At 39.9% G+C, this 129,931-nt stretch overlaps 1 protein-coding gene across 1 annotated transcript; it reads left to right on the plus strand.

The window, feature by feature from the left end:
* The first annotated feature begins 44,630 nt into the window (after positions 1 to 44,630).
* On the plus strand, positions 44,631 to 99,283 carry CNKSR3 (CNKSR family member 3). Its single transcript, XM_053974012.1, has 13 exons — positions 44,631 to 44,777; positions 72,096 to 72,259; positions 79,348 to 79,550; positions 80,779 to 80,866; positions 84,085 to 84,126; positions 85,972 to 86,091; positions 87,875 to 87,934; positions 90,683 to 90,751; positions 91,458 to 91,604; positions 93,082 to 93,206; positions 95,609 to 95,817; positions 96,284 to 96,373; positions 97,853 to 99,283. The coding sequence occupies exons 1-13, from the start codon at positions 44,726 to 44,728 to the stop codon at positions 98,149 to 98,151; spliced, it is 1,668 nt and encodes a 555-aa protein (XP_053829987.1). The 5' UTR covers positions 44,631 to 44,725; the 3' UTR covers positions 98,152 to 99,283.
* The last annotated feature ends 30,648 nt before the right edge of the window (positions 99,284 to 129,931 follow it).

Raw genomic sequence — 129,931 nt, forward strand, 5'->3', positions numbered from 1 at the left:
CATTTTACTGGCTTTAGACAACCAGCTCTGGTGGCATTTGAATCTCCTAGCTCTGAACAGTCTCCTTTGAAACACAAAAAAGGAATCACGTTTGCACAGCATACTTGGCCTTGTCTTGCATTGCCTTTCACTTGTCTTTCAGAAAGCTCTGGACAAGCCCAGGTCTGAAAGAGTTCCCACTTCCAGGCCCCTGTATTTGCCTCACACATAAAATCATAGAATCATTACAGTTGGATAAGACCTCTAAGACCATTGAGTCCAGCCATTAACCTAGCACTGCCTTCTTCACCATTCCCACAAGTGTCGAATCCACATGCCTGTTGAGCACCTCCCTGGGCAACCTCTTCCAATGCCTGATCACTGTTTCAGTCAGAAATTTTTTCTAATATCCAATCTAAACCTTCCCTGGCACAACTTGAGGCCATTTCCTCTGGTCTGGTCACTTGTTACTTGGGAGAAGCAATCAACTCCAACCTGGCCACAGCTTCCTTTCAGGTATTGTAGAAAGTGACAAGGTCTCTCCTGAGCCTCCTTGTCTCCAAGCTAAACAACTCCAGCTCTCTCAACTGCTTCTCAAAGGACTTGTGCTCCAGACCCTTCACCGACTTCCTTTCTCTCCTCTGGACACGGTCCAGTGCCTCAATGTCTTTATTTTGGGCCCAAAACTGAACACAGGTTTTGAGATGTAGCCTCATCAGTGCCAAGCAGAAGGGAATGAAAGACAACGTGGTTTCCTTGTGTGGTGCTCATGCAAAAATGATCACATCAAGCATGATTCTCTGCTTTGCAAGAAAGTTTCCTCTAGAAAACATGTCATACTCATGCCTATGGGATAGGCACAAGTTGAAAAGTTTTTTCTTAGCTTGAGACCATAGAAGGAGTACAAACAGATTTTGCCTTGTCTAACTGAAGTGTGCAATAAGTGTACTTTAGATAAAGACTTGGGAAAAAAGATGAAAGAACAGTGGAGAAAGAAAATGCAACAAATATGTTAGGGGCCTGATAGCACTTGTGATCCCCTCCAAGTGTAACAAAAGAAATTATCCTCTTTATTTCTGTGCATCTGTGGTTAGAATTAAAGGAGTCTTTGATAGGAGTCAGGCTAAACTGAAGCTAGATATACCAGCTGCTTCATCAAAAGACAGCACATTAATGCTTTTCATTTATCAAAATATGTGTCATTGATACATGAAGTAGACAAATGATAAACAAAAAGTCTGTATTATAAATACAGAAAAGAGTGTGCAGCCTTATATGTTACCAAAGACTCAAAGCTGGAGACTGCTCTCTATTTGTACTAATGATATATCTCAACACTGACATCCTTTCAAGAGAGCTTAGTTCAAACACTGTTTGGGATCTGGAGATGGTAGCTACCCTAGTGAGCAATGCTACTGCAGGAATCTGGCTCAGATTCAGGTATGCAGGAACTTAAGACTGTTTATCCAAAAGCTTGAATCACCCTCACTTGCATCTGAGCAGTCTTGGCTGGCAATCAATCAGGAAAGCAGAATTCTTCATCAGCACAATGCTAGAGGCAGGGATCTATTTTACGGATAGGGAAGATGCAAGACGTCATTGCTGAACTGGGAGGAAAGGAAGCTGTTGCTATGATGAAGGAATAGAAAACAATCAAGTGACTTTGTCTTTGAAGATAACAGCATGACTGTGAGCCTAGACAGGTCTCCAACCTGGGAAATGCTGTAGTTGCTCTTCTGGCAGCTTTATTGGTTTATTACTGCTTACTTGTGTTCTTGGGAGTCTGTTCTCCCTAAGGTTGCTTATCCCCCTGCAAGTCACCAAACAAAATTGTTGCTAAGGGGATAGAATTTGTATGAATCCAGATGCCATTCAGATACGGAAAAAGAAATTAATATCTGATGTCTGCTGAGGTTAAAGTTACTTTGAACTATGGAGATTACAAAACTGTAAAGCACCAAGTTCTGCAAAGCTCCTTGGCAGCCCAAGGATGGAATTTGCTGGGCACAAGGGTCAAAAGGCTTCAGTAATATTTCTTTCTATATTTTTTAATAAAGGAGCAATTTGAGTAGTGGTAAGAGTGTAGAAATAAAAGAGGAGAGATACATTTGGGTTTCAAAACTGGAATTCAAGCATCAGAAGGCAGTTTTGGCTCAGCTCTTGACTTGTTGTGTGGCCTTGAACAGCCTGGTTTATAAAGCGGGGAGGGGAAACTGGCACAGGAACATCTGAAGATTAAAAGATGTTTACAGAGTTCTTTGTACTTGCATCATTTTATCCTTTCTAAGTGTTTATTATTTTGGACTAGTCTCTTATGCCACTGTAATAGTACTGAACTTCCCTCAACCAGTTCTGTTTCTTCACAAAAAACCCTTGCATGGACATGAATAAGACAGAGCACTCTGCACAAGTTCTAACCAGTTAAAAGTCTTAATATCATCTTGTAGGTATTCACTGTTGAAAAAGATTGGAATCCCAAAGAGGAGAAAAAGACTTTATGGGACAGCTGTCTCATGAAGGCTTTCGTATGTCTGCATTTCTTAACTGCTTAGTTAAGGAAATATTAATTTGACAGATAAATATACCTTTTTTTTTTTTTAAAACTCTCTGCCATTTTATTTTATATTAATTTAGTGACATCTTCTGTGGCACAAAGTCCCAAGAGTATTACAATGGATGTTTCTGAGCATCCAGGCCTTACTCTTCTGTATGAGAATAAAGTGAAAGCAAGTGCTAGTAGATCATCCTGCCCACAGGCATTGCTGTGCTTGTTCTGAGATACAAGAAGCCACATATTAATCATCATTTCAGTATGAAACTACTAGCTGGAGTCAATTTCAAGATTTGTGCAAAATGATTTTCCTAAATCCGTTTGGCTGCATGGCCTGGCTGTGTTCCCTGGGAGACACTGGCTCTGTTGAGCCACTGAGGGAAGTTAGCCTGTAAACAGCATATGAAAGGGAGGAGGAAAACAATTCTGAAGTAATGCTGATAATTGGTATTATTGTGAACAAAATGTAATGAGTCAAGGGTCTGAAAAAATGCAGAGACAGATGTCATAAATTTATGCTGTGAATACTCAAGAAAAATAGGATTCAGTCATAAAGGAAAATATGGAAAATATGAACAGAATGAAAATTGTGAGCAGTTGCACAAATACCTTCTATGCAGATATAGGAGATCACATTTTTTGCATGCATACATTGAAGGTCTGGAGTTCTATGTACAGGGTCTGTAAAGGAAACATTTCTGTGCTTGTTTAAATGGCTGATGGAGCTCAGGAGCTATAAATATATGGAAGTGGTAGCTAATATCTGCCACTGCTAAACATTGTACATAATACATTGTACTACTATTTGCTTTAGTAAAGCAGCTCTGAACTTACAAGCAGTCAGTCATGTGGCATGTGTTTTGGATGGCTGGAGCCCTTGGTACATTTGTGGTACCTACTTGAAATTCACTAATTGCTGAACTGCAGGTACATTTTCAATGAGCTTGGGAAGCAAACTAGCAAGGTCAGGGAATGAACAGGTACACCTGGTTCCCACCCTTGAATTTTCATGAGAGAAACCCCTTCAGACTCAAGTACTTTGGGTCAGAGAAATGCATTCAATGTTGAGGCATAGAGATAAGCAGTCTGATTTCCAGGAATGGCAAGAGACACACAAACTACAGACACAGAGAGATTTATGTAACAATCAGCAACTCTGAAAACCAGGCCCAGTATTAGGTGCTTACCACCAGGCACCTAATCTTGAAAGTGTTGCCCAAAAGCTACAAAACCGTGCTCCTTTATGAAAACAGAATCTGGGGATGTTTTTTATCAAACTCTGTAGTACTGGATCATTGTAAATAATCTCAGATATTTCCACTATAACATTAATGAGTTACTTCTCCATTTACCAGTGGAGAAATATATTGGCTTAGTTTTTCTCTCATTGCCCTTTCTTCTGAGGTCAAGGTTGAAAAACTAGAGCTATTTACTAAAGGAAGACTGTTCTCTGCTTCTGCCTTCCCACTAAAAAACTTGTAAGAGAAAGAGTTTCTCACTCTTGGCTGTCATTCCTGGGGGTTAGACAGCTCTCCCCTCGCAATGTTTTTCAATTTGCTTGAAGTGCTTCCCTTGTGCATTTTTATTTAGTGTCTATGTACAATTGAAAAGAAATATTCTCATAGGTAGTTAATGCAGGTTGCAGGGTATGAAATCTTCATAGTCTAATGGTTTTCAAACACAGACAGAGTGAGATTATTACAAAGGAAGCGTGGCACTTGTGCTGAAAAGTGCTGTTCAGTCACAGTGTCTGTTACCTTGTGGTATCTCAAACTACCCCTAAACTTCTAAAGCCTTTTTCCCACTTTCAAAACATTTCTTCAGGAGTAAAATGAAATGGGAATGGGCTGGAGCATAGCATCCCCAGTGGATATATATGTTGGGTTTATCTAATGTGCTTTGTCTTTTGACTGTTTCTTCCTGTCCAACAGGCTGTGGTAAAGTTTAAAAATTTGCTTCAAAACTTTCTGCCAGTTCTAGGTGTCTTGGTATTATTTTTCAGTAGTACAAACACCTCATTATTCACTGAAATGATTACAGAAGGTTAACAGATTAATTAACTAAAGATTGACAGGAATGTCAATGGGTGTCTGGGAGAGCTATGGAGTTTCATGTGATAGAAATTGAAAATGAGAAATTGAGAATGAACATTTATTCACCTTCTTGATGCATCCCATGGAGACCTTCTGAATCTTGATCTTGCCTGCAAACTGCTGAAATGCTCATCTATTACTTTCTACCACTGCTGCAGGCCTGATCAGCACTCACCCTGCCAGAGAGGAAGAGATCCAGAGATGTCTTTGCAGAAGAAATATATTCTGATATATAGCATTAGATGGTCCAGTAGCTGGGCTTAATGATCCAATAAGACTTAAAACCTAACAGGTGTGCAATTTTTTGTCTTAACATGTGGCACTAAACCACTCTGCAAAGCTAATTGCTTCTCTTTGTAGCTTTGAGTGTAGAAGCTCTACCTTGACAAGAGATTTGAGGTATGCATGCATGATGCTTGCCACCAGGTCAGTAATGTCAGCAACATCTTTGTTTTAGCAAAGCTCTGTGGAGGCGATCTAGGTAAGCTGTTGTCAGGGTCCTCGACTTTCATTGCCCACAAATGTCCAGCACTTGGCAGGGCAGATCAGTGAGTGAAGAAAAAGGAATGAGGAAAGCTGTTCTGGCCAAGAAAAGAAGGAAACCTGCAAATGGAAGCCTCAAGGTCAGCCACCAAAAGGGTAATTTGAGCTTTAATTCTTTAGGATGTCCTGTGAATGCGAAAGGGCTCAAGGAAGGGACAGACTTATAACTTGAAAGGCAGGAGGAGGAAAGTCCCCAGAGCCATCCCTTTTCTTACCTTGCATTTATTTTGTATGGACCACCACAGGGGGGAGGCTTTCATGGACAAGGATGTTTTAGTATAACAAGAAAAAAAAAATGCAGAAGGAAACCCTTGCCTGGACACTTCTCCTTTCAGAGCTGGCACTGCCCAAAGAAATTTGATTTAACTTCTGACTTGCCAGCATACTAGAAACAGGTACACACTGGTATATAACCAAGAGCTATTTTGCTCTGCTGTTTCCTCTCCCTGAAGCATTTACCTCAGGGGCCCTACTTTGCTTCATCAGGAAGACTTCGTGATGAAACAAACCACTCTGACTACACATTCCTCTGGCTAACATATAGTAATTTTTTCTCAGATTATTGTAAATACAGGTGAACCTGGTGGGAAGAAATGATGATGTCTGACTCCAGTTCAGAAGGCCGAATGATTTCTTTATTATAACTATATTATAATACATTAATATACTATTTAAAGGAGATACTAAAATGACAAACCTACTTGTTCTAACTACCATATCTAACTAACTCACAACTCGTGACCCTGTTCACGATAGTCCAGACACTGGTGGATCCGATTGGCCATCAGGCTCAAACAATCCTCGCCAGAATCCAATCAAGCAATCACCCCAGGTAAACAATTCTCCAAACACATTCCACATGGGAAAACAAGGAGCAGAAATAGAAATTTTCTCTTTCTTTCCTCTGTGCTGCTCTATGACAAATCCTGAAAGAAAGAAGAATGTCCCTGCAACAACAGATCATTATTTTCTATCCTTTATGTCTCATGGGGCATTGGGGTTAACAATTAATATTTTAGTCCCTGCCTGCTATTTATTTATTATTTATTGATAGTCTTACCCAGACAAAGCATGTTTGGGAATACCAGGCTGTTCTCAGACAAATAGGAGGTAGAAGGGAGTGCCAATGGCTAGGGATAATATAACAAGTTGAAGATGAGCACCTCACCCACATATCACAAATATAGAGCCTCCAACTGGGAGCCTTACAACAGAACAGAAGGACCTGGAAACTGAGAGAAATAGGAGCACCTAAAGCTGTGAGGGAAAAAGGAGTTGGAGGTATTTTGAGGCAGAACCGAGGACAGCAGGACAGAGAAAAAACAGAACTGAAGTAGGGGTTGGGAAGCTGAAAAGTGGGAGTGCATTAGGCTAGTAAGGAGAGCGAAATGGGATATACAGGGTGGGTGAGCCTAGGCCTGGATGGGTTGGAGAAGGAAGAGTTTTGGAGATGGTGAGGTTTTATATGGGAGGAACATTGGGAAAAAAGGAGTACAAGGCTGGATATTTAGCTTGGGAAATACTGGGAGGTTCTGAAGAAAGAGCAATAGTAACATTTGATCTCTTGGGCACTCTGGAGTATGAGAAACTGGAGAGAGATTCTGTGAGACAGGAGCACTGTGACTGGCCTCTCTGGAATGTTAGGGACTTGGAGTTCAGATAGGACCAAGGATACTCTTCCAAATTTTCCTTCAACATCTGCTGTGATGGGAGGGACATCCCTGAGGTGCTCTTCATGTGTCCTCTCAGTTACACTACTGCCTGACACCATCCCCTTGAATGTTTCCTACTTTCATTGTGATGGTCCAATTAATTTTCAATCATGTAACATCCTATGGCTAGAAGAATGCTGGCTTTCCTGTAAGGAGTTAGAGGTACATTTTAGCTGCTAATTATGAATATAATGTAGTATAGTATGTACTATAATCCAAAAGGAGTTTAGCTATACCACTCAGCAACTGGAAACAAAAAGACACAGCAAAATATCCCTCATGAAATCCTTCTTCTCCTTCCCCAGACTGTCTATGAGCTGTTGGGGAGGGTCCATAGTGACTCAGAGTCCCCAAGCAGGTGCAAAGGAGAGCTGCTTTATTCCAAAACCAGACCTTTTCAAGCAGTTAGCCCCTTATGAGTTACATAGTTTTAAAACATAACAAACATAACTCAAACAATCACCATACATCACAATGTGAACACGTGGTGGTTATGTAACTAATTCAGCTGAGTCTCTTCCCCATAGTCCTTTTCTAGTTAGCCAAAGTAACAGGCCTGAGTCACAATTTTACACGACCTTCCTTTCATAAGGTTTTACCTATATGCAACAATAAGCAATCTAAGAAAATTGTAAAAGTTAATCTCTATTTCACTGGAAATAAAATTGCAGGCAAATACTCTACATTCAGAGAGATTCCTACAGGTAAAACTGAGCCCATGGAAGCAGAAATTCCATTTTATAGGCATATATGAAGCTGTATTGGTGTAATCTCCTACTCTGTGGTGAGACCACCTATTGTCCAATGATACTACCTGAGGAGATAACTAATCAGGTTTCATATTAATTGCATTTTCAGCAAATTTTACCAGTTTTGATGAAGCCAGTATCACTCAGAGAAAAAAGTTTTGTAGCCCTATCAATTGTCATTTTTTTTAAAAACATTTCCCTTCCCGAAGACTGGGAGCCCATCTCCTTACAGGAGTGGCAGTACTGTCTCTCTGCTCTGGAGGAATGAAGCTCACCCTGAAGGAGCAGTTTGGAAGCCAGCTTCTGAACTCTGCCAGTGGTAGTTGGAATGCTGCTGAGGCAAATGCTCTGGCAAGCGTGTGGGCGAGCACATCATCTTCCTGCTACCACTCCGCCTGTAACCAGTGTGTGTTCCTCTTTTTTGCCTAATTTGTAGTCTCTTCACCTCAGGTTTGTTTATCCTGAAAAAGTAGATTTATTGCTTGTTCTTTGCTTACAGTTTGCTTGCATCCAGGTTACACTAGGCTCACTGGAAAATCATACCGAATTTTTGATCTTCATATAATTAACTGATTTGTTAATAAGTAGTTTGCTATCAATTTACAAAATTTGACAGTGTAATTTTTTTACATTATCCAGGTCCCAGTGAGGCGTTTTAATCAGTTCAAAATGTGCATGAACTGGGCCTTATTTGGCTAAGCTCTTGAACAGGCTGTCATGTTAGTGGAATAAAGAAATGGGCTATATATTTTATGTGGGGAGAAAATGAATAATTCAACAGTAAGGGTCAACTCATCCTGCCAAGAAAAACCTACTGAAAAGGAAGTACATGGAGTTATAGTTATTTGCATTGTAGATAATAATATCAATTATAGCTCCCAGCTGGAATCAAGCCTCCATATTTTGGCTTCTGTACAGCCCTGGAATAACTGTTGCAGTCACAACAAGTTTCAGGCAAATAAAGACAAAGCTCAATTAGCAAAACAACACAAATTTTCAGAAGCATATACTTGAACAATAAGAGGCTGATGTTTGGACATAGTTACATATGGCAGTTCAGTAATAATTAGCAGTTCTAATAATTTATAGTTAATGTCATTTTGCAAACACAAAGTTTTAACCCTTAGCAAAAGCTATGTCAAGGAAAATAATTTGTTGAACCTACTAGAAATCATCTGCATAGGTTTGAGTCTATGGTCTAAGTGAAATTGCCAGCCCTATAGGCTTTGTTGTAAATGTTGTACTATCAGCTTATTGTAAAAGCCCCAGCTTTTGAAATCCAGTTATTATAGGGGGAAAAAAAAAAAAAAAAAAAAAAAAAAAAAAAAAAAAAAAAAAAGATAAGTCAGTAGCAAGGAGCACATGCTGGCAGGTGCTGTGGTAAAAGGGGATCAGACTGGCTTGAGGCAAAGGCAAATCAGGCTGCTGCCATGGCAGACTGATGGGGTGGCAGAGAGCTCAGAAAACCAGACTAACTCTGCTGTTGTCCCAGCAAAATATTGGGGGTTCTAGGGTAGCAGTAATGTCAAAAGGGTTAACCCCACTTCCACACCTCCTGTGACAACAGGAGCAATAATTTTGGCTTTCTGAGCTTCTTCCATTTGTCTTTTCCTAATTTCCCTCTAGTTTCTGTATGTTTTCTGCGTCTTTCATCACACTTCTTCTCCCTCCATAGAAGTAGCTTTGCTCCCTCCCACTCTGCGTTTCAAAATTCATGTTTGCCTACAGAACAGAAAAGCTTCGTGTATTTTGCTGTCCCAGATGGGGGGACTAACTTTTCTATGGGATTGAGTAGAGAGGCCCTTACAGAATGTAGAAGGCACAGAGCTGGCTGAAAACCAGCAGCCTCCTTTCTGTAAATGAAAACATTGAGGAAGGACATCAGCCTCCCTGGTGAGACATAAAGCATTCTTACATGTCACTGATCCCCATGCAGATGGCAAAGGTCTTGGCACTTCTTACACCATTGCTTGGTAGAAATAATTTTCATATACTTCTAATGGCTCTGATGGTCCAACCATCCCACACAGAGTCCCCAGATCCTGGGAAAACCCAAGTATGTGTCACTAATGGGACAGAGGGATGTACCAGCAAATGGCAAAGAGGGTAATAACTTTACTTGTTCCTGTAGAACTACCGGTCAGTTCTCTGAAGTAGTTAGTCTTGACTTCATCTTTGCAAAAGTTTTTTTTTTCTTTTAATTTAATTTAATTTAATTTAGTTTAATTTCAAGGCAAACCCCGCAAATTCTAAAAGGTGTCATCAGTGGAGTAGACAGAGACTTTCTGCCTCCTTGTGTCACCTGTCCCTGCCCACTGCATAGTGTGCTGGTTTGCACCATGCTAATTCTTTTTCACACGCCCTGTATTGCTGACACATGCAAAAGCTACTTTTCTGGGACAATAATCCATGATGTAATCCCAATGGACTGTCATTTTAATAACCAACTGACAGATGAATAGAAACACATCTTCATGCCTTCCTTTCTAGCTCGTAGAAGAGGACAAAGCCTTCTCTTCAACTTCCCATCTTTTAAGAGGAGGAAACTTTTTGCTTCTCTTGCCTAAAGAGAGGGCTCTTCTCCTTTCCTGACAGCAGTTGTGGTCATCCAGAAAGGTGACCTATTTTAGTCTCCCATCAAGGCAACCTTTGGGAGACAGATGATCCTGGCTATCTTTTCCCTCTTGGGGGAATCACACATGTTCCCAATTTCAGATTATATCTCAAGGCTTCAACTTTCCTGCTTAGCAGCAGGGTTAACTCAACAGGCCCAACTGGATTTGGCACATACACACCCTTTATCTCTGTTGTGACAGCAGTTAATTAAAGTGACTCAGAAAACAGCTTCTCCAAAACAAAGTCATGTTTATTTGCCAAAGCTGTACCCAAAGAAATGGCCTAACAGCAAAGAGCCATAGCCTAGCTTGACCTGCTTGTAGGTCTGGCTCTGCCCCAGACTGGTAGGGAAGCCTGCTACCTGCTGCACCACCTGACTGCCCAGAGCTCCTCTCTGGTCACTGTTGGTGGCAGCTCATCCCTCCTCCTTGCCTAGCCAGCACCTTTAATCTGTGAAGTCCACTGTGATGTTAGCTCTTGGCCTGAAGAAGCACCAGCTGAGAGAAGCAAGCCTGGAGCAGACCTCTTTTCTTCAGAGGCACTGTCTTTGTTACTTCCTTTCCATTAAGAGTTTAATTGATTTTGTTTCGGTTAGTTTGTATCTCAGCAAGGCTAAGGTATTAGTGATGGGAAAAGCTCTAAATCTGAGTAATTGATTGCCACAATTTTGGCCATCATTAATAAGCATAGGAACTGAAAACATCCCATCTTTGATTAGGAAGATGGAGTGCCATTCCTAATCACTGCACAAATAAAATTAATCATAGCACAAAAAATGCAGTTGCTTAAAGAAAACATACCATTTCCTCCACATGAAGAAATTAGGTCTGGAAACTCATGAAGGTATTGCTGAAACTGCTTTGATGATTGTAACTTCCACACGTTGCGAAGCAAGCAGGTCAGAGGCTGTGGTTTAAAATAAAGAGGCCTGGCTGGAAAAAAAAAAAACAAAAAAAAACCAAAACTTTGTTAAGTTGCTCTTGCAATGCCTACCTAATCTTGTAGAGCTGTGGGACAGAAACCTGTAAGACCAACCCTTAGAAACATTCCTGAATTTATAAAAGAAAACAGTTAAGTCTTGTGTTTTCTGCTCTGTTTATTCAGTATGATAACCAAATAAGATGTATGAAGAAAGAAATAGAGAGACAAAAAGTAAAGCAAGATCTTTCAGGTCACTGAGAAAGAAACACTATAAGCATATAGCAACTTACTGGTGATACCACGTTTGAGGTCCCAAGAAAATTTTTATATTTTAGAAATGATCGGTGCATGTTAATGAAATAATAAGTCATTAAGGAACTGTTTTCTTCATTAAGAAACTGTTTTCTTTTTCCTTCTCTTACATGGTTTCCTTTGATATTTGGCTCATAATTTTGTGGAGGCAATGCTTCAGCCATATTAAAAACCTTACTTCATTTATTAAAAGGCAAAACAGGGTTCATTTTTTTTTTTTAGCATTTGCCTTTTCATTTTTTATATTGCTCTTGGCACATTTTCATTGCTTACACTCAAAGTTTTCAAGTATTAATGTCAGACTATGAAAGCAAATATTCTTTTTATATTCCAGCAGTTTAAAAAAGTGCAATTTATTTGTTTCCTTTTCATAATTTCTTTTTTCATTATTCAGTTTTGTCACTGACTGTATGAAAACCTTTATTTGGGGGTCTCAGACATTTTAGTGTTTCTGATATAGTGAGAGCATAATTCTGTATGCTCACTATTTAAAAAATGTTGGTTTTTGTGACATTCATAGTACTACTTTCCTCAAGTTATGGCACTGGGAATGCTTGAATCATAATTTTATTTTTAGTCATACTTTCACCCTGGTCCTTTAAAAGTCTGAAAACTCATACTTTATTGGGGTATTAAGGGGTGCCCAGAATCTTCTAGAACCCCTGTGGCAATTAAAACCCACTGGGTGCATGGTAACACTCCAACAGCAGCTAAGTTTAAGATGAAAAAAACATTATGGAATAATAATTTTTGACTGTGAAAGAGATTGCATACATTGACTTGTACGCAATTGCTCTATGCCCTGTTTACTGTGCCTGGTTTGAACCTCAGTGTTTGGTTATGGGGTAATGAAGCACATCACAGGACATTGGGCTAACTTCAGCTTTAGTTTCTAAAGCGAGGCTTTAAGTAATTAATGTCTTGGAACTGAAGTTTGTAGGTTTTGGAAAGCAGTGTTTTAATCTATTTTTTACAGCTTGCTCTTCTACTAAAATGTAACTAAAGTTTGTACCCTAAGGGGAACACTGTTGAATATTAGCTGCTGATTGCCCTTGAGTTCTAAAAAAATTGCCTTCTAATAATACTGCTTTTGCTGTTGTTCAGGAATCTGCTGGCCTTTTTGAAGTGATGTAATTTGTCTGAGAAGAAAATAATTCTTACTTGAACTGTGACATGGAAAGTGCTTGGCTTGGAGCTCTATAATTTTCATGTATGGATTTTATTTTCATGTTGACTCTTTTAAAAAGAAGAAAATAATGACAGAAATAACAAATAAAACTATTATTTATGCTATAGTTTATAAGAAACATATTTTCTAGGAATTAAACACAGAATTGAGAGTTTAATTGAATTTAATTAATTGAAAGTTACTTTATATTGTGATCAACAGACAGAATCTTTTAGGACCCTACCCTCAAAAAGAAAAAAAAGAAGCAAAGCAGAATAGGGATGTTTTTAATTTCTTAAGTAACATTTTATATTCAAAATATCAACATTTAGTTTATCTTTTTGACAGAGAAAGAAGACGCCCTTCCTCGGTATCTTGTGATGTGCAGTGTTTCATGTCAGGACAGCTCCCCTGTGCAGGTCAGCAAACAGCATGAATTGTTCTCAGCATGTAGTTCAGATTCAGGTAAGTTAATAGACTTGCTACATTTTAAAAACACCTTGAAGTGAAATAAGGAATACATTTCTGCATTAGATGTCCTGATCTGCATTTTCTTCTCCCCTGTTTCTGAATCATTTAGGCTTCCTGATTGTCCAAATATTATTTCCAAACCTGTAGTAAAGCTATTGGGACTTAAGCACTTTGGACATCTATACAGATGTCTAGGCTGCTGTAAATTCCTCTCTAACATGGGAGTCATGGGGCACAAGATGGGAGACATGCAGAAGCAAATCAAGCTCTTCTCAAATATTCTTCATAGTTTTTGGTGATGAGTGCTGCTCAGTTTGTGTCCATGCTTGTATATTCATGTGTCTGTATGTATGTATACATTAGATATTTTTTATGGATTAAATTACATATTACAAACTTTGCAATATACAAAACTTATTGCTGATCCTGTAATGTTCTTAAATTTAGATTAATCAGATAAGACTGTACATTAACTGCAAAAATCCCTTTCCATAAGATTAGGTAACTAACCAAAATGTAGGGAAGCATTTCCAGGGGAGGGAGAGTGGCTGGGTTGTCTCTGGGAGGCTCTAATGAAATCACCTTCCTACAGCTCCAGCTCTAAGGCACATGGGTTTCCCCTAGTCTTCAGGCATCCCTCATAACACAGAGGAAGTATTTCCATTTCCAGGGAACTGATATGCTCCATTATTTCTGTTAAGAGATGTGACATTTGTGGGATTTATCCATGTGCTACTGTTTGTTCTATAAACATTTTGTTTCTAGGGTTGAACATTATTGACAAAGCATGTTTATGCTTTGCTGTCTTTATGGAAGCTTGAAAATATATTACAAAAGATATGTCACAACCTTTATGAAATACTTAAGTGTATTATTATTATTGCACTAGCACTGTCCCTGTCCCTGCCTGTACTCGAACTATGTCAAGTGATGGTGAGAAGTGCCAAAGGCCTGAGAGGACTCAGAGTGCTCTCAGCTGGTGAGTGGCTCCAAGCTGTCCCCCAGAAGGAAGGAGCCTGGTTTTGGGCTGATGGTAGGACTGTGCTGTCAGGAGAAACTTGGTTGCTGGAAGACTTTTTTAAAATAAAATCTACTGTAATTTGTTACTCCTTGGTTTACCACAGAGAAAAGGGTCAACTGAGGGATTTTGGAATTAAACACCAGCCTTACTCCACAATTTGTCCTATACCTTCATTTGCAAAGAAATGTTGAGGAGCACGTATGGACACCTGCAAATCCTAAAGGGGCAATGAAAAACACAGTGAGTTAGACTTTCTTGTGCTATAGGAAATGTGGAGACTCCAGGCATTGGGTATTGCCAATTTTATGATACTCAGTGCTGTTATCAATGTGCTGGTGCACAAAGAGGTGTTTCCTGTGGTTGAGTGAGGTACTAGTTTCTTCAAGGAAGAGCAGGACATTGTGGGAAAATATGTGCCATGCCACATACCTAACACTTGGCAAATCTGAGGTAATAGTTATGCCTAAGATAACAGCAGCTAACGCAGTGGAAGTAGGTAGCGCATGTAAAATATTCACTATGCCCTGAGGTCACTGAACACTCCTGTGACTAGGTATACCCACCCTCAGATCAAGTAAGGATTAGAGGAAAGGTGCAGTTGGCACATGCATCAAAAATGATAAAAACCCCAACCAAAACACAAAAAACCCCAGCCCTTAACCTACTGAGTTCAGAAGCATAGGAAAATGAAAATATCAAACTGAAACTCTTCCAAAAAGGACAGGTGTGTGAGTAGTTCCTGCTGAAGGGAGGTATAATATTGTTTACATTGCTGCTCTTAAGCAAGACTGCACTTCGGCACCTCCCAGAGCATAAATATTGAGATTTTTAATGAAAGCAGCTGCAGGACATTTAATAATAAGAACGGTATCTTTGGATCAGAATATATTGACACAGGCTACGTTAAGCCTGTTAATGAAGTAATGTTCTTTTTCTGTTTCTATACTCAACAGCAGGGTTTGGTAAGGTAGAAATATTTTAGGCTTTTTTCCTATGTGTAACTCCCTCTACATTCTGATTCCTTAAAATATATGCAAATAAGTAGTTGCTATTGTGGGTCAAAATGTCCAGCTGATATCTGGCAAAGCTTGTTTTTAATTAGGCCCCCTATTTCACCAAAATGAGCAAATATGGAAGAATCTTTTCTAGAGAATAATGGCAACAAAATGGGTACTCTAATTTCAGTAAGAGGTCCAGTTAATCAAGCATAAGGAACTTCTTGACTAGAAACCTCTTAGGAAAGTGTTGAAAAGCTGGAGTTTTATGCAGTGAATGCTACAGGACATTGCACTTCTAAATGGACAAATATGGTGAACTTGTAAAAGCAGAGAAATTAATTCCTGTGCATCCTCATCCACAATTTGCAAGGTGTAATATCCAGAATAATTATATGGAAAAGTTTTCATACATGAAGGGATAGTTACCCTTATTGCAGTTGAATTCTACCAAGTTGCTTACAGAACCTGCTATCCCAACCAGTCTCAGCCCATCCTTGTCCCCAGTGAGGGTCCAGTGCCTGGGGCTGTGGCTGGAGCTGCTCTGGTGCTCATGGATGCTTGATCCTGGCTGGCTCAATGGGATGGGTCCTGGCTGCTGGATCCTGCCTGGCAGCAGCTCCATGGGGAGCTGCCATAGTTCCGGACACCCCCTCTTGTGAAACACACTGTTGTCACAACAGTGTTACATTTATTAAGTAGGAAAGGAACGAACAAGGCAACCCAGCACAAGCTACCAGAAATGTCCAAGAGAGATGAAAACTCAGTGCTCTTGCAGCCCCATGCACCTAAGCAGCCATCTCCATTATTTGTAGCCCAAGAGCCATTCCCTACTCAGTGCAATAATGATGCTCCCAATTATCCTGTAGTCCTAAGAAGGGAAATATTTTAAATAGAGTGCTTGAGAAGGTATGAAACTTGAATTTTATTCAGTTACTTGTATCCATTCTTGAGGTAATGAAATGCTTGTGCTGACCCTTCTGCATACCAAATCAGTTATCAGTGATGAGCAGGGAATGAGTACTCCCTTGCTTACACACATCACTACACAGCTGGCATTAGCAGGGCACAAGAGGGCTTGGCTTCATCTAATGCAGATCACACAGATCCGACAAGAGATTGACAAATGTAAATATTATGTAAGAAGGACCAGTGACTGCACCCACTACAGCAGGGCCAAATTTTATAATCTAAAATACCTCATAGGGAAAAAATAGACTATATCAGCTAAACTAACACTGAAATCAAACAGCAGCTCTTAGTTATGTGTCCTGAAGGCATGGCATTAGCACTGTAGCTCCCTGGGATAACTGAGGAGCGTGAACTACATCTCAGTAAAAATGTGATGTAACAGAATTTTGTTTTTCTTAAAAAATAGATGTTAATATAATTTTTAAGCCAAAGGCATGAACTGGGTGGAACATTTAAACTCAAGACTTCCTAATTCAATATAACTATTACCTTTTTCTTTTTTTGCAGTATTCCTCAGTGGCCTTCTAAAACTTTCAAATCATTTCAGCCACTTTGAAAAAGGCATAAAGATCTCAGAGACATGAAACTTCCACACACTTAAGGGAAGCCAGTGTTTGGAGAGTGGAATAAGGCTGAGAGGGGTTTCCCTGTTGAGGAAAAGCCTGGAGTATAAAGGTGTCCACTGGCCAGTGGTGATGGGGACAGCAGCTGGCTGGCCAGCACAGAGACAGTGCACAGCCAGACACAATACCTCATGCCCCTCTACAGTTATTAGTGACAAAAATCAGTGGGGAAGCTGAGGGCTTTCTGAGGTGTGGGGAAGTTAAATTTTAATGGAAAGGGTAAGCCATAAAAAGTTGTCCTGGAAAAATTCCAATTTAAAAGGAAAAAAATGATTCGGCAATTTTCTCTCCTGGGAATCTTTACTTGTTGGTATTTAAAATTAGCACAGCACAGCATTAATAAAAAAATCTCTATCTGATAGTGTAGCACATTATCATGGTAAGTTACCATGATGCCTTAGTGAGCAAAAAAAGTATTTTTCGAATGACTGGAGGATTCAGAGGACCATAATTCACACGGCCTGAAATACAGCTCAATTTCTTTCTGAAAGGAGCCTTTCTCACAAGATTCCTGGCTCCTCTTGGGTACAGCTGGATCAGAAATAAAATACAAATAGCCTTTATTTGAATTCAGTGTTCCTTCTCTGGCCACAATGTCAATTAAGGAGCCAGCAAGGGTGTGTACGTGTGTGGGTAGGTAAATGAATAAGTAACTTGAGTTATTCCCATAGATTTAACTGCCACCTTTGTGATGATGACTCTAAAAATCTATTTCCAACCTCTCCCACTTTCTTATATAATACCAGACGTGTCATTGGTGACTTCCTCAATCAAATCTTCTTTATCTTATTCTTCCCTGGGCTCCTGTCAGGTCACATAGCTTCATAAAAGTCCTGAAATTCATTCCCACGGCCACCGATCTGATTCATCCTGTGACTCGTTTTTATCTCGGCTGTTGCAGGTTCTTTGTTTCTATTTGCAGTCTCTAAAGCCTGCACTTGCACAACTAGTCATGTTGGTTATAGGCACTAGTAAAATCCCATCCTTTCACTGACAGATGAGAAAGGAACTGAGTGCAATGAAATTGCCATTTTATTGTTTTTTTCATCTTTGAGAATCTAGTAAATTTTATGCATTGCAATTTTCTTAATGCAGCTCAGAGGGTCAGAACATGAATGAGCTTATTTGGCCTCTTCATATTTTTCTAATAGCTGGTCAGTTGTGGGAAACTCAAATTTACTTCCCATCTGATGGCAGTGCCATACAACTTTGAGTGATAGAGGATGGAAGACAGGATTCAGGGGTGCTGTGCTTGATAGTATATATCTATAAGGAACAAACAGATTTTCATTTATTCCCAAACTCCAGCTATCTAATAACTCTCTTTTTTTCCCTTGCTGGATATCCACAAAGGGAAAGCATATTCACTCAGATCATCCTAACTGAAGTAACACATCCTCATGTCTAATAGAGAGTCTTCTGTCTATTTCTTTAGGTGGTATTTCAGAATGGCTTTCAAAAGAGTGACTATCCACAATACAGTATTTGCTGAAAATGCTGATGAAGACCCTATTGTGTTCAACAGTGTTCATATTTCCAATATCTCTAACAAACATGCCAAATCAGACAGAAACGCAAGGTGCTGAAGGGCACTACTGAGTCAAATACATCCCTTGGTTGGCAGTCCTGACAAGGGAAACCATGATCATCCAAATCTCATCTCCTGGCTTTTCCACTGGCTCAGTATCATTGACAGACACTATTGTTTGCAAATCCCCTTTAAAAAATAGAAAGAAAATGCATTTCAAACCAAGCCCATAATAGCATTTTCCATCCTTGTCCTTCTAATAGGTCTGTTACACTTGTAGGGTGGGTTAAAAGACAAGCAAAAATAATTACTACAGAAACAGACACATTGTAGTATTTGCATTCAGTTGATGATTTTGGGTAGGGCTCAGGAAATAGACCTCAACTTCCAGGTTGTGAATGCATCTTTGTTTACTTGCCTGTTTCCTGCAGGAGAACACAGGGAACAGGATAGCAAACTGCAGAGTGTGCAGTCCTTGGACTCAGCCATGACACTCCCAAGTTACGCTGCCTGACATTTTTATCTGGACTTGTCTCCTTGCCATGAAAGGGTTATAGTCCTCTGCAGTCACTGAACCCAGAGACTTGGCTTGGCTGCAGATCAAGCGCGTGAAGAACGTGTGACCTTCTCAGCACAGAAAACCTTTGTCGTGAAAAGAACTCAAGTAGCAACACACAAATTTGTACTGGGAATAACTAGTGCTTCTCTCATTCTTCTATGAAGGAATATATAGTTCAGCCAGTGTTTCTCACAGGCAGTTGTTACTTTGTTAACCTAAATTTTCCAGGGCTCTTCCAGAATCCTTGGGTTAAACAGTTATCACCACATAGAGAGAGGACACTCAACTGTTCCCCACACATAGAACCAAGGGAAGAATTAATTGCTTCTTCTTATCTGCTTCTAAAGGCAGGGTCTCCCCTCAGTGAATGAGGCAGGAAACAATGTTATAGCCTCATTATTTGAAAGGGTAAGGGCATAAACCTTACTATTTGGATCATCCTGTCTTAGCCCTCCAATGTGACTGCAAACATCTGGGTGCCATTTTTTTCCTCTCTAATGAGACAGGTTCTGCAAAGGAGAAGAACTTCAGTGCTATAAAAATATTGACCTGGAAAAGGCCTGTCTGAAAATCTTCTGTATGAAATTCTAAAACCGGGTTACAAACATTAATGAAAAGTGTTTTGCAACTTTCTTGTCAGACAGGTAATTGTTATTATCACCATTTGATGTCTTGCATGAACTGGGACAAAGACTATGTGAATTGCTGAAAGGGACAGAGATGAGAACAGCATCCAGCTCCCAGTGCCACAAATACATAAAACATGGCAGGTTCCCAATCAATTTAATTTCATGACAAACCATATTAATGTAAAGATGAGGAGTATAAAAATCAGTTTTAATCTGTGTGGTGACATGGATAACATAATTTTCAGCAGGAATTGTATGAAAGATGCTTCAGAGAAGCCACAGCTGATACAATGGGTGATGTGTCTTGTGCAGTGCCCTTGTGTGAGTGGGGACACTGAGACACTGGGCTTCTATTTCTGTGTCCTGTGTTGATCTGGTGAAAGCCAGTGCTTAGCTGTGCAAGGGGTTGAGTAGCCTAGCTGTTGCTTGATCCTTGAAATTGTTGGAAATATTAAAAACAAGTCTGTTTTCCAGGTTACTGACAAACTTACTTGGGCTGGCACTGTCCTTTTTCCTGTATATTGGAAAAGATAGCAAGACACAGTGGGTTCATCCACACTTGAATTTTCTTTCAGCAGAAGTGAGCAGTTTTACTATGTAACAGTCATTATGTTTTACTTTGCCTAAAAGGAAATGGGTGAAGTTTCTTCAGATGCTCGGCAAGTTGCATTACGATGGATTAAAATGACAGCTTGTTCTACAAATCCTTAAGGATTAAGAACATTTATTTCTAAACGCTAAATCCCAACAAAAGGACAGGAGGAGTTTTTTTTTTTTTGGCTTGGAGTAATGTCACAGCTGACAGTAGACAGACCAAGTAAGATTATAGTGAACAAGGCTAGGAAAATGCATAAAAGCGTAATTCAATTTCTTTCTTATTTAATTTATTTTTACTTTCTTTTGTTCAACAGGTTATTGCATTGCTATATATTTACAGTAAAGAGTAAAAGCTGTTATACCTTTATTTTTATTTCAAAAATACTTTATATTTTGTTTTGAGTTTATTAAGAAGTATATTATAGGTGGAATTTTCTAAATATTGCAGCTACCTGATACGTGTTTTATTGTTACCAAGTATTTGTAGCTCAAGAAAATCTAGTATATTAAGAAATTGCTCAGCAGGAAGGAGACAAAGGGCAATGAAACCTAATTGTAGAAACTGCTGGCTGTGCACAGAGACTCAGTGTGCCTGTAGCAAAAGTCCCCTTCTATGGCAGTGTTGTATGGCTTAGAGATTGCAATGTTCTAGATACACAACACTTACCCACGGTGTTTCATTTGCCTGCAAGCACTCTGATGTGATAGTGAAAGAATTCCAGCATCTCCAGCTGATGAGATTTCAGGTATGTTGCTGCACCAGCTTATTCGATTTCTTAAGATTTTAATGTAACTCTACAGCTTCTGTGTGCCCCTGCCTGGTGGGCTGTGATAGCATCCTCAAAGCATGGAAGTAGATATTCAATATTTAGCAGCTACTGTAAGTATCACCTGTTGGCAGGGAAGACATTACTTTTGCAAACCATATGTATCTTACAACCTGACCTGTCACCTTTCTGGGGCTCTTGCAGTTGTCCTGCTATGCTTTACTTGGGAAAGAGGTGGCAGGAGGTAAATAACTTGGCAATGATTGATTTGCCAGAGAGGTTGTCCCAGGTGTTGAAGAATTGTTGCTCATGCCCTTTGCGTATCAACACTGATATGCTTTAACAAGATTCTTGCACTTTGACAGCTTGCTTCTGAGATTAAGAGCTTTTCCAAATGATCAAGATTATGCTTAGACTGTGAGAGAGATGCATTCATGGCACCTTAATGTCTTGGGTTTTTTGACTATCCCAATTGTCCATCACTGTTTTGCCACTTATATTATGGTAATTATTACTACACACACAGTTGAGTTGTAAGTACTCTGAAACAGGCCATTGCAGGAAATTTTACATTCTCACTCTACACAGTCAGACATTTCTCTGTCAGATGGCTCCAGAGGGATACAGTTCTTCTTTCATCTGTGTTTGTGCCTGTCCTGTGCAGTTGCTCTTGTGCAGCTCTACCACTCCTACTGTACACAGATCAACCAGTCTTCTTTGCAGAAATAATCCTGCATCAACAAATTATCTTTGCTAAATTATCTATGCTATTATATTTCTTATGGAGACTGAAATCACTGAAAATCCCTAAGAATTATAAAGGCAAAAAGGGATGGTGCAACCTAGCCTTGTTCTGTGAATCACAACAGATATGTCTTCCAAATATAGATGGAACCTCTCTGCTGCATAGAAGTACCTTTCTGGCCTTTAAATACAAAGCAGTTATGGGGCTGGATGTTCTTCCCTGTCTTCCTGTTCATCAGCATGTTGACATTTCATCGGTGACACTAATTTTCCGTGTGACTTCTGTTCAGTCACTAAAACCTGCCTGCATATAACTGTGTCAACATTATCTACTCTCAGAATCATTATTATGCTTTAAAATGCTTGCAACTGTGAAAACCCACAGACAGATGTTTCCTAGTGAACAGTGTGTGCCACGGCTACTTGCATGAGAACAGCAGAAATACAAACTTTTCAATACAATACACATTTTGTGGTCGGGTTTCTCCAAACCAGTTCATGTCCCCACCAAAAGCAGTTCTCTGGCAGAACATGAGAGTACAGCAGCTGTTTGAGCAAGGAAACAAGACACCCTCTTGCTGGGGTGGTTTTGTATATCCTCAATAGATTTTTTTTATAACTACCTAAATTCACACTGCAAATTCACAAGCAACATGCAGAAAAGGATCCTTCATATGCACTAGGTATGGGATACCACTGCATTTTTGGTGTCATTATTTCTGTATGCCAGGCTTCTTGTATGGAAAGCTGAGTGAAAAGTTACCCATCTGTGAGTCAGGTGCATTTATCAGAGGTAAAGGTGCTTCTCTGAGTCCATGCTTCCGTAGCAGGGTAAGCCTGTCTTTGGAAGACTGCGTATATTCAGATCCCATTAAATGTACTAGAAATATTCATCATCTCAGCTTATTCTCTCTGTAAAGCCAAAACAAGAAGTGGCAATTTCTTTCAAAGAGGTATATTTTTAAGAAGCAGTTCTTGTTTGTGTGTCAGTAGGAACACAAATATATTATTATTACATAAAAAATTTTAAAATTAATTTCACCCACCATTAATTATGTTCCTTGGCCATGTGTTTGTCTTAGTGCCTGTATTTATCTCACAAGATTAACAAAGTCAATGTACTACAAGGGATGCTTCACTGACCACCAACATTTTTCTATTATTAATTAATTATCTTTTCTTATGGTAAATAGGAGAAGACATACACCATGTTGGTACTATGTTGTTCTAAGATGCTGGCTGAAGGCAGTCCCTTACGTATAACAGAATTTTACATATTTCTCTGGTTTTGCTTAGAATAGAGAGGCTTTGGAATTTATTTTTTCATAAGTGAAAGACATGTATGTGTTTGTCTTATGTATTCTAGGAGGCACATCATAAGGAAAATAGATTAAAAAAATAATCCTTATGCTTCCAAGAATATTTAATATATGTGCACTGGGATGCATATTATTCAGTTTTTGTTTTATTTTGTTTTATTATTTGCTTTCCAGAACAAAGAGACTGACAAAAATCCATGCCAAGAAATAGCGTGTGAGAGTGTGCATCTGCATACAATAATTTATATCCTAAATTATATCCTATACGTAGTAACATGAAACATCTAGCCAGCAATGCTCTGCTGCTTCATTACGCTGTGCACTGAAAAACTGAGCTTTATGCTAGAGATCTTGTTGTAGTCACTGCCATCTGAATCTTATGCCTCTTTCATTGTTCTGCTCATCTCAATTTAAAATGCAGTTCCGATTTTGATCTCAGAGTACTATAAATCCAAAATAAGTCTAACAGCTTCAAAGAAGTTTATTTCTGCTTTACATAGTTATAACTAAGATAAAAATCTGGCCCACAGGCACATTCATTTTATAGCAAGTTAAAACATGTGCCCTTACATTTGGCAAATCCTCAAGATTAACAGAGATACATGTGTTGCTAGAATAGCAGCTATGGAGCTGTTTTTTTTTTTTGGTTTTTTTTTGGTTTGTTTTTGTTTTTTTTTTTTTTTTTTTTTTTTTTTTTATCCAGTTCTATTTTTGGTTCCTTCCCCTTTGACATACATTCCTGTTAACAATTAAAAGCAGCTCTTCTTACTACAAAATTAAAGCTGGTAGCTGAACACTTTAGGTATCATATACATTTTCTGTACTGTGTATCAAATACATTAGATGCTGATTGTCATATGTGGAATAGAAACGGAAGGTCAGATTGTCCTTTTACTTACAGTGGTGTAAACCAGCAGAGTGAAAGATGAGTAGAAAAATTATTGATGTTTGGCTGTCAAAAGAAGCAAGTAATGCAGAAATAGGGATTGATTGTGCTTTTGTGGGCTCTGAGAGATCCCTGTCCCTGCCTGTGGAAAGTCTTGGAATGAAGAGCAATGCACAAGTCATTCACATCTTTCCCCTCTTGAAGGAACCAGAGTTGGCTCTGCAGGACATCACACTAGTGGGTGTAATGCTACTCGCTGTAGGGGGCTGCTCCCATTGTCACACTGGAGTTACAGGCCCTGTCTCCCCTTTGACAGACCTCTTGTCCTTGCAGGTCAAGATGGACTTGGTGTCTGCTCTGTCTGTGGACAGACTCTACACCAGAGGTGTAAAGGAGAAGTGGATCACCTTGTCCATCACAAATTCCCACAGCCTTAATTCCCATGTGCTCTTGCTGACATAAACTATGGAATGTCCCTGCATCTGATTTCCTCCAGAAAAGTATTCCAGTATTTTTGGAGTGGGTCTTAGGGCCTCAGGGCTCTTCTCTTTTCATATGACCTGGGCTGGCCCATGATATTTCCCAGGATGGTTTTAGGCTTACTCCTCAGATTTCAATTCCAGGTGCTGCAACAGAATGTTCTTAGTGGAAAGTCCCTGGGATGCTAACTCATTTCCTCTTTTTTACTGCTGGGGTCCAAATTTTCTGACTTCCAGTGTGTACAGCCAGAAATACTTACTTAATTTAGCATTCCTTATGTCAGCATTCCTGGAAAAATTCCAGGAATTTATTGTATCAGTAGGTGGGGTGGGCAGATGGTGGCACAGGTCAGGGCTTTTAGCTCTCTTCTTTACCTGTGCACTTTGCCTACACTTGGCATTATGATAATAGGGGCAAATAGCTATGAATAGTGATGAAGGGGATCAGCTTCTAAGAAGAGCTCCATTATGGTGAAAGGGTGTTAAACTCACAGCCTACAGTCACCTCCAGGGACTCCATGCAGTGGAACATCCCACTGTTCACTGCAAGTTGGGTAAAATATCAAACCCCTGCTCAGGAAAGGTTTCCCTTCAAATGTAGTATGAAGGCTTTAAGTTTAAGTCAGTGGGGCTTAAGCATATGCTTATTTCCTAAAGTAAGATTTTGCTAAGTTTATTCCTTCTAGCTAAACCACAGCATTGCTGCCTAGTCTTCAGAAAGAATAGACAACCAGTTTTCCCTGAGACTTGCACCCAGAGTCACTGAGTTTCCAAGAAGACGTTTGGAAATGGACAAAAATATGGGGAAAGGGTCCTGTTTCCAGGACAGTTGCTGTGATAAATGCTGACAGTGTGGTCACCAAAGGATAAAGAAGATTTGCTGTCATCTCCTGATGTTTTGCCAAACATGCACTTTGATGTAAGAACATAGGTACTATATAGCAAAGAATATAAGAATTATTTATTTATTTATTTATTTATTTACATGGCTTTTTTTTTTCTGAGTGTTGCAGGAGCTGTGATCATAATTCCTGTAATACTCCAGCTCATAAATACTCAGTGTGGTATGTAGTCAACACTGTCTGGTGAAGCTGAACCTTGTGTTTGCCTCTTGGTAGTTGGATTCATTTGTTCTTTTTGGAAGAGACAAACCTGGTCTGGTTAAGTTATATCTCTCAGTACAGACTCTGTTTGAGTGAATCCTGTGATGCCCCATAGCACATAGTCAGGTGATGGCTGCTTTGCATCACTGGAGATGTTGTAAAACCACAATGTCCAGTGCAGCCCTGAGGTAGTGAGGTGCTCAGTCTAGAGCCCACAGGAGGCTATCTGCTGTAGAAAAGAAAACCAATGTAGCTACCTTACTTAAAATGAAACATTTCAAGTCAACAACACAAAACACTATTTTCCTCAGAAAATTGCATTTAAATATAATGCTCCTCTGGAAACAAATATGGGAACTGCATTTTCTGTTGGAAAGGCATTGCAGTGAGAGATCCTTGATCAGCTCCAGTAATTTAAGCACTGTAGCTTTATGGGGTGTTATTATTGGCTCTGGCAAATAAGAAAATGTCCTTTGCTCCCTTTTATTTTTTTACCTGCAGTGCCCTTTCTCTACTTCCATTGCAATGGCCCCAAACCGCTGACTAGACAAACAGATCATCTGACCTCACCCATGTAGTTATTTTCCAGCTAATTACTTTGTGCTCCCAACCCCCAAGCAATTTTCATGTAAACATATTTCAGGAAATATGTTTCATTGTGGGTAATTCCCTTGCCACCCTCAAGTTCAGGCAGGTGTTTTATTTGTTTTTGTACAGGTTCTTATTCTCTATCATTAGACTTTGCAAGTAATTTTTCTTGTTTTAACTACTTTGATCTCTTCACTAACTTCAAACTAGTTTAAGTAAAAGTTGATTCCTGTATGTTTTCAGTGATTGATTTCCATATTATAATAATGTTCCTAAACACCATTTAGTTTCATGCAGCTTTTTATCTGTGCTGGAGTAAATGAGAGTTCTGCCACAAATAGGGCCCACAGACCTTTCTTTCCCACAAGAAGAAATGCAGATGATTACATGGCATCAGCTCTTAGGTAAAACACCAGCCTACATCTCACTGGGGATGCATGAACTGTGTGGTGAACTGCAAGAGGGCTCCTGTGCAAGAGGCCTCCTGTGGTTCTGCAGATGTTCAGCTGCAGTAGGTCATGCTGCAGGGGTCCAGGTGTTTTAGAAGAACATCTAAGATGTCCAGAGTGACAGCCCTACTCCCAAGGGCAACCTTCAGCTTCCACAAGGGAGAGAAATGAGCTCAGGTGAAGCCAATTTATGTCCTGAAATCTTTCTTACCTCCAACTTCTACCTTTCATCTCTCATCTCCAGATGTGACTAAGCTTGGCTTATCCTTAAAATAGGTGATGTTACTTGATGATTATGTTAATGCATGTAATTACCTCTCAGTATTCTCCAGAAGATGCAGTAGGTCACATTCCTGTTTTCTTATAAGTGGTTCTAAAAATGACTCAATCCTAGAGAACAGGCAGGGCCTTTTGCTATACATATTTTATGAAGACAAGAGGGTAAATACACCACCTAAAATGTGGATTATCAGATATCAAATCAAATGACAAAATAGACTACAGTAGTTTGTTGAGGTAGCCACTGAAATTGAATCTTCTTTTTCAACAAGCTGAAAATGAGATGTGTCAAAACATTTTTGAATTAATTGGAGTTTTGCGTTTGATTTACCCAAAGTCCCATTAAAAAGAGAAATAAGATAAAGTTCATTTCTCTAAAACTTCTGAAAGGAAGATGTTGAGCTAAAATATTACCAAATGTTATTGTATTTAGTGAGGAAGATGAAGAAAGGATAAAAAATCAGTGAAGGAAAAGACATTCTTTCATATCTACACCTGGCCTGGTCAGGTATACATGAGCCTGTATTGATGCCATTGTGCTTGTTCTTCCTGGAATGAGCTAGGTGGAGTTTTTCCTGTTTGTAAAAGAGAAGCACAGGTGAATGCTTAGGATGGGAATTCTCCATCATAACTCATACTAATAGCATCCTCATGGACCTCTGGTGGGAAATACTCTCAGACCTTTGTAGAAATCCTGTTGGCTTCAGCTGGGTAAGCACCAGACACTGAAGGCTTCCAAGCCTCGACTGCTAAATACAGTTAGTAAAAAGCTATAATTTAGAATTTCCTCTCTAGGGTTTCCTGGTAAAGAATCTAAATGCAGAGTGTGGCTTAGGGAACCCACATTCTCCCCAGGGAGATAAAACAAACACACCCAACAGTCAGAAAAATAATCTGTTCTCATAGCATTTCTAGCTTGTTTTCCAACCAGCTGGCATTTCCATGCTGTGAAACTCGGATCTGTATGGCAATGATGGCATAGTGCCCTGACCCTAATTTTACTTTCAAGCTTTAGAGCTTTGTCCACCTCAGGGAATAGTGTAAAATGGAATCAGGATGGACCTGGAGGAATAAACAAATTTGTGCAACACATTTGCCTTCACTGTTAGGCATTCTTGCTGCTAAACTCAGTCAGCAAGTCAATCATGGTTTTCATGGGAACTTTTGCCTCTCAGTGAAAAGATAAATGAATGCAAATATTTATTCCTTCCCAGAAAGAGAAGTCATGTGGGCATGATTTGGCTTGACAGTAAAAACAGTGTTGACCTAGCTGTACCACCAGGGTCTAATGGGCTAAAATTTCAATTCATTAAGCCACCATGTCAGCTTGACTTTCCTTTCTAGCAGTTGGGAAGACAGAAATACTCATCTGGTTTCTTATGCCAGCCTGGTCAATGTGCCCTTTGAATGAATGTAGCAGACTCTAAAGTAGATCAGTACATATTTTGTTATTGCTGCCTTCAGGTTTGTTCAAAATGGGACTTTGCTGTCTTCTGCTCCTTTGTCTTGATTCTATATAGTTTGTTGGGGTAGGTTCTGACTTTCTTTTTATAGGATGCAGTTGGGTCTTTCACAGCATAATAACTGTCTTCTCAAAGCATAATGTGATGTATTATCAACAGTGTCTGTAAGCACAGGAATATTAGCAGCAATACATTTCTGTAGCTGTGATAGTTGCAGATATGAGAGGGTATTTTTTTGTGTGCTTTGAAAGTGCTTTGGGAGCAGGTCTTCTACCTACATTACACAAGTTCATCTTTTCCTGCAATGCTTATGTTTGCTAGTAACCATAGAAAAACGTCTACATAAATTCATCTCTATCTAGGATTTTAGTTTACTTGCTTCCCTAGGTTTCTGAAACTAATTAGGACTTAAATAATTATTAAATAAGGGGACCCTTTACTTTCCCCTCAACTTGCCAATCTGGCAACAGAATGGAAACAGACTTGGCTCAGTGTAATCAGTAATATTACTTTCATTATCTTTTTTTCCCCTTGAAATCTAGCTCCCCAGGGCTTACAAATCTGGAGCGAATTGTCTGGTGATATTTTTCAATTATTTGTTGGTGGAAACAGGTGAAAAATGATCCATGTAACTGAGTAAATTTAAAAATAAATCTTCTATGACACGCAAAGCCCTGTTTTGTCTTCACAGAATTAGCTTGTTCTTGTAAACAGGCAGTGCTTAAGAGAACATGAAGATTTTCTAAAGTGTATTTTATTTGCAATATAGTGTAGTGTTGAAAGGTCATAGCATTAGAGAGTTGCCTCAATTTACTCCACATATTGCCGAAAAAAAAACCAAGAAAAAACAACCAAAAACCTACTGATTTTTTGGCAGATGGTTGAAAATAAAATATAGACTAAGAAAACTAAGTACTTTTGAAAATGCAATGCTACGTTATAAAATCCTTATCAAGGTGTAAAGTTATTTTGTACAATATATAGGAAAATTTGACTTCTGTCCTATTGAGGTAAGTTTCTATAAATGAGTTCAAATGTAATACCAGCCACTAGAAAATGCCACATGGGAGACAGATGATGGAAATTTAGAAACATTCTGATCAGACACTGCACTTGGTTACAGAGGAAATAAACCACGTGTTAGTAGAGAGACAGAAGAAATTGACCTTCACAGCTCCCACTACCAGCTAGTCTCTTTGATTTACGTAACCCTGTGGCATCCATCACTGTTCAAATATTATTTTGGTAAAAACATAACAGAACTGAACAGCTGACACTGAAGTTTAAAACAAGACAGTTGTATAGGATTATAGATATCTAGAACACTATTTAGCCCATTTTTTATTGATTCTTTTTAACAGCATGAAACCTATAGGACATCTTGTCAGGCACTTCTGGGACTCACACTACGACTAGTTTCCAGGTGTCCAATCTTCACTCGAGGCTCTGCTCAATGCCTTTCACTCAATGAATCTGTTTCCCCTTCTGTGTCCCCCCACCAGCTGTTCACTGCACCTTTCTGCTGGAGCTCATCTAATGTGCTGCTGAGCTGCTGTGCAGCCTGAGTGGTTGAGCCTCGGCTGTCCTGGTGTGCACAGATAAACAAGGCTTCAGCTAGGGCTGAGGGGAATTTCAGTGTCCTAATTTAAACCATTTCACCTATAGTCATCAGCAGATGGTGGCCACTCATGAAATAAAGACAATTTGTCTTCTTTGGTCTCTTGTAGTCGTGATTGTGTTTGGATGAGGTCAGAGACTGAGCTTTTTTTTTGCTGACTGAATGGGTGCAGAAGTCCATTGCGGTGCAAGGTTCACCAAGTTTCCTACCAAATAAAGTTAGATCATGATTCAGAAATGAGCTTAGGTATCTTCTCTACTTTGAGCACCTGAGTAGTGCTCAGATGCTCAAAATGAACCTTGATGCTCAAGCCAGGCATAATCTCAGTGTGCTCATGAATCAGTAGCATGACTGCTGCTGCAGTCACAAAATGTGAGCTCTGGGCCTTTCTCTACTATTGATTTTTGAATTATTATGCATAAATCAGTAAATGTTTATAATTTTCTGTATTCTCTGAGACTCAGTCATTTGGAAACTTCCTTGAACTTCTTGGACAAAAGTCAAAATACAGTATCATGACGTAATACAAGGACAAACAAGTCAAAATACAGTATCATGACGTAATTCAGTGAAAAGAACATATTCCTTCTACCATGCAGATATTTGTGAACTTCCTTGAACTCCTCAGATGAAAGTTTACGCAAGAACAAATCAAAATGTATTATCATGACGTAATTCAGGGAAAGGAACATATTCCTTCTGCTTATCTTTGTCTCATAATGTCATCATTTAGAAACCAGACCTTTGCTAAGGCCAGTGAGACCTCAAAGTGCCTTTTGCAGTAATGTTTTTGAAATATCTACCAGTAATAAAAATAAAGCTTAAGGGATTGGTTTCAGGAGATGATCCTCATGTTTGTAATATCATGATAAAGCAAATGAATGAGTCCTCTTTTCACTTTATTAATATACTTGTGACATTAGACACATATGAATCTTCTTTCTTCTCTGCTAATATGCTTGTGATACATGTCCATCTCAACTTCTTGTATAAGAATTTTCCCTCACTTTCCACTAGCACAAGGAATTCATTGTATTTATTTGGCAGCACAGATCTATGTCAACACTGCTGAAACATTTTGAGGAAAAAAATGGATAAAAGGCATTATATTTCTATTTAAACTTGGACTACATTCTGTCTTACATCAGCTGGCAAAAATAATTATATTTCGTAGGATTGCTGAGCCCAGGATGAGAAAATGACCTTTGAGAAAAAATGAATATAGACAAATGGCCAAAGGTCAAGAAAACCACTTAATTTCTATAGTCTGCTTGGTCAAAAAGCAAATTCTCCTTTTGATTTCTCTGATCTCCTTTCGATTTCTCTGATCTCCTTTCTTTCTCTGTAGAAATATTTTTTCCACACATTCTCAGAATTATGGGATGTAATCCAAATGGCTGCCTTACTCACTCCTCATATGCGTTACTCATATACATGAATGGGGTCTTTCTGGGAACAAACTTTTACATTATCTCTTTCCTTGGGATCTGGATGACAATGGGTGGCTATTGGGAGACACAAAAGTTTAAGTTACCAAAAAGTAAGCATTGCAGGCTGACTGCCCAGTTGCCCTGCTAGGTATTATTAGTCTACTCTGCAGTATTTCTGGTTTTGCTGATGTGCTTTGCTTTTTTACTGTTTGATATGTTGGGCATGGAAACTCTTTTCCCTAGAGTTTCTCCATTGCTCTACCCTGGTGTCCCTGGCAGCCAGAACACCCTCCTGCCATGATCGCTGACCACTTGAGCCCTTACTTCCTTCTCCAAAACACATGAATATTGCAGGGTCAGTGTACTACTAATCTAAACTGAACAATCCTGCCTTCTTTGCACACCTCCACACTCAGGAAAATCTGAATTCTCCACTGCAATGCCAGGCAGGTTTTTGCAGCTTGGGGTTATCTTGGTCTGGTTAGAAGACAAAATCCTTGAGGCACGGGTGAACCTTAGGCTATCATCTGTATAGCCCAAGTGCGCCACTGGCACACAGCTCCATGGAATAAACACAAGACCAGCCCACAAAAAATCAAGAACTGTTATGGCATTAAAATATAAAGCTTAAAAATTTAAAGCTTAAAAAATTAAAATTAAAGCTGTGAGTTTCAAAAGTAAAGTGCTTAAGGAATTGTGAGTCATATTGAAGGAAAAGGAATAAGTCAAGTTTAACAGATTATTAACACGTATGGAGAAAATATTTTAAAAATTAATATAAATTATTTTAACTTCTCAGAGCTGAGTACGGATTGAATATATATTGCCTGCTCTGACTGATTAATTGAAAGACTTTTCTGCCTCAAGTTCTTTCTTTTACCTCCTCAGATATGTGTAAATAGCTAGACAAAAAAACTCAGATCAATCCTTTATAGTCCTTTGAACAAGTTGACCATACTGCACAAGAACTATCTGGATAGAGACGCTGTCACTTGTAAAAATCTTAAAAAATATCTGCCACATCACTGCTGAAGCCACCAAGGAGACTGAGGTAATTATTGCAACCTCCTGTTTTAAGCAATTCTGTAGCACAGTTAAAACCACAAAAGCAATACATCTTATGAAAAGTGAACCCAAAATCTCAATAGATTTGGAAGCTCTTAATATCAACTATTGGCCAGTTTTCTGAGGAGTTAAATGGGAAACCAATGGTAGCTAAAGATTCCCAAAATATTCAGAGGCTCCATTTAGTTAAATTTTTGACTTTGTTATTTGGCCATAACTGCCTATTGAAGTCCAAAGTGCTGAATCTAATTTTATTCATGTTGAGATCAGTGAGAAACCACTAATTATTTTTCCATACGAAACATTCTTTTGTGTCCACAGATGCTACTATGAAATATCCTTACTTAAACATTTGAAAAAATGATGCATACTTTGCCACAAATTGTGACAGCAAATGTCACAATCACTACTTACAATTTCAACTGAGTTTCATCAGATTTTGGCAAATAACAAGACCAGCTTGGGAGGTCTGAGATTAGCACCAAACGTGGCTTAGTCTGTTAAAAAATATTCAAATAAGACCACTGATCTTTAGAAACAGTGGTTGCTTAGGATTTTAACAAGGGTCTGTGTACCCCAGACAGTTTGCACAGAAGTTACCATAAACCACATATGTGATATCTCAAAGCTGCCTGTATAAGCACAAGAACACTGGATGTTTTAATGGACTGTTTAATGGAGAAAATGTAGTGGTATATATCCAGGGCAAAATTAATCTGAGTTTCAGCAGATTTAATCTTATTTCTGTTGGATTGAACAGTTCAAGATGTCAACAAGAAGACATTCCAAGGTTCCAAATATCTTCAAGACTTCATACCTTCATGTGTAAACAAATCTTCTGAAACACAATTTTAAAAGTTAAAAAAAAAAAGAGCAAAGAAAGATGGTAGGAAAAAAAAAAAAAAAAGAAAACACTATTGCTCTGCTGCCATCAAAATAAAGGATAAATAAAACGTATAATCCCACTAACTCTCTGAACACATTTCTGTACTTTTAGTTTTTTTAAAAGAGAGATTTATGAAAAATAGCCCCAAACTACAGTTATTAGAGAGTTTTGTTTACTCAGCAGAGGAATACAGTATTACTAAAACAGGGAGCTTTTTGTTTGGTTTGGGTTTTTTTGTTTGTTAGTTGATGTTGTTCACCTGCACTTTTTGTTCCTGCAGCTACAGCATTTGGAAAAGCTACCTGTTGTAAATGGCATTCATGGAAAAAGTACACGGACTGACAAAGAGATGAGAATGCCTTACCTGTTTATGTTTCTGAAATATTTTGTATAGAAAACTAAATATTAAGAGTAAAATGTCTGCTTGAGACTTATAAATTTTGTAAATGTTCTCAAATGCAATGTTAAGAATTGTTCATGAAAGTTGTGCCAGCTGTTTAATGGTTAAAGACTTTACCTTCACATTGAAGCAGCAGTGAAGACAACATATAGGGGAGGAACTTGCAGTTAGGAGCAGCATAATATATCATCTAAAGACAGACTGGAAAATTTGCCTGCTAATGGAGAAACTGCTGATGAAGGTTTCAGGATGTTTAGCACTTAGTTCCCAACACTACACTACGCTTACAGAAATCATGGATTTAGGGATAAATCATCAGTCATCAGTACTTTCTGCTTGGTCTTCTTTACATTTAAAGTCATGGATCCACATTTTCAGGATTGTTTGTTCACTTTAAGTTAGCTAAATTCATTAATCAACAATGTTTCACATTAGAGAGATTTTATGTAAAACGTTAATAAGACACCTCTTATTTACATTAGCCATTTTTATTTCTGTTTGTGGGGTCGCATCTCCTTACATCTCATATTAATGATACTACTGGGGTTTGAGCTTCTTGACTTAAAATGGTAGACTCAACTAAGATAAACTCGTCTTTGGAATTCTAACAAAAGCATCTATTTGATGACTTACCAGGAAATGGCAATATTTTTTCACATAATATGATATTTTCCCTTACATGAGTCATCTCAGTTTAACTCACAGAATTAAGGTTTGATTCCACAAAGCACTTAAACACCAGTGCTGTTTTAAACATATGAGTAGTGGTACTGTTTCAAAAATAGCTCCATCTGTCATGCCCCCTAATTTGCAAATTCTGAAAGGCCTTGTTGAATCAGCAGCTTCAGTAAAATTGGCAGATTTGTGTCTGGATCACAATTAGTTTTCTTGTTTTCTTTTTTTTATTTTCTTTTTTTTTTTTTAATAGCATAAGTCTTCAAAACAAGAAGACCTGAGGGAAAAATCCATGATTTAACTCACAGTAAACAGAAAGTATAGTCATAAACAGTCAAATATACAGTACTATGAAACTCTGTCTATCAGTAGATGATTACACACAGAGGTAGAAAAAGACTCAAGCCTCACCAAGCAAGTAGCCCATTTCTAAACCTATTTTGCTCAAAAACATTCAGCAGCCTTAACTATAGATTGAGATACCAAACATATAATAGTGCAATAAAACCAGAGCAATTGGTCACGATAAAGCTAGAATTTTGTCAAAAGATAGTAAAATATTGCTATATAAAAGAATTTTTCAGTGCAGTAACACTGAATGAAAAGGGAGTCACGAAGCCTTTGGGATATGTATTTTATTTTTCCATTGAAACTGGCTCCTTTCAGAACACAGACAAAGGACACACATGGCTGCCTAGCTCTTCCCTACTTTTTCAGGGAGAAAGGTTTCTGTTGATTGCTTTCATGTGCAGTATACATGTTCGCCTTTTTGAGAAGAGGTTCACATTTTGATGCAAGCAGTGCAGAGGAAATTGCCAGGGGTCCGAAGGAGGCAGGCTTCATATAAACCTGCTCTAGGCAGTGAATTCAGAATCCATTCACGTTAGTGTCAATTAGGCCTTTATAGGGCAAATCCTGACCACAAAAAGGGTCAGTGAGTGGAGAGCTGCTCCTGTGGCTTTCACAGCTGGAATCTACCCCAGAGAGCTGATGGGAATCCTACATGGAAATATGCCCTTTCCACTTCTGGTGTTTAATTCTTATAGTATCTTTTTTGGCTGTGGTTAAAATTGCATCTGATTTGGTCCCATGGAACCTGAAGGTCTTCACCTCTGAGATTTCTGCCCACTTTTTCTGTTTTCAGCCATGGAGGGCAAAACAAACAATATAAGAGCTTACAGGAACACTGGCTTCTCCCTCTTCTTGCACAAATTTTTATCAAAATCTCTTTAGTCCTTCCTCGAAACCATCAGAAAATGTCCCAAATCAAGTTGTAAATTAAAAGACAAGTATTTCAAGAACACTGGAAGGTCTTAAGTGAATAAATCTTGCTAATGGTAGACAGGGACTTCGCATATAAACCAATGGAGGAGGATTTCATTCCACTCCCTTCCCAACAGAGCACATTTGCATTCTGGTGATCTCTCCTCCTGACTTCAGAAAGGGAGGGAAGCCATGAAGAAAGGCTGATCATAAGTAAGTTCTGTCTTCCTCTTGTACTTCTTTTGAATACTGATGTTCAGATGCTCACATGGGATTTGATATTAAAACAAGCATCTCCCAGTGGCTGTGCCAATTCCCTTCTGCTTTGTTGTAGAGGTATATCATTTGGGGAAGACAAAAGCAGAGGTCCTTACAAATAATTGTCTGCACACAGCAGAGCTGCTGTGCTTTGGCCAGGCTATGTAGGGAAAACAGCTTTGACATGAGTCTGTGCCAAAGGCCACTGCTGCTAATGTGCTCAGCACCCCACACCTTTCTGTGCTTTGCTCAGTTAGAGTTTTTGGTCTCTATATCTTCTCATGACCATGAAAAATAGATAGTTTCATAAACTAAACCAAAATCAAAATTAAGAAACATAGGCCCCAAACAAGTATGTTGCAAATACATCTCTGTGTGGTAGGGATGTATAATTGAGAGCCAAACAAGGATTTTGAGCTCCAAACAGATCCTTGTATTGCTGTTTCTCTTTCAAGGAGCATGTGAGAGGTGCCAGCCTTCCAACAAAACACTAAATATTTAAAAGCAACAACTCCACTCATCTGGTGGTTGGGTTTGAAGAACAAACATCAGCCCATTGTCTGGTTTCTGCCGTCATCTTGTACACACAGAAAGCCAAAGACTCCAAATAATTTTGTGGCCTCAGGCATCAACAACAAACAGTGTATATTTGATGTATTGGCCTAATTCCTGTCCACTGAATATGCTGTTTTGCAGCTGTTGACATGACTTTTTTTTTTTCTTTTTTCTTTTTTTTTTTTTTCTTTTTGTTTTGCTTTGTTCTGGTTTGGTTTTTTTCCTACATTCAAGCCTTTATATGCTCTGGGATGTATTTTTTTTACCTTTCTTAAGTTTTCCTTCTTCATGTTTAGGATGCTGTTACTGAGGAAGAGGTGACCAAAGTGCTCTTTTACTAAAAGCATGATTCTTGCAGAAACTTGATATTCCAGTCTGATAAACTTCTTGCCTGTTGCTACACTTTCTAATTAAATTATCCAACGTTGAGGAAAAACTCCTGAAAGTGGTGGTGGGAAGAAACATAATTACCCATGCAGTGGAGACAAAGAATATTTATTCAATGCAGTTTCTGAAGCTTTTTGCCAGACTTCTGCTATGAAAATTATTGTTCAGAAGGGAGGCTGTAAACCTGTTTTTGAAGATCAGTGTGTTTCAAAAAGGACTATTGTACTTCAGATAATTGTTTTAACCTTTCTCATATGATTTATAAGGTCTTCCAACACTTATGGTACCAACGTTTGTTTGTGACTTTTATTGCTCTCAGAGCAGTCATTAATTCAAAGGACAGACCTAGTCTTTGGTCTCTGCAAAGCCATATTTTCAGGGGATTAAATGACCACTTTTTCCTCTCCATTCCTCAGAGCTTCTCTTCCCTGCAGCTTCACTTTGCATCCCAAGCTCAACACAACCAATGAGTCAACTTGTTACAGAAGCAAGAATAACATACAATCCAAGGAAGTATTATGCATAATGTAGTAATTTATTAAAGGAAAAAGCTTCTGATGAATGTGCAGGAAATATTTCAATGCTGCTCATCAAAGAAAGGAATGACAGGTATACACTTCTCCGCAATGATGATAAAAAAGCTGTAATTTTTCAAGCAAATTGTTGAGTGTGATTTATCATTTCATTTTCAAGCTGTGTTTTATAATAGCGGTACTTTGCCAGTACCAACAGCCTTTGCTCTCAGGCAAGGGCCACAGAGGTGTGAGCTTTCTCCTCAGATTGCACAGACAACACGTGAGGAAAGCTGGCCACATAAAGGGTATAAACCACAAAATCTAAAAAGCTTTGGAAGAACTAGCTGAGCCTGTCTGTTAAGAATTATTGCTAGGGCTGGACTAGGGGGTAAAACCTACACCTGTACACAGCCCCAGGAAGCAAATTGAAATCCTGTGGGGCAGAGAGGGGAGTTGAACTGAGATGTCCCACAGCCTGCGGCTTACCCAGGTGGTGGATAAAGCCCCAGTGTTTTCACCCAGCTGGTTTGATCAGACCTACTCTGAATATTCCTATTATTTCAGGATCCCCACATGCCACAGAGGAGTGAACAAAGTTAGCACCTGAACCCAGAAGAACCCTTGGTCCAAAAATAGTAATTTCTATGTAGAGCTGAGACTGAACGAAGGGCCTGGGCAGATGTGTGACAAGACAGCTGTGGCAGTAGTTCAAAAATTGTGTTTTATGATATTATTGATTTTCCTCCTACCCCTGCTCTATTTCTTAGGGCAGACCCTCAGCCAGAGATCCTCCCTTTGCAAGGGAGTACATGGAATTATTTTTGGAATCTCCTCAGGTACTCCAGTGGACAGTCAGAGGTGAGGCTATTAGCAGCTGCAGGATGGTTGTGGACTTTGAACCCAAAGATATCCTTAAATTCCCTTAATATAAAAAGATTTAGGCACGTTCCTCTCACTGAATTTAACAGAATTACTCTCATCCCTAATCATAAGGAATTTCAGGATCAGTCTTAGTCTTGTATGAGCTGGGCTGTGACAGAGCAAGGCTTTGAATGTCTTTCTTTTGAAATGGTTTTGAGCTGTCTTAACCACAAGACCACAGGTATTTTGAGAGACTGCTCATTAATGTTTGCAGCATGTTTGAAGATCTGAAGATTTGAGAATTCTACAGAAGATACTACAGTAATAGTTGGCTTTCTAGCTTTCTAGAGAAACTGTTGCTTAAGTTACTGGAGATCTTAATTCCTGATTAGGTGGATTTCTACAATAACCTGTTTTGATACTGCTGCCAATTCTACTTAAAAGCTTTAAATATATGACAATTAGTAAAAAAAATTAAAAAACCCAACCTTCTTCTCTGATTTTAGGTATTATATTTAAAGCTAAATAGCTATTCAAATGAATTGTTTGAATTCCTATTACTCTTTTTGCCTTCCAAAAAATAACTTCCATTTGTAATAAAAGCTCTAGTAGGAAGAGTTAATGCACCTTTCTTACATTTCAGAATCTGCAGATAAATTCAGTCTATTAAGAAAAATGGGTGAATTAAAATACTTGTATATCTAACTTCCTTTAAAAAGGAGGAGCAAGAAGACTGCAGAAGTGAGCAAAAAATGTTCTTGTCAAGGTCACATAGCTTTTTAAAAGAAATGTTTCTAGGTCGTGGTTCTACTGTTGCATGCGCACATTTAGCCAGCCTGGCCTTAAATCCCTTTGGCTGTTTTCTGATGTCTGAAGATTTAAGTAAAAGGGGGAGGAAGAGTTAGTGTGATTTAGGCAGAATACAGGCTTCTTGAATCAAGGTCTTAAAATACAAATATAGAATATTCCTACATGCTCCATATAGGAATAACTCTAGTTTTCCTTCCATAAATTCGTCTCTCTTAGACCTTACTTTGTGCAGGTTTCCAGGCAAGTATGGCCCAGGCTGTGTGGACAGTACCACTCATATATGAGAGGTGGTCTTCTCTGCTGTGGCCCACAGGTATCCCTTCAGCAGGAGGAGGTTTCCACCATCTGTGTGTGGCTTTGGGGGTGGTGGGGACATCCTGTCTGCCCCAGCACCCCTTTTTCTCCTGCACCAGCTGCCTGTTGCACCCTCATTCCTCACACTTCCTCAGCCCAAAGCAGTGTGGTGTTTGAAGGGAGCTGAATGGTACCTCAGCCCCCTTCTCTGGTCCAGAGCCAGGAACTCAGCTGTGCACATCTGCTTCAACTGCAATGCACCACATCTTGCTCCCTCCACCCCTCCAGGCACCAGGCAGGATTGTGTCCCGCTCTGCTTCTGTGTGCCTGTGATAAATGACTGCTGGACAAACATCCACAGCTGGTGGGGCAGATGCTGCTCCTGGTAATTTTGCAAAGTGGTTTCCCTGCTCTAGCAGCATAAATGTCTCCTTCCTAGTGCTAAGCTCCCAGAAGCTTTGTTTGTTTTCCATTTGGGAACATAAATCTTCCGCAGCCAATCAAACTCACTGAAGAAGTATGCTCAAGAAAAATCTTTCCTCTTGCGTGCCTTTTGGGCAGGGAAATGAAGACCAGATAAAATAATTTCTCTATTTCTCTATACAAAAATGCTCTCATTTGACTTTAAGTGTCACTTTATGCATTGATATTCATGAGTTTTGTAATTTTCCGCAAATCACTTTTGTGCTTTTTTTACCTGAGAGTTGGATAGTTTCATAGCCAGGTAAAGGGACCTAAGGTAGACCAAAATAAATTTATAACCTAATTTCTAATCATTATAAAATACATTTTTAATACATTTATATTTTGCAAAACAGGTTTGTGATCCTCTTCTTAAACATGCTACCTTAGCAGAAGGTGCAGTGGAGGAAATTATTTCTATGCAAGGATTTGAGATCTGCTTAATAAAACCACCTAGGGAATTAAAAAGGCCAGTATATGGCAAATCAGGTATTATATCTGCTTTCTTGAAGGAAAAAAATATACTTGTATATTTCAGGAGAAGACCTTTCTCCTTACAGCCTACGTCAGTTTTGTGGAGAGTCATCAGTGTACAGATACACACATATATTTATATGCATACATATATATATACAACTATAGCAGCAGGCAGTGGCAACTTTCACCCAACTAGGAACTTTGTGTAGCTAGTTTTAAAGCTGAATGGAAGATAACAAGGACAATTCAAATACAGGACAATTCCTATCCTTAGGAAATAAGTAGTGCAGAAACTTTATTATGGGCAAAAAAAATAAATCTGATAGATCCATTATAAATACAGCCATATATGTAGGTCTTCCTAACCTAACTTTGGTTACTGATAAACCAGGCATAACCTTGTATTCAAAACACCACTGGGCAGACCTATTTCTCTCATCAGGCTACACCAAGATCTCCCACACTCTCATGTATAGGAGAGATACATCATTAACAGTACTGGTATCAAAGTGAGAAATAGGATGTTGATTCTTATGCAACAACAGTTTCCCACTAGTATGAGTATTTTAATTACATACTCCTAGAACCAAACACAGTTCTGAACTTGACTCACTCTGACTCAGTTAAATTACCTGTTGCAATTTCCAAAAGAACTTGAATACCCACTGACCTTACCGGGAAGTTCTCAGTTCCAGTTATGTTGGGAAAAATTTTCTTATTGTGCAAAAAGTCCTACTGACTTCTGTGGCCTGTGTGTGTGACTAAGGTAATGCTTAAAAAGTTAAATCCCAATTTTTGTTTTTTTTTGTAGTGACAGTATTTGAGGTGATCTCTGAAGCATTATGACTAATAAAAGGTTAGGGATGAGCACCTAACTGCTCATCTATGGATTGCCAATAGAGGCAAACAGTGGATTTTCTACCCATATACTTGTTTTTGTTTTGCACACTTTAAATTTGTCAATTTTCACAGCTTTCAGATACGAATATGAAACAAATAAATCTTGAGCCTTTCATGAATAATGTAATTAAAATGTAATGTAATGTAAAACTTGCTTAGACAGTGCTTTGCCAAATATAAACATCCCTTCCCCTCAAAACTACAAACTGCAATATGCTGATGCCCCTAAAAAATTGATCCAGTAAGAAAATTACCTTTTTGTGGCCCTGAACAAAACCCACACTTTTTGAACGTGGTATGCGACTTTTGGCTAAGCAGTTGTTTATTCATCCCCCTAGAGATGAGTTGCAGCAGTTACCTCTCTTAGAGAAAGGAGCTGTTGTCCATGCAAACCTGCACAGCACCAAGGGATGTGAGGCATAGCTCTGGTGGTGGTAGTAAGTCTGACAACAGACAGACGGTGATGCAGCAGCCAGGGGACAAAAGCAGAAATGTGATGTGAAGAGATCACCTGGTCCAAACTCACTTAACTCTCAACTGTTCAAGGCATTTTGGTGTGTTCTGTCTGTTTCAGCAGGTATCTATTGCCTCTCACTCTCATGCTAGTTAGAAACTTGAATGTCATCCTTGTTGTCCACTTTGGTTACTTTGTCAAGCATGTGACCATCTATATGTCAAAAAAAAAAATCGGGTCCAGGCAGGTAACCTGGTAGGTCACAGATCTGGAATGGAAAATTAAGGCCTAAGAGGCAGGGTCAACCAGACTGTGTTTAGAAAAAATTATAAATGCACTGTTAAGCCAGAGTACTGCCAATACAGCTGATGAAATGATGCTAAGCTTTTGCAATTATCCAAATACTCTTTTTTTTCTTGAAAGGATAATTTATTCCCATGGACTTTCTGTTACAAAGAGTCATCTGCCCTATTCTTGCTGATCAGCTGCCAGGAGAGAAACCTGAAGGTGACAAATACTGTGTACCTCCTTCTGCCATCTTGACAGGATGTGGCTGTGAGTTTAGACAAAAGACTCTTTTGTCTTTCCTCTGGTGATGGGAGTGATGGGAGTGATGGGAGGGTGCATATTGCTGTGCCTAAGACTGTGAAACCAAGAACATGGTCCATACTAAGCTCTGTGTTGTTGGGCAAACTGGCCTGAGAGCCCTTTGAAAACCTGACCTGCAATAGGAAATAAAAAGGAAGAAAACAAAACAGGGAATCAGCAAACAATTGGTCTGAATCATCTTCTCAAATCAAATCACTTTTACCACTGGAAAATGGTAATTAAAAAAACCCCATGCATTTCTGGAGAGCTAGTAGCCAGGTCCTTGGCAGAGCAATGAATTCCATGCCAGGCTGCAAGCAGAGAAAAGGAATAGACATCTTTCCTAATAGTTGATACTGGCTAAAAACTCATAAACTAACCTACAGAGCATCTGAAGACATTCAAAGCAGAGGTGTCATTTTTTTAATATGGCATTGCTAGAAATTGGACAGAGTTGTTTGGGTTTTTAAAAATTATTATTTCTTTTGGCAGTGATTTTTTTTAACAAAAACACCTAATTCTATAGACAGACCTTCTAATTGCATCATGCCAGTGGACTACTAGGTAATCTCATCTCAAATAAAGATCAGATTATGGTGATGCAATCATGAGAAAGATCAACTCAAAGGCAGCTGCAATCTGGGCTTGAAAAGAGTAACATGGGTAAGCAATGTGGCTAGGATCCCTTTGAGAAGCAGGAGACACGCTGCCTTCCCCTCTCAGCCCCATTTCATTTGTCCAGAGCGGGCTGTAAAGCAGCTGATGTTGGGGGACATAATGTAGTAAAAGAACAGAAAGTCACTGCAATGTTGTCCTGCTTAAAAAATAAATGAATAGGTTTGTCACTTTGAAAATGACCCAAAATACTAAGTATTAATAATCTATTTGTTGGATTGGCAATCTGCTAGCAAGTGACCATCTCTGCATGCCTTCCTCACAAAATAAGGTGCTCATCTGACCCAAATCAGGCAGAGAGACTGGCACAAGACCTGTGACAGAGAAGGACGACAGCAGATGAGTGTTCCAAACACCAAGGGCGAGAGACATTTGCTATCCTGCCTGCAACCTAGGGAAGCATCTGTGTAGTTAAAACAAGTGCTGTTACATTAACCCATGTGAAACCATTAGCAGGGCACATAGCAAGGTCCATCTGTTTACTCAGGCCTCTGTGAGGGGGGAGAACTGCTGTTTTACCGTTTTTAAAGCATGAATGGCACATGATTCAATAGGGAATCAGGAAACTTTTGGTTGTTGCACTAATATTAAAGCTGTGAGGAATTGCATTTTAGTCTTTCAGATAGGCGGAGAGGTTAACTGACAGCTGTTCTATTTCACAAACTAGAAAACAAATAGAGAAATCAGCTAAAACGAGTTAACCTTATAATAAAGAACTAAAAATATACCTTCAATCACCATGTAACAAAAAACCGAACAAATTATACTTTTTAGGTGTACATGCATACCCCCTTTCTTTTCAACTACTGGTTCCCCAAACTAGAACTAGAATTAAAACTCCTCCTGATTCCAATAGAAGTCTGCAGCAGTGCGTGCCAGAAGGCAGCTGTTTGTGCCGCGGTGGGAAAGCTGGGCACTGCACAGCTGGGTGCTTCACAGCCCTGCACGGGGAACTGACGACCCTGTCCCAAAGAGCTTACATTTCAACTGTGTGACTGGGGATAACAGATGGGTCGAGATGGGAGACGAAGAAAACAGTGGGATACTGGACAGTCTCAAATCCCAGCTGCTTACCCACTCCCTAATGTTGCCAAGTTAAAATTTCACAGTCTTATTGTCACAGCAGAGTTTACACTGTTTCTTCCTCATTGAGGAAGAGGAGCAGTGGAACATATGTGCATGCTACAAAAGGGCATCAGGCTGCAATTTGCTGCTGAACCAGATAATATTGTGATAGACACAATAAAAACTCCTGTTTTCTTCATGTTTCCTTGCGGCATGGAAAGGTGTTTGCAAGGCCGAGTTACGTGCTCAGTGCTAGGTAATGGCAGAAGCCGGTATGCTGGGCACACAGTCCTGGAGCTCAGCCCTTTAACCTCTGAGAAGAGACTGACATTCACTAGGGGCTTCCACGGGCTTCGGGAGGCGGCCAGGACCCAAGCGACACATTTCCCGTGAGGAATGCGAGTCTGAGGTGTAGCTGACGGCTTAATGCAGCCCCCAAGAGAAGGCAGGAAAATAAAAGTAAACTCTTCTGGTGAAACAGCCTCCACACCCAAGGACGCTTTTAGGCGAGGGATTCAGAAACAAAAACCCCAAATGCCCATACGGGGACAAGCGTGGTTCAAGGCACTCTGCAGTTGCTGCTAGAATTGCCCCAAGGCTGTGACTCACATTGAGCCACAACCGAAGAAGGGTGCAGCGCCTGGCCGCCGCTCCACCCCATGGCCCGCCCGCCGCTCCCGGGGAAGGATGCCGGGCGACTCCCGAATCGCCGTCTCTCCGGACCTGTCGGAGCGGGAACCCCAGGAACTTTTTTCTCGGCACTTTCCCAAGCACGAGGCCCGGCCGGGACACGGCACCTGGGGGCGGAGCGGCAGCGGGGCGGGCCAGGCCGTGGCCGGCGGGAGGAGCCGGGCCGGGGAGGGGGCGGCCCGGAGCGGCGCTGCCGGGATGGGAGCGTGAGAGGGGGAGAGTCCGCGGCCGGAGGAGCTGCGGTCTGAGCGGGGGCTGGTGCCGGCGGGCTCGGACCCGCCATGGAGCCGGTGACCAAGTGGAGCCCGAAGCAAGTGGTGGACTGGACTAAGGGTAAGAGAGAGCCGGCCCTGCCGTCTGGACGCCGGGGGAACTTTCGGCGGCGCGCCGGGGGTGCCCCGCCGCGGCTCCTCTGCCCGGCGGGGCGGCTGGGGGCAGCGCGGCCTTTGCCAGCGCCGGCTCCGGCCGAGCCCCGGGACTCCCTGGCGTGTGCTCGGGAGCTGGCGGCTTCCCGCCCCCTCCTGCCGGCGCTCCTCCGCGCCTGCTGGTGCCTGCTTCGCCTTGCGGGCTTTTCGGTGTTGTTTTGGTTTTTTTTCTTTTTCTGACGCTGGGAAAGAGAAAGTTTTGCAGCGTGATTGGCTGACTCGAGGTCCGTGTATATATATATATATGGATATATAGATATATTGATATATGTATACATATATGTATCTGCAGTGGGGTCTCTACCCATGCCAATGGCTCGGTCCCTTCTCCCTGTGTTCGTCCTGGCCAGCCTGCTTACATGGAGAGGGGGGGTTACCGTGCGCCTTCAGGCAGGTAGGATCGTGGAATCAGAGTAGTTCAGGTCGGAAAAGTCCCGCGAAAGTTAACTTTCAGCTTCTCAAGCGAAAGCCATTGACGGTTCGAAAAAACTTCAGGTTTGTAAGTTAAGCAAGAAGTTTTTAAACTAGCTCAACTAAGCAAGAACTCTTGATCCTGTTCAGATGGGACTGAAGCGCTGGGCTGTCGCTCGGAGAGGTGAATAGCGGCCACTTCGTCCGCCAGTCTGTCCGTCCATCCCTCCCACCCCTCATCTCTCGGGTGTGTGCTTGTGTCTCTCCCTCTCCCGCCGGCAAAACCATCCTCCTCTGCTTCGAGGTTTGTTGGCAGTGCCGACACAGCAGCGAAAGCCTCGGCGGGACCGCGGTGTGCAGCCCGTCTGCCCCTGCGCCCAGCCCCGGGGGGCTCCGGGGGCGGCATGGCTGCGGGCGCCCCGCTCCTGCCCGGACATTTCGGCAGCGCTGGGTGTTACCGGGGCTTTCTCCGAGGGCAGGTTCAACCTCGTGTTGTCATACTCCGCTTGGACCCTGCGAGTGCTTTCCGAATGCTGACCGGGGTGTCGTAGTTCCCGCTCCACAGGGAATGAATCAAAAGGGAAGTGGAGCTCTGAGTTAGGTGAGGGATTTATGGCTTCTGGAGCGTACGTTTCTTTTTTCTTGCGGCATTAGGTTTTACTGTGATCCTCTTTGGTTACATAAAGTATTTTCGCAGGCTTAGCTGGAGTTTAATTTGATGAGAAGTTAGGAATGTTTTGAGAGGTGAAAGTTTGGCCGGGTTAGAAGCGGCGTTCGCTCGCAGCAGCCATTACTGCCGTGTCTCACTCAGGACCATAGCGCTGGTCGGACTGCGTGCCTGTGGTCAGCGCTTGGCAGCAGCGCGGCTCCAAACTGAGGCAAATTTGGAAAGCAGACTCATGTTTTCAGACGGCGAGAGATGGATACTCCCAGCCCTCCTGAGCGTGAACATGTGCCTGAAGGGGCCGCTGCCAGTGAGGGACTGTCCAAGCAGCCTTTGTGAGGAGAGGATTCCACACAAACGTGCTGTGAAGTTATGCGTTAACATATAAATAACTTCCCCAGCAAGTTCTCTTTTTTTTTTTATGCTTGGTATTGGTTTAAACAGGAGTGCATTGTTCCAATGAAATAAGCCTTTTGCTTTGGCATGTGGGATATTTATATAAAGCTTTTCCCTCATTGTGTTTTTTTCTCTTGGGTGCTGAAAGTTTGTTACCTTGCCAGATTAAAGAGTAAACCTGCTAATCATTTTAAAAGCCTTTATTATTCTTAAGCATTCTTGGCTTTCTTTCTTGCATAATTTATTTTACTTGCAGGTTCCTTGAACAGGTAACTCTTCAGCTGGACTCTCAATTAGTGTTATGCAGAATAATTTGAGGGCTGGCTGTAGTTAGGAGGTGGATCTTCTGACTAATGCAAACACGTGTACTTTGAAATGTAAAGGAATAAATTAAAGACTGCTGGTGACTTTTGTTTGTGCTGTTGTTTTTCAGTTTCTAGGTAAGCGTTGGACTTGTTTAGTACACAGAGTCATTTTATGTCACTCCCTGCATGACAAGACTGTAATAAAGAAATGACATGTGGAAAATTTTTCTTTATGGTTATACTTTCATCTCTGCACATGAAAATAGACGCTTTAATAGCTAGCTAACAGCCTTATTAACACAATGTCTCATAGTTTATTTTCAATCTGAAATAGTTATTTGCTGTGTAGTTCAGAACCGCTGGGTTTCATGTTTGACCAAGACCAGTTTAATTTTACCTTATGAATGTTGCATCTAATTCTCAAGGTTAGTTTTTATGAACAAGTTATTGGAGAGAAGCTTAGGCTCTTTGTTTTCTTGCACGTGCCTTCTGTGAGAAGTGATGCCATGATCTTAACTGAACTGATTGAACTCTGGGAAAAATTATTTGGCTGGTGATATCTGCTGCCAGTAGTTAGTGCTGTGGTGCCGTGGATATGTATTTTAGGAGCATGATGTGAAAAACTGCTGGGAGATGCCAGCTCTCAGTGGGGAGATTGGTTTTGCAGATAATGATTCTTACTTATCACACAATGATAAAAAAGATCTTGGCAAAATGTAGAGAATGGTGGAAATAAGTGGTCTGACTCGGTCCATATTAATGTTCAATGTGAAACTGAGACTATTAGTTCAGGAACATTTCCCCTTCTCCCCTCTCCCCCATATCAAACTTTGATAGATTAAAAAATTTTTTATAACTTTTCCAAACCAAAAGGAATAATGGAAACTTACTTACCCTTTTCCATGAAACAAACCTCTAAAACAAAATCCCAAAGTAGGCTCTATGACCACTGCTGGACAGTTTATTTGCTCTTGGCCAACTTAATTTTTTTTTTTTTTTTTTTTTTTTTTTTTTAGGTAACTCTTGTTCTAAAGAGTTTCTCTCTGAGATTTTGAGATGTCCTTGTATTTACCAGTCTTTGGTATATACTGTAAGAAGCATTTATCTAGCATTTAAAAAGGAACCTATCAAGAAGTAGTAAGCTAAACATAAATATTTTTAGATATTTGTAGTCAAGTTTTAAATAAAAAGGGCTCTGTTCATTGTTACCAACAACAGCTGATACAAAACACAGTTGCTTGTCTTCTCTTGCTAATTCAGACTAGAATGCTGCTATTTTTTTTGAATAAGGGTGTTTTTTCTGGCACAGGGCACTGTACTGGCAATAGCAGACTATGCAGCTAATAAGAGCTGGTCTAGTTAAACTGAAACTGCAGATGAAGACTTGTGCTTTTATTGCTAGCAATTTTCTTTGTATGTGAAGCATTTCTCAAGCTTTGACCAAGGATGTGATAACTTCTTTGCTACTGCATCAATGCTTGAAAATGGTCTGATTTTTTTTCTATAAGCATCACATTGATTTCTGTCTGAAAGAAGTGATGGTGTAGTTTAAGGTTTCTTTTACAGCACAATGAATTCAGATAGTATTTAGGGGCCACATTCAGCCATGAAAAGGTATGCATTTTCCTAGGATGCTGTGTTGATTTACTTGTGTCTGGGCTGGCATGGAGTTTGTGCTCTTTGAACAATATTGTCTACACTGTTTCCTAACTCTGCTGAGAAGATGTGCTTGGGGTTTGTTTCTCTAGGTTGTTTTGAGTTGATCCTTGTGGTGGTACAGACTAACATCTGGATAGTTTTGTAGTTGACCTGTGATCTTGCTTTTGTGCAGTGTAAGATGCTTGGAGGCTCAAAGTCCTCACCTGTAGATCACAGCACTCTCTTGTGTGCCTGAATTTCTTGAGAGTTCCTCAAGAGGTATTCCTAGAGTTATTCAGCTTCTTGCAGGGCAGGTGGGTGGCCACAGAAGCTGGAGTACATGTGCAGTACACTGTATAAAAGTGACTTAATTTTATTGGCATAATGACAATTGATGGTATGGTGAAACTTTTTCTGGTCTCAGAAGCCCCTGGCTACTGTAAACCCCTCAGCTAAGGTCATTCTTCAAAAGATGTGAGGAAGAGGAAAGTAGGGTTTGTCATAGAGCTCCTGTGTGAGAAATGTCACTGTAGTCCTAGAGACATTGCTGTGCCTCCTTTGTTTGCTGTAGCCTGATCTGTCTCTTCCCCGTTTCCCCAGGCTTCACATGCTTGTGTGAGTTGTGACTTCAAGCAAAATTTTACACGGTAAAGACAGTTTGACGTGCTTGTGGTTAGAAGTCTGTGTTGTTGTGAGGCTCCATTACAGTCTGGCCTTTGTCACTGGAGCTGTAGACTCAGCTGGCTGGGGATCACGCATCTACTTTGGGCTTGTTATTGCACTCCAGGTTCAGTTATTCCCTTTCTCAGTAGTTCATGGACATTACTTATTCCTGCATATGTCATGAAATACTCAGATTTCCATTCCTGGTAAAGCTGTTGGGCAGCTACATTTATAGGTATGTCTGGGAGAAGAGGGAGAAATATGCTGATTTATTAATAGTTAGCAATTAATCGTGAGTGCCTGGTGTTCTTTATTTAGAGCTATCTTGCTTACCCAGGGAGATTTCAACAAGGTCAGTCATGTTAACTGTGTATGCTGGGAGCTGCAAACTAGAGCTGTATTTTAGAAGAAATTATGGGTGATGCTTAGCACTGGAGTTATTTTTTTGCTTTTCTTTTTAGGCACTCTCAAGTGAATGCCATTGTGTTCAAGTTACTTGGGAAAATCCAACACTCTGAAACCCCCTTATTTTGTAAGACAGGAGTATTTTGCTTTCAGTGAGGAATAGCAGGAAGAGTTGCCCATGCCTGGGATACAGAACAATCTCTTTCCTCTTTTCTAACCTTTTCTTGGTTACCTAAAAAATACTTTGTATGAGTATTCGTTAATTAGATCAGAGAATGGTATTGAATAACCGCTCTTTGCACATCCAAGCTTGGCCATAATGTTTTACTAGCAAAAGGTGGAATATATTAAATACATCTATTTATATTTATTTGTGGGCTGAAACAAAGTAAAAACTTGCACAACTAGTTTGTACTACTGCAGTCTTGAAGTTATTCATGTGTTCTTGCTAAGATTGAGTGAATACATACGAAAACATAAATTAAAGTTAGGCTCTGTGTTCTTGTGTTTAGATCACGTTTTTATGACTTTTTCTGTGTTGCACTTTCTTGAGTTGCTTGTTAGTTGTGATTTTTTTTTCCCTTGATCTTTTTGTATTCACAGTCAGCTCTGTTTATTTGCTATTAAATTGCTGTTCAAACTATAACCAAACATCAGAAAGTCTAAAAGTTGAATACTGTCTGCAAAATGTCTGGAAAAGCAATGTTTTAAGAGCTAAAAATCACGAGAGGCATTAATGGAAAGTTGATTGTAACTTCATAGAATGTAGTGAAACTGCCTAGTTAAAGGTGCAGAAATTGGTTACTGTGCAGGATGCTTTTCTCAGTCTTTCTTTAAAACTTGAGGGTCATGAAGTAATTTGTATCTGTTGTTGGACACTTCTGTAGGAAAAGCCTCATTTTTGATGAAATATTGCTTGGGCTCTAGGTTTTCAGAGCTCTTGTTATGTGTGCCTTCCTTGCACTTCTTGCCTGGAACCCTGTGTATTCAGCATGCAAAATTTCTTGAACAAGAATCATGCCTCTCCTTGTTTTTACATTCATTGGCACATTGCAAGAGCTACAGGAAGACAAAGTACAGGGCATTGGATAAAAATGTATGTTGGAATTTGCCATGATGATTTGTTTTCTTTAGTAAAAGACCCCAACAAAAAGCTGTTACTCAACATGTGCTACAGGATGAATTGCAGTTATGAGCGATGTGTAAATACAGCCTATTATCAAGTACTCAAAAGTATGTGGGGGTTTTTGGGTGGTATTTGTTTGTTCCTTTTTGTCTCTTAAATCAAAATTTCTGAATTGCCTGGTTTAAGCATGGAGCTCCTTCCAGCCATGTCTAACAGATGATGACTGGTCACTACTAGGAAATTGGAGAAGAGGTGACAAGACTACTCAGTTTTTGGTTTGCCTCTTAGGACAAGATTTTCACTGATACTTCACATAGAAGGCATATTAATGAATAAGTCTAAACAGTGCCTCAGTGAAGTAAGTGAATGATGTTGATTTCCATTGTATGTTTTCCATAGAAGTGATGATACTGTTCTGAATTTGTGCTTTGTCTTTGCCTAATGGTATCACACAGTCAAGCCTTGCCTTCCTAGAGGAATGGTGTATCTGTAGTGTTTCTCCTTGCTCTGTCCTCCACACACCCTGAATAAGTCCTGTCAAAAAGGAGAAGGTAGTCAGGTACTAAAGATGGCAAGGCACATTTGAGGAGAGGAATGGAAGGGTGGACAGGAGTTAATTGAACTGGGATCGCTATAGCAACCTCTCACATTTATGGGAATTCTTCAGGCTCCAGGTGCTTGTGGTGGTGGGGTAGCTCAAGATTTTAGTGTGTCTGTACACAGGGGTGTAGTAAGAGAAAGGAGATTCAGATAAAAATGCTGTTGACTATGTGTCTCTGGCTGATGTTAAATCTGGTATAGAGTCCTTGTGTCATTTGGGCTGTCATTACCAGAGTGGGATAACTTGGTAGTCTGAGTTTATCTTTCAGGTCCCTGGGCCATGCTTCCTTTGCATGAGGAAATTGCCTGTGGGTTTCCATATGCCTGCCTCCATCTTTTCACAGTACAAGCAGTAACATTTCACAGCGTGGAGGATCTGCAGGAGGTACACTGAATAAGTCTGATCTGTTTTGCTGGCTTTAAACATCCATTACCTATTAAAATAGATATTTATGGTATTATGAAATGTAGCTAATTTTCATCCAACATCACACGTGCTGGACAAAGCCAAGCATCTGTGTTTGATTTGGTGAGATCAGATCACTGACCTCTGTAACTCTGGTCTATCTACAGTCTTGTGTTCAGCACCTGGCTGAATTCTGTTATAATACTGTATCAGTGCTGTGTTAAAGTAGTTTCTTATATGTGCTTCTCTGTATACCCTTTTGGATGAAGAATGTTCTTTGTCACTGTAATGAAAAAATATTTTTGGACTGTTTCTTAGACTAGTAGTTAGGTGTAGGTAAGCAAAGCGTATGGTATGTTTGTTGCAATCAAAGCTTTGTGGCATAAATGTGATCTTATCTTGCTCCTTGATCAAAGGAAAGAACTTAATTGGTGCTCATCAAGGGCTAAGCAAGTGTTGGTACATGCTTCTGGGTTAATCATCCTGATGTCTCTGTCTTGGGTGTACAAAATGAATGTTGCATAGGTTGCCATCCTTTTATCATTGTGTTTATTTATCTCAGTCTTGTTTTAGTGAAATGAAATTGGCTGGGTGAATGCTTTATTAAAAGCTCTGCAATAAGCCCATTTTATCGTTAAATAAGAGACTTTCTCTGGTACAGATGCTTTTTAAACCAGAAGAGAAGGAGTCAAAGTTTTGCAGGAGGCAGAACTCTATACCTGAGCAGGTATCTCAGCACTGCACTGCTGAAGTGTGTGCTTGGCCATGCAGGTGGGGAGGGAGAAGGGATCAAAAAGGGATGAAGACTTATTTCCCCTCCTCTTCCCCCCTCCCCCCCCACCAATAGGACTTACCCTATGTAGAGGGCTCTAAGAGCAAGTTCAGACGTGCCTGAAGAATGCGGCCTGAAAAACATGTATAGTGGATGGAGATGTGACTAGAGAGTAGTGCAGAGGAGAAGTGGGAACCTAGTGAAATACAGATACCTACTCTGATGTGAAACTTTTTTTTTCTCCTTCCCTGTCTCGTTCTAGTCAATGCTTCACTGCATCCTTTGCAAAGTGCTGGATTCTGTTTGTATTCTGTCAATTTCACCAAACAGAATTCTAAAAGCATTATGGCAAGAGTTACACTAAATAATTGTTGACATTGCTAAGGTGAGCTGTAATGGAAACTTTGGAAAAAAGAAGAGAGAAAAGATAGATATGCTATAAATTCTGTATGTTTGTAGTCTTTTTCATCAAAATTTGTAGTATGTCTCGTGGTATTTGGACTTCGTTTTTATGAGAGGGTGCAATGTTATACCTCTTGTGAAATATAATCCCTGTGTCAACATAAAAGCATTGTAGTTGCTTCCTTGTATTTCAAAACAGTTAATCTTTTCCCTTAGTTATACCTATTTCACACTATTTCAGAGAATAACATTGGATAAATAAATCTATATGTGATTGGAACAAGGCCATGGAAATCAAACCTGCCAATGAGATTTCTATATCTTGCTCATTTTGGTTTTGTCTCTTCATAGCATGTTAGGCATCACTGCATTAAAAAAAACAACTGGTAAGAACATATTTTGCTCTCAGTTATGATTATAATTTAAAGATAATCTTGGAGGAACATTGGTGTTTGGCTGAGGATGAGTTTCATTTGTGAGGGTAAGTGTGGGTTTGATGCAGCAGTGCCAAGGCTGGAGCACTCAAATGGACTGAGGTGGGTGCTGTCCTTCCATAGCAGGAACTCGCTGCCAGTGAGTGCTCTGAGAGGTGAGGGGATCTATTTTTATGGTTGCTCTTATGATAGTTTCATGCTAATTTAATATTTGGTTCCTTACTGCTTTGGGACTAGGTGTACCAGAGTGTTGCTGACTGGTAGGATTCTGGCCAATTGTACTTTTATTCAGATTTTAAAACCTCAAGAGAAGATGACTGAAGTAGAGCCTTGAGAAACAAAGCCTCTAGGAGCTGATGAAGTGTTCTTTTGTTGCTTTATGCAATTCTTGTCTTAATTTGATATTAACACATTGTTATCACGGTGTCCCTGGTGTTACACGTTTTTTTATTTTATTCTATTTCATGCAATAATAATGGATAAATAAATCTGTATGTGGTTGAAACAAGGACTTTGAAATCAAACCTGCCAATATAATTTTTATATCTTGCTAGTTTTGGTTTTATCCGCTCATAACACATCTTTTTAGACCACAGCATGGTTCAAAGCTAGTTAGCATCTTTGGTGTATAAAATTATCTCTTAAGACAATTGGACAATCCCATTGGACATCACCATGGTACCAGTAGCAACAATATGTGCCAGATTTCATTGTAGTAAGATTATTACTGTCTTCTCAAGATAATGTATTTGGAGAAGAATTCCAGCTCTCAGTAGAGTCAGTCATGTGCATGTCTGGAGACTTTTGCTGAACTGCCTTTCATGGAAATGATAATTTCCAGGAATGTCAGGTTGTATGCATGCTTGCAGGTTTGCTCAAATTAACATGGCTTGGTTGCTGCAGAATACTGAATGGACTGTGTGGTTTCTAACACATGTATAATTGAGCATAATGCATGTAAATTTTATTGTCCAATATCATCCTCAATTTTCCAAGGGTTAAGACAGAGTTGAAATGATAGTTGGAAACTTAATTATCTTTTGTGGCTTTACTGAATTGTATTTTGCTCTTTATTATTTTTCCCTGTCATTGGGTGTTCTCAAAAATGTGTTAACTTCTGAAAACTAATTTTCAGTTAAGATTTAAACTATTTTCATTCTGCCCCTTATCCCTCTATCAGCTTTGTTAGTCACATATGCATGGGCCTTCCCTTGAGATGCTTCTTGCACCTAGGAATTATGTGCTGCCTGGAAGTTGCACCAAAAAAAAATGGTACTCTAACAGATTTTTACAAAAAAAAAAAAAAAAAAAAAAGAGCCAAACCCAATTTAGCTGTGAGAAAGAGGCAAATAGCGATCAAATTGCCTGACTTCTCAACAAATACCTAATGGTGCTTTGCTGTGGCTTAAAAGTATCAGGGAGACTTGTCTGGAGCTTCAGCAGCGGGTCAGAAATATCTTGACACCACCCCACTAGGAGGGGGGAATATCTGCTCACACTCTTGCCTCTTCATCATCACAAAAAATGAGGATGTCAGATGGACTGGCTGAGGTACTTGCAGGACTCTTCCCTGCCCTCACCTGTTCTACTTTTTGTCTAGGAAGGTGGTAGGTGTCCTGGTCAGTTTAGTGATATTTTAGACTTGTCTGTGATTCAGACAGAGCCCTCAGCTTTGCCACTTATGATCTTAAGATACCTTTGGCTTTGTTGTGGTTGGGGTGTTGCATTTGAATTCTGAGGTCTCTGCTATTTTAGGAAGTAGCATCATAGCTAGGGCTGAAAGATACAAAATAATGAAAATGGGTCAGGCAGCTAATTGTTTCAAGCAATTGCTTTTGATGTTTAAAGTGATTATAAAATTACGGAAAAGCTCAAACATTTGGTGTTCGACTGCTCAGTTTATACACCTTGTTTTTTGACCCAGTAGTGACGTGCTTTAAAATGCCTGTTGTATTTGGTACCTCAAGGCAGTATGTCTTGGTTCATGGAAGGCACTCTGAGGGCTGGGTAAAATAATGCAAGGGGTAACTTTTAAGAAGATAGAATTCCTGATGGGAATATTGCAGAGCTTTTTAAAATGAAGTAATTTATGCATCCAAGTAATGACAGCATTTCCTAGGAGAATCCAGTAGTGACTCCTGGGGATCTGTCCATGATAGAAAGGAGTATGCACCATCAGCTTCTTTCTGTTACTGTCGTGTCATTCAGCTTGTTAATGTCATTCAGCTTGTCATTCGTCAGCAGGTGCTGATGGCTGGTGATTCTCATGTGCCAGTACTTATTCCTCCCTGCTGACTGTCAGACCGGAAGGTGCTAGGCATCCGTGTTTCGTAACCGAGTAGCAGGTTGTCATCCGAAAGCTTGGCTATCTGGCAACTGCATCAGCTGTTGCCTTGCAGCAGGCTGCTCCCTGACTTGCTCATGGGTGGAACAGTAATCACAGTGTTTGCAAGGGTGCACGCACAAAGGAGAGGCAGATGTGAGTAATGGACCTTGCTGCAATCAGCTAAAACAGTTCCACATGGTGCTGTGAGAAGGCAGCCAAACCAGATTAAAGGGATCACCCCGTTTCTTCTTGGGAGACAAGAGGAAGGCAGTTTTGCAATGTTTCTTTTTGTTTTCACTGTGGGAACAGGCAACAGAGTGTTAATTGCATGAGTTCAAGAAAAGGAGCTCTTGTGACTAATGAACTACTCCTTGAGCCGCAAAAACCTCGTAACTTTTAAAAGGCAAGCTCTTAATTGTGTGGTGACTGTAGGGCGGGAGGGGTTGCTGCTTAATATTAAGCACATAAAATTATCAGACACACGAGGTTCATGTGCTAGACACACAAGTAATGTAGAGTGTACTGTTGCTGCTTTTGGAAAATGAAATAACTTTGTGCTTGACCTGTTGAAGGATAATATTTATTTTTTAGGGCCAGCAAAGATCAATAATGAGTATAAAATTTATTCTTGGTGTAAAGATGTTGACTTATTTTCCTCATGGAAGGGCCATAACCTATTACAGCTGACAAGGCATGGAAGCAGTCACCTTAGGAGGCATGCTTTGAAGGGGACAGTGCTTTTGTGTTACCTGCAGTCATCATGTAAATACTGTGATTAATATTAATATTGCATGTGATTGAATTCTGTGCTCATACTTACTTTCATTTTATTCCTTTGAAAGTGTAATTCTCTATGCTGTTATGAAGTTCTTTGCAACAATAAACCAAATGGGCAGAAGCTTGGTGGATGAGATGTATATATGGGCTGATGGAAGCCCAGCTCCAGATAAAAGGGACTGATGCTTGATTATTGCCTCCAGGTGGGATGGGTTTTTTGTTTTTCAAGTTGAGTTTTGCTTTGCCAGGAAGTTATGCTGTGCAGTTATCTCTAAAGGCTTCCTTTGCTGGAGGATTTGGCATGGAGGTGGGTGGGGATCTGCCCTGTCCCCTCTATCCATAAGCTCTCCAGGCCTGAGCAGTTTACCATCTAGGAACAGGGATTGAGGAGCTGCTGTTAGCTCTGGCCTGCAAGTAAATACATGCTTTTGGTCTCTGTGGCTCTCATTCCAGCATCTTTTCAGCAGGATTTGTGTGTGTGTGTGTGTGTGTGTGTGAGAGATGGGTAACAGCAGCTGAAGTTTAGTGTCTGAAGACCAAGAGGTTGATGACAGTTTTATATATCTTCAAATTGAAAACACTGGGCTAAAATAAATGTCTTTCATATTTCACATGAGTGGGATCGGATATCTAGGGAGAGAGTAACTGGGATAAGAAGACTTCTGTGTTGTGCTGTTTATTATATGCTTGTAATGTTCTCCTGTGGATTGCCTGCTTTTGAGATACTGCTACTTCTGTCAATTTGAAATAAACAGTAAGAGGAAAATAATGCAAAGAAATTTTTTGTGCTTGCTGCAGTTGAACCAGCATGGCTGTCTAAAGGTCTGTTAAATAGCCGCTTTGGGGTGAATGTCTACAATGAAAACTTTCAGTAGTTATTTCTGATCAACTTTACTCTTTTGGCTGTACTTTATTGTAGTTTCCTGCTAATGTGATCTTTCCTAGATTATATTCTGTCATGTTGGTCTTACTTGGGTAATTTGTCACTTACTTGACATAACTTATCTCTCTCCTGACTGTTTTACAACAGTTTTCAGAGGTATTTGGACTTTTTTTCCCCATTGTAAAGAAGATGCTTATAGATGTGACAAAAGGCAGCAAGCATTTAAAAAATAAGAATTTAATTGTTTTAGCCCTTGTATGGAGAGCCCTCATTCTTTTCCAGCTAATGGTAAGCAGAAGACAGGAGTGCTTGGTGGCTTCTGTGATGACAGCTTGCAAATAAGTTGTTCACAATTTTTTGCTTATGTGTCTCTATTACTGGTGCAGAGGGCACTGCTGGAGTTGGTGGGTTTCCTGGAAGTTTTAGTAGAGGGAATGTGGGGAAGGTGTCACTCTCAGTAGCAGTCTCGGTTTGGGGATGCGAAGCCAAGTCTGCATAAACAGAGATTAATGTGTGAGATGCTTTCTTTGCTGTTCAATAACTTCTAAATATCACTAATGCCTTTAATTCAGAAAATAAACCCTCTTCTTTCTGCCTCTGCCTCCCCTTCTCTTCCCTTCCCCCACCATTCCCCACCTCGTGTGAGCACCTAATGATTAACTCGGGTGTAAATAAGGTCACTACAGTGCCTGTAAGAGAAGAATAAAGAGTGATCAAACAAGCTTCCATAAATCACCATCTTAAAAGTCCATTTCCATAAATTTAACAAATAGGGGCACTCTCTAGGGTTAAATAGATTCAATCTGGTTGCAGGTTCTGTCTTCCCTTGCAAAGTACCACACCGAAGTATTACTTCTGAACTTACGTTTGCAAGTACTTTGGGATCAGGGAGCAATTTCTTATGATTTGGAAGTTTGAAAAGTCAATCACTGACTGGAGATTGCTACCCAGCACTGACCATGTGGCAGATTGACTTGCAGGAGTTGGATCTGAAGACTTGAAGAGGTTATTTGATCTCCTAAGGTATCTTGGAAATTAGGCTCTGAAATACATGAGATATAGTTTGCATCCAGGAGAGAGGCTGCTAAGACAACTTGAAGTTGGTCAAAACAAACAAATAGTGCATTTAAATAAAACTTTTTTGATATTTCTAGATTGGATGTAATATCTTTTTATTAATGGGCAAACATCTGCTTCTGAGTTTTTGTACCTTCCAGTTTCAAACAGCCCTTACACCCATCAGATCACATTTTTAAAAAACAACATAAATGTTAGGAATAAGTGTCCTGGCTTCTTTCAAATCAGTATTTCAGGGACCAGAAAAGCATTGAATATTTTATAGTGTTAATGAAATATAACCTAATTCTTCTTTTTACCCCATTCTTCAAGTATAATGTTAGTCACAGAGCTATACAAGATACTCAGTTTCACATGAAACCTTGTATTTACTGCTTCTCAATACTTATGTTCTTGGTACCGATTTGCCAAAAAATCTGAACACTAGGAGGATGCTTGATGTGTTTCTTTAAACTTAAGGCTATTTGAAATGTAAGTGGAGCAATAAGTAGAAGAAAAATAAGAAAATGTCTATGTGACCCTAGAAATAGCAATTGGGGAGGGGGAGTATATTGCGGTAAAAAAATGGTGTAAAAATTATCTCAACCATTGTTTTTAGGACAGCATTTGCATCTGTATGTTTCTAGCCTGTTTTCCACCTCTTTATTGCAGCAGGGGGACAGTAGGTTTTTTTTGGTGTTTCAAGTAATGTTGCAGGTTCAGCATCAGGGCCTTGTGTGAAAGATGGCATGCAATCTTCCACATACATGCACGCACGCAAGTGGGGTGCTTCCAAATGACTGAATTATGTCAGGCATTGCAAATGCAAGCCATTTATGGGATTTTCATCCCTTCTTGCATCTGTTTTGCAAATACAGAACTCAAAGCTTTAAGGGGAGATGGTCCGTTTAATAATATCTTGGAAGAGAGGATGTTAAGTGGTTATGTACCACTTTCACAAATGTTATCTGATTCATTCAGCCTTATTTAAAATCCAGTTTAGAAAATCCTTCCCCTTGGTTACTATACAGCAGTAAAGTGGCTGATGTGAAATTTGGCATAACTTAAATAGAGAATAGTTGCTTTTAGGATGCGGGAGAAATATAGTGCTTACAAGGTGGATCAGCCACTGGGGTAGCACATTTTCTCCATGAATGGCTTGAGGGTTTTAGAAGGTATCTGCTAGTTTGTGCCTCTTGTAAGGGTTTCTGTTATTTACCAGTTCATGTTCTTTCAGCTATTGAATTTGTGCTGACTGATGCAAGATGGGAATTGAGGTGTTTTTTTTTTTTTTTTAATTTGATTAATTAGTTTGGCATGAAAGCCATCCATAATAAAAAAAGTTAACCTACAGAGAAAATGATATTTTGCTAAAAAAAAGCTCTAAATGTAGCCTTGTTCTTAAAATAAGAAAAACCAAACAAAAAACTCACACAAAATTCTACAGAACAAACACAAAAAACCCCACCCAACTGTATAGTGACACAGAAAAATCTCAGTATGAGGAAAATATGATTATTCGTAAGAATTCAGTGGTGCCGTGTAGACAAAGAGAATAGCTAAATGCATGAAAATAATGAACTGAAGGAGCACTGCTTTGAAGTGTCAGTAGGTGAAAGATAATATAGGTGGAAATACAGGTGACTGTTCTACTGAGGTTACCTCTCTGTGAAGCAGAAACATTTCTTCTTTCAGACACCTTTGAATTTTTTACACCTTGAAATTTCATCTTGTGATGGTGCTGGTGTAAACTGCATGTTACTGTGAACACATTAACATTACAATTGAAATTCCAAGACTCTATAAGGGAAAAGGCTCATTAAGCTGTCCATGAGTGTTCCTATGTCTGCTCTTGTGAAAATTGTTTGAATTTGATGATGAATTACTTTATAGTAATAATGAAGCTTGGTAAACTGGAAAAGTACAACGGCAGGAAGCTGCCTTTTTGTATGTTTAACTTCAATGTCTGCTGCTTGGAAAACTGGATTAAGAATATGTGAGAGTTGGAGTGAAACCTGCCAAAGAACATGCCCTTTTGTAAGGAGTTAAATGTTTTTTTTTTGCAAGCAGTGCGACCCTATGTCCTATAGCATGCTGTGTTCCGCATTGTTCTGTCTTTTGTAGCATTCATTGTCTTTTGTCCAATGTCCTATCAATTATTAAAGAACTTTATATTCCTTTAGATCCGTGGTACCAACTGGTTCCCCTCCTGTATGGCACCAGTAATTCCCCACAGCTATGCCTAAACCTGTGCCTTGCATGGTGCCATTTGCGGCCAAGTGGTACACCAGTGTGCCAGGGATGGGGAATGTTGGTCCAGCCTGCCATTTGCAGTGTTTCTCTGTTGCCCTGGCATGCCTCCCAGAATATGCTCAGATACAGACAGAGCACATGATGAGACCTGCTCATCACCTGTAGTTTTCCTCCCTTTTGCTATGGGAAGGTTTTTTGGCAAGGGGCAGGTAGTATGGTGTAGGTGCAGGGAGGTTGGATCAGGACACCCCATCATGGTGGCTTCCAACTTTACCTGTTCTGTCATTCAGAGGTGAGAAAGAAGGGCACCAGGGGTGTTAGAGGAGTGAGACTGGACAATGGGAAAAATAAACTAAAGAGGTGGTCTTCAGCCATACATCATGAACTACAGACTCAGTCCAAATTCCATAATTTCCACAGCTTCTAGAATTTTTGCCTCTGGAGACTGAAACAATTTCCTATTCCTGCTATGGATTAAGCTGCAATATGTATTCCACTTGAACAATAAAACAAAATTAAATTGTTTCCCTTAAATGAAAAAAGAATCTGGTTCTTGTAATCTTGTGAATGACTCCATAGCTAACATTGGAACTATTTTATGTTCAGTGCTATTATACTTCTGTAAGCAAAATGGTAGTGTTTTAAAGACTTGTTTTGAGTAAAAATTCTTCTGTAAGATGTGTGTGTTAGAATAGTGGTATTAAAAAGAAACCACACAACAAATTCAGCATAGTTGTGTGAGCTGGAAAATTCTGGGAAATGTATTTCCTCTGTGGTTGCATTGATTTAGTGAAAACATCTGTATCTGTTAGTAGCAGCAGTGAGATTTTTTTTTGGCTTCTCTTTGGAGCTGTTAATGGGTGTGAGGAAATACACGTCTCTGAGTGGGGTCTGCAGCCAGTCTAGTGAGGAGTGTGTGGGGGGTCTCACAAAGCCTGAGTCAGGTTTCAGAGGAGCTCTCCTGGTCGTAGTTGTACCATTTTCTGCTGTCTGTCCCCCACTCCCTTCATCTTTCTGCCCTTGTGTTTTGCAGTAACTCCACAGCAGAGATGGCAGACTGAGTTGTGTCCTCCTATGTGTTTTTCCAATTTTTCAGCCCATTATACCGGCTGAAGCTGCTGCTGCTGAGCTTTTAAAGTCCTATTACATAGTTGAGGCACAGGCATCCTCATGGCTTGCCTTCTGCTTGCAAGTTGTTGGTGTTACATGGCCAGGAAAAGTCTCTCTGGTGGTGTGGGGAAGCTTTACCTCAGTTTTTTTGGTAAAAGTGAGTTGGCAGTAACCAACTGTACATCTCTTTGTGCTATCTGGGATCCAGTGGATTTTTTGAGGTCGTGTTGTCCTCCTGCATGAGGCCTCCTCACTAAGAGAGTGAGTCAGGGTGCTGGACCAGCCTGAAGATGACATGGCAATTGTTCTCGCACCCCCGTTCCTGTTGTCACCTAGCTGCAGAAGGGGACAAATGCTGTGGTGTGCCCATGGGTGCTTTGTTTCTCCAGCAGTCATCCTGTGTGCCCAGCACAGGAGGGCACACAAGGTGTGATTCCCTATAAAGGCAAGCACTGTGTGGAGAGAGGGACAAAGGCCTTGTTTGTAGATTTTTCTCAATTGCAGCTTTCAGTGGCCAGATATCACTGTGCTTTCATTCTTGCCAAAGCTCTACTGTGCCTAGGCAAAGCTTTATTTGCATCAATGAAGCAAAACAATTTTTTGGTGAAGAGATCTACTGGGACTATAGGAGTTGCAACTCCTGTTTGAGTACAATTTAAAATGCCTTGACCAGCATGTCTTAAAGTGTACTTAGTGTGGAAAAAAAGCCTTAGTGGGCTGAGAAAGATGAATACCAGAATCATATGGTTTTCTCCACTTTTTGCTTTTGATTTTACCACTTGTTTTTTTTTCTGCTGGAGAAAGACTTAGTATTTTTTTGAGTTGTTAGGAAACAACTTGTGGGAATGCAAGAGGAGTGTGGGTTTCAAACCCAGGGTGGAACAGATTCCCACATTGAAACTTTGGTGAAAGTTTCATTGTCAGAGTTTGGCACAGTACATGAGGATGATATGTTGTGTCACTAGCAGTCCATAGGACGTTATTCATATATTCTGATGTATGTGGAGCAGTTCTACACTCAGTGCGTGAGTGAAATTGATGAAGCTGCTGTATGCTGATGTAATAAAGTAACTGACTTCTGGTGATGCCCTGTTTAAGCAACATCTTGTTTAGTCACCATATCAGTTGCAAACCACTTAAGAAGAGAATTCTTTAGGGTGTAGGAAGAAGCTTGGCAGTATTTTAAGTCCTGTTGCATCTCTCTCAGTACAGGTATTTGGTTATCTTTCTTGCTTCACATAATGTATGCAACTGTAAAGTCACACTGAGTGATTATCTGTGCTGAAAGCTCTATATTTGCTGACACTGTCAGTCATGTCTTCACCAGCAAAATAATTTTATTAGGTTGTGACAAACATGAGATTTGTTTCACTGGGCGTGATGGCTATCAAAAGTTTGCATGAATTAGTTCAAGAACAATCTTTTTTTGTTAAAAACTCCCTTATTTTTTATTAAAATGTGCATTTTTTTCTGCCATTGCAGTAGTCTAGTACAGTATACTGTGCCAATCTCTGTGGGTTTAAAGTAATTTTTTTGGAGGGGTATAAGTTGGTTGCTAGATGTAATGGTAAAGAATTAGGGTGAGAAAGAATAACAAGATCTGGGTCATGCTGGCTGAAGTGCTTGTGTGTCAGCTGGGAGCCATTCTAAACCCATGTAACTACCACTGTTTTAAATGCAACCAACAGACAAATAGGCACACCTCTGCCTGTATTAGTCTAGTGGGAAAAAAAAAAGATGTTTTCTTGTTTCAGTTTGGAGTTTATAGTAGTTCTCAAATTATACTGGAGCCACAAATAAAAGGGCCTTATTACAACTACAGCATACTGCCATTGTATTTGGTTCCTATTGCCTTGCTTGTGCTGCACCCAGCAGATTGCAATTTGTACCTTGCCACAAGTAGGATATTGTTTTTACTGTGAAGTGGGGGAGGATGTTGTCAGAAGTGTCCCTGAAGACATCCTGTGGCATTAGCTAGGAAGCTATTTGGCCTTGTCTGCCTAAAGCAGGTGTGTTCTCTGTTTTAATGATGTGTTTGCATGCATTTACTGAGTGTTGGCTTTTATTGCATGTTGTGTTGAAACTAAGAGTGCCGGGTCTGTCTGCACAGAACATATGGATATGCTCTGCTTCCGTCTCATTAATGTAGTGTGCCAAACAAAATCTATTAAAGCATGGAAAGATTGATTTTACAAAACATAGCTGGTCAGTGAGTGACGCAGTTGATTCTTAAAAGAGAAAATCAAAGCATGAGTTTTGCTCTGTGTGAAGCTACTGCATCACATAGATCTTAATCCCTGATGCATACAGAGCATACACCAAGGTCAGCAGGAAAAAATAGTTTGCATTGGTTCTCTTCTTTCTTCATCCTCATCTTTCTCTGGTCAGGAGTCCTTTTTCTGGGATTAGCAAAGAGTTACAGCTGAAATGCTGGCAGCAAGATATCATGCTGGGTGTTTGAGTATGAACCCTTGTCTGTGGCTTCTGTTCTTTCTTGGAAAGCCATTTTTTCCCAGGATGAGTACTTGGGGTAGCACCATGGTGTCTGACTGCCTGATACCAGTGAGTGTGATGGCACGAAAGCCACACAGGGTTGTGGCCTAGGGCCCCACAGCTTTGCTCAGATATCCAGTCCAGTTCTGCTAGTGAAAAGCATGACTGCATGTATATTGTGACACCTGCCTTTTTTGATTAACCTGTATGATGTTATGCTGTATTCCAGTTATGTTTTCCCTCTTTTTTTTTTTTTTTTAGATAACTGACGTGCTATCACAACTCAGTTTTCTGTAACATTGCATTTCAATTTTGCCTTTAATTTGAAGTCTTAAAGCTATGTCATAATAAGAACCTCCCTATGGAAAAGGTTAGAAATAAGTTTCTCTTTCTCTACCCCATTTTTTTCATGAATTATCTGAACAGGAGCTGTTAAAAAGAAAGAAAACTCAAGTCTGTTTTCAGTTTTAGTTGAAATTTTGGAATTAAATACCATTAACTTCTCAACTATTACAAAATTGCCTTTATCACTGTGTATTGTACACTACCATTTTTCCATGTCAAATCTCTTTCTGGAATTCTGATGCAAGTTCACTCATTGTCAACCAAAGGTACAATTTATAAATTAATTCACTCTAGCAATTTTCTCTTTGATGTTAATATCTCAAGCTGGATTACTAAACCCATGAGAGCAGCTGTGTGATTCATGTGATTCACTGTGATCTATTTCCTAGTATTACTATAGTCAATCTTTGGCTGTATTTCTTTAAACTGGTCTGTAAAAGCTTTGGTTCTATCTTTGCCTTAAATTGATATCACAATTCAATATTAGTGTATAGCTTTTTCTTCTTCCCCTCTGCCTCCCCAACTCCAATTACTCTATATAGAGTTTTGCCTTTTTGGGAAGATCTTATGTCACTCTTACAGAAAATATTAAAACTAAGAGTAGCTTTCAAAAGTGAAGAGAGACAGTTTTCTTAAGTCTTAGAATAGGAGCTCACCCTTGCTGTGAGAATGGTGAGGCACTGGAACAAGATGCCCAGAGAAGTTGTGGGTGCCCCATCCCTGGAAATGCCAGTGCCAGGTTGGATGGGACTTTGAGCCATGTGGTCTAGTGGAAGGTGTCCCTGCCCATACTGGGAGGGTGGAGGGAGGGATGTGGAAATAGATGATCTTTAAGGTCCCTTCCAACACAAAAAATTCTATGGTTCTAAAATTAATTAAAAAGGGAAGCTGCCATATACATTTTGGTGCTGTGTATGGCACAGCTGTGATAGCCCTGTGCTCTGTGCTGCCTAGCTGTGTCCTGTCCAGAATGTTTGCCAAAAAAGGGTAAATTAAGCAATGTAAGAGGAAAGATGACACACTGTATTTCCTCTTGTAGGCTTCCTCAAGCCTTAAACATCTCTGTTTGAGTCTGTCAGGGTCAGACTTGACTTCTGTGGCACTTTCTTTCATGAAGCTCTTCACCTTTCCCTGAATCTGTGTATGGATGTTGAGCATTCATTGCATACTGCTGTATGAAGAATCACTCCTTTATGACTTGTTTGGACCTGTTACATGCTTGCTTCACTCTCTGATTCCTATGTTGGAAGAGATGATGAGCAATCTGTGTTCTTTCTGGCCAATTCTGGCTTTACAGGACTTTATCATATCCTTCTCCCCGAAGTATTTTCTTCTGTAAAACTTATTCTGTGTCTGCTTAGTTTCCTGAAAATATTTTTTGAGGAAAATTTGAGTTAATTTTTCTGGCTTTTGTAGAGAGAAGTCTTGCCTTATAAAACTTATGGAGTATTGGAAGGGTCAGCAAGCTATTTTGACTCTTCCTGAATATACTTTTTGATTGTGAAGTGCTAAAGCTTAGAGCTGTCCTCAGATTTACTGTCCCGGACCAAGGTAATAAGCGCTGCCAGAATGGTTGCAATCAGTGGCTTTGTAGGGAGCGCTGATAAAAAGTGTAGCATAATACAAGGCCTGTCAGTCTGAGATTGTATCTATACTGAGCAACTAAAGATTAAACATAGTCTCTGTTTCCCTTCTGGTCAGGATAGCTTACAATACAAATTTACCCACGAGTTCTTTTATTACAAGGCAAAGCTTTCAGTTTTGTGTTAAAAAAAAAAAAAAAAGTTAAGGGATTTATGGATGGATTTGAATGGAATGAATTGATTTATTTTGAGGTAACATGAATGCATGAGTATGGAGCCTGTTTTTCCAGGCTAAATATATTAGTTGAAAATACTGAAAATAGAAACATGTTTGCAAAAGCCTTTCTGTGCAACTGTCAGTCAGGGGGGATTACAGAGGGGACAGTAAGGCTTCACCATTTCCCTCTGTCCTGCTGTGACCTCAATGAGAGAGCTGCCCTTTGCATCCTGGTTGGCAGGCAGAGCCCAGCAATTTGTCTGGTACCATCCCTGTGTGATGTGAGACTGACAAGAAACTTTTGTACCATTCTGGCTGCTCTTGGCAATGCCTGTGCTCAGCAAAGGCTGAGCTGTACCCAGTGCCTGGTGAGGCAGCATGTTGTGCCTGCTTCATCAGGATGCAGGCACTCAGACAAAACCATAGAAGAGTTGCTTACAATTGACTACATGAGGAGAGCTTACTTAATAAACAATCTGGTTAGGCAGGAGACATTTTTCCATGGTGCTAATAAGAAGCTCCTGCTCTTTGATTCTGTGTTATTTTGTTTAAGTGATTGATACTTCAGATGGTGGCATTTTTATGACTAATTGTAAAATTACATGAGAGTAAGAAGTGGAATGAGGAAGTTTTCTCACATTTGTACTAGACAATAATACAAAGATCTCTTGAAGGCTTTTTCTTGAAAAACTAAGACCTTTGAGCTCTTTTCTGGCCCCTAAATGTGACTAATGCTAGTTTTGTTTTAGAAACTTTAGGAAAGATTAACATGAAAACATTGATGATAGCTAACAATCAGGCATGTGGATCCTAGGAAGTCAGTTCTTATCTAGGATCAAATTATTAGTGAAATAAGTTTCTACTGACTGCTCTAGATTTAATTTTTTGTCCTCCTTTTAAAGAACCTTGAACTCCTCTGTTAAAGTCATCCCTGGTTCTATTTTTGATACTGCAAGAGGAGAATGGCATCTGTGATGTTACTGTGTAAAACCTTCCCACTGTGTTATATATTAAAGAAAACCATGTATTTATTTTCTTCTCCTTGAACTTTTCTTATTTCCTTTCACCCTGTATCTGTCCTACTGAGCTGCTTCAGCTTTCAGCTGCCTTGCAGACCCTTTTTCCTTATTTTCATTTGCCTTCTCAGGTGCTGGTCCATCTTCTTATTTACTCTTCCTAGTATTCATTTCCTGCCTTGATTCCTTCTGCTTTATCTTTGATTAATTTCTTCCAGTCCTGGAAATAGAGGAAATGATGGGAGGAAGCTATCACAGTGTTATAAAATGATGTGGAATGTAAATGACAGTATAGTGGCACATACCATGGGGTATGCCAAAGATTCTCATGCAACTGATTATCTTTCAAGGCTTGGGAGGGATGAAGTTGATGTGTGCAGGGAATCTTTAGATACTAAAAGTGTCAACTCTATAGGCCCTGAATAGGAGACCAGAATGAGTGACTTTTTTAGGTGGGAAGGTCAGTTTTAAGGTGATGAGGCAAAGATAACTTTGGCAGTCCTATCCTAACCAGCTATCCGAGGTCCCAGGAAGCCGCTTAATGGGATGAGGGTTGTAGTCGAACCTTGGTTTTGCCCTGAGATGCCAGGTGCTGCCTGCTTGTTAGGGTCGCCCAACAGAGGAGAGAACATGATCATAATAACGCTTTGTGTCCTTGAGGCAGTGAGCAATGATCCCCATAATCCTGCTAGGTGAAGGAAAAGGTTTTGTACTTGTGTATTCTTCCTCTGTTGCTTGTGCTCCTCCTGCTTCCTGGTGTCAACTTTTGGCATTTTATGAGCTGTCCTGAGAGTCTTTTCAAGTTCTTGAATGTACGGAAAGTAATCCCTGTCACATCCCAGCTTCCCCTCCCCTTCCTCAGTCCCTTGCCCTACCTATCTCCTCTTCCTTGCTCTCCGTCCCCTCTGCCCTGCTGTGGCGCAGTGTATAGACTCTTTTGACTGTAGTATCACAAGAAAAGAGAGTGAGGGAGGAAAAAATAGGTAAAGTCACCTGTGCCTGTAATGGATTTGCTAATTGTTGCTTTATGGTAGGTAAATTGTTCAGTAGTGTCCAACGCAGAAGTTGAGCAAAAAGCGTGAAACTGCTTAATGACTCTGCTGACAAAACACTCCTCGCTAGGTTTTGGGGAGTCAGGTATGCCGCTGCTCGATGGCTGAGTCTCTCAACTATAGAAATGTTAATTCTCTCTGAATAGAAAACCGATTGTTATGGCTTGGACCCACGCCTCACCTTTAATTCCCTCCAAGTTGTTTCTTTCTTCCCCTCAATTCTTATACAAAATAACTTTCTTAATTGTGGAAACAGACTGAGATTGGTATCAGTGCAAATCCTTAAGTGTAAGCTCTGTCCTAATGTTTTTGCATGAATGCAAGGTATTGAATGTCGTGGTGGTTATTTTAGACAGAAAAGTCTAGACAGTTCTTAGGATCTATTGCACATCTCTACACCTGCCAAAATTTGGGAGGGAGTTTTGTTCAAATTACACTGCTTTTCATCAGAAAGGTTTTCACAAAACGCATAGCACTAACTGAATTAGTCTGTTTCTCTCCCTCTCCCAAAAAATCTCTGCTACTAGTGCTCTAAAACTTGAATAATCTGCAATTACTATTTTTATTTATACCTTTCCTCATTCTCTAACAATTACACAAATAGAAAGAACATTCTTTTGTGCATGGTTTTGTTGTATGTGTAATAATGTAAAGATTTAACACACGTGATTGAGACAAATGCTTTTTAAATACACTTTGAGCCGAAAATGAATAGATTAGCTTTGAGAAAGGCTCTTCAGTGGATAAAGGAGGTATAGATAACTTCTTTCAATGTCAGTCTTAATTGTATTTTTCCAGAAATACAGAAAACTTTCTTGCTTGAACCTGCTAATATTGCATTGTTGAAAATGACCTGGTATATAAGAAAGTATCTAAGTGTAATGTAAGAAATTATCTAAGTAATATCAACTTGCTTTTTATTGTTTTTAGTTCATCTAAGTTCTTCAGCAATATCCAGCATTGCAATTGGCAATACCAAGTCTCCATAAGGCTCTGAAGTTCATGGAGAAAATACATGGAAAGACTATAGGTCTGTGGAAGAAGGGAAAAATGAACATCTCATTTAGACTACTAGTGACATGTGAATGCTGATTTAAAGACTTTGCTTAAGTATTATTAAAATTTATTGAATTGGGTTATGAGTCCTTCCTCCCTTCTCTCTTCCCTCTTGGAAGTGTGGTTTGCACATGATGTATTTGTTTCATGTGTGATTAGACATTTCATTCATATCATGGAAAATTAAACTATAGGCTATAAAATGTGGTTGCAATCTCAATTAAAATGCTTAATATTTCCCCTAGGTTTCTTAGTAAAAATAATAACAGTGTTCCTAATGCTGGTAAGGTCATCTTAAACTGTCTCCCAATACATGAGTTCGTGGGTCTCTCTTCACTTCCTGCTTTGCATAGTTTTGTTCATTTAATCTTAAATACGAGTCTAGCTGAGCAGTTGTGCCACTGTGTTGGCTATTTTGAGTCAGTATTTGTGCAATTTTGTAATACCTTATTTTATAAAATATAGTCCTACAGTGTGGTTATAAAAGTACTGTTTTTAAGGGCTCTTGATTAAATTTTTTTTTAAGTAGCCCTTCAGGTTTTTAGTAGACCTTCAAGAATGGGCAAGCATGAGTTAAAAAAAGCACACGCAAATGAAGAGCCACAGTTGTATTTCTTGGGGGGATATGTTTTAGCATAGAATGAAGTTCTGTGTTTTAGCATAGAATGATGTTCTGGAAAAGACAGTAGGCAAAAACCAAACTGCATAAAAAAAACCTTAAAAAATAAAACCGTGGCTGCATGCTGAATGAAGTGTTTTATTTTAGGTGTTTGTGTAGTTTGTAATGGAAACTATGGGCTTACAAGAGCAAATGATGGGAAACAGTGGTCTGTGAGGCAGCAATAAAAATTGGGAATGCCAAATATGTGCACTGTATGTCAGCCGTGGTTGTGAATTTGTTTGAAAAAATAAATTGTTAAACAATGAAGGCCAGTTATTTTTTTTATTATTTTTTCTGGGAAAAGAGTTTGTATAGCCTAAGGGGGAATTTGGTGCCTGTGGGAAAGAGAACAGTGGGCTCAATTTTCAAAATTTGTGCAGCTTTGCCAAGACATATGAGAAGAAACAAGAGTGCATCCTGAACAACTGTAGCCCTGGGAGACTCTGCTAGTCTTGCACGCGGGTTTTTCCATTCATAATTACATTTAAAAATCAAACTGTGTGCACTGGTAGCTCTGCACGGGGAGGAGTCGAGCTTGTTCAGCCAGATGTTGATTTACTCTAATAATTAAGCCTGCCCGAGTCATGTAAAGGGGTGTCTGTCCTCATCAACTTGGAAAGGCGAGTGGTGTGTGTTTAGTCAGCCCGTGCCTTTGGGAGCCCATCCTCTGCGCATCTGCTGTGAGCAGGCACTGAGGAGAAGCAGTGCCTGCTCCTGCCGCTGTTTGCATGTGGATATGTTTCATGTGACTCCTCAAACCCCTTTTGTGATTTGAGTCAAGTGTTTTCTTGGTGGTAGAGTGTGCTGGGAGTGTTGTTTTCCAGGCTGCTGCTGCAGCTCCACGAGTGGAGCTGAGTGCTGGTCTTTTGGCTCTCATTTCTCTGTAGCTCAGGATGCTGTTCGTGTTTCTCATCTGCTGCGTTCGATATCCTGTCCATCTCAATGGTTTCCTTTTGAACCAGAGTTGTGCATAAACATCCTTTATTCAAGTACAGGTTCAACCTTTTTTTAAAAAGGAATGGTGGAACAATGTAGCTGTAGTGGACGATACAAAGAAGACGTCAAATGTGTTACCTGAATTTTTGCTCATGTCAACTGTTTTCAATGAGTGTGGTGTATTCCTGCAAAACAGACCTAATTGGGTCTGTTCCTTTTTTGCTCTAGCCAAAATTTTGAAAGGGAACAGAGTTACAAGAGCGTGGAAGTATTTTGAAAATAACACATTCTTCCAAGTTCCCCCCCAGATTGTTGCTGCTCACAGGCTCTTAAACAACACAGGAAATAAGGAAAATACACAAGGAAACAGGATTAACACATGAAGCTTAGAGTAAAATAAGATGAAAACCAGAAACACTTTCTGTAATCACTTGGGAAAACCTACTGTACAGAACAGGGTCATAGAATCACTTGTTTAAAATGAGGATTTGGGGGATATTGCTGGGACAAAATAGTCTAAACTGTTTAAAACATACTTCTAGTTAGAAAAATTAATTAGATTTCTTACTGGTACGTGTTGTTGATCCTCAGAAAGGGGAAGCAATGACTGCTTCAGGAAGCTGCAGACTCTTATAAATCAAGGTAATAATGAGACTTGAGCCAAAGGTTCTTTTGATTGCTTTGCTTTTGTGTTTTGTTTTTTTGGTCATTTTCCTTCTCATCATTTTATGCTTTTGTTTCCTTGCTTGTTTAACAGGCTTTGGGCAAGATCTTTGTTCTTGCCTTGCCCTGTTTTTTTGTTGGTGGTTTTTTTTGGCTCTTTTTAGGGTTTTTTTTTGGGGGGGGGGGGTTTGTGTGTGTGTTTGTTTGTTTTTGACAGTTATTTTTGTTGTTGCTATGGATGCTCCTCAGGATTTGGGTTACCCTGATGTGTATTTCCCTTGGTCACTTTGCCTATGCAACAAAGACACATTTTTACTGGCTGAGCTTAATCCACAAGAAGCAGACAGGTGCATTGACTTAGGTGACCCAAAGATCCCCATAACTTATGTGCTCTATTTCTATGCTCCTGTGACACAACCTCAGTTACACTGCAAGTTTCCTTCATAATTTTGCATTGTATATTATATGAACTTAAAATTTCTGCCTTTTGCAAGGTCTTTTTTTTTTTTTTCCGTTTTTTGGGGGGGGGTTGGTTTTTTGTTTCTGATGTCCCCTTGTCTCTTTTGTGTTTTGGTAGGCCTGGATGATTGCCTGCAGCAATATGTCCATAAATTTGAACGGGAGAAGATAAACGGTGAACAGCTGTTACAGATTTCTCACCAGGACCTTGAAGACTTAGGTATCTCACGGATTGGACACCAGGAACTGGTTCTAGAGGCTGTGGATCTCCTGTGTGCTCTGGTTAGTCACACTGTGAACAGATATGCAAATAATTTCTTAAAGGGCGTTTCTGGGTGAATAACCAAAACAAGATTGATAAAACCAGAATACCTTTGCCTCTTGCTTTCCATTACACATCATGATAAAAGAAAAAAGTAAGAATTTGTTTAATTCATGCAAGTTTTGTATTAATAACTCTCAAACTTTTTCCTGATAAGAGGCAACTTCAGTTCATTTGGTTGCACTTTCAAAGGGACAAGTTGTCTGAGTGACGTTAGATCTTGTGGCTCCTGTTAGTGAGCAGTTTGTGTTAGAAGACAGAAGACACACTGTTGAAATGACAGGTGCTAGAAGTTGCTCACATCAGTTGAAATGGGTTTAGGGTAATTCTGTAACAAACCTAGGAAGTGAATAAAAATTAATTCTTGAAATGAGGGATGTTTAGCCACCTCAGTTACAGCCTGGCTGAACTCTTAATTAGATTCAGAACTTATGCTGTTCTTTTGTCCTACTCCTGATACATAACTGCAGATACTTTGAAAACAAACATACTCTGAAAAGCATAAATATATTTTGGATTGTTTTACTCGCGCAGGCTTTATTTAAAAGCCATAGTTTGGTCATAGCCTTGAAGGCCTGTTTGATGTAGTGCAGTGTAATGAGCACCAGAAGTATATGTAATTCCATCAGGGAGGAGGGTGGGAAAGCCTGCGTGATGATTCCTTGGCCAGCACTGGCCTGTCTTCCCTACATTAGGCAAGGCTTGGAGCAGTGAGCATATGCTTCTTAAAATGGAGAGTCTTTATTGCCTGTGTGATAATGTGCTTTATTTGCTGCAGAGAGGTGCTACAGGGAGTGTTCCTACTCTACAACCTGTAGCAAATTGTACTGAAAGATGCATATTTAATGAAATCTCTTCAAACAATCTAAAATGTTTCTCAAAAAGTTACTCTTATACTTGAAAGACATTTTATTTCCTTTAGGTATTTGATCTACCAAAAAATTTTAACATTAACTTGAAAACCTAATAGAGGAATGTAGCTGGACTGAAAAGCAATTCATGGTGTTGGAAGGAACTTGCTGGGCAAGGGCAGGGGTCTGGTGAGTTAGTAAATGTAGTGTGGCTGTATATGGTCCTGACTGAAGTCATCTATGTGGTAGTCCCCGAAGGCATTTTTTTATTCTCTTAAAAATATTAGAATAAAGTGAACAAAGCTGGACAACTGCCAGAACCTAAAGCTGTGTTTTATCTCTTACAATTTCCTTCTAATTTCCTTTGTAGACAAAAGTTTTGACCTCAGACCCATTTCTGGCAAACCTCTGTGAAATGCAGCTCAAGTTAATGCATTAGACAGATATTGCATATTACAGCTGAAATGTGCTTGTTCCCTTTTTAAGAGGTGCAGGAAGAATTCCTGTGTTTTCAGTATGCCCTTTGCCACCTTCTTGATGCCTGTTCCCTTGAGTTTTTGAATCACCACTGATGTTGTTTCTAAGGGAATATTAAATGCTAGTGGCAACTAATTTTTTGGTTGTTTCTTCTTTGTGTGCAAGAGAGAAGTTTCTTGATTCCATCTGTGTTAGTTCTTTGAAAGTGGGAATATTTATTGTTTAGTGGATGTTTTGTACATATGCTGACACTTCTCCAACTTTTGGGGCCTTGTAAGCAAAGGAAATATTTTGATTTTTTTTTTCTTTTTTTTTAATATTTTTTTCTTTTTTGTTCCCCCTTTTTTGACCCCACTGCCATCCCAACTGTAAGCTGTCAGCTTACACCATGGGAATGTGGCATTGGCTGGACCAGCCTGATGTCACTCTTTGAAAGGTTGTCATTCTTGGTGGAGAAAGGTTGAGAGGGGTTTTGGTGGTTTCCCAGTCCTGAAATTCTCAAGAAGAATTTCCCTTCTTATCTAGTTTTGCTTTGGCAGTTTCCCAGCTGAGTTTCCTTCAGATCAGTGCTTTGGCTCCCTCACACCACAAGAACACATGTGGATCTAAAGACAGTGAGAAAGCTCTTTGGAACCTCTTTCTCCTGCAGTATCTATTTTCAGGCATTCACCATAGAGACCTTTGTTCCAGCCTCAGTAGATCAGTCACTAAATAGAGTGGGAACATAGTCCTTGCCTTGAGAAAGGATACCAAATGCATGTGATTTTTTAATTTAGTTTTTCTAGGGGTTGAGTACTATTTGGCAGCACTGAGCTAAAAATATGTCTGGAAGTTTCTGGTGTGAAAAAGAAACTAATGCATCTTTCTCTACTGCTTTGGTGATGAAGCAGTGTTCCCTCATGTCCTTGTAGCAGTGGCTGCACATGCAGCATCTTGAAGTGTCAGCAGGAGAGTGCAGATTGGAATAAACACATTTCTGTTGCTCTTGAGCTGATCTAATAGGGTTTTCTGAACAGGTGTTGAAGACTTATTTGGGGAATTTAGAGGATATATCAAAGAACCTGAATTCCTCCTGAAGAGGGGGAAAAAATCATCAACTTGAGTATTTCAACATTTTGTTGACAGTACTGCTTGGTGTGTGAGGGGGAAAGGGATGGAAGAAAGATCATGTTTCTTCGTTGATTGAAGTATCTGGGGGAACGGAGAACAAACATACATAACTTTGCTTTTCAAACCACAAAAGCAGGGACAGAAAACAAGCTTTTGAGGGCTTAATGAATATAAAACAATGCAAGCAAGAAACTATGCAAATATTTTCACTTTTAATGTGTTTTTTGGATTTGATTTCTGAATTTTTGCCTACACTCTGTGATGGGAGAGTTTGGAAACAAAAATGCAGTGGATTTTTCTTGAGGTTAGAATAAAGAGATACTAATTACAGACAATTAAAAAAACACCCCAAACCCTGAAAAAACCCATAAATTAAAAAAGAATATAGTTGTGCCTTTGATTATTTTTACTGGTGGTAATGTTCTGCGGCATAACAAAATATAACATCATAACATGAAAAAAATGCATACGTGAAGACTTACCCTTTAGATCCTAATCATTGTCAAAGGATATCTATGCATTACCACATAATATTTTTTTTTAGAGGCTTACAATTTTGTGTTTATTAGGAAATTTACTAGTCCAGAGGATTCTTTAGAATGCATTTTTGTTAAAAGGAAAAGAGCAAGAATGGGTGACTGTGACAGTACCTTGTGTTAATTCAAATGTTTATATAGCCTGCAGTGAGTTGGGTCAGCATCTGAGCAAGCATTTGAATTGGTTTCATTATTTTTTTTCCCAGAGCAGGTTTTCAGTTTAATCAGCCAGAATGTCCAACTCATCACATTGCAGCATGTGAACATGGCTGTGAAAGGGAAGAGGGTGCTGTCCTTGGGCAGTAGCAGAGCTCTCATCAGCCCAGTTCAGCTCTGACACAGCTGTTCTGCTCTTTTGACTTCATTTAGACACCTTTGTGGTTTTGTTGGGTTTTTTTTTTGTTTTTTTGGCTGCCTGACCTTGAGCCATTATTTGGTCAGATGACTTTTTCTCATTAAATGTGATGGAGTTTAGAAGGCGTGAGCTCATGCGCTCTCTCCTGCACGTGTGGGTGCTGCCTCTCCTCCAGCCCTGCATGTGGCTCTCCAGGTTAATGAGTAATAGCCTGGGAATGTTTGACATGGGGTGCTCTTGACCGCTGGTTTCAGCCTGTGTTTAGATTAAAACAACTTTGATGTTTAAAATTGGGAGCGATAGTAAAATGTAACCTTTTTTTTGGTTCATGACCAACATCTAAAACCTTTTGGTTGCTTAAGTAATGATTTGTTAACTCTTGTAGCCTTAGTCCTGTGGAAATATTTCAAGAAAAGCTTGCTAAGCTTTGCACTTCAACTGTGTGTCACTGTGAAGGTTGTTTGGTGTGCTGCCACAATATCAGCATTCCTATCTGTCGTGGACTGAGGCTACAGTTCTATGACAAGTTAAATTAATCCAAGTCAGCTGCTGTCTCCACCCCCTCCTGTCCTCTGATTAGTGATCCTTTGTGCTTGCACTCACCTGACCCTGAAGTGAACTACTTCAGGGAGCTAAACCAAGGGATTAGATTTCTTTGTATTGTTTAGATCCCCAAGCCAACCTTCCCAACAGACTGGACATTGCAAGTGAAGGAGAAAGAATAGTTGGTGATGTGAGAGCTGGTCAGGAGAGTTTCAACTTGGATAAAAGCATTGCTATATATGGGGAAGGGGCAAAATGCTTTCTGTGTGTTAGAGCAGACAGTGAGGGGACTTGGGTTGGGATGACTCCTATTTCTGGGGTAGTTCATCCACTAGGGTTGCAGTTGTCCAATTTGGTGGCCTGGTACTCAAGAGCTGCATACCCTTTGTTTGTTGGGTAGGTGTGGTGCTTGGTCAGGACCTTTCCTGGAGCACAAACTGCTGGTTTAGCAGTGGAGGTGCACTCTGTAGAGCCTTTGGAGGAAACTGTAAGAGGGAGCTTAGAGCAGTGACTTAGAGCTTGGCTGTGATGTGCTCTTGAGAGTCTGTTGGGGACACCAGTTGCAGTTATGAGCTGGAACCCCTGCATCCCTAGAGGCAGCACCTGTGTGCTGAAGTCACCCTCAAAAATGAGAACCACTTGATGGAATCACTTAAAAACTACCTGAACTGGAAGAGTCACACCAGATGCACCCATGGTATAAATAAGGTGAAAGAGGTGTGATAAGGGGTATGTGAATGTTTTACGGCCAAGCCCAAAATATTGCCTGTCCTCTTATATGCTGGTGCCACCTCTCATCTTAAGTACCCACAGGTAGTTGGCAGAGTTTCTGCATCTGAATGACGGAAAGATCTGGAGATACTTAATTACATGAAAACTCTCAAGTTCTGATCAGAGTGATTAGGTTGTACCTCTGCACAGAAAAAGTATTTTCTGTTTTCTGTCTCTTTATGAAAGCAGGGGATCAGCGTCCTCTAGTTCCCCTCTTAAAGGGGAAGGTTTCTGATATGTGGCTACTTTCTTGTGGTCATAGGAACCTGCCCCAAATCCGAACCTGTTTGTGAAAAAGTATTGCCTCAACTAATATTCAATCTTCTAAGAGGAGGATAAAACTAACTGCAAGAAATGCATCTAAATAATGCTCTTGAGGTGCTGGGTTGTGGTTTGTTTTTTTTTTGTTTTTTTTTTTGTTTTTTTGTTTGGTTTGGTTGGTTTTTTTTTTGGTTTTTTTTTTTGTTAAAATTAAAAGGTTGTTAAGTTCACACATCACAATGTGCAAGTACTTTAAAGTTGTTTAGTAATCCAGATCTTTCCCTTTCTATAATCCTGGAAAATTTAAGGATATCCTTTGCTGTTGCAACAGTGGCATTTTTTAAAATTGGACATATCCTTTCAATCCTTACTCCTGGCTGCACTTTAAGGATATTTCCTTGCCAAGAGCCCTGAGGTGGAGGAGGGACGCACTTGTGTAACTTAAACCCACTGGGATCTTATCCATAGGAGGTAGTAGTATTTTAAAGGTACCTGTGTAGCTGACACCTCTCCATACATTGGAGAAATGTGTTTCTTTGGGTCAAAGATTCTTACATTTTGTAAATGACTTAATCTGAAATATTCCAGCCTGCTTTACAGATGCTTCAGTCTAGAGTGAATGGAGCTACAAGCTAGTACTGTGCCCTAGCAGCATCCTGGTCTGCATTAATGGGAGAGGGAGGGAATTGTTTATCACCCTTTAGTTATCACTCCTTAGTCTAAATTTGCCCTCTGCCCCTAAGTACAGTAAAGGTACAGGGAAACCAGAGCAAGCTCATTGAAGGGCTCTCAGCTTGGTCAGGGCTGGAGTACTTGCCCTTGAGGAGAGGCTAAGGGACTGGGACTTCTTCAGCCTGGGAAGGAGATGACTCCAGAGAGGCCCAACAGCCTCAGCTGGATCTGGAGCTGGATCCCCAGCACCCACCACAGTGGGGTGCAGTTGTCAGGATGACAGAGTTGGGCTGTGCATGGCAGAAGTTGAAACAAGAGGTTCAGGCTGGATATAAGGAAACATTTTCTTACTCTGAGGACAAGTCAGACCAGGTGTATCAGGCTGCCCAGAGAGATTGTACATTCTGTCCTTGGAGGTTTTCAAGACCTGACAAGGTAAAATCCTGAATAAGCTGGTCTGAGCTTACAGCTGAGCCTGTTCTGAGCAGGAGGTTGGTCTGAGACCTCTGAAGCTTCCCTTTGGTCTGGACAGTGATTCTGAGTGGAGGTATAGGACCTCCTGGAAACTAGGAATTAAATGGAATTAAAATTTGCCTTAGTTGCTTTTTTGAAATAGGAAAATAGAAGGAGTAGAGAGTATATCTGACTGACTAGGGAACTTGGAGATTAGTTGCAAGAATCTGCAACAGCAAAAGAAAAGTGAATGGCAGGACTCTCTTGTATACTTTTGTATGTTTGTTTTGTTCTGGTGAGAGTGATTTTTGTTGTTGTTTTGTGGGTTTTTTTTTTTGGTTTTTTTCTCAATAAAATTAGGAATTTGAATTTATAAAGTTGAAGTTATAGGAAAGACTCTCAAATATCTTTTTAGGTTTTGTAAATGAATGAAAAATTTGATGTCTAAAAATGGGTTTAATTACCATGTATGATGTTAACGCTGTCCTCAAACTTGCAAATAATTGCACTGTTGTAGTCAAGGAGCACAGTTACTGAAAACTGGTGACCCAAATATTTATTTAAGCTTTTGATTGCAAAATTGCATTTACTTCCTGTTGATGTTTTAATCGCTTACCAGATTTTACTTATCTTTAGTTGTGAATAAAATGTTACTTCAGTGTTTATTTACCACAGGATAGAAAATATTTTAAGAAAAACAAAATGCTTGCTCTTCTTTAAGAAAAACAATCCAGTTATTAACAAGTAAATGATATCTGTTAGGACATTGGGACTTCATTCTGATTAAAAAGTGTCCTTAAATCTCATTAATGACAGAAACTGAGGTTTGGCACTCACAAAAGTATTCTTTACTGGCTATAGTGTAGAACACACCTTTGAGGCATTTTTGCCAAAAAGCAAGAGAGAAAGTTGTGCAAATTGTCAAGACTTTTCATCCCATGTGAGCTTTTAACTTTTTTTTATAATAAATAGGAGAACTCAACAAGGATATTTATCAAGCTTAATAATGTTCCTTGCAGAACTATGGCCTTGAAACAGACAATATGAAGAACCTGGTTCTCAAGCTGCGAGGGTCATCCAACAATTTGCAAAACTACATCAGCAGCCGTAGGAAAAGCTCAAATTATGATGGAAACACCTCTCGCAAGCCCCCCAATGAATTCCTTACTTCAGTCGTAGAGCTTATTGGTGCTGCTAAAGCCTTGCTTGCATGGTTGGACAGGTAAGAATTAAATGGTTACATTTTAATTTGCTGCTCTAAGGGATTACTTCTCTTTGTAGGGTCTTTCCTAGATGCTTGGGTGTAAAGATCTTGATGTCACTAACCCCTTTTATAGGCGTTGCTAGAAGACCTCTAGTGGATAAATTTAACCAAGGGTATCTATTCTTGCACTTCCACTTTTGCTAAAAGCAATAAAACTGTTACCGTTGCACTCAAACTGGTATTTATAAAAGTATGAGTGTTCCCTTTTAGGTCAGTTTCTCATACACATGGTTTTCCCAGCTTCTAAATTACTTGCCATTGGCAGATCCCTTCCTGAGAGATTTTTCTCATGTTCTGCTGAAATCATGGCCTTAGCTATGTGATTTGAAAACTGAGCAGTGGGAGGGATTATCCTTCTGCTGTTTTTGTTTTCTCTTTTTTTTTCCTTTGTTTTTTTTCTTTGGTTTTTTTTTTTTTTTTTTTTTTTTTGCCTGGAAAGAGCCAGAGTTATTTTGTTACAGCTGCAGAAGGTCAGGTCTTGCCAGGGGTGCAGTCCATGATAAGAGATGAACATAAATTCTCAAAGCCCTTGCTAGCTTGCCTAAGAAGGAGAGTTAGGAGAATAACTGCACAGGGACTGGCAGCAAGGTGCACTTTTATCCTTTATCCTGCTCTCAAGTAAGGACTTGATCTGTGTCCAGGCAGTGATGTTAACACTTTGTGCCTCTCACCTGGTCTTCTCCTCTCTCTCTGTTGCTGGAGCTCACCCTATTTTTTTTTCTATAACTCAAGAGTCATCAAAATTGCTGGCTTGTCCATTTCCAGACCTGCCATGGTTATTCCTCAACCCCTCTTCTAGATTTTGCAGCTGTCTGAAAGGTCAGAGGTAGGACTCTTCAAGTCCTAAAGCTGCCCTACCTGTAATGATTCTTCTCTAAGTCTCACTACACCTCTGTGTGTAAAACGTGAAAATCTATTTTTCTTCTTTTAGAGAATCATTTTTACTTTGTCTGGTCAGAAAGTTGGAGGTTCTCTCACTGGTAAACCCAAGGACAGGGCTAGAAAATTTTGGTGCAAGAGTGGAGCAGGACTATGCAGTCAGGAATATTTACATTGTAAAACTATCCTCACACCTATGTCAATGTCAGAGTTGCAGCACTTACTCTCATATGCTCTTCCTTGCTGGTAAGGTAGGATGGGAGAAGGCTAGTCCCCCCAATCTAAGGGGAATTTTCTCTTGTTGTAGGACCCCATTTACAGGTATTGCTGACTTTTCATCAATGAAGAACAGAATCATTCAGCTCTGCTTGGACCTCACTACTACTGTTCAAAAGGTCAGCTGATTTCTTTTCCTCTTTGCTTTCCAAAAGGGAAGGAAAGGAGGTGTTGGGGAAGTAATGTGCTTACTTTGTGCTGAGTGCTAATGAAAGGCAGTTCTGGGAATGAGATCTCACGTTTAACTTTTAACATCCATTAAGGTCATTTTCAGTTGTCTGTGTTTGAGTTGTGGGGTCTTTTTATTGTTCTCCCTGCCCTTCAATTTAATTATCAATTTTGGTATTGCTGGCTGTATCTTAAGGGACTGCAGCTTAAAGGTTACTCTTATTTTCTTGAGCTTTACTGGAAAGAGAGTTAGTCTTTGAAATAATTTATCTGTGTGGCGGCTTCCTGCCATGACCTCAAGCAGTCGAGAAGCGCCGGCTAGCACTGCCTGTGAGAGGCCGGCTGGCAGCTCCATGTGTGCGGGTACTCCAGGGTTATGGCGTCTGCCTCCCTGGTAATGCTGAGCGCTGCGGCGTGAGTAACGCAGCTGTGGTGGCTTCACACACTTAGAGACAAAAGGATGAGAGAAGGACACTTTGCTTGCGAGCCCTAAGAACTTGTATTCCCCCATGTGTGGTCGGAACAAATTGCTCTCAGCGCAATGCAATGCAAATGCCGAAGACCAAAGAGGTGCAGCAGATTAAGTAGGGGGTGGGCAGACAGGGGTGGAAACCTGCCTCGCCCAATGGGTTCAAACGATAGGGGAGTGACATGGATTATAATAACCAATGGTAACATAACAGAGGTGGGTACAGTGTCCTGGGACAAATAGAAGTGCTAAGGTGGAGTGATTGATGCAGAACTTTCATGAAGAAGCTGGGAGTGGTTACAAGATTGACACTCCGACAAGGCATGACAACCCCTGACTGACAGAACCAAATAAGGAGAAAACTGGGAGAGATGAGAAGATTGACAGGTCTGAGTGGCAGGAACTTTCCAGGTAAACAACTTGGAGCAAACCACTGTGATAGAAAAAATAGGGGAGTACATGGAGCCAACCTTACTAACATTAATAAAATCCCTGACTAAATCAACCCAACCTACAACAGATCTGCATTTGAAGGTTTTCACATTCCAAGCAGCATGTTGAAAAACAGTTATCAGTCCTAACTATAAACAAAAATATGGCTCTATTGGTTTTTATACCTATGTTTGCAGACTCCATAGATCTTGTCTCATGCAGGATGTTTTAGACATCAAATGGGAAATGCTGCATGTAATGGAAGGAGCTACCACCTTTATGATACAGATCCCACTAGCCAGACTGCTTCTGCCACTACTGCAAGACCAGAATATTTTTCAAAACTTTAATTGACCAGCTGTATGATGAGTGCTTGTATAGATAATAGCTAAAAGGACATATAGCAGCCGTGGTAATCTTGGCAGTTGACATAATTTCACTCTCTGAATAATGCTGCCTGTTCTGAAAGCGTAGCACTGCTGCGGCTGTGAAGCACTGTGTGCACACTTCAGTGACTGCCAAACTTGCTCATACCCATTATTCTGTGCTCATATAATGTTTGAACTCTGGAGGACCATGCCCTGTGACATTGGTGATTCCATCCCTATGCTGAAGAGATATCAAAGGACAGAAACATCCTGAGTTGTCAAGCTGTGATGCCAGCCAAAGTTGTGTCATTGTGAAAGCATGGTGTCTGGGTACCCCAAGGTGTGCATGCCTGCTGCTCAGTGCCCTCCTTGCTGGGATGCTCCGTGTGCAATTGCACAAACTCAATGATTTACAGCTACAGATGTGCAGATTGTGCAGTGGAACAGTTCGTGTTTCTAGCAGCAGATGGTGTTCACCCAAGAGTGCTACAGGAACTGAGATAGGAGATTGCTGAATGTATTAATAAAGCTGCTGACAAGGGTGTCTTATCTTTCTGTTAGGTGAGCCTTTGATGGCAGGGGAAAGGAAGTTGTGGATAACAACCCTGGCCTTTTAAAAAATGTCAGACTACTTCTCTGCCAATTTGATATGAGCTATAATAAAAGATGGGGTTGGTGCATATGAGAAAAGCATTAATGGGGGAAGAACCAAGCAACACGGTTTTGTCCTGGGACAGGGCACATATGCTAGAATAGTCTGAAGGGGTCTGCTGATGTGGAAAAGAGATGCAGATTTAAATATCTTTAGGAGGGTTTTTAGACTTGAAAAGTATTTCTTATTAAGGTGCAGACTATAGAAACATGTTGTCAGTTCTAATGGTGAGGAAGAGGCCAGAGTGGCTCTTGTGGAACCAATGCTGTGCTACATAATCATAAATGATGCATAAAAGCATATCATAATAAAGCAAGGTGGGAATGCGAGAAGATTCTAATTGCCTTTGATGACAGCTATATAGAATCAAGGACAGAATTTTACTCCACTTAAAGTTCCATGTCAAACTTTAGGGCTGAAATAATAAACAGAAGAAATAGTGGGAGCAGAAGAACTTTGCAATTTTGAGCATTTTGGCTGCATGATGATAGATGACATTTGAAATTGATTTGTGCACATGTATTTAGCAGAGAAAAGCAGGGGAAAGTCCTCCACAAACTTCTCCAACATGGCTCCTTCTTAAGCTTATTAAAATGCTTAGGGATTTTCTCCTTGTAGATACTGTAAATCTTGTTTTATTATTTATGTACTGTTTTAACTTCTTAATCTGAGAATAATATAATTCTCCAGTTCATCACTTCTTGCAGAAAACAGTGATGACTTCTGTAGATTTTTACTTGAACTTTTTTCAGTTCTAAGACTTTTATACCTGGACTATGTAAATAATGCCTTGTGTGCAGTCCTCTGCCCTTCAGGAATGTCATTGATAACATATTTTTTAGAAAATCGCTTTCCCTTCTATTTTTAACAGTATGTTTAGATCTGTTTTGATGCCTGGGGCAGAGGAGTACCTGAGTGGGGATGTAAGGCAAGCACATCTGCCTGGCCTTCTGAGAATCTGATTTAATTGTGCAAGGTTCTGCTTTTCTGGACAAGTCAGCTGCTGTAATTGAATCCCACATTCTCTTAGTTTTCAAGGTTTATTATTGCTTTCTACCAGGGCCAGAAAATAGTTGCTTAATAGTCCTTTTGAGTCCTACTGGGTGAAACTAATCTGACTAATCCCTGCAGCATGAATAACTCTATTTCTATTTGAAGTTAAAATGGAAGTTTTGCAGAGTTTTCAGAGATTATTTGTTTCCATGTTTATTGGTTAATATAGGGGTTTTGTTCTTGTTTTATTTTTAGGATTGCACTGTGGCTGACATGGAAGATAAAGTCCAGACTGTGGTAAGTTTACATTTCTGTTGAAACTCAGCTATCTCCATTCACATTCATTTCTGTTGTTTCTATGCTGGTTGTATTGACAACAGCTTTTCAGTCCCAAATGTTCAAGCATATAATGCAAGTAAACATTGCTATGACTTGTTTTGTAAATGTTCTTTCCTGTAGCAGAATAATTGAATTTCAGCAGATGATAGTGTGTAGCATGTAGTCAAGTATTCCTTAAAGTTTCATTACACAGCTATATTTCCAAGAGAATTTAACCTCAAATTTTCAAGGGAGGACTAGTCCTGTAAAATGATCACAGGCTAAATAAATCAATTATGCCTGTGAAGTGCATTTAGAGCCTTAATAAGCAGACGCTCTGCCTTATTATGCTTCTTCGTGTAAAAGAACTGCCCTGCCACAGAAATGAAGCTCTGGCTCTGTACTTGAGCTTGAGTTTCTAGGGTTGTTTGAAGCAGCCTTGTGACCAAATGCAGAGTGTTATGGAATGCTTTTTATATTTTGTAACAGTTAATCATCGCTTCCTGCTTTTGACATGAACCAGGCTGTGCTCTTTGATAAGGCCTTCCGGTAGCTCATAGATGCTTAGGAATTTAGTAGCACAATAACTAAAAATAATTATGTTCATAAATAACGAGATCATGTAAAAGGGAGTTCTCTGCATCTTTCTTTTTCCATTTGTGCACACCCACACTGGAAGTAGGTATTGTTGTTTGTAATTCCCTTGTTTGAGCAGTTCCTCACATTCACACTTAAACATTGTTTTGATTTATTTTATTGCTGCTCTAGAAATCTGACGTAAAACGAAACAGAAAATGTTGGAGCTATTGTTTCCAGGGACCATTGTAATCCAAACCAATGTCTTCCTATGACATAGCTCCCCCCCCCCATTCTGTAGTTGTGTGTCTACTTTGACTGAAGGATTCAAGCCCCTTGTGAAAGGTGACTTACCTTGCAAGTTCCCAAACTGTTTATAGCTAACTACTGTACTGTGTACTAATCTTCTCTCCTTTAAGATTTTGTAACCTGCTTTGAGTGTCAGCCTTGCTTCAGTTGATGTCAAAGCAGAAAACACAGTGGGACATAATGAAATTTGTGAGTGTAGAGAGGGCACAGATTTTTTGACCTTTTTTTTCTTCTTTTTTGACGTTTAATTAGACATTCTGATAGTTACATGTTCTGCAAGGCATAGCTATTCTGCCTCTGACTTTACTGACACACACGCCAAGGTCAGAATTAGCCTTTATTTATAATGTTGGCTTAGGATCAGTTATGTTTTGGTCAAAAGGAAATATGAACCATGCCTGTGTAAGCATTCCAGAAGAGGTCAGTTCAGAGGCACAATGGAGAGAATAACTGCAGAAGCACTTAAGTGCTGGATAGTCCTACCTTATACTGTAAGTTTTGTGCAGACATGTCAATGGCCAGCACATCACTTTTTGTGACACATGGCCAGTTGTATTCTTATAGCAGAAGTACAGAACAGCATGAAAAACTGTCAGTTGTTCCCACAAGGAATCATCAAAATGTTTCAATATTTTAATGACTTCTATTTTGGTTAAAGCAAGCAAACCCCAAGCCCGTTTTTTTGTTATGTTTTGTGTGTTTATTTTTTCAGTCAGAGGCTGTGTCAGGATCTGTTAGTGATGGTAAGGTAGCACTAATGGAAACAGGTTGTTTCTGTGTTACAATAAGGATGTAAACATGCTGTAGCATAGACCTGTACAAATGATTATTCTATTTCAGTGATTTTAGAATTAATTTCCTTTGCATATTTTGAAAACTGAAAGAGGAAGAAGCTAGAAGAGAATTTTCCTAACTGTTTTTCGTATGTTCTCATTGCAGGCCAAGACTTTAAATGGCATTTGTGATAAAGCCATCCGATCAACTACAGACCCACTGATGAGCCAGTGTGCATGTCTGGAGGAAGTCCATTTAACCAACATTAAACCTGGGGAAGGCCTGGTAAGCAGCAATTCTGGAGTGTCCTGATGTTCCCAGTATAATAGGTAGCCCTGTGAGCCAATGCAAGTGCGTATTTATAATAAGGTATTTCTAAACCAATAGTAACCTGTGGGGAAAAGAAAGAGGCACGAGAAGGAACCCTAAAGGTCAGGTGGTGTGCTGGAGTGGCTGCCAGGGACAGATATGCACATTAATAGGCTTGATCCCAAATATAATTTCTGATTCTAAATTGTTGAAGATTATTATTATACTAATATTAGGTTATTATTCTGATTGTTTGAAGGTGTGTTAACCAGAATATTGGTGGAGAATTTACAAATGCTTGTGAAGCTAGTAGTTTTATTTTTTCAGGTTACCATAACCACTTTTTCTAGGGGGACTGGGAGAGGGAGAAGGCAATGAAAAATGAAATGTTTGTGTTTTGAAAGATGATTTTTTGTGTGTGTTTATAGCAAGATAGGGATGAATGGGAGAATTTTGGAGGTTTGCTATTAGCAGGAAAATGAGAATTTTTTAGCTGTTTGGTAGTCATGTCTTCTTACTGACTCTTGTTAATTCAATGGATTCTGCTTAGCTGAATTATGAGAAACTTAATTTGAAATCTTGGTGGATTTTCTGTCTAGGGAACAGATGTGTTAGAATGAGTTGGAGGGAATTTCAATTGTTACATGCATTTGTATTCACTCCTAGCCCTGAGGGCAGGAGAAATGAACATTTTTAGAGAAAGCTGCCCAGTCTTACGGTGCTATATAGTTTTACCTAGACCAGTGGATTTGACTGAATCAGTCATGCATTTTTGAAATTATGGGAACCTCTTTGTTAATATACAAGCTACATTGAAGCAGAGTCAGTCTAGCTTGGCCTAAATAAGAAACAAGGAGGTGGGTGCACCCAATTGGATACTGACAGGAAAACAGGCAGGGAATTGGCTGGAGAGGAAGGGTCAAAAAGATCATCTCATTTTCCACCTATTTTTCAAGTAAGTGTGCTAACTTCAGGCAGCTCAGCTGCTTTCAGCTCCTTAGTAACATCCAGTTCTGTACTTCTCAGTGTGAGTGTTTCTAACAGCAGATGTAGAAAGGAAAACTAGCTATGTATTTGTTCATAAATGATGAAATCAATGTGCTGGTCACCTCTTGTGGGAAATCTATGTAATTATTAGTTAATAGCTTGTTCATGATTTTTAAATTGGTGCTCTTATAGTCAACACCCATTTCATCAAGTTTGCCCTTGTGTTCACACTCAGCATTAGCATACAGAGCCACAAATACTCTGCTGGAACTTTAGTGCTTATGTAAGCATTGTGGTTATGAGGCTGTCTGTGTACTGACTTACCAAGAGAAGCTGTAAAAGAACATGTCAGCAATACTTGTAGCCCACCTGTGTGGGTCTGCTCTCTTTGGAGGGAGCTGGTGGCCACCTAGTAAAACCTGTAATTCTCTAAACAGGCTGGATAGTAAGGAAATAAAGTTCTGTTCAAGACCAAAGACTGGCAAGGCAGCAAAATCAGCAGTGTTTGGTATTACCAACCAGAGAGTGTTTCTAAGTCTTATTCCATACACTAGGTGTTTTAAGTAATTATAAATATTATAATGAATGACACTAAAAGTGATCTGTTGTAGACTGTTGTAATATTTGACTACACACTTTTTTAGGGAGAATATACAAATTGTTAACTGGTTTTAATAATGTTTTGAGTCCGTTGCCAACAGTGTTTTAATCAGATAAGTTATGTGGTTTGTTTTGCCTTTAAACTTGTTTTTCATTTTTTCCTTATATTTAGGGAATGTACATCAAATCAACTTATGATGGATTGCATGTAATTACTGGAACTACAGAAAACGTAAGTGAAGTAAATATAGATTATCTCAGACAGCACCTTTGATTGAGTTAGTTTAACTTTCTACTTTATGTTGTTTTAGACATGACTTGCATGGGATTATTGCTTTAAGTACTGTGTGATCCATCATTTGTTTATCCACAGTTGGTAAATATTTTGTGCCTGTGTATTTCACTGATAGTCTGATTAAACCAGTTTCTGCAAGTACACAAATTAGTTCAAATGCTTGGCATTAAAGTAATTACTTTAATAAGTTACTGTATCTGCTGTTCTGAGCTCTTATGGTATCTTGCTCAACCAAGTCTTGGATGTATTTGCTCTCCACTGGCAAAAGCAATCTTCCCAAATGGGAGCATTTAGGTGGTAGTGTGCTAGATTCAGTAATGAGTAATGAAATCAATGAGCTGTCCCGTGACAAAATTACTTTGCAGAGTTAAAAAGACTATGAACAAGTAAGACTTTTAAGAGTGGTCAGCTGGAAGGAAGTAGTTGGCAAGAGAGGCAACTAGTTTTTTACTGCAGGTGGTTCCTTGTTTTATTTGTACGCAGAGTCCTTTGCAGCTGAGGATTTATTAAAGGCTTCTGGGCAGCCCTTGAAGGAGTGGACCTCTAGCCAGCAGTTGAGGCTGGCAGGTGATGCTGTGGTGTTCTCAAACAGGCTACTACTGTCCAGGAGCAGTGACTGAAAGAAAAAAAAGAGCAGAGAAACTTGGCTTTTGCAGCAATGCTTTTTTTTTTTTTTTTTTTTTTTTTTTTTTTTTTTTTTTTTTTTTTTTTGTGAGTAGAAAAGAACCAGTGGTTCTAATTGTTCCCCTGCCAGGTCCAGGGACCAGGCAGGAGAGTGTGGAAATCTGTGCTTGCAGTTCAGAGTGCAGAGTGTAAACTTCTATAGCTTTGATATTGTTGTCCTGGCATACCTCTGTATAGGATCTGCCACAGAGACCACATCCACTTCTGCAGCAATTTTAACATCTGATAAATGCAAAAGAAAGTAGTGTTGACTGCTGATAAGCTGCTTCTGCATGTAGATCTTCTTTAGGTCTGTATTCCTTCTGTAGCTTTGAGTGTTGACCTAAGTGTCTGCTTATTGTTATCAACACTGGTTCTTCCTTTGGGGAAACTTCTTCCTTTGGAGCAACAGAACCTGACAAGCGACTGAGAGATCTGCAAACAACTGATGGCTTTATGGAGGTGTGGTATCATTTAGATGACCCAGGCTGGATCTTAGCTCAATTTTCTTGCCAGATTTGGAATGGCATTTTAGTAGCTATCCCCAGGAGCTGGTGTATGGGAATGCAATGGAATTGCACCCCTGAATTGGCAGTACTGAACAATGGAAGAACTGGGGAAGTCCATTTGGTATGAGTCAGCCAAGAGGATCCCTGGGTTATGCCATCCTACGTGAGACTTTGCATGTTGTGATTGCCTAGAGCAAAACTTTGCTCTTTCCTCTGCTCTTATGATGTGATCCCAGTGCTGTGACCTCTCACTTGCTGCAGGAGTTCTCTGTGAAAGGGTCCCCCACCCTCCCTCAGATGAGCTGTTGGTCACCCAAAGGACAGCTTGAAATAAGCTTTGTTTTTCACAAACTTGACTCTGGCCCAGCATTTTTTCATGATCTTGGTTGATTCCTATATATGCCGCTTTCCACAGAGGCATTTCCTCTCAGAGGAAGCAAGAAGACAATGAAGAAATGGGGTTACTCATGATAGTTGAAGCCTCCTACAAATTCCCCATGCTTTCTTCCTTTGTTGCACTGTTTATTCTTACAGTTCTTTCTCATAACAAAGTTACTTCAGGTTTAAAGGTGTGATGAGGTAGAGAAGGGAATCCTTAATCCCAGTGCTTAGTCCTGGAGTCACTAGGAAGAGCTGGCCTGCTGCCTGGTGGTTACTCATGGGGTGGAGGGAATGGGAGGAGTTGCTGTCCTGTGACCAGGGTGCAGCATGTACCAAGGTAGCATGTCTGTGTGTTTTGAGTGTTGTCAAGGCTGGTAGGAGTTGGTGTGTTATATCAGCGAGAGTGTTTTTAATAACTGCAGTAAAGACTGGTGCATTGCACCAGCTGTTGATAAATCTAAATATTGATATACTTATCTGTTTCTTACTAACGGCTCCTCAGAGCTTAGGTTTTGTTCCAAGAAAATTGTATTTTAAAGTGTATTATTATTTGATAGGTATTTGAAAGATACCTGTCTATGCAATTATTTTTATCTACTGCTTTAGTGATTCAGGCAGGCAGTTTCACATTCAAGTCAGAAGCTTTTATTTACATTGGAAAGCAAAAAGGTAATGTGCAAAGGATCTGTCTTGTGGATTGGAGGGGTTTTGCTCCTTTGTTCTGTACATTCAAAGTCTTAATGTATTTTTTAAAATAAATACATCTTTGTTTAAAAGTTGTTTAAGATGGTTGCTGTGTTAGGGCAGAAATCCTCGTCAGTCCTCTTCCATTAGTGTCTAAAACTATAGTACAAACTGGACGGAAAAGTAGAGTGGAGACTGTCCCATGACTTAAGTCCAATTTGACCTGAAACAGATGGTGGCTATGACTTCTCTCTTCCTGTTTAGTTCCCCCAGCATAAAAATAATGAATTTGATTAATTCATTTACATTTCTCAAGTCATCAGTAGATGTGAAAATTATGTATAATGAAGAGCATTGCTGATCCAACCTTTGACTTAGATTGGTGGGGGTTGTTATGGGAGGCAGAGAGACCTGATGCAACACGTGACTCTTGTTTTCCTCTTTGTAGTCCCCTGCTGATCGCTCCCAGAAGATTCACGCTGGTGATGAAGTGATCCAAGTTAATCGGCAAACTGTGGTGAGTAACTTCCCTTATGCTTGCTCTGCACCACAGGGGCTGAATGGATGGCGTCAGGAGGCAGTTCTGATGTTTGAGGCTTTTTAACATTTTATTTTTAAGACAAATTTTATTCTTTGCAATATTTTGATAAATATACAATATTTCATGTCTAAATGCTTTATGCATCATATTAAAATAGTTGATGTTGCATTTAAAGACCTGTTTTAAAATGTCTCGTTACAATCCACTGAAATGCACACAAGAGCTTTAAAATGCCCCCCCAGTAATTTGCAAATGATTGTCCAATCATTTGCATCTGGGAATCTGTATGTAATGATTGCATTTTTGCTTAATACATTAGGCAATGCCTTTTAATGTGAGAAAGAAACATGACAAAAGTAATTCACTGTGAATCCCTGTGTTAGTCAATTTGAGCACATCCATGTGTCCTTCTAGGACTGGAACTGAGGTATAAAGAGCACTGCTTGATATCTCAGTATTTAGTTTACATCTTAAGTAGAGAACTTGGAAAGAAAATGAAGAACCTTGCAAAAAAAAGAGCTTTCCAATTTTTTTTTAATTCTTAAGATGGGTTTTTTGGATCCCTTATCTCTTCTAGGTTCATGTCAAAACAAACAGTCTAACTTGGGGGATTTGGGTTTTTCATGTTTGTTTGCTTTCAAAAAAGAAATGCTGAATAAAAGATGTCTTTATGCTCTTCCAGGTTGGATGGCAACTAAAAAATCTGGTGGCAAAATTGCGAGAAAATCCTGCTGGAGTTAGGCTGCTGCTTAAGAAACGTCCTACTGGCTCTTTTCATTTCACTCCTGCTCCACTGAAGAACCTGCGCTGGAAACCACCCTTGGTGCAGGTGAGAGCCTGCCAGCTCCACTCTCATCTCAGGATGGGAATGTCTTGGTAGCAGCTAGAAAAAAGAGAAGTCCCAGAAATGCCCCAAAGTACTCAAAGTCAAGGCAGGTTAGGTGAAATGTTATTTTTTTTTTTTTTCTTCTTGCTACCAGATAATGTCCTCTTGGTACACAAAGGGACTAGGTGTGCTGAATGTTTTAATCAGTCTGTGTGCCACGGGGAGAACTTATTTGAGGCAAAACTGCTGATATGTATGGAATTCATCAGCATGGAGCAATAAATAAATGCTTTCTCTGTTTATCACAGTAATATGTTTTTGCTGAAATAGCTTAAGACTATTCCATATATTTGTCCTCTTTTTAGTCTAGTGAAGGGGGAGAAAGTGTTTTTTTCAAAAAATTATTTAAGCTACTTGTTTAAATAAGATTTGGTTGTTGGGCAATTCACAGATTGGATACTGAGCAGACAGAGAAAGTTATGTTAGTAATTCTTAGATAATCATGTTGAGGAATAGCATGTTGCATTAGGACGTTTAGGGCTTAATGCTTGCAGGAGCAAACAACCTAACTGAATTTAAACTAATTATCTGAAATTAATAAAACCAGGGAGAGTTCCCCCTCCTCCTCCTGTTGTGATACAGGGCTCCCTACAGCTGTGGGGATAATTTAAACCTGTGAAATGCTGGTGGCTATCACAAGTCTCCATGAAGGCAGATTTCTCTCAAAATGGGTAGAAGATATATACTTGACTAGTTGTTCATCCTTCCTTTCACCAATGCATATGTCCTGTTTTTGTGGCATTGTGCCTGACGTGTACTACCAGTGTGAGGAGCTGAGGTGGGCTGGCTTATAGGCTGTGCCCAGCAGTGGCTGTGCCCAGAGGAAAGGTCTTTGAAACCTTTTCTCTCCTATAGGCAGGCAGGACCCTGGCAAGATGCTGAGAATATATAGAAGTGAGGCGCAAAGATGCAAAGATGAGCAATGCCAAATCTATTTTTAATTTGCTTCCCTGGCCCTTATATCCATTGATCCAATCTATGGTGAATTTAATATATTCCTGTCTGTGCCCCAGTCACTAGAGTGTATGGAATAAAGGTAGCATATGCCAGTTTCACAAGGCTTGCTAATCATAACTGTATTAAACAAATTGCATTATTTTAATACATCTAAATATAGAAGAGGGGGTTTTGTCTCAGTTGCTTTTTTTGTCTGTGGAATTTACATGAAAAATAGAACTGGAAAGAGCAAAATATTCTTGAGCAATGCATTACCCATGATAGGACTTCTGTGGGAGGGCTTGTAAAGCTAGCCAAGACTGTGGGAGGAGGAAAATGTGGATTCTAAGAGTTTTTGAAGTGCTTGTGTATCACAGAGATATTAATTCACTAGGGGATGAAAATGGTGCTATTGATTATTAAATTATCTTTTTGTGAATGATAAATGGATGTTCAGATGTTTGATAGCTGTTTAATGTTTCAGACCAGTCCTCCACCAGCTTCAACTCAGTCTCCAGAAAGCACCGTGGATACCTCCCTGAAGAAGGAGAAGCCGGCCATTTTGGATCTGTACATACCCCCTCCACCAGCTGTTCCGTATTCTCCTCGGTATGCAAACAAACCTGCGCCACTCAACAGAAACCTCCTTCATTGCACTTGTTTCTGAGCTCTTAGAGCTCTGTGCAGATTAGCTTGAGGAAGCTGCAAATCTCAAACTTTCCTCCAGCTGCCTAAATGAGTTGGATTGCTTGAACTTATGCTTAAGTGTGTATACTAGCAGGATTGTAACAGATTTTACTACTGGAAGATTATTGTGTGCCACAGAGAGCAGAGTTGTTCCCAGAACATGACACCAATGTCATCTCTGGTTTTGTTGTGGAGTTATGTTTCTGACACTGTTTAAATCCAACTGCACACAGCAATTTTTGTCCCTAATGTTTTTCACTGTTGGATTTTTTCTTTTTTAGCAAGTTGAGTAACTGTTGTGGGAGTTGGGATAGAAAAGAATGTCACGTTAAATGACACCTATCACGTTAAATTTTTAAACTTGCAAGTTGTTTAAAACAAATATGTTCCTGCTGAAGGGAAGGGAGAGACAATACATCAACTCTTATTTTTTTATCCTGTGGTGTAAGCTATAAAAATGAAGACCTGCATACACAGTGGGAGGGGAGTGGTGTGTATGGTAAGGCTGACTGTTGTTTCTTCTCAAGTTCATGTTGACTCATGCCAGAACCCTGCCAGCTGATCTGGGAATGTGATGGAAAAAAGCATTTTCAGGCAAGATGTGAAAGGCAGGCATGCTTCCTGGCCTTCCCTGACATTTTAGGTTACGTGTAGGTAGCCCAGCACAGAAACTGTGACCTTTTGCTGCAGGCCTTGTGGGAGGGCACTTGCACATGTCATGTAAGGGCTGATACAGAGACAGACGTGGTATTACTGCAGTTTTTGGGGCAGGACTGGGAGGAGGAGGCTCACTTAGGTAGGGTCTCTTTAGTAAAAGTTGGAGTCACCTTGGCCTGCTCTTGCCTTGCTTTTATGGTTACACACGCTCAGTTCTTATTAAAAAAAACCTCAAATCTTTAAATTTTTTGGCATAATAACAAGCATATAGATTTAGCAGATGAATGCCTTAGTCATTTCTTCAAATCATTAAATATCAAGCACATTGATGAATGATGTCCTTGTGCACAATTTGTTTATCTTTCTTAAAGAGACACAAAATTATATTGAGTTTAAAATGCCTTTAGACCTCCATCCCTGTTGAAAAGGATGGAAGTCACAATACAAGATGTACAACTCATCCTGGATGATGTGTGGAAAGGGAAAGGCGTCTTGACTTTGACTTTTAAAGAAAGCAAATGTGAGAAGCTATGGCAGGCAGGAAGAGGAGAAAGGACAATTCTTTTGCCTTCTGTTTGGTCATTTATTTTGACCTCTGCATGTTTTGCTTTTCTCTTGAAATCGTGGTGCATTTGTGTGATGATTGTTCTTTTTGCTCCCCATCATCATCCTGTTCTCTTCCCTCTCTGACACGGATCTCCTCTGCTCCACACTGGGAGTCAGAGAGCAGTGTTTGGTTTCCTGCCCCATGGCACAGTCTCCACATGGTGGTGGTGTAGGAGAGCTCTCCATGTACATATATTTCTGGTGTAACACTTGAGTGCAATTTTTGGTCTCTGCATCTCCATAAATAGCTCCTTCCTATTCACTGAGCTTTGTTCTTGCTGGAGAGCTGGACAAGTGGAATGTGCCGTCCAGGGACTGTTATGAATACTGGGGTATATGTGTGCTTAGGCAGTCAGCTATGTGTTTTTATGCCTGACTTGCCTAATGGTTGCTTCAAGCAGTAAGATTGTAACATGTAGGAAGGGGGGAAAAATCTCCAGGCAAATCTTAACTTGAAGGGTAGCTTCTCTTCCAAAAGTACTTGCAGAATTTAATCAAAACCATGTGTGTATATATATATATATGTATATATATGCACACATACACACTGTTACTGAAACTCTCAAGGAGGGAGAGAGAAGGTGGTAAATATTCAGTGACAGGTATTGTACTCCTATAATGACTGAAAGGCAGAGACCCTCAGATGGAGGGTAAATAGCTGTTACCGTTACATATACAGAGATGGATAAATTTATGTAGCACTCCCGAGTCACAACTATGTACTTGAGCAGGCAGTGAATCAGGGGCTTTGATGCCCTCAGGACAGAAAGGTCTCATTTATCAAAATCTTTTGCAGGAGTGGAGCCTCTAAATTTCTCAGTGTGTTAAAGTACTGGCTCATTAAGAGTGAATTAGCATGAGGGGGTAGCTTTCTTTTCTCCTTGTTAAATATAATGAAGTCCTCTGTCACCTGACTTTCTTGGGAGCTTCTTCCAGCTTGTTTGCAGCACAATGCCAGTTGTCATGAGCATAGCTTGCTGCTAGAAGCATCTTTCAAACCTACTCATGTCTGTAGCTTTAAACTCTTTCAAGCCACTAACTGTGGTGACATGTCCTTTCAGAGATGAAAAGGGGAACTTTGTGTGTGGAGGAGGCAGCAAGCGCAGTCAGCCACTACCTGGGTCCAAGGGCGCCGAGTCTCCCAATTCTTTTCTGGATCAGGAGAGCCGAAGGCGAAGGTTTACTATTGCTGATTCAGATCAGCTGCCTGGGTATCCCATGGAAGTAAATATCCTGCCAGCCAAGATGAGAGAAAAAACACAGTCCTATGGTGAGTTCATTCCTCTCTTGTTATCACTATTATGATAAGAGCTTTGATCAGTCTGAAATGATTTGTCTTAGAAATCTGCTTGTCAGATTTGGTTGATATTAACGCCATTTGTACAATTTGTGAATGTGAAATTTTACTTCTGAAATAATTTCTTTTAAATGCTGTTACTTCTGTAATGAATATCATTCAGCTGTGGTCTGCTTCTACAGAAAGCCATTTCCACATGTGTTTTGGTTATAACATTATGTTCAATCCTGCTCCAAATGAGCAAGAGGGTGGCTGTTTCATTTCAGCACAGTGATTTCTTATATGTCACCAGTGGAAGTATCTTCAAATATTCTTTTTTTCTGCAGTTTGAGCTCCCTATTGCTTATCTCTCCCTTTGTTTAACGGGGAAAAGCAAAAATGTAAAAATTGGTTTCCTCAACTTCATGTAACTCCTCATAACCTTCTGTGCTGTCTCTAGGAAAACCTCGTCCTTTGTCAATGCCTGCTGATGGAAGCTGGATAGGAGCTGCAGAACCCTTCTCTAGGCCACGAGGATCAGGGAGAAAAGGCAAGGTTTTAGGTTTTATCCCTCATTCTCTTCCTCTCCAAAATTTCCTTGGGGTGAACTACATGAAAGTGTTTAAATTAGGAATGGAGGATTATAGTTTGCATATTGGTGAACTGATGCAAGGTGACCATTGTTGGGTTTAGCAGAAATGCCAGATGATAACTCTGAAATTTCTGAGGCTATTCAGTGATGGAACTCAAATCTTCTGCCTTAGACTTGTAGTGAGCATAAAGTTAGCTAGAATGACTAGGGCAGATCTGTACTTGTGACTTTGTAGCACAGGTTTACCATTTTGCTCTTGCACGCAGCCCTTTCCCTTTCTACTGTGTTTAATATTGATTGTGAAACTGGTTTTTTGCTAAGTCTTTTTGTTTAGCTCACTGTGGAGGCTGTTGAAGAAGCAAGCTTGTTCACAAAATGTAAAATGTAGGACCTTTTAGGAGCTGCTTTTTACTGTTACTGCTGTTAGAAAGGAACATGTTCTGCGGGCATCACTGAATGGAAGAGAGACAGAAGCTCATAACACTTTGTGTTCAGTTGGATAGCTGTTTTTACTTCCCACACTATCCTCTTCCCACCCTCTTCTGCATCTGAAAGACTATTTCAGTCCTGGTAGAGTGGGAAATAAGAATGACTAGGTTATTCTTGGAATCAGTTATGAAAGCTAATGTCTAATTCTAGGTAAAATCAAAGCTAGATTCTATTATTTTCATGTAAAAGTAGAAATTGATAGCAAGAAGCATCAGCCTGGAGGGATACTAACAGAGCCATCACCAGGTGGCAGGACTGGTTTTTGTGTGTATGGTTTTTTGTTTGGTTTTACCTTTGGCTTTGTGTTGCCTTTTTTTAATGCTTGAAATGCATTAAAAAAAGCATGCAGGCTTGTATGTAAGCTGTATTAGATCAGAACCAAAGGTCTGCCTAGTCCAACAGGATTTCTTTAGCAGCAGCTGCCTTAGTCAGGTGTCTGGGGAAGAGATAAAACAGAGAAAGCATCATGAATCACTGGTCAAAACCAGGGATGGAAGTGCTTACATCTTCACCTGCAAAATTAATTTCTCTTGTCCAAAGTAATATTAGTAGCTTTTAAGTTACTTGTGAGTTATATTGAGAAGTTTATGGATTCAACTCTGGTCTCTTCATCATTTTGAATAAGATTTGTTACATATCACCTATGATAATGATTTGCATGAAGGTAGTCTGTATCATCATTTTTGGTGTGTATGAATCTGGAATATAACAGTCAAATGGTATCTCCTCTGAGTATGGATTTATTTCATTATTTGTGCTACTTAAAAAACATTGAAGTTGCAAAAATCTGTGGATCTATTGATAGCTGCTTATGTCCAGGTATTTTATGAACAAAACCCCAGATCTAGGTATTTGAAGTGTAACCAGAATACTTTTATAAAAATAGGAAATATTAATGGAGGGTTTTGAAGTCAGCAATAATTGATTTTCCCCGTCGTGTTTGTACAGGTGAAGATATCCTCTGCAGGTACTTCAGCAATGAAAGGATACCCCCAATCATTGAGGAAAGCCCCTCCATGCAGCACCCGCTCTCCAGGCCAGTGTCTGACAAGCAGTTAGTGAGGGGAACAGATTATATTCGAGGCAGCAGGTGTTTTATGAATACAGACCTCCACAACAGTGCAACAATTCCTTTTCAAGAGGAAGGTGCTAAAAAACCATCAGTTACATCATCTGCAAAATCCTCCTCGGCAGAGCCCTCGCTACTGGTCAATTGGCTCACAAGACTGAAATTGTTGACTCACTGACTTGTCCCCAGCGCTGTTACCAAGTGCCTTTGCTCGTCGATCAGATTTCTCTACTTTGCAGCTTAACTGACACACAGTGACTAATGCAGTATTCTTTTCCTGGAGAATCTCACACTTTAGCCTTTTTGTTTGTAATTTTTGATGGATCAGAGGGTTTCATAGTGCAAGAAGGGAAGAAAGATCAAGTTCCTCTTCATGGCCAAAAACTGAAGGCATTTATTCCCGTGGAAATGAGTAAAATTTCAGTGGGTAGAGGCCACACTTGACCTGGAAAATGCATAACGACTCAGAGGAAAGTGTTGCATTACTGTGAAGTCCAGTGGCACTTCAGTTGTCTGAATGCTCAGAGGCTAGTGCAACTGGCAGGGTGTCAGATTTTGAAGAGCTCACAGAAGTTGTCACTCTCCTGACTGGGAAAATAAGCTGGGAAACAGCAGTTTCATGCAACTTAGTGGTGATGTTGCAAGTACTGCATGAGATCAACCTTGTGAGGAAGAAGTAGTGTTATTGTTCTTTCTCTGATATCCAGAGTTCCTATGAAGTCTTAGGAAGAGAGTTCTCTTATTCAGAGATTTTAGGAAGTTGGACTAATGTAATTATAAGTCAATCCAACCTTATATATATAATCTATTTTATTTGAAATCACAGTACAAATAAGGAGCACTGAACAACTGCAGTGCTCATCTGTAAAGGTATATGGATTGCTACAACAAGCCAAGGAAATGCATCTGTAGAGGTGGTGAAAGAATATATATATATTTTCCTTAATTGTTTAAGAATGACTTGCTGTTAACCAAAGTAACCTTTAAAGACAGTCCTGTTGGACTTACGAGAACTTTTACAGTGGTTCAGTTTTTGAATGATGTGTTGTTTTTATGAAAAATATGTGCTACCATACACTACAATTGTAAGACATCTTGCTATTTTCTATATAGCTCTAATTTTTACCCCTCCAGAATTTTAAAGTGGCATTGGGTATTTTGGGAGGAAAATAAAACTTGTTTAACAAAAGAGGAGGATATTAAAGAGGTATTGTTTAAGAAAGAATGTACATAAGATTGTTAGTATGCAAACAGTTGTGTTTAAAGTTATTTAAATGTTAAATATAGTTGTATATATTTTTACATTTAAACAGATAGAGTTTGTACCTTCCTGTATTGAAGTATTGGGCACAACTTAGTCAAATGAAAAGAAAATAAGATTTTGTATTACCTTCTAATTATAAGACTAACTATTTTTGTAGATGATACATTGCCAACAGCCTCTACTCCTTTGATCTTCCTGAAAAGAAGGATTTGTATTTAATGATTGGTGGGGAAAGAGGGAAGTTAAATGCTAGTTTGCATGTAGGACTGGGGCAGGAATCACATGTGATAACAGGATGTTAAAAACACACTGTAAATCTGCCTGTGAAGATGTCACCATTCTGCTGCAATGAGCTGATGAAGTTATGCTACAGCCTTGCAGAGAGAGACAGGATGTTTCATTCACTTCTCAATTAATTTTGATTGTGACTCACTGATGACTGGGGAGGCTGGTTTGGACCTTTCTGATCAAAGCAGATACTTCTGCCACTCTCCTCCACTCCCCGAGATGGCACTCTGTACTAGATGTGAACTGCTGCTGTGCAAATGAACCCTACAACAGTTTGGTCCTGCCTCCAAGAAAAGGGCTGAAACTGCCATGTTGTAGGCTCTGTGGTGTAGTATAGTCCAGCCTCAAAAAGGCTGAACTGTTCTAAAGGTGTTGTCTAAACAAGACTTTTAAAATGAAGATTCTGCTCATCTTCAATGTCGTGTTTTCTTTACTTTAAAAATGAATGGGGTCCATCATGCTTAACCTCTTATTGCATATAGTGAATATAGAGGATGCTCTACAGTTTAGGGGTAAAAAGAAGTCCCACAGATCTAGGAATAAATCACAGCTGGTATCCTTCTGGCTTAACCTGCAAAACAATGTGCTATTATGCAGAAACTTGGCTCATCTCTTGATGTTGGAGCTACGTGTATCTATCCAATTAAAAGCTATATCTAGGCTGACTTCCCTAATAAGTATCATGTACATTTCCAGATATCCTGCCATGGTACCGTACTCCACAATACTCTGAATACACTGTTATGATGGAAAAACAATACAGTTAATTGGAAAAGATCATAAACCCCACAAAAATGGAAAATAATATTTAGTACTCATGCATATATGTATAGTGGGGATCATGCACTTTTGAAATATTGAGCAGGCTTCCGTTAAAGTCTATAGAATACGTAAATGCCAATACCTTTGGTTTCTCTTTTTAATTGCAAAAAAAAAATTCTATTTTGGATGGTAATGTGTGATAGGAAATAAGACATGAAAATGAACACTAATGGCTTGTAGAGACAGAGTGCAGGGCAATTCTCCAAGCCATGTGTTTCCTCTAGTATTACGGACAATTAAATTAATCAGTGTTTGAATTCTGGATGACCAACAGAGGTGAACACAGTACTGAGAGTATTTTACTACTTTTGTGCTAATCAATGAACTGATAACTTTTCCTTCCTCATAAGCAGGGCTTGTTTTACAAGCAACATGCTCCATAGTCATGGTACTCGTTGAACAGAAAGGAGAGAGAGTAAAAGTACAAAACTTAACCAAACCAGGAAACAGATGGTAAAGACTAGCTTTATAGTTGGAGAGGATAAAGAATTTTCTTCTTGCGTAAATGTTTCTTTAGTCCAAATCTTGCATCCTGTTTTATTACACTGCACCAGGCAGCCTTCACAAACTGCTTTATGTCTGCAATCACATCCTGAATAGACCAAGTTAAACCCCTCATCAGGCTTTTACTTAGATCTTGATTAATTAAGCTCAAACCTTTTTTTTGCAGGTTTTACTTTCCTAGGAGCTTTCCTGCATTCATCATTCAATTTTTGGAATATCTTACACATGATCTGGGCAGAAAGGCTTTCGTGCTCATGTGTTCTCAGAAATACCTTTGCCAGCAGGATTGGTATTTTGGAGGAGCGTGAGTGTTGGCTTCTGCTTGAGTTTTCTGCACTAAAATATTCATCCCCCAGTTTTCACCGTATATCCTAGTGCACCATCTTGAAGTGTGAGATAGAAATGCTCGTGGGCAATTGGAAAGAAGTGTTGTATCCTTTGGAGTAACCTTTGTTCTGAGGTACAGCTGTGGCTTCTTTCTTCTTTGTAAAAGCCTGAGCTTCTCTGTAAAGCCTGAGCTTTGCTTTGCACATACTGTGGTTATGGAGAACGTGCTCTTTGTGGCTGTCACATAGGAATGCTTTTGTCTCCTTGCAGGCTGTAAGGTTTTTATAATGGACAAGAGCTCTTGAGGAAGCCACTGACTTTAAGCATATTCTGTGATTCACTTAAGATGTAGAAAGAGCACTCCAAAAAAACTCAGTTTGGAGAATGAAAAAAGAGGGGTCAGGCTAAGCTAAATGTATGGGTCTGTGTTGTGTCGAATGCTGCTTCAGCTGAGTGGCAGTAACTCTGCAAAGAAAGCACCCCACACAACTGCAGCATGCACATTTGTTTCTACCACTACATTTGTATGATGCTAGAATATGAAACAAGGGCAGTCTTTCAAAGCAGTTATATATAGTTCCACACACCACACTTGAGCTGTAAGATATATTGACAAAAGCAGTCAAGAGCTGCTGTCAGCGTGTAATTTCACCAAATTCTGCTGCCTGTGCTTCTGCTGCATCAGTTTAAAATAGTAACCTCTTTTTATCCTGTTGCCTGCACAATGCAAGTCCCTAACCATCAGTTTGTCTGTCTTTGTGAGAGTAATTGCTGGTACGGTTGTGTTATTCCCACAGGGCCTTATGCAGTGGTCCAAAAGCTTAGTTAGTTTGGGTTATTCTGGACTTTGTCCAAAAGTGGGAAGTCAAATTTAAAAACAATGTTACTGCTCCAACATCACTTAGAGTTGGGATTTTTTTTTAATACATACTAGATATGAAACAGGCAAGAGTTGTCTGTTGCACGTACTTTGCCAGTAGAAGAAAAAATGAGGATTGCATACTCAGTGGAGGAAAAAAACCCAGACCTTTGGGTTTCCTCCAGTTCCTGCCAGTGGGAGAAATGTGTTTGTTTTAGCATGACATAGAATAGATGTAAACATTTCTTTTTAAACCTTCCTGTGTGGTCACCTCAGTTATTCGGGATGATGTAAGGCACTGACTTTCTCCATTAAGTGGTTATGGAGTTATCCAATATATTTTTTTGAGAAAAGGTAAAGATATCTTAGACAATTATGTGGTTGATTAACAGAGTATGGAGACAGAGTAATTAAGCATAAAATAAGTGCCAGAGAGTGCTGAGCTATAGGGAAAATCCTTGGGGTCAATTTATGATTGTGGTTTCTGTTTGTTCTCTGGTGAGGGTGAATGTTCCCTATGCCAGACAGCAGCCAAGGAATCAGAGGACAAGAAGTCCAGTTTACTGTGCCATCTTCAGCTGAGAGGGGTAGTTGCTTGGGCTTTTTTGTTTTTTTGGTTGGTTGTTCCTGACACCCCACATCCTCCTTGGTAAGTGTAGCCCTTTTTCAGTGCAAGTGAGCCAGAGTAGGAACTGTTGAAATGTACCTGTGGAGCAAAGCTGGCAAGATTCTGATGGATCACTGGGCTGTGCTGACTGATGGTGCTCAGCCACCATGTGTTTAGATGTGCTCTGGGACTGCCTTTGCAGGTGAGGAGCCTCAGACCCTTGTGACCTTTGCTTAGAGGCTTTTTTGTTTGGGCAATACTTACTGAGAGGCATACAATATGCTACAATCTAAACTGATATTCAATGTTTTGACCATGTATTTAATGTTTTAGGTTTTTTTTTTCCAAGTAACTGCATGCTTCTCAGTGTTACTTATTAATGTGTTTTCCTTTTTCATCCCCCATTAGCTGTGTTCAGTACCAATGTTTCTAATGAAATCCTCTCATATTTCCAGTGAAAATGTTCATAATGCCAAGTAGTCACAAATGAGCCATAAAATTTTAATCTGTAAACTGTAAAAGAGCCCCAACCAAACAAAACTCCATTAGCAAAACACAAGAAAAAAACACATTTTCTGCCTTGTGAATAACAACTTCATGAATAATAACGAAACAAACTAAGGATTTTCATCCAGGTATAAGATCAGCCAAACTTTAGTGGCTGCATTTTGGGTGCTTTGTTTGATTTTATTACATGACAGTAGGAAGTGATGGCTGTAGTGCAATTATTGTAGATTCTTATAGTGCAACTGTGGTGTTTAAATATGTCTCCACAGAACGTGACTAAAGGCTTTCTTAGGTGCAACACAGTTTTAGCTGAAACTCTCCCACGCCACTGAATGTCCCATTGAACATGCAGAAGTCTTAATACTGTCTGGCATATTTCTTGACCACTGGTTTCTGGCGGGCAGTTGGTATAAGTTCCTGTAAGTGAGTAGGATGAGAGCAAAATAAATGATGTCCTAAATTAATTATTTCCCTTTTCCTATGTCTTTCCTCTCTGACCTTTTCCTCCCTACATTAAGGCTTAGGGACTTTCCAAAAATTTATTTCACAAACAAACAGCTATAAAGTCTTTAATATTTATAGCATAATCAGTTTGTTTTGATGTCCAAGACAGTTTTCACCAGAGCCTTCCAGCAAAAATAGTACTGTCCACAAGACAACATTTCCAAGTTCTTGATTCATATAAGAATTCCTCTCTACTTAGTAAGCTGTTGGCTTAGACTCTGCTTTGAAGTTACTTAGACCACCCCAAGCAGTCCTTGGTCCAGACACATCAGCTTATTACTGGATAGGAAGAAAGGTCTGGTTTTTTTCTCTTCTTTCAGAGTTTTGTAACTGGATTCATAGGTTGCATTGGAGAGATGGGTGTGGACCTCCTGCCCTTCCCTGCCTGCCCTCTCCTGCTGTCTGTGCAGTGGCTATGTGGGATGGAGAGACAAGAAGGCGAGGGGAAACCCATCAACTAAAGCAGCAGCTCCTCTCTTCCCTCCTTATGCTCAGGATATGAGTGACGGGCCTCTGAATAAAAGGCTAATGGGACAAAGTACATGATTTGCAAAGTTGGTTTTCCTGTGGAAGTGTGGGAACATTGTGGAGTGACATGATGTGTCTCACAGTGTTAGCGCTGAGGTAATATGAGGGAGCCATAATCTAAAAACAAAAAAGGTTTGGCAGCATATGAGCTCCTGGTGTGCTACAGGCATGTTTCACCTAGTGCTGCACAGAGAGACCTTTACTAAAGCAAAGGGCACAAGTGAGATGTGGCTGTCTAGGAGAGGCAGTGAGGCAGATGCCCCGGGCTGCTCACACATGGGTGAATCTGGTCACAGGAAATGCGTTTGACCTGCTACTGACCGTGGCTGCCTGCTGTGCTTGCAATGGATGTGGTCTGTGTGGGAAATAGGGCTTTTAGAAGGATGTGGAAGAGGCTCAGGTTTCGGCATCACGACTCATTTTCCCAGTGACTGACCAAAGTGGGGGAGGTGTGATGGGAAGCTGTGATGAGAAGTACTCCTGCTACCTTTCTCCCTATCAAGAAATGTCAGGGAGTGAAAACAAACATCACCAGAAGTCTGAAGTTCAAAAAACCTGAATCACACATGGTTGTCAAAGTATATGACTTCTCCCACAGGTCACTCCTGCAATCATACATTTTTCATCTAGTTTGCAATGAAGTATTTGGTGTGTTTTCAAAATGCAGAAGGTTTTGGACACCCTCTGGTCTCATAAAGTATTTGCTTTTCATGTAGAGAGACATCTTGGCTAGTGAGGCTGACTCTGGCAGCATTGTCTCTCAGGGAAGGAGCTGTAAGGCAAGAATTGTATCACCCTGACTAGTTTGATACAAGCTTTTTGTGTTGGATGTGCGTAACATGCCGATGTTTTAAAATAAAGTGAAAGTCAGTAATAAAATCACAAAAAAACATACAAAAGCCATTAGTAGGAGAAAAGATGCTGCCAAAATATTGTTCTCTGGTTGCTTTCCAGTACTGTTGCCTAATTTGCACCCCTAACAAAATTCTGGGTGCTGCCCTAGTGGAAGATGGCACACTACATGAACCCGAAGGCTCATTTTCGTTTTTGAGAGCACAGGCCAAGCAATATTTCTGTTGTTTTTCTCTAGGTCTTCAGTGATTTCCAGTGATGACTAGTCTATTCAGTCTCTTGCTGCCTTCTCCTTTTGCTCAAGGTGCCCTTGCTGAGCACCTCGGGCAGTTTTGTCATTGTCACACTTGGGTGCCTGCAGAAGGCAGTGTTGTGTTCAACATGCTTGTGCTGCTTTTGTACTTGAGCATAAATAAGAAATTCTCCCACTAATTAAACAGGTTTTGTTGGGCAAGAGGTTCTGTCCTCAGCACTAGATCTGAGCACTAGGTTCCTTCCTTTTTGGTTGATCTACTTCTCAAATTGGTTGATTAGAGCTATTTCTGATTTATGATTGAAAGGGTGAAATGAAAATAGGATCTTGTTGATGAAGAAGATTCAAGTGAACATTTGAACAAATTAATAAAGGCCAAAGAAATAAGAGAAGTAAAACTAGGCACTAATTCTTTATCTGAGCAGTGCTAAACAAAAAATACACAAAGTAAATGTGTATGTGTTTGCATTTGTGTGGGGTTTCATATCTCAGCCTACAGTCTGGAAACTTCTAATATTATTCTCCTACAAGTTTCTTGACAATGACCTGCAGGTAACTGTGGGGTGCTTATGATCAAGCTACTGCTGTATTATTGTGCTGTTGTACTTTGGGAGAGCAGACTGCTTGCTACACCTGGGTTTTCTGTTCCTTCCCAGCCCTCCCACTCTAAAACCAATGCACATCACATCAGCTGGCTTTCAAAATTATAAACTTGTCACTAGATCCTCTTTTCACTGTCCTACTCAGTTCAACTTTTGAGAACAATAGGAAATGTATTTTTAAAGGCTGAAGATTCTGCAATACCATAAGCACAGATAGATGTAATTATTGATTGGTTTGAGAACTGGAGTCATTGTAAGGTAACAGATATGCTGCTGTATTTTAGATGAAAAGTTTTTCTTCAAGTAGAAATTGTGTTATGTTCTTGGACTATTAAATACACCCTTGATTCAGAAATACACAAAGCACCACTTGTGCCACTTAAAGTTCACATGGAAAAGCTGAATCATCCAAGCCATCTGAATGATGCACACTATTTGGTAGTTGTTTTCTTCAGCAGGCAGCTGGTGATCTCTCTTCCTGTATTCAGGGCTTGGGTGGGGGAGGAAAAAAGGAAGACAGAAAGGAGTGTCCTGGGTGGGGGGGAGAACCTATTGCTTCATGTGTGCAAACTTTATGGTTTTCCTGAGATCTCTCTAAATTTGTGGTAAGTTAAAACTATATTAGAAGGATTGAAGAGGCAATATATATTGCAATTAAGTTATAAAGTGTTTTTATTTTAAAGTAATAATGCTTTATGAACATTTTAGGCATGATTTGTTTATTATAAGTTACATTTCAAGCAGTTCTTCATGGGGGAAGACATGGGATATGTGCTAGGGCTGGGGATTCTTCAGAATCGGTAGCTTCTATGTCTCCTGCTCCCCACTTTAAATAAGGAGGTGAACTGTGAGATTTGTTGCCTCAGTCACCAGCCAAAAAATGGTAGATCAATATCTCTTGTGATGTTCATGTTGTAAACTTAACACCCAATTTACATGTTTGCCTACTGAAGCTCAGTGGTAATGAAGGGCTGTTCAGTGCTGAAAAAACTCCCAGGTCAGGAGCGGGACAGACATGTGACGGAGGGAACAGTATTTTTGCAGAAAACTCCACACGTACTCCCTGCAGCTACATCCTTAGTCTTCTACATTTAGGATGTATCTATTTTTCTGTGGATATTTTGTTTATATTGACACTGGTGAAGAAGCTTTTTTCTTCTTTTTTAATGGTCTATCCCTTTATTACAGTCTGTCTTACCTAGTTAGATGGTGAGATTTTTTTTTATCAAGCCTTGTCTTCTAGTTTTAACTTCCTGAATGTAATGGGTTGGTGATTTAATTGTTCTGTATTGTACTTATTAGTACAGTTGAAAGGGTCAAAAGAGCAGTAGAATAGAAAAAGCAGTGCAGAAAGGCTTTGCTTGTCTTGTTTGTCTGACTTTTCTTTGGGTTTTTCTTTTTTCCCAAAGCTGAAGTGGGACTCAACCAGCAGGCATTCAAATCTTCGTTTAAGCCTAAACCAAACTGAGTGACTCTGTCAGTGTGAATAATGAACTGCCTGGGAATTGATGGCAATTGTATTTCTAACTAACGCAGAACAGGAAAAAAGGGCTGGGAATCTGGTTCTCAGCAGATTCTTCAAGAGAGCCTCTCATTAACCGTACAAGGGGGCACTTCCATTCCTTTGGTGACTGTCATTTTAGGGCTGGCAGTGCCTGCAATAACCTAAGGTATTTACCACAGCAGGTAGTTTCAGCGAGTGGGCAACAGCCCCTCTTGCTTAGCAAACACTGGCCTTTGAGAAAATACCAAATCAAACTAATTTGCATAGTCTTAAGAAAAGATGACTGCATTGGTGTGATAAGAGCAAACATTAAAGATTTATGTAAGAAATTTACAGGACAAGAGACAATAAGCTTAAATTACAGCACAGAGCTTGAATTTGGTTGAAAAACCTGATGTCAAGGAGAGTTAGGGACTGGTTTAAGATGCTGAAGGGAGCTGTGGAACCTCCATTATTTGAAGTCTTAGAGAACAGGTTAGGCGGCCTCTGTCAGAAATAGCCCGAGTATAATTGATCCTTCTGGGAGAGACAGACTTAATGATCTCTTGATGTCTCTACAACCTTAAGAATTTGCAGAGATGTGAGTAGGCTGTGTGTGATTGCATCCTGGTAGAGTTCATCAAGTGCTTTCAGGCCCTTCTGGATAAAAGCCACCATGCATGCTTCACCATAACCCTTGTGAAATTTGGAGGTTTAAAGGACCCTGAAGCAATCAAATGAATGCATAAGCAGATGTAGTTCAGGGGCACCACACAGGAAAGAGGGACAGGGAGCAGTAACATTCAGATTCAGTAATTTTGCAGTTTTGTACTTATCTAGAGTAAAAGCATCATCAAAAATTAGCATTGTTGTTCCTTCAGTTGAGGCACTTGCAGAACATTACAAAAGCACTTTTTGTTTTGAAGAACTGTGGGGGTTTTCCTCTTAATAGAAGGAAAGTATTAGTAATGGTGCTACACTTCTGACAAGGGAAAGCATATTGATAGCTCTAAAATATAGTTTGGCCTTTTAAAATCAAGACAATAGACCTATAAAATCTGCTCTTTTATACTGCTTCCTGATAGAGTTGAAAGACACATCCCCACATCCCTGACATTTCTAATGTAATTTTTAATTTTTAAAAAGGAAAATAACTTGCAGACAAGTAGGGCAGCTCTGTGCTTATGGAAGTAGCTTGTTTCTGTATATAAGTTCCTTGTTAGAACTTTGCTGTGAAGCAAAAAAGTACCCATCTTCATCTTCTTTCAACCAATGGGTGGCCCGAGGGTATGAACTTTATGGGGAGACACACAAGTGGCATGGTACCAAGCAATTGATTTCTCATGCAGTGCAAATTGTCAGTGGCCAGAGTCTCCAGAAAGCAGTACCAGATGTCATGAATATTTTGACATTCAAGTCTGTAGAAAGCTCCAAGGAGGAGGAAGTGAAAGAATAGTGGCAAGTCTCTTGCAAGCAATTTTAGGGATGTGGGACTTCATTTGCACATGAGTGTGACAGCTCTTTTAAGCAAAAAGCGTGGTGGGAAGTGGGACAGACTTTGTCTTTACTACCACTCAAAGGACTGAGCCATCTGCTTTTCTGTGTCATCAAGGAACACTGTCTGGTCTGCTGCCTTTATCTCTTCTGTGGAATATTTACTCTTTCCATAACTAACACATGTGCTTCTGCAGACCTGTCAGTATTGCCCTCACTACGATTCAGAGTGCACGTAAAGCCAGTAGTTATTTTAGGAAGCAATAGCTGAGTCTGTGCATCAGATTTCAAGATACATTTTTGGGCAAGTTTTCAGATAATCCATTTATAAGCAGTTGAAATGCTTTGAAGATATAAAGTGCCATGCTACAGATAAGTACTGATTAGTCATGCAAATAAATAGAGATATTTTAATTAGGGCAATTTCAACATGACTTGTACTGTGGAAAAGAGCCCATGTAAACATATTAAATAGGTAATTTATTAGTGGGAGCAACCTATGGTTAAAGGTGTAGTGTTTTAATTTTTGGGGAGCAATAATATACTTTGCAAAGTAACAATGCAAGAGAGTAACAGCCTGATAAGCTAAAACCAATAACAGATAGCCTCTGTTTTTCAAAGTATTCATAAAATTATAAATGAGATATTTGTGTCTCCTCATGTCTGCTTGAGCCATAGTACAACTCCAAGTAAGCTGGGCATGCTCAAGTATGTGCTGCCTGAAATGTGGCAGTCTTGCCAGCTGGTCAGTCTGAGACTACTTATATATCCTGTGGTGCTATTGTAGCTTTGTTCTGGGATTTGCCAGCATTTTCCTGCCAGGACCCTTTCTTGCAGTAACTTTTTTTTGTGTGTGTGTGTGTGTGAGATCTGTCAGCATCCTGACTGGGAGAGACAGCAATTAACTGGGGTGTTTGCCACAAGGCCTGGTATTATGTAGGAGGTGTGGTGAAGTGTTGCTGTGTCATTCTATATCTAGTTCAGAGTCATTTTTGTATGTGTGTGCCATTATATGTAAGGTCAATAGAAATGGAGGCCAGGATCAAGGCACTGTTTTGCTATACTTGCTCAGGAAGGCTTCTGAGAGTTAGAGCCAGACCTTTCCTGTTCTTGGATATGGTTGCAGACTGCACTGTTGCTTTCCTTGGAATCAGGATTGGGTACATCTGTGATGAGGAATGGAGCAGAATATCAGACTATTGTTATTGATATGTGTGTGTTTATCACCTTTGACAATATATCTGGGCAATGTAAGTGATGAATATTTGATGAACTACAGGAATATGTCCATGAAAGGATTCCTTGTCTCTTTGTTTTTAGTGCCAGAACTTGTTTATAGTGGAGTGTGCCAAAGTTAACCTCCAATTAAAAATCAGGAGAGGCAACAGTTTACCCCGTGGTAAACACCACATAGTGGCTTAATTTACTCTCTGTCAGTTAGTCACAACACCCACAGTCTTTTTAATTTATGACTAAAATGCAAAGGTGTAATGTAAGTGGATTTTCCAGTCTGGTTTCCTAGTTTCAGTGGAATTTGCCTGAGCTTTATATAAGTATAAAAGTATTTACATGTGTGTATGCCTGTGGGTGAATGTATGTACCCATGCACTGAATTCTGTTTAAACTACTCAACCATAATATTTGAGATGGAATGGCATGACTTGTCAGCTCTGTCTTTCAGACTCAGTCTTTTGCCTTTGCTAAAAACCTTCCAAAGAGCTTAGACTTAGAAACTATAGTCAAGGAACATGAGTCTGCTGTTGCCATATTTCACTGTTTACACAGCCCCCTTACCTAGAAAGATGATAAAACCAGGCTCAAGTGAAAGTTTACTGAAACAGCTTTTGTGTAACTTCTCACTTTGTGCCTATATGAGGTATATTTGTCTTTTTTTTTCTTTTCTTTAAACTGAGAATATATAAGAATAAATTTTCACAATCATTGAGGTTGCAATTCCTACTCAGCAGGTATTTGAAGTACCTACAGAAGTTCAGTGCAAAACCTATTTTTAATCATTGCTATTCTCCTTCTAGTGTCAGGGTTACACTTCAAGTGCAGCTGTGTGTATCTCTACCTTTATAAAAAGAAGTCAAATTTCGTTTAGAGTTGTGCTTTGAAAAAAACCCAAACAACTGCTGTGACTTCATGACCTTTCTAAAACGTGTTCTCTGCCTTTTAAATAGGGACTTTCACTTGAAGGAATTTACAACAGATTTTCCTCTGAGTCCTTCACACTTAGATCTTGGCTTCACTCCAGAGTGTAGAAACTAGATTTGTAATTGCCTTATTTACAAGGTAGGGTTTCCCCTTCTCTTTGTTTGCTTAACTTGTTGGATTGTAGACTGTTAGGCGCCACTTAATCTTCTAAAAAACTGTTTTATTTCTATTCCTTTTCTGATAAATAACTATTTATTCTCCTGAAAAAAATATCATCAGAATGAACAGAAAAAGTGGATTATTCTGAATTTAATTTGTAATATAGGAGACTGGGTTTAGCATAATGAAAGAAACTAGATAAAGTGGTCCTCAATTTGATTAGAAGATAATTTGACTTTTAAGTCCTGTTGTATTTTTTCCCCCCAAAATTATGGATTTAGATAAAATTTGGGTAAAACAGTGGTCTGAAATTCCATTCCCGGCTTTAAACAAGGCTCAAGCATGGTAGATGTTTTGGGAAACAAAACCATTATTCCCGATGGCTTTTGGCTTGAGATTGTTCGTTAATTATCTATTTTTTGCCATCAGTCTTTGCCTCTTGATACCTGACTGGCTCTAGAATACACAGAACCAGCACAGGGACACTTGCTGGGAACACTTGTGCTTTCAGGACATGTTTGAGCCTTTCTCTCTCAAACATGCCATCATATGCCCTTTGGCTTCCTCACTCTCCAAAACAGCTCCTTGTCAGTACTTTACTCTTCCCAATGATCCTATCAGCAGGTCCAGCATTCTCTTTAGGAAGAGAAAGTTAATGCGTGAGAGGTAATGTAGTCCAGAGTGTGTTTGGGGACCAACAGGCTATAAGAGAGATCCAGAATGAGGTGTTTATCTTCCCATTGACTGTCTTCCCCACTGGACTCCTCCCACTGCAGGAAAAGGTGGCAACAGCTCCAGGTCCTGCTAATAAAGGTGGAGGAGGAGGAGGAATGATGCTTCCTCCTTGCTGGGTAAGGGTAAGGCTGTACCATGGATCTATGCAGAAAGCTAGCCCTCATCTGGAATTTCTGGACAATGTTTTGCTGCTGTATTATTTAACTTTTTTTTTCAAATATCATTGTGTGAGCAGCTGGCACTTGCTATCTGAGTGGTGGTGCCATTAGGCTTTTTATCTGTGTGACTGCTGTAGGAGACCACCGCAGGAATTACTCATCTGGTTGGGCTGCTGAGGGCTTGTCAGTGGTGACTAACTCTGGTTAGATTTTCTAGTCCTCTCAGCCCTCTCTTTCTTCTTATCTCAAATAGATTGTGAAAATATTCTGCATGGTAAGAATGGACTTGTCCATAGCAGTGCAGCAAGCAGATTATGTATCACAGCCTTCTGTACAAGTCCTTTGGAAATTGTTTGCTTACATGGTTTCCTGTGTGGATTTTTTTGTGGCATTTGACTGCTTGGCTGAGCTGTGTGGGTCTCTGCTCCCAGACAAACTTTTGCAGTGGGAGAAAGACATTTTATTGTTCTCTGTGGATGAATGCTGGTATTCATAAAAACACAGCCTGTCTAGTCATGCACATAAATAAAAACCCATTCAAGATAATGATGACAAAAGGGGAACATATATATGTCAGATCATATTCTGTAAATACAGACAATAATGAGGTTTGTAGAATCTACTTTACTTAGCTCTTGGTCCTGCAGGCAGTTACCAGCGTGTGAATACATTTATGTAGCACTTGACTTTTAGGACTGCTCGAGTTTATAAGACTAGTCCAAAGGCTGCAGAACACACATAGTCATTTTGTTAAACTTGTCTAGTTTAAAGTGTTACCGTCTTCAGGCTGTGGTCATACGTGTTTTGTATTTCCTCACTGGGGGAAGGCCACCCCAGAGGTGGCTTTAGCTGTTAACTGGGAGCTGGCAAGTTGTGAGTGCAGGTCCCAGGGCTGCTGCAGCCTGCCTGCCTTCCCTTCTTGCATCTTGGCCTTAGGAAAAGGAAGGTCATGGTGGAGAAAGTAATGTTTAACTCTCATACTGTAAAGTCCTAGAAGAGTGAATATTTTCACAAGAGTTGGGCAATCAAGAACTAGCCATGGCTCTTTGTGTTTCCTATTTGGGGCCAATAGGGTGACTGACTTTTTATACTGCATGTAGCTTATTGCAAGATTCAGGTGTGAAAATTCTTATTAACGCCTTCAAATTTGACATCTGGAAGGAAACTTAGAATGACTTGTTAGGCCTCATCTGCAAACTAAAACAACCAAATTAAAAAAAGGATTTTGGAGCTAAATCACTGTTTAAAACGATTAAAAACAAGACAGAATTTATTAGATTTACTTTTTTTTTTTTTGAAAAGAGATTTAAAGCACATATATATGTTCAATATGGTGACAATGAGCACTGACATTTGTAGCTATACTTTTTGATACCTTGAAGGCTTATGAGGTGTGGTCTCTCAGCAGACACTGAGCTGATGCTCATTCCCACACCATCACTGTTGTTGAATTGACTGAAATGTGAAAGTCCAGATATCTCCTTAGGGGATAGTCTCATGCTTTATCATGTGCATGTGTGTTATCAGAATTCAGGTTTGATTGATTTCATGCCAGTGAAAAATAGTGTATAGCTGAGTGGTAATGGAAACCTGGATACAATAAATAGCAACAGAAGAACTTAAAGGGAAAGAATGAGAACAGGAAGCCTAATCTTCAGCTTTTCTATATATAGAAAACACCTCAAGGGTAAGCGCATACTGTGTTGTATAAATACATTTAAAATGTGTTTTGTAGGCACATATTTTCGATGTGTTGTCATGATCAGAAACACATGTAGACTCTGAAAAGTTATGTGAAGCATGCAGAATCCTTGCTCATACATATAAGTAAAAGCTATGCATAGTGTATCTGTGTGTAAACATTCAGCTGGAGGAACAGCCACATAAGAACTACTTCAGAACCATCCCCAAGTCAGGAAGCCACAAATTATAGGTCTGAAATTTACCACACTGGCATGTCTACATAAATAAAACTGACTAGAAAGAAAGGAGAGAGGAAAAACACATTTACAAATAGTATTAGGTTAGAGAAGAGGAAAAATGCTAAACCCTTTTCTTGGCTCCAGTCATAAGGCTGGAGGATTATTACAGGCAGGAGCTTGCAGACTTCAGCTAAACAACTTCCTGGTGCTGAGTATGAGTCTTGATTTTTATTTATATATATGCATACAGTCAGGGCTTTACACATAATCATTACTTTGATAGAGGCCAAGAGGGGGCATGGTTGGATTTGTTTTTTCACTTTCCAGGCACTTTGTCATCATCTGATTCCCTCTTTATCTCTGCCAAGTCTTTGGGATGGGGTGATGTCATCTTCTTTATCTACCTAGTATCTACCATGATGAGTCCTTGATCCTGACCAAGGGTGTTGGCTGTTTCATGAATGCTGAATTGAGAAGCAGCCATAGGAAAGCTGAATTTCTATTGCAGACAGCAACACCTCAGCTAGAGTAAATACAACTGATACTTGTAAAACCACTGAGACAACTGCTGGTTGTCACAAAGCCTTATATAGGTCTCATTACGTCAGTGCTCTTCCAGTCCTCCCAGCCTGTGCCAGAGCAAACTCCCAGAACTTCTCTCCCCGCTCGGTTGTCACACTTGCAACTTTGATTCTGCTGCAGCTGGGCTGATGGAAAAGTAGCTTGGGGAAAGCAGCTGCTCTGAATGATCAGTCGCTTCTCAGCCCCAGATGTTCCTGGAACTGAAGTAAGCTTGGCAGGTAAAACAATTCTTGGAACTGAAGAGTAAGAAAAAGGGGTGTCAGTAGATATGAAGAAAGAAAGCAAAGTCAGCATTTGTGTTTGTTTGGAGTTGTCTTTTCTTTCTGTCTCTCTGAAGAGACTCACTGCACAGAAGTGTGATTGACTCTGATGTGGAACATCTCCACATAGTAGAGAAAGTCTGGTGCTCACTTCATGTCTGGGAGGTCTGTAGCACTACTGGTGAGAAGGTAGCAAGAATTACTGTTCTTCCTACTGCACTCTTCTTGGAGCTCTGCCCAGGTCCTCTGCTTCCAGCTTGGAGGATGTAAGGGAAGAGGAAAAGAAGGGAAAGCATTATGTAAGTTGAGGAAACTTCCTTACTATCTAGTGATGTCTTAAATTTTTAAATGGTGGGGTAAAAGGAAGAGTTTTCTTGAGACTGAATGTTATGAAACTAGAATTGAACACACTGGTTCAGCTCCATCATCTGGCTTCTCTACAAAAAAAAAAAAAAACAAACAGGGGCTTTCTATAGGAGAAGGATGGGTAGGTTTAGAAAGTTTAGTTTTTTCCTTAGGCTCTGCTGTCAGACATCATAAGCAGATGTTGCACATAACCCTAAGGAAAATGGCTGTCAAGAATGCATTGGCACTAATGCTGTTAGGTGAGGACTGGAGCGCTGGTAGAGACCAGGAGCACTGGACCAGAGCTGTTTCTGTGGGAGAGAACCTCCTGTTCTTCTTCCGAGAGCTGACTTCTGTGTCGTCGTAACTATGGCATTGCCATCAGCTTCCTTAACTTAAAATCATGAGGGTTTGGTCAGGAATTTTGAGTCTTTACATATTTGTATCTCCTGTGTTGAAAGGCTAAGTGCTGCTGTTAATGAGGCAGATATATCTCAGGTGGCATTTAATAACAAGTACTTGTTTTGGGTGCTGACTGGGGACTGCAATCCCCACATCTGGGGAACAAAGTTCCCTTGTGTTTTGTGGATTTATATCTGCCATTCACAACAGTTCCATCTGCAGGACAGAACAGCCATTGCTTTCCTTGGATGATTTGAGCAACTGAGACAGAGGTAAACTAAGCTTGCTCAGCACTACAAAGCAAATGAGGGAATGGAAAGGCCTTGAACTGTAAACCAGTGCTCTTCTGCAGCTGGACTATCTTCCCTGCTGTCAATCTCCTAAATGTTCCGTTCCAGTGGTGCATGGCAGTGGCCACTCAGTCTTTGAAATGACCTGTGCCTGATGGGGTTTCTGTGCCTGCAGAGGATTCAGCTGAACTGTATTTAGTGAAGACCTTGAAAAAATTAGTCTGCAAATTAGCCCTGAGGAAAAAATACAGTTGGATATTTCTCTCTTGTGGATTAGAATACACAGCTTTCCTTACTGGAGGAAGGGGAAGGAAATGGTTTGAGCTGTGGTATGGAAAAGTTGTGTAAAGAGAGGCTTAGGGTTTGTGTTTTGTGGTGTTTCCATTGCCTGCTCCATTGTGTTTGTACAGAGCACTGTGTCTTTGGGGACAAGATGCCCATAATGCTGTCACCTTCTGCAGCAGAAGCTGAGCAGACAGCTGTGGGTGGGGGAGCCTCTAATGGGTTCACTGATTGAAGTGAACCTGTTATCTCTTACAGATTTTGGTGCAGTCAGATTTATATGTGGCATTTCTTCAAAAATATCTTCATACCTAGTTTCTAAAAGCTTTTTATGTGTAATATTCCCTTTGAGTTTCTCTAAAAAAAGAGAACCATGTGATAAGGCAGGATTGGAAAAGGACACTTAAATATTTGATTTGACTACCATTTTTGGGATTAAAAATTGTCATAACCTTGTATCTATTTAGTCTCTAACATTTTACACAAATGAATGCAGTTCCACATTACCAACTTCTACCATGCTTTGGTTAGCTGGAGTTCCTGCAGTCATGCCCAGGAACTAGATATCTTTTTAGACTCTCCTTATCTCCTCTCAGAGGATAAGAAGTCCCAAGGAGCATTCCACTGAACCCTGAGTCCTGCAGGCAAGCCTAGATCCCTGCTTAGCTCTGCTGCAGCAGGGTGCTCTACCAGCTGTCACATTCTGCTCTTTAAACCAGTGCTTCATTCAACTTTAGTGCAGTGGCTGGACTAGGAAAAGTGCTGCTGATAGAAACCTACTGTGGTCCAACAAGTACTTAATGGTTAAATGCTCCATGGCCTAAGAAGGCTGGGTCATACTGGTTCAGATTTTTAATGTGGGGTTATTCTGTAGAGAAACCTATAGCTGAGGTTTTTGGCAGACAGCCTAAGGGGTGGGAAAGAAAGACTTTTGTAAACTCACTGCTGTACAAATGTATGCTTAATGTATGCATACAACCTAGTATTTATTAAACAAGAAGGTTTTCCTAGCAGGACAGATGAGCAGATGTTCTGCATATGGCTGGGGCATGGTGCTGCTTCCCAGCAGAGCCTGACCACTGTCCTCTCCTTCCAGGTGTCACCAGCCCCAGAATGTGGAGCAGCAATGTTCTGCTGCCTCCTGCAGCCTCCCTGACCCCTGCCTTGGCTTTGGGGTGAAACTGTTATTGTTGCTTTGATTGTTACTGTTAGTCTTCCAACTCAGGATTTCTGAGAAAACTAACATCAGTACTTAATATGTAGGGATCTTTCTTTGGATGATGAACAAAAACTTTTCTATTATCAAGATTGTTTAGCAGGAAGTGCTTGTCAAAAAAAAAACAACAAAAAAAAATCATCCTGGATAAAATTTATATTCCATATGGCAGAGGTTAAGGGGAATGGCAAAGAAAGCATTCTATATCTCATCTTTATTAAGTTAAAAAAATGTAGGAACCACACTGACTTCAAATTCAGCATCAATCTGGTAATTAAGAAATCAAGTAACTTTAAAAAGTGGACCTAAATGATGTGAGAGTGTATGTTGAGAGAAAAATAAGAGAAACAGCTAAAAAGACAAACTATTTGAAATGGCATCAAGGCTCTTTAATTGTGCTATTAGTAGAAATTAAGAGTAAATATGTCAAAGAAGATTTTAAAAAATACCAATAATATGACAAAGATGGTATGTGCAAACAAAAAATTACAGCAGTCTGTTAGAAAGAAGAAGGTGGATTTTTTTCAAAAATTGGGAGTCATATCCAATAGAATAAGAATGGAAAAGACCATAAGTTCTGGTAAATATTTTGTGTTTTTGGTTTGATCGCTAAAGTCATAAAAAATGGACTGGGGAGGAAGTCACAGCAAAATCCTTTCAAATCATTAGAAACAGAAACCAGAGAAAGAGCTTTTGCTACTGTTTGAATTGTAAAAGAAGTAGGAAAATATGATAAGACTGAGAAATATTATTATGTGAGCTTGTACTAGATGTTTCTAGAGAAAAGCTTTTTTTTTTCTTTTTTTTTTCTTTGTGGCAGAAATCTAAAGAGCTGTCCCAAAGCGAACTGCTACAAGAATGAATTTTAAAACAAATTATTTAAAAAAGCTTGTAGATCATGAGCACCCATCAGTGTTCATGGAGAATACTAGTGCAACTGGGTAAAGGAAATGCTAAAATAGACACTGTGGCATGTAATTTATTAGCTGAATTAGTACTAGAGGAATAAGAAGAAGCAAATTACAACAGGCGGATTCATATGTATCCAGGGATACATACTGATTTTGGGTTTTTTTTCGGGTAAAGATAATGCTCTATATAAATCCAGCATTCTTTGGCTTTATGAGCCAACCTGAATTGAAGGTGCATCCAGTTGATAGGGGACATTTTGACACAGGTGTGTTAATTCAGATAAGGAATGCACTTCTGAAGCCAATCTCCACATTATCCCCACGTACCCTGCTGTAGTTCACATGGCAGACAGATCTTGCATTATACAAAATGAGCATCCTTAGAATAAAATTAACCAGATGTGCTCCAGGAGTGCACTGGTAATCAGTTCATGAAACTGGAGTACTGGTATTAATTTATTTGTGTGCATGGCAGATGCTTGGCACTGCACATTTGGCTCTACAGATTCACTGCTGGTGGCCTACTGCACTGCTTGCCTATGTGTGTATCACCGCAGCAGACTTGGATTTCCAGACACCTTTTGGCAGGGCTGTTGCCAAAGGCTCATGACAGCTAAGGCGGCTACAGCTCTTTTGTGGGCTAACAGCTGATTAAACAATGGGAAACGAAGGTATGGAAAAGGGGAACTAGGGTTTCAGTGCATAGGGACTCCTCAGCTTGAAGAAAAAGGATCGAGAGGTAATGTGAGAGGTCTGTCAGTTATGACCACCACAGAGGTGGTTACAAAGTGGCAGTGAATACCCATTTTTCCACAGGAAAACTGTTATGCACCATTTATTTAAACAATACAAACAAAAAGCCACAACCAATACCTCAAAAAAACTCAAACAAAAAAAAAAAACCCAATAAAATTGGCAGTAAATTTTAAGAAAAAAGAAGTACTTTTTCACACATTGCAAAATTAACTTGTGGGAGCTAGTGTGGAATTCATTTTGCTGAATGTATAAATGGGTTCAAAAAGCAAAGAGAAAAGTTTATGGAAGGACTAGCTCTTGAGAAATGAATCTCTTCATACAATGAAGCTCTGGAAATCTTACTTCAGGATGTCCCCAGACTATGGAATGGCAGAATTCCTCATCAAAACCTCACTTGACATTGTCTTTGTTCTGACTCTTTTCCTCTGCTCTGTTCATTTCCACTTTACCTTTATTCTGACACATTTTGAGCACTAAATAAGAATGCCACTTTTATTTCCTCTCAAAGTCTGGCATATAATTAAGTAAATAAGAAAAAGTAATAATCCATGAGATCAAATTTCTTCAGCTTGTTCTTGAAGATACAAATACATCCTCTCTGCATCCCCTTGGGAGACCCAGATTATCCATACTTCTTTTTATGTAGCAGTCTTGGGTCAAACTCTCTAGAAAGATCTGAGGATGAAATTGGCACATGTACCTTATTCTCTAACAATATTGCATTGTCTTGCAATGCCAAAGGAAGCTTGCTTTAATTCTGGAGATGCTGCTAGTGCTGTGAAGGCTTGCGTGGGGCCTCTCAGCCTTGTGCACCACCTGTGACCTCACTTGCTGAGTCCTGCTGTAGTTTCCAGCTTTGGGAAGTGGCTTGCATGTCCTGTTTCTGTGTCAGCCTTGGAAACAATGTTGATGTGGGTATTTGGGACAAAGCTCAGTGGTTGCAGGGAGGTGGCACGGGGCAGGTAGAGGGGTGCTGTGCTAAAGACTACGAGAAGCGAGAGAACCCAGAGAGCATTCGGTAGTTTCTGACTCTGAGAAGCACCAAGGGAGTTACAGATGTGGTTACAGATGTTGTAGCAGGCTGAAGTACAGCAAGGGAACTTCTTTTAAGTGGTGACACTGGAGAAAATGTGCACAGCTTCTTAGAGAGCTGAAATTATAAGACCAGGTGGATGGGTGTCCTGGTAAGCAGAGACTGCCTGGGAATCTATGAAGAGCTCCTCAAGAGAAATGGTGCTCTTCTAATAGGTTTCAAAAGTCCTTTGGGCTTTGTAACCCAGAACTGGTGCAGGCTCTTGGAAGAATCATGTAGCAAAGTGGGAATCTGTACCACTGGCTTGTTTAATCACATCTCTCTTGCCTTCTCGCTCATTATTTTTCACTCATTCTGTAACCATTCACCTTTATTCCCCTCCATCTTTTATTTTTGAGCAGACAGGGAATTCCACTATAATGGGAGCTGTTGGAACTTTTAATACATGAGTGTGAAGATGGTTGCAGTGCTATTAAGCCTCACATAACAAGTTTTTTGGGTTTCAGAAGTTGTTTTTAGTAGAGGAACAAACGTGTAGGAGTAGCAGTGGGGTTGGGGAGTTCCAAGCCCTTCTTGAAGTGTCAAAGGACATGTGTGGTAATGTCATTTAGTCATGTTGACCACAGGGGTGGAGGACAGTGGAAGGACTCTATCTGCTTCATTGCCAAGGGCTTGAACCTTGGTGCTTTTGGCAAATGAAATCGTTAAAGTTGGAAAAGGCCTCCATGATTGTTGAATCTAACCTTTGACCAAAGAACAGCTTGTCAACTTGACCACAGCACTGAGTGCCATGCCCAGCCATTTATTGAATATCTCCAGGGGTAGTAACTCCACCACCTCCCTGGACAGCCCATTCCAATGCTTAAACACCCATTCAGTGAAGGAATTCTTTCTAATGTCCAACCTGAACATCCCCAGTGCAGCTTGAGGGTTTTCCTCTTGTTCTGTTGCTGATTCTCTGGGAGAAGAGACCAATCCTCACCTGGCTACACCCTCCCTTCAGGGAGCTGTAGAGCCTTCCTTTCTCCAGGCTATATACCTCCAGTTCTCTCAGCTGCTCTTCACAAGATTTGTGCTCCAGATCCTTTACCAGCTTCATTGCCCTCCTCTGGACATGCTCCAGCCCCTCAATGTCCTTGAAGTGAGAGGCCCAGAACTGGGCACAGCACTCGAGGTGTGGTCTCACCAGTGGTGAGTACAGGGGACAATCATTGCCCTGCTGCTGCTGGCCACACTATTCCTGACAGAAACAGACCAGGATGCCGTTGGCTTTCTTGGCCACCTGGGCACAGATGGGTCGTGTTTGGCCAACGTTGTCCAGCACCTCCAGGTCTTTTTCTTCTGGACCACTTTCCAGCCACTCTTTCCCATGCCTGTAGCACTGCCTGTGCTGCATGACCCAAGGGCAGAACTTAGAACTTGGCCTTGTTGAACATCATACCACTGGCTTCAGCCCCTTGATCCAGCCTGTCCAGATCCCTCTGGAGAGCCTTCCTACTCTCCAGCAGATGAACACTCCTGCCTGAGTGTCACCCATAAACTGACTGAGGGTGCATTTGATCCCCTCATCCAGATTATCAATAAAGATATTTAACAGGACTGGCCTCAGCACTGAGCCCAGAGTAACTGGGCCTCATGACTGGCCTACAAGTGGTTGAACTCTATTTACCACCACTCTCTGGGCCCAGCCATCCAGCCAGTTTTTAACCCAGTGAAGAGTGCACTTGTCCAAGCCATAGGCTCACAGTTCCTCCAGGAGAATTCTGTGGGAGGCCGTATCAAAAGCTTAAGTCCAGGTGGGCTATATCCAGAGCCTTTCCCTCCTCCAGCAGTTGGTCATAAGACACTTGGTCATAAGAGGAGATCAGGTTGTTCAAGCAGGACATGCCTTTCCTAAACCCCTTCTGGCTGTGCCTGATCCCCTGGTTCTCTTGTACTTGCTATGGTTTTTTCACTCAGGTTTATCTGCCCCATGACCTGCCTTAGCACCAAGGTCAGGCTGACAAGCCTGTGGTTCCCTGGATCCTCCTTCAAACCCTTCTTGTAGATGAGCAACACATTTGCTGATATCCAGCCATCTGGGACCTTCCTGGTTAACCAGGACTGAGGATGAATGCTGGAGAGTAGCTGGGCAAGTCCTTCCACCAGCCAGTATCCTTGGGTGAATCCTCTCCAGCCCTGTACACTTGTGTCTAAGTGGCTCAACTAATCATTATCTACTTCCTCCTGGATTGCAGGTTTTTTTCTCTGCTCTCTGCTGTCTACCAGCTAGCTCAGGGGCCTGATTGCCCTCAGGATAACTGGTCTTTGTTAAAGGCTGAGGCAAAGAAGCATTAAATACCTCAGGCTTTTTGTTATCCTTGGTGACAATGTTCCCCCTGCATAAAATAAAGGAGGGATATTTTCCTTGACCCTCCTTCTGTTGTTCATGTTTATCTAAAACCCCTTTTTATTATCTTTCACAGCAGTGGCCAGACTGAATTCTAGCTGAGCTTCCTCCTTTCTCTCTACATGACCTAACAACATCCTTGTATTCTTCCTGAGTTGCCTACCCCTTCTTCCAAAGGCCAATAACCCTCTTTTTTCCTCTGAGTTCCTCCAATAGCTCCCTATTTAACCAAGGCGCTTTCAGGAGTGCCTAACACTGGTCAGTTCTGGTATAAAAGGAAAATGATTGCTTGTGGTGATGAGTTTGAAAATTAGAGTTGACAATACCACAGATACCATAGGTAATATTGTCTTATCTTGTCTTCTTAATATTGTCTTAATCAAGGATTGCCTTTCTGAGAGCTGGTTAAGCTCTTACTAAGCTCTTACTACAAAGGAGAACCAGGTGGGATATGCTCAGCAGTGCCTGCATGGGAGGCTTCAGCACCTTTACACAGAATTACTGTCATTAGCAATGTAGAAGTGTTGGTAGACATGTCACAAGTTCTCAGGCTTTTACAGTTTTATTTAGTCAGGGTGTAATCTAGTCCTAACATTTTCACATTCTTCATGTATACTATGGGCTTAACACTGAGCTATTTTCCTTATGCTATTTGAAGCTTTTCAAGCCTGAGATTTTACCAATGTGAAATTCCCTGTTAAGGAACATGTGAATTTAGGGGAAAAAAGAAAGGCTTGGTAAAAAAGGAACAATGAGTTCCAAATGTATTTCTTCAAGCCTTGTGCTTAGGTGTTGACATAGGAGCCTATTCGAAATAGATGGAGATTTTAACCACTAGACCACAGTGACTCAAACGTTTACTAAGATCTATTGCAAAATGCTTTCATTCCATTCTCTTGCCTTATTATTATGACTACTGAGCATGAAAAATGCAAATAACCTGGGGGAGTGGAGTAAGGGCAAAAATGATAGTTGGGCAGAAAGGATGACTGGAGAGCAGCCTTCACTGTCCTCACCTGCAAAGTTTGTTGCTGGGCCTGGGTCGAATGCTGTGGGGGAGGAAGAGAGAGAAAGAGGAAGCAGCAATTGCGAATGCTTTGCAACCTCAGCAGCAAATACTGATGAGAAATGGTAAACATGCAGCTGAGGTTGTTGCTCTTCCTGCAGAATGTGTTGGTGTTGCTGTGTGACCTCCTTTGTCCCTCAGAGGTGTGATCTCAGCAGTCAGCTCAGCCCAGAAGGAATGCCTGTAGGGAAAATGAGGGAGAGAATTTGTTTGGGCAAATTCAATTAACCCAAATGAATTCAGATGATGTGCATATACCTAATAGTAGTATAATTTGAAAAGGCACTATTTGATAAATAGATATACAAACAGCAAAAAAACCTGAACAACCAAAACATAGTATGACAGGCTTTTCTTACCAATGTCTCAAAAATTGACCTTCTGCATGTTACGAATTTTTGAAGACTCTGAACTTCAGATGGATATATCATGGCAGTATTTGAATTTAGGTATAGCTCATGTGACCCAATAGTATCATTTAATTCAGTGCACTCCTGATGACTTATATATAAAGTAATAAAAGTTTATTGATTAATTGCTGCTAGATTGTTGACTTTAATAACATTAGTCAATGGCTGCATTGGCTTTTAATCTATTTATCTTGCAACTGGAATGGGACATCCTTCTTTTGGGTTCTCTACAAGAAAGTTGATGAGCTAGCCTTAGAAATCTTAGAGCACAACCCTAGAACTGTTTGAAAAAATAGATTTAAGATATGTGAAAATAATATGGGGTGTTTTTAGAAGACTTTCAAACACCTTAACGTATTTTAATTTTCAAGAAATAAAATAGGTTTTTTCCTTTTTAATTTTGCTTTTTTTTTTGCTAGATGACCTTGCAATTGGAATAGAAACAGTTGAGCGAGAACACCAAAAACGTGGATGTTGTTCATCAGTATTCCTTTTTAATTTTTTTCTTCTCAAGTAAAGTGTTACATCCAAGAACATTATTCTTTTCCTGAATAATTTTTTTAAATACCAAATAGTTTGATAAAGGCCTTATCCCTTTTTTGTGTGTGAAAAAATATACTTTAAATCTTTGGATGACTTGGCAGAACAGCTGAAATGTATGAATGAAGGAGAAGGATGTTTGCCATGGTGAGAAAAGAGAACTTCTAATGGAGCATATTTTTTGAAATTGCATAGTCTTAGTTCATTAGCATATCCTTAACAGTGATAATTTATGGTTGGATTTTAACGGAGAATTTTAGACATATGTACAAGTCACAGATTGTCCTAACCTTGTGTTTGTGTTCATACATATCCTGCTTTTCAAAAATATATGTGTCTATCTTCTTCTGGGAAGACATTTTAATATTTTCTCAACAGGTTTTTGGGTGATTTGCTGGTTAGAAAAAGGTTTGGAACTACAAAGAATGACAGGCTCATTACACTACCCAGGCAGGCAGCCTCAGTCCAACCTCCAGTTCCCAGCAGGCTCAGCTAGGAGCTCAAACCAGCTCCCTCAGGGCTTGATCCCATCAGGACTTGAAAACTTCCAAGGACAGAGCCTTCACAACTTCTCTGGGTGACCAGTCCCACTGTCTTCATAGGGAAGGAAGATTTTTTAAAAATTCTGTCTGTGCTTCTCCTGTTTCAATTTCTGCTTCTTGTGTCTCAGCCTTTTGCTGTGGACCACCAGTAAGAGCCCATATCCATAGACTTGCTGATTGCCTCATAGGTGGTGGAGGGCTGCTGTTAGAGGGCCCTTGAAGCTGTCCCTGCTCCAAGCTGGAAGTGTCATAGTCCCTCAACTTCACACAGAATCAATCACCCAGCTCCAACCATCTTGGTGTCCCCTGCTGAGCTTGTTTTAGGTTGTCACCATCTCTCCTATAGTGGGCTGTGTGCGCCAAACTGGATACAGTGTTTAGATGTGGTTCAAACCAAGCAGAGGGATATGATCATGTCCCTCAATCTCCCAGCTGTGGTTCCATCTCTACAACCTGCTGGCCATCTTGCAAGCCCACCACATTCCCAGTGCATCTGAAACACCCAATTTCTGTCACTGGCTTAGTGATAAAAGTGTCCATGTCAACATTTACAATGGGAAGCTGTTGCAGGGTCTCTGGCAGGCATTTTAAACTTATACAGCCATAACAAGCAGCAGTAGTGCCAACGTGACTAGAAGTGCTGAGGGCTTTTTATCAAAGATGAAAGGAAAGCAGTGGCATAAGGTTGTGCAAGAAATGACTTTGAAGCAAAGAGTAGATTTAGGATTCTGTACAGATGCTAAAGTCCTTGTTTAGTATAGTGCTACAATAAAACCAGTGTCTAATGCTTAACTTTGGCAGCCATTTGTTTTCAAGATGTTTAAGCAATTTTCTGGCCACTTGAAGTGTTTCTCTTTTCTGATAATGCTGTCCTTAACAAAGGCAGCTCAAATGCCTCCCGCCTGTGAAGCAGTTTATCTGGGGAGCTCCAAACACTTTAGAGGAATTAATTACTAAATTTTCATAAAATTCCTCTAATGCAGGTAATTATTGCATACCTCCTTTAAAAGTGTGAAGGTAAAGCTGTGGAAGAAGTGGGTTCAAAGTCAAGTGGTAAGTCAGTGCCAGAATCAGGCCTGGAGCCTCTGACTACTGATTCCCTGCTCAAAGGCTTTCAGATTCATGTTGTCCTAGCACTTTATTTTCAAAATATCACACTGGGATTTAGCCAAGTGGTAAAGGCATATATACAGTTGATTTCCTCCCCTTTGATTTTGCCAATAATGCTCGCACAAGGGTGACTTGATCTGGGGTAGAGAGAAATACAAAACAGAGGTGATGTATATAAACCCCCACCATTCTCTCAATACTGGAGCATTCAAAGACTGGTTAATGCTCTCTGTTTCAAATTCACTTCATTAACTGAAACAAGTTAAAATAGAAAAGAAAACTCACAGAGGAATCTGGAACATCTTTACTGCTTGGAAGGAAAACTTTATGGTTGTACAAGACAGTAGCTTGCAATCATAAATGTTAAGTGCTGATAACACCTGGTTTGCCTGTAACAGGTGCGTTTGGCAAATATGAATCATATTGGTTGACAGAGTCTCATCTCATCCCACTTGTGGTCTCTACAGCCTGTGACAGGAGTCACACAACCAATAGGTTTGCTAGTAAGTGATAAGTTTCAGCAGATTTCCCATACCTTCTGGTACAAGCATCGGTTACTTGGTCATCTGAGTAGGCAAAGGAAAGTTCAGATGATACCTCGCTTTCCTGTCTGGTAAGAAACAAACACTCACAGAGCATTTTGAATAAAATAATACAGTGTCTAATGGGATTTTATTCCAAATAAACTGCAAATATGGGGACTTTTCCCCCTGCCTTTCTTTGTGACAACTGCTGTTCAGCTCAAGGAAAAGATACAGATGCTATGTCTTGAATTTTTAACCACACAGATATGTTTTCTACCATGCAATTCCCAGCTCCAGTGAAATCTGCTGTAGGAGCACAATGGAAAAGTAGTTTGACCTGCCTGCTTTCACCAAGTGTCACTCATCTCTGTGAGCTGTCCTCATGTTCATATGTGGTCTGGTACATGTGATTCTGATTTTTCTGCTTATAACAATCATTTATTTCCTCACAGACAGCTTGCCAGAGAAACAGGAATTTGAAATTCCTAAATTTTTTTTTTTTGTTTCCCTCTGCAAGTTTTCCTGTGTCCTTGTAGCCATGTTGGCAGGAAGTCCCTTCAGAAATCCTTTTTCTGCTCCAGCCTTCCATAACTACCTGTGTGGAAACCTAGTGATTTCTACAGCCTGTATTTGCACAACTATATAGATAATTTCTTTTAACTCTGCATATCTTACCCTACTGCAATTTTTATTCCTGTGTTGTGCATCTATCTCAAAAGTTACAGTCTCTGACTCTTTGCCACTGCTGTGGCCATAAGAAGCTAGTAAAACTAAGAGAATAATGTTTTTATGCTGTGAAATTTGCCATGAATATTTTGACCAAATATTCCTGGAAACTACTTAATTTACTGTTCTCTACACATATTTAATCACTATTTGCTCTGTTTCACAGAGTAGTATTTTCAATTCTGTACCAAAGGTCCAAACACCATGCTTGAATACTCTTCCTTCTCTTCATTTTATCATCTTTCATTGTTTGTTCGTTCCCTTTTTTGAGAAAGAGCTGTGTTTTCCCTATATAAATCATAATCTAAACTATTTATGTTGAATCCCTTATCAGTCAAGCCATACTACAAAGCATTGTTTGTATTAAAATACATGTTTGTATTAAAATCCATCTTCCTACAAGAGCTTTTTTCCCCCTGGCAATTCTTGACCATTATTTTCATTCTTTTCTCTTTTTTTCTTACAGATTCTTTCTATTGCATGTTGGTGATGGCTATGTTACATAATATTACACACAAAACTGCCATTGATCCAAACAAAAGCATTCCTAAATCCATTCTATTATTCACTGTTCCCTTCCTCATCTGTCAATCTATTTTGTTCTGTTTCTGACCACAGCTGAACATTAAGCATAAACTACCCTTGAACACGTTGTACACCTTTTCTTTTTAAGTTCATTTGCAGCAACAGAGCTATTAAGTAAATCAGTTGAGTACATTCCACTTCAGATGTTATTAATGGAAATTTAGCTACAAAGATGCATCTACTTACTCTTGTCTTACCTTATGTCTTGAATTGATACATTAGAGAGAAGACTTCACAGACTTAGCTAGGGGTTAGAAAAGTAGAAAATTACTCTCTTGGTAAAGAGGGAAAAAAGAAAAGGGAAAGCAGCATAAATGAAGTTTATCAGTATATTTTGAAGGATATGAGTGCTTTTCAATGCTTGTGTAAAGTAACATATGAATGCAATGCAAATACTGGTAATGAAATGTCATGCACTGGGTTAACACAGCCCACAGTTAAAAACTAAATTAAAAGTGGAAAAGTTAAAAACAAACAAACAAACAAAACATGTGCAGCCACAATGGAAACTTTCCTTAAATTCAAGGGTGATGTCTCTCTCAGCTAGAAGTGGTTGAGATGTGGCAGATCTCTCCTGCCTACATTGGCACAAGCTCTGAAATGGATGGATTATGAATGCATTGTGCTGGCACCTCCTCCTTCCACAAAAGATTCATCTTTGTAGCAAAATATACTCTTCTGGATGTGCTGATGCATGTTGCTCTATGTGAACAAAGCTTTCAAGTAACTCCCTGTAGACTGACATGAGTCATCTGTTTTTTATGTTCCTACACTTCTGCCAAGACTGCTAGAAAGCCCTATAATTATAACAGCCATTCATGGCACCAGCAAGACCCAAATTAATTTTTTTTTATGGATGTCCTACAGGTGGCACTGTAATTTCAGTGTCATGAATAGTAAAGAATGGAGATCTCTGTGTATCTCCTTTACCTGATTCTGGACTCTGGAATGTTGCTGTGACAGGGAAAGAGATCTGAGAAAATGCAGGAGAATCCCTAAGCAGCAGTATCCCTCCATCCTGCTTTGAGGAAACTGGTCTGTAATATTCTAGTGAGTTAAAAAGGAAAAAATAATTTAAAAGTATATGATGGCCTGCCTTATTTTTAGCAATGCCTATCTCTTTGCAGAAGGATGAAATTTAACAGAGTGCATGCAGTCTTTATAGACTAATGTGATTCGTGAAATAAGAGCAGTGTAGATAGAGCAATGAAAAGTTACTTGGATATTTGTGCTAGATGTTTATTCATTCCTGAAGTCCACATACCTTTGGCTAAAACTGTTGAATACATAAGACAGAAAAGTACCCAAAAATACAAGGTCCTGAATTTTCATTTCCTTTTTTTCCACAAGACTAGTAAATATGTAACAGAGGCATCTGTCTCATGTTTTTAACAGGGTTGTTAATTTTGGCTTACCACTCGGTTAGTTGAAAAGGAAATGTAGTAACTAAAGATGGTTGATTTGAAACTATTAGATCCTTGTGCTTCTCTGCAGATCTTGCTGTCATCCCTGCTTGGATGGGGTTTCCTGGGACACACCTTGCAGATGACCCAGAAAAACCAAACCGACAGCGCTTGGTGTCCCATCTTTCCTTTTGTCCCAAGGGCTCCCTGGCCTTGGTGTGGCTGGGTTCAGGCTCTACCACACTTTGGGGTTCAGGAGTGAACACTGGGGCCCCCAGGAGACTGGGACTGGAGAGGTGCTCTAAGGAATGTGTTAGTAAGAGGCTGAGGCTTCAAGAGTGCCATTTGTCATGGGGACTGTTGCGTAACTTTTTCTGTCTCCCACAAGACTGCTCAGGAATGTATGAGAGTACATTTTTTAAACCAATTTCCATTTGGGAAACAAACAAAAAATATTAAAAATTAGCTATCTGGGAATATTTCTAATATTTTATTTGCATCTCCTATCCCATTTCCACATCTGGGTTCCAGCATTAACACTTCTGGCAGGCAAGGCTTTTA

Source organism: Vidua macroura, chromosome 3 (genome assembly GCF_024509145.1).
Source record: "Vidua macroura isolate BioBank_ID:100142 chromosome 3, ASM2450914v1, whole genome shotgun sequence".
In the NCBI taxonomy this organism is placed as follows: domain Eukaryota; kingdom Metazoa; phylum Chordata; class Aves; order Passeriformes; family Viduidae; genus Vidua; species Vidua macroura.

What these genes read in the sequence shown, in the direction of transcription:
- CNKSR3 (XM_053974012.1), top strand. Translation starts at nt 44,726, where the DNA reads ATGGAGCCGGTGACCAAGTGGAGCCCGAAGCAAGTGGTGGACTGGACT. An exon ending in TTGCTTGCATGGTTGGACAG is followed by an intron (nt 79,551 to 80,778) that starts GTAAGAATTAAA and finishes CTCTTGTTGTAG; the next exon opens with GACCCCATTTACAGGTATTG. An exon ending in TTACTGGAACTACAGAAAAC is followed by an intron (nt 87,935 to 90,682) that starts GTAAGTGAAGTA and finishes TCCTCTTTGTAG; the next exon opens with TCCCCTGCTGATCGCTCCCA.